Source organism: Phoenix dactylifera, unplaced genomic scaffold, assembly GCF_009389715.1.
Source record: "Phoenix dactylifera cultivar Barhee BC4 unplaced genomic scaffold, palm_55x_up_171113_PBpolish2nd_filt_p 000414F, whole genome shotgun sequence".
NCBI lineage: Eukaryota > Viridiplantae > Streptophyta > Magnoliopsida > Arecales > Arecaceae > Phoenix > Phoenix dactylifera.
Window position 1 is genome coordinate 132,986 of NW_024067854.1, and position 144,179 is coordinate 277,164.

The following is a 144,179-nucleotide window of genomic DNA, read 5'->3' on the forward strand; positions in this document are numbered from 1 at the left end:
TCAAAAAGTGTAACAACCTAGGATTTTGATCCTGTATAAGTACTCAAGATCTACCCAGCAAATAACCGATGTGGGACTAAACACACGCCCGCACGGATCCTCACATACCCCCCATTTAAGCCCTGACGTCCTCGTCAGGCTAATGGTTCACAAATCCATTTAAATATAATCACAAACACCACGATTGGCTCATGGTCAACCTCAATAGATCCGTGTTGTAGTGTCCTTTAATCCATATAGGTTATGCATTGGGTCCGTTCCGATACTATTTGTAACAACCTAGGACCTCATCTAAAATGGCTAGCCGGAAGGTATTATGTGTATTTCTTGATCCTATATCAGTATCCAAGATCTACCTAGCAAATAACCGATGTAATACTAAACATACGCCCATACGGGTCCTCACAAAAAAGCATTGATAAACTCGACTTCAAATCACACACCGATTGCCATGAAATATAGCTTCAAATTTATATCTTACGGGATCGCCAACAAGGAACTAAAAGACAAATTATTGTATGATATTGATGTTCTGGACAAAAGGAGGAAATTGGTGGCCTTTCAACTACGGAAATTGCAACTAGAAGCATCCTTAGATACTCTTCATCAAAAAAGAAGCATCCTTAGATAGCCCTAGATGAAATTTATAAAAAAAAAGAGCTCTATTGAAGATAGAGATCGAAAATTACTTGGTGGAAAGAAGGGATAAGAAGACCTCATTCTTCCACAAGGTGGCCTCTGGTATAAAGAGAAGGAATATTATCCCAGCCTTAATGGTGGACAAAATGGAATATTCAGCTTTGGAGGATATCTTTAATCACCTACATGCCTACTTCGGTGACTTGTTTGGCTGCTCCTCAAACCCAATTGTTTCTATCTGTGGCACCCTATTTTGGCGTGGGCTAGCTGGGTGGAAATCTATCCATCGGGTCGTGATCCTCGCTACAAGAGAGGATAGGCGATCCTCGCTACAGAAGAGGGCAGGGCCGCACGACATCGTCGGAGCCTCACCCCTCTTCTTTCTTTTCCGTCGGATTCTCCTCGCTGGTGAGCCTCTGATTTTTGGAAGGATAGCGCAAGGAGATCGCAGAATCTGCGATCTCCTCTCTCTATTTCTTCTCCTCCCCATTTGCCAAGACCATCGAGCTCTTCTTCCTCCTCCATCTTCCTCCTTTCTCCTATCCCTCCCTTCCTTTCTTCTTTCCTCTTCTTTACTCTGCTTGGGCTCACCGGCTCTGTCTTCATGCCGCCAGAATCATGGGCGCAGTGCCTCCTCAGAGCCAAGGTAAGGTCCCCATCTCCTCCCTCATTCTTTCTCCTTCCCAATCAACCTGGCAATGGCCAGAATCTAGCAAAGGGTCATCAGATTTAGACAAAAATAAAGAAAAAGCAAATGAGGAAGAACACTTACCTGGTGGTCGTTCCACCGTGTCGCTGGTCCTCGGCCGTATTCGCTCTTGGGCCGGAGGCCCTTTCCTCCCCTCCCATTTCTCAGTGGGGCGGGTTCAAGCCCCCCTCTCCCCACCAAAGACAAGGAGGAAAGAACAATGGAGAAGAAGAAAAAAAAAAGAAAAGAAAAAAAGAAAAGAGAAAAAGAGAAAAAGAGAAAAAAAAGAAAGAAAGAAAACGAAAAAAATATAGAAAAAATTAATTAAATATATATATATATATATATAAATAAAAAAAAGAGAGAAGTCCATCCTTGGTGCAACCATTCTCTCTCTACTTGATTTGTATATTCTAGTCTGATTTATGAAGCTTGCTCAAGTCTATTTCAGATTGCTTAGAGATTTTTAATTTATATTTAGATTTTAAATAGTGGATAGCAAGTAATTTATTCTTTTTAAATGGTTTTGATAGGTGCAACTGACTTGCCCAACTGAACCTAGTGATCTTTGAGGGAACAGAGTAAGTGACTCCAGCACAACCTTATTAATTTTAAATTACTAATTAATTTTAGATATGAAATTATGAATTATATTTGATATGATTGATCTTATATTCTTAAAAATTTAGGAACAAGCATATGATTGTAATGTTCTATATTTTTGACCAAATAGCATCCTTCTGAATACTTTATTATAAATGATTTACGTACGAATTATGATTATGAAAAATTGCATGAAAATAATATATATGGCATGACTATGTATTTTAACTTTTGCAATGCCATTTAGCATTTCCAACCTATTTATAAAGATATGATTTATGAAAAATATGAAATATTTTACGAACTCTTAGGTAGCTATGACTGCCTCTAAAAATGGAGGTCAATCGACACCTTATAGCTAGCATCCAATAAAAACGACCTTTTGCCAATGGGTTAAAGTTGATAACGAATATGAACTATGATATCTTATCAATCACGAAGATGGCTCTGTCACGAGTTATAGTGACCGTAGCATGAAAAATCTGTGAGCATTATTTAAAATAAAAATATGAATATATAGCAAACATTTGACAATCATGAATATTTTAAATTATACTTTCAACTTTACAAACTTGCATGATTTATGCGTGAATGATTAGTTTGCTACGACATAGTTTGTTATTATGTTTATGAAATATTTTATTTTACAGTATAATTTTACTTTCCAAAAGATGCATTGAATCATGTAAAAAATTTATGTTTGATCTGGTAATATAGTGCATGGTTACTTATTGAGCCGCAAAGCTCATTTGTCTCTTTATGTTGTTTTTAGATAATTAAAGTTGCTAGAAGCAGGGAAAAATAAATGAATGAAGGATGAAAGAGTAAAGCTTGAAGCATAGTTGCAATCTATCAATAAGTGTAGCTATGTCTATAAAGTTTGGGTTGAGAATATTCAAATATTGGATTTAGATGCGCTGCACCCATTTTTCTTTGTTTAGTAAATAAAATTGGACTAATTTTGTCATGTCATTCTCCAGATCAGGGGTGTGACGGTATCAACTGGAGTTTATTATTATATGGGAACAGACCTTGGATCTTAACTCTCCAGTCGACGCCTTCTTCATGGATGAATTCACTGTCTTATCTTCTTTGGCTCTTCCACCAAGCCATTTGGAAAGCGGCAATCCCGGAGAAAATTGAATTGTTTACGCGGTTGGCTTTGAAAACTAAATTGCATGCCGCTGAGGTGATGGCAAAAAAGACTGGGAGGAGCAAGCTGGAGTTCTTTTTGTGGAGCTAACTCTGAATCAATTCACATTGAAAGTTCAGCTCGTGATAAAGGGTGGTTGGCCGAGAGATATTCAGGATCTTTGGATAACTAAGAAGAGGCTGGGATCAGCTATCAATGGCAATCTGTTAGCATATCTGGTTGGAAAGAAGCCCCCATAGTTTTCTTTAAAAGAACTCCATGCTCCACAAGCCTCATCAAACCTTCATCCACTGGGAGAACATTAATTTTGCAATGAGAAGAAACAAAAGAAAGCCATAAAGCCCTCCTAAATCTTCTCAGTCTATTATTGCCGAAGCAGACATCTTAATCTCTTCACTCATGTCTCTTATTGTTCTTCCTGGTTGTTGTTGTATATTGTTCCTGTTTGTTGTACCCCCGTTTGGCTGTGTACATGTAAAACTGTAGATACTTTTAACCCTTTTTTTTTTGTTGGGGGCGGGGGGGGGGAATTAACCCCACCCGCGTAGCAGCCCCCACTGGATCTCCCTTCCACCAGAGAATGTCCGATGCGGGTAGACAATACATTAATACCCTTCCAGACCCGTGGTTATCCACGTATGAGTACGTCACCCAAGTACCACCTCAATACCAATGGATCATAAGTGCTCTCATCGAATGCGTCCAGGCGGGGAGCATCCGGTCTCCACATTTAATCGATGCCCGTACGTTTCGAACCTGGACCACGCCGATAGAAATAAAGCCCCATTCCAATTGTGCTACCACCTTGGTGGTTACTTTTAACCTTCATGAAAGCTGGAGGAAGTAGTACTTAATTCGCTACCTACATTTTACCTCAAAAAATAATAAGGATGTTAAGTGTTTCAATGCATAACGATTTCAAAGTTCTTTTCCCTCATAAATCAACAATTTGTAATTTTCTCTTATAATATCACCAGATATATCCTACATACGACATGATATATCCTAATCTAGCAAGTGTATCAACCTTCAATCTGTTTCACATACTCAAGAACTTATATTTGATTGGTTTTCGGACTCCCTTTTCTATTTCAAAACTGACCTTTTCTTTCCTTTTTTTTCAAAAAATAAAGCTGGCTTTTTCATTAAGCTTTTCTTGATATGTTTTCTAGAACCAAGTTACATTTTTCTAAATGTTTTATGTAATTAGGATTTATTAGTAACTAAGTCAAATTCTTTTAAGACAGTGCCTATGTACATAAAAGTGTTTGTATTCAAAAATATTCTCTGCCTTCTTTTACCATAGTACTGTTTATCAGTTCATCCCACATCGTCCTGACCAATTTAAATGCAAGTCACTATCTCATCCGTAACATTTATTCATCTCTCTCTCTCTCTCTCTCTCTCTCTCTCTCTCTCTCTCTCTTCACATGCCATGGCCTCCAATATGTTCAGAACTCAGCAGTTATGGCCGAGGGAGCTAAAACTCAAAAGGTGTTGGTGGAGTGATAACTATACCCTTCGGATGCTTATATATAAATACTAATGGGTTTGTTGGTCCTCAGGACTGGATGAAATATAACCTTATTTATGGGATGGGAAAACTATAAATTTCATCTGCGTGAGAGAAGGAGAGATGGAGAGAATATTTGGTGGGAGGGGTTTTCTATTAATGCTGCAGCCTGTCTTTCTTGTTTGGTAGTCGGGCGTTTTAAATGCCATCCCACACATCATCCTCCTTATATTCCACCAAGACATTCCTCATCTTCCCCACCCAGCTCTCTCTCTCTCTCTCTCTCTCTCTCTCTCCAACTTTTATATGTTGCATGCTAGGAAGAGAGCTCGTTAAGGCTCAATCCATTCTCATCCTTGTTGTTTCTCACTTGGAAGAAGGAATGCTGGCTGCCTCTTTCTCATTTCTTCTTCTCTTCTTCATCTTGAGTTTTTGTGAGAAATCTTTTTGCGACCTTTAAGTTTCACGGCTTTCCAATTTCTTCTCACTCGGAAGAAGGAACTGGAGTCGCCATTTCTATGTCTTGTTTCATTCTTTCACTAACTTTTGCCACAAAAAAATCACTCTGCCGGTTTGCTGCACCACCATTTCTCCTCTTGAATTGATGTTGTCAAGTGTGCCATATGATAAAGCAAAGTGATCAAAGCTGCAATCCGAATGATCTTCTTGTGTGAGATTTTTGTATTACCACAGCTTTGCTCTCTCTCTCTCTCTCTCTCTCAAGCTGTAAACCGAGAATCTTCTTGAGTGAGCTTTTTTTTTTTTTGGTAAAGAGAGTGAGCTTTTTGAATTACCTTAGCATTGCTCCTTTTTCTTTTTGCTGTGCTTCACGCCTCTCTCTCCCCCTACACCCCACGTTAGATGGAAAGGAGGAGCGAGCACGTATGAATGAAATAGTTACTATGATGTTGGCCCGGTTCACTCAGAAAGCACTCCTAGTGCAGCATGAAGGCTTTGGACCCCGCGTTCTGATTGAGCCGTGCCAATATCTTAGTACTCTTTCATCCCTTTCTCCTTGTGTTGCTGCTTAGCATCATGAAAGTTTTTTTCTTTCAGGTATATCTTTCTGGCCCAACATAACTATGCTATTGCCCCTCCTTCTAACTCCTTTTTTCATGGACATTACCAGAAAAGCTACGGATATAACAAAAAGAACTTCAAACTATAACCAATACTACCATGAAGGTAAGACTTACTACCATCCTCACCATCATAGTGATCTCCATACATAGATAAAATGGGAATTATCGCCACAAAGTGCTGTTCAATCGAAGAAAATGTTTTTACAGATGGAATTTTTTCCTTATTTTTTTTAAGTACATACTTGCATGGCTTAAGGCATGAAGTTATCTCATGGACCAGCTTTCTCTAGCTTTGTGACAATCTCTAACTTCTATTTTTTCTTGCCAAGTACAATCTCTAACGTTTAATGAACGAATACCTTCTGGGCCTTTCACAGCAAATAGTTTGGTCACAGGCCATTGTGATCTACTACAGTAATTTAGTTAAGTCACCACATAGAAAACAAATACCAATAGGTTATTCCATCAAGTAGTGGATGCTTGGAACAAATACTTAACTATATGGAGAGTGCGGAGAAAGAGTAGTTGAAGAGGAATAACTGTGCATAAATGAGAGCAGGTAAACATCAAAACAGTAAGAACAGTAGGCATTTATGTACGTAGATGCTTTTCTTTTATGTCGTCACTCAGGCAAAGATTCCCTCATTCACTGCTTCACCCTTGGCTCCGTGCCTTCATTCACTCTACCACTCGCATTAATTATTTAATTTATTTTTCCTTTTATCTTTGATTTTAATTTATATTTTTTACCGTGCATGTTATAATTAAAAACTTTTAAACAAGTCGTTTGGTATTAATTAATGGAAGGAAAAGTTGTATTTTTTCTTTTTTTTTTAATGGTACTATTTGACTGATATTCGGCATTTGATTGGTAAAAGCAGATCATAAATATAGAGGAGCGAAGGAAGACATATTTTTTTTTAGTAAATCGGATGAATTAAACCATTCGAGCATGGATACATCCGTGAGAAAAGGAAGATATACTTTCAATCAAAAAGTTTTTGTTCTTTCCAACGGAATGAGAGACCTTCGCATAAATGGATACGTTATCTATTACCGTTAGGTAATATGACCAAGGAGTTCAATTCCCTTCTAGGCTTTTGTTTAAGAAAAAACTATGATTTTTTTTGTTTTTTAAGAAAAAATGCTAAGTGGGTTTCGCATTAAATGCAGATCAGTGGGCTGCCATTGGAGTAGAGAATAAGATCAAACGAGAAAAGGTGCCATCTTCTCTAAGGAAAAGTAAACTATTAATCTCCTTTACCTTTCAAGTAGGAGAGGAGCTCTGCTTCTTCTCTTCTTACTTCTTTGAGAGATAGAAGGTGGAAAAGACTAGAAAACTCCTTTATAGATGATTTAAAATTGAGTTAATATTTCATAGTCACTTCAATATCAAGTCGATCTTTTAAGTGTTTTATGATGTTATATGTTTGGATTTCTGGAAGCAGTACAAACTGTAAGATGAGTCAAATAAGATTTAACTCATCAAGCCCCATGAGGACTTACTTTGGCTGCCACTAAAGTCCAGAATTTTAACCAATTAAGGCTTGAAATTTCTTTCTTTTTCTTGTTACAAATTAAGTTTTGGTACTATTGTTTGCTAGTAGAAGCCAAGGCCTGAAAGGCAGTAGGGAATGGATTAAATTAACTTGGACTGGAATTTAGCACTTGATAGGAAGTCAAATTAAGGAATTCAAGTGCAGCACTGCATTGCATATCTGTGTGTCAAGAAAGGTACACATTAATATGATAGTTACTATATCTCACGCAAGGTTCTCATGAAAAGATAAACAACAAAATCCCAGCCAGTGTATGATGGATTACTCTTCTGTCTCTATCTTCCTCTTTATAAAGCATGTCTAGAGAGTGACAGACATAAGGTATGTCTATTTATGTTTGCATTCACAGCTAGCTTTAAAGTTGCATGGCATTATGGGCTCCACTGCAAAGCACAACCTGCAGAATTGTCTGACATCAATTGGATATGAAGTGCCACTATAATCTTATATTAATTAAAAAGATTGTCAGAATTTTAAATACACAAATTTTACCTTAATTAGGACTTATAACATCAAAATAAGGATGATGCAAAAGCTCCTTCTTATCTTAGTAGCATGTAATAGAGCACCAATGGCAGAGTTTTGATTTATGTTTTCTTTGAAGATATTGGTAGGTACAGCAGGGGATTATTGGTGTAGTTACTGAAAATTTTCTGATGAGCAAACACGGATGCTTGTATTGGTTATGATAAGGAATGGCTCATTACAAGAAGGGAGACCGCAAGAATATTCCGCAGCAGTCTGTTTAAAGATTGGTCTATTCTATGTAATGATAGGGAGCTTTCTGGTTTTGCCAAATTGGCTGGCAAACTTTTCGAGAGCTTATCCTGATTTCAACTTCCTACGTAGTTTCAGATCTTGTTACCATTCTCAGCAGTGATTCTGAAATCTGCACCATATCCTCATCCCTTTCTGTAACACTGCTCACTCCATTTGTAATTATTTATTCTTTCAATAAAGTTCTGAGTGGCTCTCAGCCTCCCTTGCAATCAAAAAAAGAAAAGAAAAAGAAGAAGAAGAAAAAACTAGAAGGGAGGCCTCTTGGACTTCACCATACATGGACCCCTATTTTCAAAAAACCGAGAACTCGAGACATAGCTGGAATATCTACAAGACATTAATCTGCTTTAGAGAATTTCTAAAGACACCAAAGACTAGATTTTCAAAAATAATTTCCAACATTCCCCCTCAATTTTGAAAACTTTAAACTTCAAGCTGCTGACAAAAAAAAATAAAATAAATAAAAGCTGAAATTTTATTCTGGAGTTGCCTTGGCATTCTCCGATCCTGCAAACTTGCAGCTTAATCTGTACTTTGGCGACTAACTCCCTTACGAAGCGATTACGAATTTTTTATATGCTTTCTGTTCACCTGTTAAAAACAGGAAATTCTTTGTCAGCTGAAGATAATGTCACCATCTTTTGGTTCTTTGATGACCGAGTAACAACCTTGGTTCCTAGACAAAATACAAAGAGTGATTTAATTTTCTGACATCAACATAACCTGCCCAAACACTATCCTTGTAGCCCATTAAATGGTTGTCCTCTTCAGCTTGGTCCCTAGAACATATCTTAGGATTATTATGGTTGCTGCAAAATGAAGCATACTAGGAGCATCCATGAAAGACACATAAAGATGGCAGGCTCACTTGGACTTTTGATGAAACCATGCAGCTCAAAATTTGCATCAATCTTGCTATTCCAAGCATGCCGTGTTTGCTTCAATCCATACAAAGCTTTGCTAAGCCAATATATCTTGTCTTCTCTTCCTCTCATGACATATCCTCATGGCTGCTCAACATAGACTTATTCCTCAATTTATCCATTTAAAAATGCTGATTCAACATCTAATGGACGGACTTGCAACTTGAGTTGGGTTGCTAGTGCTAAAATAGTTCTAGCAATCTCCATTCATGCAACTGGAGGAAATGTTTCATTGAAACCAATTCCAGGCTATCATGCATACATAACCTTTGGCAACAAGTCTTACTTTGTGCTTTTGAATAGAGTTATCTTTATTGTATTTTGTCTTATACACCCATTTCAAACCAATGATTTCCTTGTTTCTTTGTCCCTCCACAAGCTGCAATATATTATTCTTCTCAATCATTTTCATTTCTTCGTCCATGCCTTTCACCCAAACATGCTTTTCTGCTGCCTCTTCATACTTATTTGGCTTGCAAGCAATATAAGAAACATTATAAGAGTCATATTATATCTTGTAGAGATTGTGCATTCCTTGGAGAAGAATCTGGATTGTGCATTCCTTCGCCGAACTCTGCTGCTCGATCGATGTCGAAACCATAGCCTTTTCCTCTTTTTTCCCTTCAACTCCACCCATCACCAGTGGATCTAGTTGGTCGAAGTGTAAGCTAGGGGCTCGACTGAATGCTTATACTACCTTAGACCCCTTCTTTCTTCTCTTCCTTGATTTCTCCTCTTCACTTTCTCTTCTTCCTTTAGCACCACCTTTGCCCCTTAATCACCCTGTACCACCTTATGGCTGGTTGATCCTTACTAGTTTCCTCTCTCTTTGCTAAATATCACCATCACTGAGCCCCTCTAGCTCTTCTTCCCCCTTCTTTTCATCCTGTGCACAACCTAGTTATACTGTCATTACCTCCGTACGTCTTGAATAGTTTTAGCATTGGCTGCCAACACCTACTAGGCCTTGCCCTCCATACTTGCCCCCTACCTCCACCTCCAATTCTCAAGTTTGAAGAGAGACACGAGGCTCTCCAATAGTGCAACAAGTAGCACTAGCCCAAGACTCAAACCAATGTAGAAGAAGAACAATCTTGCTCAAAATAAGATGAAAGAAAAAAGAGGCTAAACTTTTATTAACTTGATAAAGCAAAATACAAAAGAAAGAGGGACACTCTTAAACTTGCTATGGAGGCATTTGGGTGAAATATGAAGAAGAGGCTCAAGTGTGGAGATGGGATGATCTTCACATATGGAGGATTGCTCTTTATATATGCATGGATGGGAGACAGGACAATAAATATCATAGAAAGAGGAAAAGATGGATGAGACTTTCCAATGCATCGGTAAGTGGTGGCATCTTAGGAAAAGGATAGAAAAGCTCTTCGGAAAGAGGAGAGGCTTAAAGAGATAGTTGAAAAAAGGTGGAGCTAGCATTGAAAGTTGTGGCTCATATGAATATAGAAATATAAAAAGGCCCCTAAAATAAAAATAGCTTCACAAAATAAGATAGCTTCCAAAAATAGACTTTAAAGTTTCACACTCCTCCTTAAAGTGAACTTTTGGAAATGAGCCCAAGCTTGGTCCGCAAATATTCAAATAAACTTTTTGAAAGAGATTTTGTGAAGATATATGCGAGGTTGTCTTTGCTTCGCACCCCCTCCAAATTGATTGTACCATCAAGCACTTTTTCACGAATGAAATGGTACTCGATTTCATTATATTTGGTTCTTGCGTGACAAACTGGATTCGTAGCGAGTTTGATAGCACTTTAGTTGTCACCAAGAATAGTAGTAGAAAAATGATTCACTGATGAAAGGTCTTCAACCAAACAACAAAGCCACACACACTCTTGAGTGGCAAGAGAAGCAACTTTATATTCCACCTCCGTTGTAGATAATGAGACTGAGTCTTGCTTCTTACTATACCATGAGATACTTGCAGAACCAAATAAGAAAACATAGCCTGAAGTAGACCTTCGATCATCCAAGTCACCTCCTAAGTCTGCATCAGTGTAACCTTTCAAACTGAACTCAGCTCCCTTCATGAACATGAGTCCCTTGTCAAATGTAGAGAAAATATATTTCAAGATTCGTCTTGCCGCTTCCAAGGGTGGTTTCCATGGAGTTTGCATAAAATGACTTACAAGTCCAACAAAAAAGAGATATCTGGTTTTGTAATAGTCAAATAGATAAGACTACCAACAAGAGCACGATATGGTCGAGGATCATTAATAAACTTGCCTTGGTCATGCCTTAACTTTATGTTTGCATCAAGAGGAGTAGAGCACATCTTGCTTTGATCTATTTTGAATCTATCAAAGAGTTTTCTTGCATAGCCTTGTTGGGAAAGAAACATTCCGTTTCAAACATTCTCCACCTCATGTCCAAGGAAGTGACCAAGCTCACCAGAGTCCTTCATTTCAAAGCGAATGAAGAGCTCTGCCCAAAGTTTTGCTATCTCTCCTTTATCATTACCAGTGTCAATCATATCGTCCACATATAGAAGAACAATCATATGTAGACTTTCTTGTTTCTTAATAAATAAACTTGAATTGGAATTAGAAGCAAAGTAATTGCAAAAGTGAAGATATTTAGCAATTTTACCATACCACACTCGAGAAGCTTGCTTCAGTCCGTAGAGCACCTTACTGAGTTTGCATACAAACTCAGGATGAGAAGATGAAATGTTTTTTTGGTGGTTGTTCCATGTAGATATCTTTATCAATTTCTCCATAAAGAAAAGCATTTTTGATGTCAAGTTGCCAAAGCTTCCATCCAAAGCTAGCTGCTAAGGAGATCACCACTCGAACAGTGGTCATCTTAGCAATGGAACTAAAGGTTTCTTCATAATCTTCTCCATACTTTTGAGAGAATCCTCTAGCCACAAGCCTTGCCTTGAACCGATCTATACTCCCATCGGCCTTTTTCTTAGTTTTGTAGACCCATTTGCATGTTACCGGCTTCACATCAATGGGCTTTGGGACAAGATCCCAAGTTTGGTTTTTTATGAGTGCTTTCATCTCCTCATCCATTGCATCTTTCTATTCTTTTGATCCTTTTGCATCTTCAAAACATGAAGGTTCACTCTCATCAATAGGACCGAAAAAGAAGCAAGAAATAGTGCTTACCAAATTTCCATCACAATATCGAGCAGGTTTAGTAATGGTCCTTTGTGATTTTCTAAGAGTCTGTCCACTAGATGCCTCATCAATATTAGTAGGAGATAAACTGGCACTCCCCCTATTACTTTGCTACATAATCAATGGAGACAAAGAAGAACCACTTGATGACGAAGGAGAATTGGATGTAGTTAGCAAGCTAATGGTTATCTCCGAATTATCTTTGATGGAGCTATCTACATCAAAAGAACCGCCACTTGGGTCATAGTAAGAAGAAACTTCATCAAACACGACATCTCTTGACACAACAAAGCGATGTGTGGCAGGATCCATGCACTTCCATCCTTTTTTTGCTTTCATCATACCCAACAAAGATGCACTTTTTGGCTTTGGCATTGAGCTTACTTCTTTTCTCATCTAGGATATACACATAATAGATGGAGCCAAAGACCTTAAAATGTTGGACTGTTGACTTTTCTCCAAATAGAAGCTTATAAGGAGACTGCAAATTAATCGGACTAAGAGGTACCCAATTAATAACATAGGCCGCACAAGCAATACCCTTTGCCCATAAGGCCTTGGGTAGGTTCTTTGCATGCAACCAGCTTTTGCAAGTTTTCACCAAGTGTCGAATCTTTCTTTCCACCACACCAGTTTGCTGTGATGTATATGCACATGAGAGCTCCCTCCAAATGCCATGCTTTTGACAAAATGAGTAGAATTCGGTGGAGGTGAACTCTCCTCCATTGTCAGTCCGAAATCTTTTGATCTTCTTGTTGAATACTGTTGCCCAGTAGATACAACCCAAGAGGGGGGGTGAATTGGGTCTTTTAAAAACTTTTCAACTACTTCTAATCTTTTAGAGTTAATTATGCTAAGTTGTATAGATGCACAGTGAAATTTAAACTTAGCAACAGTTTGATGTATAGATTGTGACTTGATTGATTATGCTTGCAACTAAAGGATGCGCGGATAAGAGTTAAGCAAGCAATTTATCTAAGTAAGTAAGTGAGTAAGTTAGACAATGACAAGAAGTATTACAAACACAACAAACATATAGTGGTTCGGTGCACCCCAGCACCTACATCCACTCCCCAAGACCTCTTGGGAATTTCACTATAATCCTACAGATTACAGCCGATTGTTTTACAAGCTCACAACCCAACTTGTTGTTTTGCGAGATAACAACGAACTCGGTCGGTTTTCACAGGCTCACCGACTAGAACCAACCGATTGTTTTTCCGGGTTCACAATCAAACCCAGTTGATTTTTCCACAGGCTCACCAACCACAACCTTACAACGATTGTTTTCCGGATTCACAATCAACCCAGTTGGTTTTTTCAAAGGCTCACCAACCACAACCTTACACCGTTAGTTTTTCCTTTGGCTCACCAACAAACCTTAACCCCTTGATTCAATCCCTTGATTGAATCAAGTTACAAGATATTAAAACAAAGGTTTAAAAACAAATACAAGCTTCTCACTTAAGCAGATATAGCAAATATAAATAAGTAAAGTAAAGAAAAGAAGCCCTCAAACTAATTCATAGATGGAGGAACTCGGCTTCTTCTTCACTTGACCCTCTTCTGATTTTGCATGAAGTAGAGGATCACCGAGGCAGCACACAGTTGAAGAGAAAGCTTTGGAATTCACTCGGATGCTCTTCTTCTCTCTATTTGCTTTGAATGGCCCTTTTGTGCTTTTGGGAGATTTTTCTTTGAGATCTCTTTCCTAAATATTTTCTCCCACTTCCATACCTTCTATCCTAGCTCTCCTCTTGATTTTATAGCTTTAGATGTCGTGGAAATAGAAATCTAGCCGTTAGAGACAAAAATAGAGCCGTTGTGCACAGTCTGCAACTCCTGACAAAGTTTCCGTTGGGATCGGAGTCGACTCGCGCGATCTGGAGTCGACTCGCCTGTTGCAGGAGTCGGCTCGTGCTTTTCTGGAGACGACTCGGCCACTGTTCCAAATTTGAATTAATGTGCATGCCTTGTCCTAGAGTCGACTCGGACCAAACAGGAGTCGACTCGCCAATAGCTGGAGACGACTCGGGCACTTGGGGGTCGGCTCATTCTCAGGAATCCAGAGGACATATTTTCTGATTTTCTTCCTCGAGTCGACTCAGATTCTCTTGGAGTCGACTCGGCTCTCAGAGCCCGAAAACTGATCCTCTGTATTTTGGGGTCGCGCTGCCTTGGAGTCGACTCGAACTGTCTTGGAGTCGACTCGCCTCTCAGAGACGAAAATACCGTCTTCTGTCTTTGGGGTTGCGCTGCTTCGGAGTCGACTCGGACTTCGCGGGAGTCGACTCGACTCTCAGTGTCTGAAATTGGCTCTTTGACTTTTTGCCTTGTATTTCTCTGGGAGTCGACTCTTACTTCCTTAGGAGTCGACCTGCCAACCATCGGAGTCGACTCGAGTTCTTCGGGAGTCGACTCGGCTCTCAGGGTCCAAAATATCTTCTCTGTGTTTCTGCCTTGTTACTCCCTGGAGTCGACTCGTACTATTCAGGAGTCGACTCGAGGACTATTCTTTTGAATTTTCCTTTGAATTTGCTCTTCCAACTTGAGTCCTTTGAACTTGAAACTTGGGCCAATGAAGTGTAACTTTCTTCCAACTTTTCTTGAGAGCTTTGGAGTCCTTCTTGTGTTCTTCCAACTTGCTATGTTCCTTGCAAAATAAATATCTTTCTCCTTGCAACACAAACATTAGTATTTATACTTCAAGATTTTGTGATCATCAAAATCAATCTTTAAATCAATCTTTGGGTCATCAGTCTCCCCCTTTTTGATGATGACAAAACTTGGAGTATATGCAATATAAAATATATTGTGTTCTAGAAGTAGTGCATAGCTAAGTTGCATGAAGTAGAAAACATATATATTTAAAACATACTTCATGATAATGCTTTAGATTTAATCAGCTTAACATAATCAACATATCTAAATTTAAGCTGGTTTGTATTCAATTCAAAACATAAAGCATTGTGAACATATATTTAGATATTTCTCCCCCTTTTTGACAACATCAAAAAGATAGTGAAACATTAAGCACAAAGATAAGACTACTCAAATATTTCTTTTTCTTATTGTACTCTGATTTGCATGTCAAATTATTGCAAGGATATGAATCATATAACTCAAGGCAATAATATTAGAATAAGATTAATGAGCATAGATCAGAGCCAATTAAGATAATTTCAGAGCAGAACACATCGAATGTGATTCCAAGGATAGTTTTCAACTCAAGTGTAGATGGAATCTTTCTTAAGTTAATTCAAGAAGTACCACGAATGATATTCAAAGAAAGCACGAATGGAAATCTAACCTCTCTTCAATAATAAGTATGAAAGCTTGTTCATTTAAGATCTTTTGCCCAATATATTAAGTATTTTATCAACATGAGAGCAATTTAATTAATTTTCAGAGTATAAGTGCAGTATATTAAGTATGATTGCAAAGTTCTTTTATGGTGTAAAAATATTGTGGCATAAATGCCAAAAACATGAATTCATGCAATTTATGATATATCTTAGAGCATACATAAAATTCAAAGCTTTGAAGGTTCTTATAAAAACTTTAATCCTTAAAAAAAATTTTGGTACATATAATAATGAATTGGCACAAAAATTGAAGTTCTAAAGAACAAGCCAATGAGACCTCATCAGTAAATTTCAAAAATAGGTTTTCTAAGAGATACTCAAGAAAATTCAACACATAATTCTCCCCCTTTTTCATTAAGTTAGAGGCTCTTAAGATCAACTATTTGAATTGCAATTTGGTTCATGATTTATGCATAAGATATATTAACCAAATAACAAGCCTCAAGGTGTATCATAAAGATTTGTATATTTAAATTTCAGATGATACATTTTGGAGAGCATTAGGATCACTTTTCATTTAGTATGCTTTCTCTCTCCTTTAGTTATAGATTTATGCGATTAAGTTCCATAAGATCTCTTCTTCTGAGATTTTCTTTCTCCCCCTCAATTGATCATTCCATTTAAGAGTTTAGAATTTGAAGATAATGTTCAGTAAAATTGTCAATCTCAAAAAAAATATATTTTCTATAAGTTTCAGCTTATTTTCATAAGACTCAATGTTTGAGATAAGACAACCTTTATAGAACTCATCTCAAGGTATAAACTCATTATATAATTAAAGCAAGTCTTGCAATATAAGGAGATTCATTAAAATCAATCCATAAAATGATACTGAATATCTAAAGCTCCCCCTCAAAAGATGCATTCTTCTTTAATCATTCTTTTCTATTGTTGAATTTCAGATTTTAATGATAAACGTGAATAAGACTGAAATTCTATGATATCGAGAATGTAGAGTAATCTAGTATTATTCAAAATTTGTGGCAATTACTTTTTCTAATCCTTCAAGAACAAGTTATGCTTTCTCTTAATCTTAGAGAAAATGTATAGAAATATTAAACAGAAAATGATTCATTTTAAGCTCAGTTTCTTTCAAAAGCATTTACATTTTCTTTCTTTTAGAATCATTTGAGTGAGCTAAAATATTTCTAGCTTTAAGATCATTCACTCTATATATATTCTGATGGAAGTCTTGAAGAATGTAGGAGAGAAAAACATATAGATGATCATTGAGGTATATAGATTTATAGAACTCAATTACTTAATCACAGTTTTTCAGCAATGTATACATGAAACACAATAAATCCCTTTTTAATATCAAAATAAAATTATATATTTAGAAATTTTTGTTTGCAATCAAGATCATCGAAAGACACATCATTTGGACCAATATTGGTACACTGTAAGGATAAGAAATGATATGTTTCAGATGCGTATCGGGGCAAACAATCAAGGCATCAGAATTATTCTATTTTTCTTAAACTGTAGTTTTTATTTAGGAATCATATTGAGTTTAAGCTTTTATACAAAATCAGATTCTGAATTTTATAAAGATTTTCAATAGAAGCTTTTAAATCATGATTTGAGATATGTATCTTTCACATTGAAGCTCATCTTAAATCACTAAGATTGAAAACACATATTTCAATAACATTAGAGCACTTTCAGAATCTTTATATTTAATATTGAGTTTCGATACACAATGGAGGATATTTTAATAAGTATTAGGACATTATGTATCAAAGTTAGGCAAGCAGAAAGATAGATCAAGATCAATTCATTTTGCCTAAATAGAAGTATCCTTCTTTTTTTCTCCTTTTTACAAATTTATTCAACTTTCAGATTTTAAAGATAATTGTGAACGACAAATCTGAAATTTCTTTTCAATAATACCCAAAAAAAAAATTTTATGCAGTATTTCAAACATTCAAGCATTGGAACACAAGTTAGTTTGAGGCAAGGGTGAAGCAAAGACTTGTGAGCAAAGTTAAGACATATTCCAAGTTAAGACATATTTCAATCAACTTATCCAAGCATGGAGCATTGCAAAATATTGAGAACCCATAATTCAAGACATCATGCCACATGCAAAATATATTATGTGTTAAGTCATGCATTAAAATATTAAGAGTAAGCATGTCAAGGATCAAAATTAATTCTTTTCAAATAAACTCTCCCTATTTAATTATAATCTTGCACTGATTTCATCCTTAAGGTGTGTTTCCAAGTGACTAAAAATTTGAATTGATTCTTCTTGTATATTATCATTTACTTTGTCTTTCATTTTTACTTTCTTATGCTCTATACTCTATTTGCTCCCTATCCGGTGGAGTTGGAAGGGGCACGAGGTACTACCACTAGCCTCCCTCTTGTGCCGTCCCTAATATACCCTACACCGAATATTTGGGTCAAATAGTGCCGGGTACTACCACTAGCCTCCCCATTGGCACCATCCCTAAGATGAGCAATATAGAAAGGTTAAAATGTTCACTTCAAACTCTCCCTGTTTAAGTGTAATTAATTATGGATTTTATCCCTTCCAAATGTGCCGAATATATTATGCTTGTTTTGCTTTTCCTTAAGATTGGAGTACTTGCCTTTGCTTGGATTTTTCATCTCTTGAATAATATCCATTTTCTTTTCTTTATCTCTCTCTCTTTTTGTTATTCTCAAGTAATTTACATGAAAGAGCAGAATAAAGAAATAATCTTATGTATCATATAGATGTATATCATGCAAACAACATTTTCATTGTGCTCAAGGATTCATAACTTCTCACAAGTTATTTTAAATCAAAATTTTATGCATATACTTGTGTATTTCATGGTTATGATATAGGCAAAGAAATATTTTAGTTTGAGCAAACCATGAAACAATTTCTAAAAGCATAAGTCAATTAATGCATATATAGACATGATATCTAGAAATTAATATTTAAAGATTTTAATCATGCCACAATAAGATTTAAGTTATTGACTTTGCTTAGCTAATTTATTAGAGAGGTCTCTAAAATTACCGATTCATTCTGCATTCTTCAAGTCAGATACCTACTAGATTTTTTATGTATGACCTTTTGGCTGAAGAAAGTCCTCTCTCTTGTTTGCATGTGAATGTTTATTGTACCTTTTATGGAGGTGTCCTTCAAGTTGAAATCTCTCATTTTCTTGCTCAAGGATCCTGCAAGCTCCTTTTCTTTCTTGAAAGAAAATCATTAGTTTCTTCAAGATACAAAACATTCATCCACCATATTTTTAACTAGATGACTCAATATAAGATATGACACTAGTTGAATGTTGAGTCACTTTACTCAAGAGATTCCCTAAGTATAAGCAAGCACATATCACTTGAACTAAAGAGATGGTTTCATTAACCAATATGGTTCAAGGACAAGCATGTGAGACAATAGAAAGATTTATCAAGATCAAATCAATTTCTTATTTTCAACATCAATTTAGCTTAGATTCTATTTGCTTAAGATAATTATCAATAAGGCATGCTAGCTAAGTTTTGATCAAATTGCCTTAAACAATTGTTTCTATCAAAATTCAGATTATGATTCATTTGTTATCAATAAATTATGATTCATTAGAGTTAGATTGAAGTCTTGCACAAAGGCACATAATGATCACACAATCTGGTCTATTAGGTATATGATAAAATAATTATTCTATCATGCTTTTGATGCTTGTTCCAAATCACAAATTGCTTTATCATATTTGTAATGAATGTTTTCAAATAAGGTGGTTATTTTACATAGATCCTTTTTTTTTAATGAAATAACCACATAGGAGTGTATTCTACACATTCATTTGACAGAATATAAAGCTCATAAGCAAGCAAATGATAATGGTGATCTTTACTTCTAATCATGCAAGAATTTCATCAAGATCTATTTCATCTTTTCTTGATTTAGTCTTTTAGTAGTTATCAATTTTTCTTCATTAAGTGCATTTCTGAAGAACTCAATTTGGTTCTAATTATTAACAAGTTTTCAGATTGTTATATGTAAAAGATTAACCATATACATATATAATTTGATTTTAGTATTTTGATAATAAATCATTAGTCTCATAAAGAATAAACTGAATTGATATTTCTTCAACTAGAATCTTTTCATTGAATATTCTATACGCATTGCTTGATGAATGATATCCAAGGATAGAAATATCTTTATCAGATTTGGCATTATTTTCAAAAGACCATATCAAGCATATCATAAGCTACTGAAAAATATGAAAGATATGCAATAGATCATTTTCTATTTTTCAGAAGATCAAATGGAGTTTTCATCAATAATAGACCTAATAGAAACCATATATATGACAAGCAATGATGATAGCTTTTAACAAATCATTTAAGTAGATGACTATCATACAACATTGCCTTCTTCATTTCTTCAAGGATTCTATTGATCCTATTTTACTTATAGTGTTCTTGGTGCAGAAACAATTGCATTCAATATTATTTTCTGTGCACAACTTAATACAAAATTAGTTTTCAACACTATGCCATGATACTTCTTTACTTTCATAGTTTGCAAACCTTTTTCATTTGATCCCTTTTTGTGAGTTTGTGCCAATGCAGAAAATATTTCAATTTAAGTGCCAAGAACAAAACCAATGTAAGCTTTTGAAAACTTAGTGTTGGAAACAACAACTTGAGATTTAGAAATTGATTTTTGTTTGTTTCCTTAGTTAACATGCATAGTAAACTTTGACCTTTCAGAAGATACTCTAAGTAAGCCAATGGCAAGGTCTTTTGAGATTAAGTACATACTAGCATGAGTTGATTTTATATCCCAAAGATGGTTTCTTTAATCTTGGTATTCATAGTGCATATATTCAAAGGCATACCAAGTGCACATTTTCATATCTATGATCGATAAACAATAATGCCATGGATAAAAACTCTCAATCAAGCATATAGAGAATTCATAGAGTTATTCTTAGCAACTTATCCAATAGTGAGTAAATCATACTATAAAATGAAGTGATTTGATAATATTTTCAAAAGTATTTTCTATATCACAAAATTGATCAATACTTGCAATTCATATTTTAATCAAATACTAAAGCAAAAGTAATGATGAGATGCAAGGGTTACTGATTTCATTATTATTATTGTTTAATTACTTTTCATAAGTGTATTTTAAGTTTCACTCTTTAATGTGTGTCTAGAGCACCCATTTGTATGAAAGTTCTATTTATTTTATGGGTATCTTAGCACACCTTCATCTACATCCTCATATTTTCATTTTGGGTACCCAAGCTTGCTTGGGTCCTTGAGAGTTAGGACATATGGTTCCTTTTGGAATCCAGATTTGTTTAATTGTAATAACTTTACCACTTGATTTAATTATGTTAGAACGATAGGTAAAGTTGTTATGCCCATTCTTTTCATGTTTGAAATAAGTTATCTTATTTAATGGTTTGCTTGGTGAATTGATAACCTTTTTCTCTAGAGATTTATTATTAAGTAAAGGAGTCAAGCCAAATTTTGATTTATCATAAGCAACACATTGGCTTTCAAACATTGTTTTTAATCTTTCTGAACTTACATTGAATTTGTTAATAAGAGATTTTGATTGATTAATTTCTTCACTTAAGTTTTGATTTTCTTTAATTAAACTCTGATTTTTTTGAATCAATTGTTCTAAATTTAACCTTAAGCTTTCATTTTCAGAATTTAGTTTATCTTGTATTTCATCACTAGAGTTTCTTTCTTTTGAAATTTTCAGATTTAGTTTCTTAAGATTTTTATTCTTTATAGCTAATTTTTTACATTCACCATACAAATCATGAAAAGCATTTAATAATTCATCATAAGGAAATTCTTCTTGAAAATCATTTGATATAAAGGTAGATTCAGATTTTACCTTATCTTCTTGTGCCATGAAGCACAAGTTAGTTACCTCTTGTAGTTCTTTGGAGCTAATATCATCATTGTTGCTCCTAGCTTTCAATTTCTTGCTTGACTCTTCCTTGGTCAAGACTTTCTTGCTTTTTATCTCTTTCTTCCTTTCTTCTTGCTTCCTCTTCTTCTTTGTCTTTAGGAAGCTTTTGAATCTTTCGGTGTTTGGAAATGAATTCTTGTTTTCATCACCGAACTCTTTATTTTTTGAACTGTTCTGCCTCGGAGTCGACTCGGGCCTTATTGGAGTCGACTCGGCTAACTTGGGAGTCGGCTCTGAAATACTTGGAGTCGACTCGACTGAGGTGGGAGATTCAACACCTTTTTCTGCAGTCTCATTGTTAGTATGTAATTGAAGCACATGTGAGCTAATCTGAGATTTATCATAAATATTTTCTAAAGTATCCCAGATCTCCTTAGCAGATAAGCATGCAGAAATCTTATGAAATATAGATTCATGGATAGCACAATATAGAATGTTCATAGCATTAGCATTCAATTGTGCTAAGTCTTTTTCATTGACAGCTTGAGAGAGTGTATGAGAGTCATTTATAATGATACTCCATATTTTATAGTTTTGTGATTGAACAAAAATGCACATGCGTGCTTTCCAATATGTGTAGTCTAAGCCATTAAGTAGTGGAGGTCTATCAATTAATTGTCCCTCTTCTAGAAAACTATCTATTTGAGTTGTCATGATCTTTGGCTCTTGATCGTGAGATCAATAATTAATCTTAGAGCACCTGCTCTGATACCACTTGTTGCCCAGTAGATACAACCCAAGAGGGGGGGTGAATTGGGTCTTTTAAAAACTTTTCAACTACTTCTAATCTTTTAGAGTTAATTATGCTAAGTTGTATAGATGCACAGTGAAATTTAAACTTAGCAACAGTTTGATGTATAGATTGTGACTTGATTGATTATGCTTGCAACTAAAGGATGCGCGGATAAGAGTTAAGCAAGCAATTTATCTAAGTAAGTAAGTGAGTAAGTTAGACAATGACAAGAAGCATTACAAACACAACAAACATATAGTGGTTCGGTGCACCCCAGCACCTACATCCACTCCCCAAGACCTCTTGGGAATTTCACTATAATCCTACAGATTACAGCCGGTTGTTTTACAAGCTCACAACCCAACTTGTTGTTTTGCGAGATAATAACGAACTCGGTCAGTTTTCACAGGCTCACCGACTAGAACCAACCGATTGTTTTCTCGGGTTCACAATCAAACCCAGTTGGTTTTCCCACAGGCTCACCAACCACAACCTTACAACGATTGTTTTCCGGGTTCACAATCAACCCAGTTGGTTTTCCCAAAGGCTCACCAACCACAACCTTACACCGTTGGTTTTTCCTTTGGCTCACCAACAAACCTTAACCCCTTGATTCAATCCCTTGATTGAATCAAGTTACAAGATATTAAAACAAAGGTTTAAAAACAAATACAAGCTTCTCACTTAAGCAGATATAGCAAATATAAATAAGTAAAGTAAAGAGAAGAAGCCCTCAAACTAATTCATAGATGGAGGAACTCGGCTTCTTCTTCACTTGACCCTCTTCTGATTTTGCACGAAGTAGAGGATCATCGAGGCAGCACACAGTTGAAGAGAAAGCTTTGGAATTCACTCGGATGCTCTTCTTCTCTCTATTTGCTTTGAATGGCCCTTTTGTGCTTTTGGGAGATTTTTCTTTGAGATCTCTTTCCTAAATGTTTTCTCCCACTTCCATACCTTCTATCCTAGCTCTCCTCTTGATTTTATAGCTTTAGATGTCGTGGAAATAGAAATCTAGCCGTTAGAGACAAAAATAGAGCCGTTGTGCACAGTCTGCAACTCCTGACAAAGTTTCCGTTGGGATCGGAGTCGACTCGCGCGATCTGGAGTCGACTCGCCTGTTGCAGGAGTCGGCTCGTGCTTTTCTAGAGACGACTCGGCCACTGTTCCAAATTTGAATTAATGTGCATGCCTTGTCCTAGAGTCGACTCGGACCAAACAGGAGTCGACTCGCCAATAGCTGGAGACGACTCGGGCACTTGGGGGTCGGCTCATTCTCAGGAATCCAGAGGACATATTTTCTGATTTTCTTCCTCGAGTCGACTCGGATTCTCTTGGAGTCGACTCGGCTCTCAGAGCCCGAAAACTGATCCTCTGTATTTTGGGGTCGCGCTGCCTTGGAGTCGACTCGAACTGTCTTGGAGTCGACTCGCCTCTCAGAGACGAAAATACCGTCTTCTGACTTTGGGGTTGCGCTGCTTCGGAGTCGACTCAGACTTCGCGGGAGTCGACTCGGCTCTCAGTGTCTGAAATTGACTCTCTGACTTTTTGCCTTGTATTTCTCTGGGAGTCGACTCTTACTTCCTTAGGAGTCGACCTGCCAACCATCGGAGTCGACTCGAGTTCTTCGGGAGTCGACTCGGCTCTCAGGGTCCAAAATATCTTCTCTGTGTTTCTGCCTTGTTACTCCCTGGAGTCGACTCGTACTATCCAGGAGTCGACTCGAGGACTATTCTTTTGAATTTTTCTTTGAATTTGCTCTTCCAACTTGAGTCCTTTGAACTTGAAACTTGGGCCAATGAAGTGTAACTTTCTTCCAACTTTTCTTGAGAGCTTTGGAGTCCTTCTTGTGTTCTTCCAACTTGCTATGTTCCTTGCAAAATAAATATCTTTCTCCTTGCAACACAAACATTAGTATTTATACTTCAAGGTTTTGTGATCATCAAAATCAATCTTTAAATCAATCTTTGGGTCATCAAATACACCTTCAACAGTTGCTTTGAACTCCTTGAACTTTGAGAAGACTTCTGATTTTTCTTTCACAAAATATACCCACATGAAACGTGTAAAATCGTCAACAAGAACAAGCATATAAAATGATCCTGAGAATGATGGTGTGGAGCAAGGGCCCATCAAATCTCCATGAATAAACTCCAAAGATTTCTTGCACCAAGAGAGAAACTTATCAAATGGAAAAAGATGTGCCTTTCTATATTGACAGCCCTCACAAATTTCACCATTCTCAAAAGAAGATAACTTGGGCAACCCAATTACTAGATTTTTGCTTACCATCACTCTTAACTTATCCATGCTAAGATGCCCTAATCTAGCATGCCATAGTGATATACTATCATTTGAACTTATCATATCAATATATGAACTAGATGCAGATCAAACAAAGAGATCTTTTACTTGTTTTTCAGTGTGGATGACGTCCGCCTCCAAGTTGGAGACATTTCGAAGAAACTTCATATCTTTTGGTCCAAACAAGATATAGTGGCCAGCATCCACCAAATTTGCCACCGAGAAGAGATTTTTCTTTACCTCGGGTATATGGTACATATTATTGATAGTAATGAATCACCTCCATTAGTGTTGAAAGTGATGGTACCTTCCTTCTCTAATGGATGGACAGAGTTGTCTGTTGTGACGATAGCTTCATTGCTCTCATGATTTTGAACGCTGGAGAATTTGGAATCGTCACCGATAAGATGATGGCCACAACCGGAATCAATGATCCAATCACGATCATAGTTGATAGATGCCAAGGCATCTACTGATATTGCTTCGGTAACAAACCATTTCTCCCAATCTTCATTGTGTTTAATGTTGTCTTCTTTCTTCGCCGTGTTACCATCCTTCAATTTAACACGATAATTCTTTTTGATATGGCCAAGCTTGCCACATCGAAAACATTTTATGCCTTTTTGGTTTCCATCTTCTTTATCGAAAGATTTGTTATCATAATGATTTTGAGAATAACTATAAGAACCATTCTTCTCCTTGTAACCTTTTTTTTGCTAGAAAATAAGGCATTACCATCACCATTAGAGATAGAACAACCCACCATTTGTCGTGCCAACAATTCTTGTGAAGAAAGAAGATTTTCAAACTCCACCAAGGTAGGTTGTTGAGCCCATCCTTGAATAGATGTAACATAAGGAATATACTCTCTCTTGAGTCCTCAAATAATATGTCGTTTCAAATAGGTTCATCCAGATCAAGATGAGAGATTTCTGAGCAGAAATTTTTAATCTTCAAGAAAAACTGAGAGATAGAGAGATCACCTTAGGTGTAATTTGCTAACTCGTTCTCCAAGAATTGTAGACGAGCCATATCCTTTTTATGGCATAATCTATTAAGGGTCATCCAAATGGTGCTAGCTGATGTGCATTCCACAATATGATCAAACAAGTCATGTGAAATAGACCTCTTCAACATGAACTCTGCCTTGGCATTGGCCTTGTTCTATTTCTTCAATGCGTCAACATTTTTCGGTATATTTTCTGGAGCAGCCTTATCATCACCGTTGACGATGTCCCATAACTCTTCACCCTTCAAGTAAGACTCTGTGCAATTCTTCCACCTCTTATAGTTGGATTTATCCAACAACTTGATGCCGAGGCCTCTAACATCCATTGTCAAGAGTAGAAAGTATTCTTTACCAAGAGAGTCAAGAAACATGTATCCGCTACCTCCCTTGTAGCTCTGATACCATGAAGAGCGACACGAGGCTCTCCAATAGTGCAACAAGTAGCACTAGCCTAAGACTCAAACCAATGTAGAAGAAGAACAATCTTGCTTAGAATAATATTAAAGAAAAAAAGAGGCTAAACTTTCATTAACTTGATAAAGCAAAATACAAAAGAAAGAGGGGCACTCTTAAACTTGCTATGGAAGCACTTGGGTGAAATATGAAGAAGAGGCTCTAGTGTGGAGATGGGATGATCTTCACGTATGGAGGATTGCTCTTTATATATGCATGGATGGAAGACAGGACAATAAATGTCATGGGAAGAGGAAAAGATGGATGAGACTTTCCAATGCATCGATAAGTGGTGACATCTTAGAAAAAGGATAGAAAGGCTCTTTGGAAAGAGGAGAGGCTTAAAGAGATAGTTGAAAAATGGTGGAGCTAGTGTTGGAAGTTGTGCCCCACATGAATACAGAAAGATAAAAAAAGTTCCTAAAATAAAAATAGCATCACAAAATAAGATAAGTTCCAAAAATACACTTTAAAGTTTCACAAAGTTACCCTCCTCCTAGCACCTTCCTTTTGTTTCTCTAATTTATTGGTCTTGAATTTGTGCAGAGGCACCACCATCCCGACTAGCATGGGGTCTTACACTTCAATCCCCTAATTAAGATAAAATCATAGCCTTCTACTCCTTAATTTAGGTGTTTGTAGCTTACACTAGGGGGGAACTTGGAGCTAGGGCTAGTTTCAAAAGCAAAAGAAAGATTATATTAGAAAATTTTTAAAAATATAGGTGAACTGATCTCCTGATTTCATAATAATAATTACTTTTTATAGTTATGCTAAATATTAATATTAATTTTTAATTGGATATATTAGGTGTATTTTTGGATTGATCAATGCATTCTGGTTGGATTTTTTTGCTTGGTAGAGGCAAGAATTAATATAAACAAAATAATTGGAACGAGAAGCATCACTATTTACTTCAAGAGGTGGATAAATTTTCTAAATCATTGCTAAAATTAGATGATAGATTGCATAGTCAGGATACGAAATATGATTTTATGCAACATTTTGAATCTATCATTCCAATTTTTCATGTTGAACAAGAATTGTCTGCTGAAATAAAAAGTAACTCAAAGAAGCAAAACCAAAGCATGACACAATATGTTTTCCATAGATGGTTTTCACAATATTTCAAAGAAAACAAATAGTTCCTTTAGAGTTATGTTTCATTGGCAATATCATCATTAACTATCACGCCCCAAATCCGTCATCTGGATCGACCACATGTAGGGCTGCAAATGGGTCGGGTCGACCCGGGACCCGACCCGACCCGACCCGCTTTAGACCCGACCCGACCCGAATTTTAGGACCCGCGGGGCCGGGTCGGGTCCTAAATTTCGACCCGATCTATTTTTCGGGTTGGGTCGGGTCCACCCAATCTTGATCCGGGACCCGACCCGACCCGTTACTATATAAAGCTAAATCCTGCCTTCTCGCCTTCGGCCTTCCTCTCTTTTAGTCTTTTTCGATCCCGTATTTCCGTGCGGCCGTGCCCTAGATCTCGATCGCCTTCCAGCCTTTCTCTCCTTTTCGATCCCGTGCGGCCGTGCCCAGCAGCCCAGGTGCCCTGGATCTTGAGCGCTTTCCTCTCTTTTTCGATCCCGTGCGATCGTGCCCAGGTGCCCCGTGCCCTAGATCTTGAGCTGCGGCGGCGGAGAAGAGTAGATCGCTTCCGTGTGGCCGTGCCCGACTTCCGGCTCTCCAGTCCACGGATCTCCCTCTCTGCCTCTCCCCATTCTTCAGCGTCCCAAGGATCTTGCTGTACGCCTGTACCAGGTGCTGGTCGCCTTTGTCTGGGCCTCTTTACTCTCTATATTTTTCATCCTGATATCTTGCAAATCGTTCCCAGAATATTTTGCTAATGCTATTCTTGTTCTATTATGATAATGGATAAGTAGATCTTGAGCTGCGGCGGCGGAGAAGATAAGACAGCTTCTATGCCCGGTGCAGCGGTGCCCTAGATCTCCCGACTTCCGGCTCTCCATTCCGCGGATCTCCCTCTCCCCATTCTTCGTCGTCTCAAGGTATGTCCCTCCTCTGTATTTTTTTTAGCATAGGCCGGGAGGAGGTTCCGGCGAGGGGGGCTTGTCTTGTAACAGGGCAACGAGGCTGGACTTGATGTTGGGACTTGGGACCGAACTTGTGCAGCAGCGCTGAATATGGGATTATCTCAAGGAAACAGTACGAGTATCTTTGAGGGAAGATAATGATTTATTGATTTAATTGAAAGAATCAGGGTGACTGTTACTGCATGGGCTGGCCGAAGATCATTTTGGTTCTCACCTGGTCTTCATTTTTATGTGCACTATATTTTAAGTTTCTTAGTGCTTTAGTAATCATATTTACCTCCATTTTATAACTATTTAAAAGATGCTTTAGTTATATGAAGTCTGTAGTGTCACTTTGTCAGTAATTTTGAACAGTTAACTACATGACATGGCATTTACTTCAGCTTTCAGGAATACTGAAATGTTGTTCATGGCTTAAATTTTGTAGATAAACTGATCATGATTTTTTTATGCGTGCAATAACATGATAGACATTATAAAGCTTAGATTATATGCATCTATAAAGTTGCATTTTATGCTCATACATTTTTATTGATTTCTATGCAAAATAGGTTAATGTCTACGATGGATAGCAATGAAAATATGGCTGAAGTTTCAAGTGTACTTTGTTATGGTAGTTCTCAAGCTATAGAGCATTCTAATACAGATAGCTCTAAAACGAACAAAAGAAAGAGATCGGAGATATGGAATCATTATTGTGAGGTACAAAGCCAAAAAGACAAGGCTAAATGCAATTATTGTCATTTTATTTTTTCAACTGATCCAAAAAATGGGACAAGTCATCTTCACAAGCATACAAATATTTGTAAGGCAAAAAAATTTCATGATAAGAAACAGAAAATATTAATAGGCACTGTGACTTCGAAAGATGGTGTTCCGTTGAACGAATTAGTTCCCTATTCATTTGATCAGGAAAGAAGTCGTGAGGACCTTGCAAGGATGGTAATTCTACAAGAGATGTCATTTACAACAGTTGAACATCCAGCCTTTCAGATGTTTATTAGGAACCTTAGACCAGAATTTCATATTGTTTCAAGGACAACATTGTCTTCTGATTGCTTTAAACTTATGAAAAGGAAAAATGAAGACTTGAAGATTTGTTCAAGACGAACTGTGGAAGAATCAGCTTAACATCAGACATGTGGACATCAAATCAAACATTGGGATATATGTGTCTCACTGCACATTACATCACTAATGATTGGAAATTGAAAAAGCATATTATCAATTTTAAGTTGGTTCCTTCACCACACACAGGCTTAGTCATTAGTGATGCTATAGCTAACTGTATTTTATCTTGGAATATTAAGAAAAAGTTGGGTTCAATCACTCTTGATAATTTGTCAGCAAATACAGTTGTAGCAACAGAACTTCAAAAATAATTTAGAAAAGATTTACTTTTGGATGGTAAATTCTTTCATGTGCGTTGCTGTGCACATATTCTTAATTTGATTGTGAAGGATGGGTTGAAGGTAGTGGAGGGTGCTATTCATAGGATCCGTAAGGTTGTTAAATATATAAAATCATCTCAAGGAAGGTTGGAATTGTTTATGGGAATTGTGAAACAGTTCAAGACGAATGGTAAGAAAAGGATATGCATAGATGTACCTACTCGTTGGAATTCTATATATCTCATGTTAAATGATGCTATAGAATTTAAGGATGTATTTATGCGACTTGTGGCTCGGGATCCTAATTTTGATAATGCGCCAACTGAGGAAGATTGGTCTCAAGGCATTATTATTTGTAACTTCTTAAAGGTTTTTCATCTTATAACTGAAGTTTTTTCACAAACAAAAAATCCAACTGCAAATTTGTATTTCTATGAAATTTGGAGAATCAATATGCTCTTGATTGAAGAATCTAGGAGTTCAAATGCAGTTGTGATGATGATGGCTTTAAAGATGCAAGAAAAAATTGACAAGTATTGGAAGGAATGCTCTCACATTCTTGCTGTAGGGGTTGTTCTTGATCCAAGACATAAGATGAATCTTATTATTTATTGCTTTCAAACAATCCATGGTAATGGTGATCGTGCTTCATTTGAGATCAACAAAGTGCGTGAAGTTCTTCAAACTTTTTATGATAATTATGCAATTTTATATGGCACAAATGTCTCTCTTGTTCAAGTGGATGAGAGGGTGTCTACATCCCAAGGTGGAAGAGATGAGAATCGTTTTATGCATGGCTATAAAGAATTCATCCACGGAGTACAAGTTACCCAACCATCGAAGTCAGAATTAGAGACCTATTTGGAAGAGAAGGTATTTTACGATCTCTAATTTGGATGCTTACATTAAATTATTAGTCAATAATTCTAATAAAAATGACTTGCTATTTAATTTTTTGGAGCAGGTTCATCCATTAGAAGATCAAAATTTTGACATTCTACAGTATTGGAAATTCAATGAATCAAAATATCCAATATTGTCTAGGATGGTACGTGATATCTTGACAATTCCCATTTCTACCGTTGCATCTGAGTCTGCCTTCAGCACTGCTGGCAGGATTTTGGATGATTTTCGTAGCAGTCTATCTCCGAATACGGTTGAGGTATTGATATGCGTACAAGATTGGCTTCGAGATAGCTTGCCTCATCTTGCAGGTTCAATTTCTACAACATTCATAAATTTTATCATGTACCAGCTGTACTAGTGCTTAGAAACTTTGGGATTTTTAATTTCGTATTTTTTTCATTTGTAGATATTCCACTTCCTCATACAAAATACAAGGTTGAAGATTACGAAACTGTTGTTGATATTAATACCGATGATTAGCTTATGCTGGTAAGTAGTAACAATCATCTTCATTATTATGTTGACATTTGAATTCTCTAATTTGCATCATCTCATGTTGCTTCTTTGAGTTATGCAAAATGGTGGTAATCTATCTTAACTGATGTTCTTGATTGTTTCTGCTATGCGGGTGATCCTTTAGCTGTGGTCGAATGGATGAAGAAAATTGTGGTTCATTATACATGTTCTTAGTTATGTAATTCTAAAATTCACTGAATATGATGCTGATGCTATGATGCATCCTTTTTGGATTGTCATATGGGGTTGAATTTTGCTTTGAAAAATTCTGTGAAAAATTGGTTCAACTTTTGAGCTTCATCCTTCTACATGAATATCTTCTGCTTTCTCTTTTTGTACTATGTCAGCTCTTCGTCAGCTCTTTTAAATATTGTTTCTTTTTGAGCACTCTCCTTCTTAGCTATTCTTCATGCAGGTCTAGTTTTTAATGAACCCTAGTTTTTTCATTTTACTGGGATGATTGATGACACATTGACACCACTAACATATTGTCTCAGTCACCAGATTTTCCCCCCCTGTATTTTCAGGTTTTGGATCCCTTGGTCTAATGATATCAGTATTGGTATGCTGGAATCTGGTATTCATATTCTAAAGCAAATCTGGTTTCTTGTCTGTGGAAATTATTTGTCTTTATATTTCTGCATTGAACTTTGGTTTTATTAGAAGTTTAGAATCCATTCATGGTAGGAATAGCATGCCTGGTAGTTTTAGAATATGAATTGGCAAGATAGCATTGCACATGGCATAGTAAGTCAGTAACCCGTCATTACAAGGTTCGCCAAAAAGGAGGTGAAACCAGTACAAATAGCATTGCTTCAATCTTTGCTTGGTCACGAGGGCTTGCACACATGTATCTTCGGCTTTCTTTTGGATTATTGTAGTGGTTCTAACTGCAAGCACTAACTGGAAATATTTCTTTTTATTTGTTTTTCCTAATATGTATTTCAAGAATTTGTTTATTTGTTTTCACAGTTTGTATTTCAAGAATTTGTAAGGTCTTCATGTTTCTTTTGTCTGTTCTAGAGAAACACGATCTGTATATCCATAACCGTGATCTACTTCATTAGCACTGTGGTCGCCTAGGTTTCAGCCCCTACATCATTTAGATGAAAATTCTGAATCCCAAAATTTTTGTTTTTCAACAGAGCAAAGCTAGATGACAATGCTAGACTACTTGATTTTACCGAGAAACTGGAAGCTGCTTGCATTGGAACTGTGGAGTCTGGAAAGATGACTAAAGATCTTGCTCTCCTCAATCATGGACCAAAGTACCATCTGACTCTCATGTCACTATTATTGTTTCTAAAATTGTAGCTTTCGTCTGTTATAAACCATCAAACAACAGATGATTTTATGCGAGCCTTTTCGTCTCTTCCAGGGTGACTCGAGACCAGTGGTTGAACACTGAGGAGTTCATTGATGCAGTGGCAGAGGAGCTGAGAGCAAGACTCCTGGGCAAATGAAACAACAGATGATTTTATGCGAGCCTTTTTGTCTCTTCCAGGGTGACTCGAGACCAGTGGTTGAACACTGAGGAGTTCATTAATGCAGTAGCAGAGGAGTTGAGAGCATGACTCCTGGGCAAATGAAATTTGTAAATTCCACTAAAGAAATTTGTAAATCATTTGTCGCCAAAATCATTTGTAAATGAACACTGAGGAGTTGCTTCTGATGTCTGTTTGAGTGTGCCTTGGATTTTTGTCACTTTTGCATGCTATTTTTTCATTTATCACCAAAATGATTGTTGCTTCTGATGTCATTTTGAGTGTGCCTTCATGCTACCCCCATCTAATGTTTGCTTTTTTCTGCTGCTCCGTATTGGTTGCATGTGTGAATAGGCTCGGCTTGCAGAAAATAATTGTTTAACTTTGCTTGCTCTGGGGTTAAAACTTGTTCATCTCATGGACCCGACCGGGCCCGAACCCGGGCCCGATCGGACCCGGATCCGACCTGACCCGAATGACCCGACGGGATCGACATCGACCCGACCCGATCCGACCCGAATTTCAATCGGGTCGGGTCTGGGACCAAAATTAGGACCCGAACAAAAAACTGGGTCGGGGGGTCACTCAAGATCCGACCCGACCCGACCCATTTGCAGCCCTAACCACATGACATGGCCGCATGAACCCTAGAGCGGTGCCCTAAAGTTCATTCAAGGCCTAGATGAACAATTTTCCAATGAATTCCATAAATTTAAGTCAACTGTTTATAGCCAAAAGGATACAACTACCAATTCCATCATAATCAAATCATTCATATATTTAGATACAAAATTTTAATTGTCCATTGGTATCAGAATATGAACTAGCTAACTAGCTAATGATTGTTATTCAAACTTCACGAATATGAACCATCATAATAATATATAGTTTGAAAATAATATGAATATCATAAAATCATAGTCTGACTATTAGCAATACTCAAAATAAACAAATTTTACATATATGATCAAATATCTATATTAACACCCGCTCAAGCGATACATCATACAATAATCAATTAATTTTTCAACAGTAATTCTAGTAGCTTACCATTAGATTTTTTGCAATCCAATCTAGGTCTAAGACCTCATATCCTTTCAATTTTGGGTCAAATTCCGATCATGTTTTTCACCTGTGATGGGGTAATCGATAGGTTTCACGTTTTTCACCCGTGATAGGGCAATCAATAAGTGTCACATTTTTGCTCATGATAGAACAATCAATAAGTGTCGCATTTTTCACCTGTGATGGAACAATCGATAGTAACGAGATTAGCCCAAAGTCTACACAGATTCATATTTATTTTTAGCTATAGATAACCATGGTCACATTTTCTGCCAGTGATAGGACAATCAATATAACATAGTTAGTCTAGAGTATCACATCCACTAGTCTGATTGTGGAAATATAAGTTTTACTTATATATACATCCATCATACTACCAATCACAAACACACATGATCAAAACATAATTTAATATAGAAATCATCAAAAAAGAATTCTTGCATTTTATTTATCTTGATCATTAGCATATCATACATATATGTGAACAAAATATCTATAATCCTGTAGGCAAGTGTACAAGAATTTTTATTTCTATGCCGACAACCTAGACAAACTAATTACCTGCCGATATTACGATCTACGATCTGAGGTACGTAGAACCCTGCTCAATGTCCTCTTGCCCAGAAGATTGTTTTCCTATAGAACCAAATCAACATCAAAAATTATTTGAGGTATTCGACAACCCAGAATTCTCTACTGGTCCACTAAAGGATCCACCATCATGTAGTAACCTAGAACTATCCATCAGTTCTTCCATCCAAACTTTTCTGACCCAACTGGAGAGAGAAAATGCCAAGATAGAGAGAGAAAAGAAGAAGAAAGAGAGAAATAAGAAGAGAGAGAAACTTGAGAGAGGAGAGAAAGAACAAGAGAAAAGAAGAGAATCGTGAGGCTCTTTCTCTCTTTCTTCTTTCTGAATGAAGGAAGGCCACCTCAAGCGGTCGCCGGTGAGCTACGTCCCTCAGTGGCATCCGGCGGCAGGCCGACAAAGGTGAGCCATGCCTGGTGGTGGTCGGCCAAACACAAAATAGGAGAAACTTGTCTGCAATCAATCTGGTGATTTGCCGACTAGATTCAAGGGAGAGACGGTGGCCTAACAACCAAAAGAAGGAGAAGGGAGGAACCAGCAACAAAGACTTACCTTTGGCGAGCTCTTCCGACCGGATCGACAGCAAAATCCCTGAGTGTATCCCACGGAATATCTAGGGATCTATACATCTAATGGGAGAACTTCCAAGGTAGATGCAAATGGAGGGGGATAGAGACTCTTTTATAGATGAATTTGGTTTCAACATGGAAGGATTTGGTCCCCTTAGACTCCTCCCTCCAGTAGAATTGGAGAAGGAAATCAGGAGTTTCCTCCCAGCCACACGTGCCCAACAAAAATATGGGTCCTTATACTAACATCCACTATCCAAATACAATTTCTGCACACACCACAACAAACACTTCTACTCCAAAAGCAAACCAAGCAATGTGTATAACTATTGGCATAAAGTTGTACTGTCTCACTAATTCCATCCAATGCTCATGCCAATTTTATAACCTATATAACATATTCATGAAAAAAGAAAAACAAAAAGCTTCAAAATTTAATCAGTAAAGCATGCATAATGGCTTCTAGGTGCTTGCTTTTGGAATTGAAGTGCACAAGATGGAAACTGCAATGGACTTTATGTGATCTTTATACAAGGTTTAGTGTCACCCGAGAGGGCATCATTTTTCTTGACTTCGAACTCACAACGGAGCTTTGCTGCTCTTTTAGAAAAGATGGGGAGAGAAGGAACTAGGAATTGAGGAGAGGAGAGGTAAAGGCTACGATTTTTCAAAGAAATATGGGCTTTTAGAGGAGAGATGGAACCCATCTTGAAGAGTAGTCACCATAAATAGGAGCTTCTATTGAGAAAATTGGGTTATGTAAAGCTTCCACTAAGAAAACAATACTATAAACAAATTAATATTGGATTAACATAAAAAAATTTAACTTAATTTTATAGAAAATTCATAGCTACGCTACAACTCAGCATAAAACAGAGTTGCACTTTTCTAATATAACAAGTATGATATTGGTATTCTAGCATCCATCTCCAAGGTTTTGTTTTGGTTCATACGAGAAAAAGAACGGCGATGAGATTGAGATAAACCGATATTTTTAGATCGAGATATCAAAACCTCGAAGGAGATGGTAAATCTAAGACTAAGAACTTTATTTGATTAATATTTATTAATTAAAAAAAATACTTTAGTGAAGTAGAAGATGATTGAAAAATATTAACGGATATGGCTTTATTGTATCTGTGATTTTATCAGATTATATCAGCTGAGAACCAAAATTTTTATAAAGGAGACGTCTAATACCGCACCCCACCCCACCCCACCCCACCCCATCCTTTGTAGCATGGGAGATGGTAGAATACTGCTATCAGAACCGATACCGGTTTGGCGGCAACAGGGGACCTTTGTACCAGAATCTTAAACGGGATAGGATATTCCGAATCACGCCTCATTCTCCCCTCCGCCCAGATAAGAAGCACCAACGGACCTTTACATAAAAGACCTCCGTCTCTTTTTATCTTTCCCTCCTCCCCCCCCACCCAACGCCCCATCCCCCCGGCCCCCCCGACCTCGGCAGTTCCCGAGCCGAAGACGGCGGATGTAGAGAGAGAACGCCATGGCGGAAGGCGAGACCCCTCGCCAAGGAAGCACAGGAGTAGGAGGAGGAGAGCCATTGGATCCCTCGCTGGGGATCGAGTACCACCTTCCGGCCACCGTCCTCGCGACGGTCCTCTCGCGCCTCGATCTCCGCTCCCTCTGCTCCGCCTCCGCCACCTGCCGCTCCCTCCGCGCCTGCGTCTCACATACCCTCTCCTTCCTCCCCTCCTTCCACCTCCTCGTACGCTCTTCCCCCGAATCCTCTTCTTTGCCCTAATTCGGTGCGATCTGTTTTTCTATTTTGTGATTTTCTTTGGGGTTTTGCGTGCAGGATATCGCGCCGACGCTGGATCTGCTGAGGCCTTTGCTGCCTCCGAACCCTCACCTCCGGAGCCTGCGTCTGGACTGCGGCCGCCTCGATGACTCCTCGATTGGGTATCTGGCGAGGCCTTCGCTCCACGAGCTCTGCCTCCATAACTGCGAGAACTTGAGCGGTACGCTCCTCTCCACGGTGGGAGCGAAATGCCGGGATCTCAGGTAATGTGTGGAAGCGATTATGTTTGTTTTCTAAATGAATAAAACGATATATGACCTGACGAACTTTATGATAACCTTCCTTTTGTATTGAGACATTATAGCTAATATGTAGCAAATAAAGGGAACTCGTATAATATTTGTTATCTTCTATCAGGTATCGGCTCTGCATTGTGGAAGCTTGTTCTGGCCCTTTAGATTATTAAGAGTGAACTGCTAGTTTTATGATATTCATGTTGTGCTACAGTTCTAACATTTGAGGGAACTGTTAGCATTTCTAATTTATTGTCTGCAATCGACATTTCTTTTCCAGGAAAGGACTCAGTTTTGGTTACTTTATCCTGATTCAGTCCTTCTGTTTAAGTAGATGAACTGGAAGAAGTATAAAAAGATGGATTTTATATTTATCCTTCCTTTTCTGGGAACTACATTTTTGACTTGTGGGTAATGAATAGCAAATGAAGGGAAATGTAATATTTATCACCTGCTATCAAGATGGCAACTTTTTGAGAGGGGACAAGCTCTGCTTGAGTTAGCTGTGCTGCCCCTTTGAATTGTTTGTATTAATGCTGCTTGATGCAGATGAGTGAAACCAGAATATATGCTATAGCTTCCAATTACTGTTTATAAGGATTTGGGAGGGATTGCTGGGTTGAAGATTATTTATCTTAACTTTCTGTTCAAGGGAACTTAAATTATGATAAGAGTAGGAAGTTCCTGAAGAGATCATGCCTATACTTCTAGTTTTCTTTCTTATAGGAGAAGAAGTTCAGGTCATTTTGAACAGATGCTAGACAGCACTGTCATGGAGTGGCTGAGCTTGTGGAAGTGGACAATTCGTAAGATGTGCTATAGTCTTCTGAGAACAAGCATAAGGACTGTGTTAATTAGATTTTAGAAAAATATTTGTTTTTTAAAGTTCAACCAGTACTCAAAATTGTCCGCATTTGTTATTGGATCTCGTCAAGGAACTTAGCCCCACATGTATGGATATTTTTCATGTAAAGCTTAGGCTTGTTAAATATGTTCTAAACTTGCCTTGCATAGAAAATGAATATGAAATACTTGCAAATATGAACATAATGATGTTGTCTTTATTTTGCAGGCAACATTTTTTAAGTTTGTTTTAAATGATAGCTTTTCGTTTATTTGATTATCTATCTGTTTATTTATGTTATAACAGAACTCTCTCTTTGAGCTCTCTAGCTGAGCGTAGAGGACTTCCAATCCTTTTTTCTGATCTAGAGGAACTGCTTAATGGATGTTCTCAGTTGGAGGTGAGCTAAATTCTGCTTGCTTAATCTATCATGATAACATTTTATACTTGTTAAAATTTCATTTCAATAGTATAATTCGGTATTGTAATCTATGATCACATTGGGCAAATGTTTAGATTAAATACTAATATTGAATTGTCTATGAGAGGATCTGGAAATAAGCATTACTTTTGATCCGTCATAAGAAATGATAAACATCACTAGCCTTTACTTTGTTTAAAACATTGTATGAACTTGAACCGTTGGTTGATTAGATTCTCCTTGTCTTTTGAAGAAAGGTTACCTCAATACATAGATTGGCAAATGCCTTCTTACTGAAGTGAAGAAAGCAGCATCAGCCATGATGAAGAAACTTAACTCCATATGCGAACATACACAAGTGAAATGACTGCCTTCTTTAGATATTTTAGTCCAATATGATTTGGTTTATTTGGTGCAAGTTAATCCATGCCCTTACGATAATTAAACTTGCATCCACTTATACATTATTCACAAGTGCTGATGTATGTACAGTTGTATGCTGTATAATGTAAACGGATGCAAAGGCTGTGCATTTACTCATAGATGCATGAATATGTTGTGTTAATATGTTTAATTGAAATTTACAGTAGCATCTCAAGTTGAGTGATTCAACGGAAAACACCATTGATATTTCGAAGAGGATGTTTGATAATTCATGATTATCAGTTCAAGATGTGTACCCATGTTGGTACTTTTGAAATAAAAGAAAAAGACCTTTTTAGCCCTAATATTGGAAGGGAATGCAAGTGGCTCTGTTTAGTTATGACATATAATTTGCAGGGAAAGAATGATTTAAACTCATGCATGGGACTTTACCTTTTAGTTGGGACTATGTTCTATATGTAGCTGTTTGACCATAGAGACAAGCTATAAGTCGTGCTTTAACCCACCATTTAGCTAGATCTGAGCAAAAAAATTGTATGAAAGGGAATGGCTTGTTAAAACAGCACTCAATTTATGTTGTTTGATAAATTGAATGCCATGTTTTTGAGCCAAACATACATATCTATATAACAAAAAGATAATGCAATTGACTGCCATAAAATATTGATGGATTCAAGCCTATTAGGCCATCAAGATCAGCTATAGGTGCACCATCATATCTGTAAGGCATTGCATTGAATCCACTAATTATATCATTGCATGTTAAATCATTTACAAATAGAAAAAAGGACATCCTAATGCACAAGGCTCCCACCATGGTAGGGTGTGTAGAGGGTACGTAGTCTTACCCCCACGCACTGAGAGGTTGTTTTCGTGCTTTAAACCCATGATATCTAGGTCACAATGGGGCAACCATGGTATACCGTACCAGCCTTCAATCTTAATTTACAAATACCCCTTCTTTTTTTTTTCCTTTCGGTGCACTTCTTGCGCTTCTTTCTTTGAAACTATTGATGAGGCCATTTCATGTGTACTATTGGGATTCAAGTCTTTCGACATCCAAACCTTTGTAGTCGCCGTGTTAACCTAGTATTATTGCTTTTTGACGAGGCCACAAGTTTGGCATATGAGAATTGTATGTTTGTAGGCTTCAAAAACATCTAATCATAGTTTCGGAATATGTGTCATTAATGGACCTATGGGTGCCCTGAACACCTTAATGGAAGATAATTAAGCTCATTTTTCTCCAGATGATAGTATGGACAATGTTGGTAAGTTGAATGACCATGCTCCCGGATATGAAGGCCGCTTAGGTTAGGTTGTTGACCTTCATTAGAATATGAAAATTGACCACTTTATACTAAGGTTCGTCGAACCAGTACTGAGACCCGTACCAGTTCGAACCGAATTGACAGCAGGGCTGTGGCAATCACAACAGGGCCTCGCAATCGGTGCGAACCGGTCCAAATTCGAGTTGAACCGAATAGAACCGTCCGGTTCCGGCCGGTTTCGGTTGGGGGACTGGAACGTTTTCTATTGAAGAACCGACCCGGTCGGAGATCAGGTCGGCTTGGTTTGGGCTGAACCAGCCGGTTCAGCACGGTTCAGCAATCATTGCTTTATACCAACAACAGGCCTTCTATGAACCCCAAGTTTGTTACTGACTTTCAAGGGTAGCATCCAACAATAGGGGGTAGAACTAGGTTTACTCATAAATTTATGGCACCCTTCAAGGATGTCAAATATAAGGTCTTGATAGAGATTAGAAGTTAAGGGTTTCTATATACTATTTGTAGAGGCAATTTGCGTTCGCTTATCAATGCCCTTTTAAGCTTGGTTGTCCATATGAAGAGAATCAACATGGAGGTTTTCCTTCTTCAATAATGATCCTTATCGTCAGTCCGATAGACAATTATTATCGTTAGTGTTCAATGCACAGTATTATCAAAATTCTTCAAGTTTTAACATATTTGGAGTGTAGACTTATCTGGACGCTTGGATAAAACATGAACAACATGATACTCCATGACACTCTAAAAATGGAATGTCTTGCTTGTGTTAGCTAGAAGCTTGACACTTGGTATATAACCTTTTGAAGCAAGGTTCGCCAAATCGGTGTCGGGTGTTGTACCAGTTGGTGACAGATGAATCTACGGTACCATACTTTTAGCTCAAAGATTCATCCAGGTGTGAAGGTGTCTATCACTGGCATCCTGGAGATTGGGGAGCAGGAAGGTACCTTAAGATAGCTCGGAGTCTCGATCACAGGTCGACGTCTCCATAGGGCGGACTGCTCTCCCATAGAGCTGGGCATCAGACGCAGACTGGAGAGTTGGCAGGCGGGCGCTTTGTCTAAGATAAGTAATCACTGGTACGATCAGTCTTGAGCTCGACTCTTATTTATCTATTATCCCACACTTTGGTGCCTCTCGCGGCATTACGGTGCATGGAGCGACTGTTTAGGAGTTTTCTTTGGGGGCGGCATGGGGCAGCATTGGTATTCATCTGTTGGCGTGGGATACCATCTGTGACCAATAGTGGGGGGCTGGAGGTCCACTCCTTGATCGAGCGGCGGGAGATTCTCACGATCAAGCTGGCAGCTAGGTTTCTTCTGAAACCGGAGGGTCTCTAGGGCTCTCTGATGAGGGCCAAGTATGGGGATCCGGCTGACCCGACTGTCTTTCACTCTAGCCATCGCAATTCATTTGGAGAGAGATCTACGCCCGCGCTTCGATGGTTCTTCCGAAGATCAGATGGGAGATCGGGGACGGACGGGCTATCGTCTTGGAGGACAGCTAGCTCTCTGAGGTGCCACTGCGTGACTGGCCTACCCTGTCGACCCTGGTCAGCTAGAGGGGTGTAGAGTCTGCGATCTATTTGCTCTAGGTGGGCGGATGTGGAACGAGGACCTGGTCCGACAGGCTTTTGGGGAGCGGCTGGCTGTGTGGGTTCTGTGTCTGGCGATTCCTATTAGGGAGGTTGCAGATAGGAGGGTCTGGAGCGTGACTGGGAGGTCAGAGGTGAAGGTCCGAGATTTACTCCGGGTGGTCAAGAGGACTACGACTCGGCAGATTGATGGGGCCAGGATCTGGAGGCTTCGTATCCACTCCCGAGTCGCCTTATTTGTCTGGAAGGAGGCATGGGGGTGCTTGCCCGCCAGAGGCGTGCTAGCTAGGCGAGGGATGAGCATTTTTTCAAAGTACGTGGCCTCCCCGAAGGTGGAGTCTATTTTTCATGTTCTTATCGAATGCTCGCGGGCCGCTCAGATCTAGGGTTGTGCCTCGGGCTCCCCCGACCCTCGGCAGGGGTGGACGTCGATCGAGAATTTTTTTGCACTTCCTAGAGATCTCCTCATGGAGGCCCGACCTTGAGGAGTGGAGGATCAAGGCTGCCTATCTAGCCTATCATTGTTGGCTAGATAGAAATGCTCGGGTCTTCGAGGACTGTAGAGCGCATCCGAGGACAGTGGCGGATGGAGGTCTTCTTTATGAGGCGGAGGTTATTCGCACCACTGTGTCGTCATCTCTTGGGATGGCTAGAAAAATCTGAGGCTCCCATTCTGCTCCTGTAGCATCCAAGACCGTGCTAGTCTTCTGGGTGCTCCCACCCTCTAGCTTTCTGAAGATGAGCTTCAACGACAGTGCTGGCGAGGGAGGGAGCACTGGAGGTGTGGATTTCGTTATCAGAGACCATGATGCCAGACTGATAGTGGCTGGGGGCCGGCGGATCTTCGACATGTCTGTAGTTAGTGCCGAGCTCAGAGCCGCATGAAAGGGCATCACCTGTGCAAGACGTGTTCTGGGTGCGGACTGCATTCTCCTCGAGGGGGACTCGGCCATGGTTATCGAGTGGATCCGGGGTCGGAGACGCAGTGCTGGCTGTAGGGCGCTGCTCCATGACATCCGCAGGCTCTTAGGCGAGTGTGGTCTCTATCGGGGCCGCATATGTCTATAGAAAGGTGAATAGCACTGCTAACTAGGTGGCTTTATTCGCGGCTCACCATTTTGGAGGCTTCACCTGAAAAGACCACGTGTCTGTGTCTTATCCTCTGTATTATTTTTTTTCTTTTCTGATTTTGTTGGTTGCACCCACACTCGTCGCGTGTGAGCCGCCGTTGTGCCCCCCCCCCCCCCCCCCCAAAAAAAAAAAAGAGTTGTCGTTATTAAAACAAATTGTCATATTATTGTAAACACTGCTCAGACTGTTTACAAACAATTTTTGCAGACTCTGGGATAGGTAACTGATAACTGAGTCAAACCATGTTCTGGTTTTTGCATGGGAACACATTGAGAAACCATTTTGAATACAATTGGACCTAAAACCATGTTGGGTTTGTGATTTGCTGCTCTGGAGATGGACACATTTCTAATGTGTGAGGTTTACTTTAGATGGCTCATTGAGTGTGACAAGATCAAAAGTCTTGGTGGGCTGTGGGAGTGCTACCATTGGGAACACATTTATTTAGGTCATCATGGCAGCTCATGTAGTATTGTCAAAGTTCAGCATTAATAAAGTATAGGTGCAACTTTGTGAGCATCTTTTGCGATGGCATGTGGATGTTGGCATGTTACCATGACCAAATTTGTTCAATTGTCGGGCATAGATCAAACTCATCTGAATGCAGCTCAAACTTATCAAATTACACACATCAGATCTGGGAAATAGGGATGTTATATGACATCTCTATCTTGCTACAAGACCTAGGCTCAGATTTTCAAGCTGCAAAACCTAAGTGAAAAATGAACTAGTTAATTCAAGTGCTGTGGTAGCTGTATCCATGCTTTGTATGCAAGGTTGAGTTTATACCCACTGAAATAAGACTTGTGAATCTGAAGCATCAACCTCTTTGAAGATTAACTCTAGTCTTCCTAACTGTAGTGGGATAGATTTTGTCACTGTGGAGCACATAACATGATTTTAAGAGGATTTCTGGTGTTTTTTTTAATTGAGATAATTGGTGCAAAATGCAAGGAATATGCTTGGTAAGATGCACGCTGGAGCTAAACTGGTCTAAAGTGTGCTACTGTGGTTTGATGCTACGAACATCTAGATACCCTCAATTCAAGATGATTTTAGATGGTCCATGTGTCTTGAAGCATTTTCTGCATCCCGTTGATACATTAGGATCTACATTTTTTTTTTTGCTAAACCGAGTGATCTATACAACACGTGTACGGATGCACCCCAATAAAGTTGGAAAACAAAAATATCACGGAGCTCCCAAGGCAGCTCCCCGTCCCCTGCCCATAGGGTACTACTGGCATGGTTAGCCACATACGTGGCTACCCAATCCGCAGCCCCGTTGGCTTCTCTAAACACATGCTTCGCCTGGACCACCCCTCCGTCCCTCATCATCATCCAGATATCGCGGATCAAGCGGTGGTCGGCAGCACCGACCCTCTGAACCTCCTGGATCCAACTAATGATCGTAGCCGAGTCACCCTCCAAAATGACTGAACTAGCTGAGAGCATACACTGAGCATGTCGAAGACCTGCCCAGGCAGCTCTCAGCTCCGCTTTAGGAACCGTGCAGTCAAATAACTGACAGCCTCCTACGGCCACAACCCTGGAGTTCGAGTCCCTAATGACGAAACCCGCTCCACCCTTTGTGCCACCATCCAGCACCGACTCATCAAAATTGATCTTGATGAAGCTTGGGGGTGGGGGGCTTCCAGGTGAAAACACCGTACGAGAAGCTGCTGAGGCAGAATGAAAACCCTAGATATCCCGAGCTATCAAAAGTCCTTCTAAGGAGGAAACACGATTAATCTCTGCTGCCTGCGCTCGGGCGCTCTCCGCCACGAGCCTTGGCGACATGCTCTGCTCGCCAAAGGTTCGAGCATTCCTTGCCAGTCATATCTGGTATACTGTGCAGATCGCTCTAATCGTCTCTTGGCGTGTCAATGGGTTGCCCGACCACCAACGGATGGTCCGTAAGAACTGGTCCCCCTGAGACCAACCCTTCGCGTAGCAGCCCTGCTGCACGCAACGCTGCCCTCGCCCATGTGCACTGAAACAGTGCATGGTCCACCGACTCATCAGCTCCGCATGCCCTGCACTCAGGGGGGCATCCTCAAACTCCGTCCGCTAAGTACTGCTCTCGGTTGGAAGCCGATCCCATACGACCTTCCATAAGAACAGTGCGCCCCTCGGATTGAGGCCTAGGCGCCAGACCCAGGCACACTCCGGACCTGGCTCATGCTCTGGCCGGAGCACTCGGGAGAGCTCTCCCACCCTCCGATCCTACACGACGTGCTCCACACCCGGGTATCCGAACCCGCATACCCCGGAATCGGAAGGGACCGGACCCTCTCGGCTAGGTGTGCCCCAAACATGTGACCCAACCTAGCCTCATCCCAAGCAGCCCTGCTCGGGATGAGGAGGTCGCAGACCCGCCGTACCTCCACTACCTCAATGTCAACCATAGTCGGCCAGAGTCTCAAGGGTAAGACACCCACCCATGGGTCGCCAACCACATCAATACTCTGCCAATCGCCTATCAACCATCTAGTATTCTCCCCGATTGTGGAAGATATCTTGCAATCTCTCGCCATATGAATGAGCAACGACGCCCACTGTGAATCTCCCCTGCAGTGCACGTCCGACCATATCTTGCAGCCATGATCTGACTCCAGAAACTCTGTGGCTCCAATGTGAATTGAGCTGCATGTCGGGCAATCAGCGCTTCGCGCCGCTCCACAAGAGACCACCCCGAGGCCACCCTCCCTCACTGGTAGGCAGACACTCTCCCATGCCACTAAATGCATCCTGTGACCCCCTCCATACGACCCCCATAGGAAGCTTTGCAGTAGCGCTCGATCCTCGTCAGCAGTGTTTTCGGAACCACTGTGTTGGCCATGAAGTGGACCGGCATGGAAGCTAGCACTGATCTAATCAACGTCAATCTACCCATCATAGAGAGCGAAGATGCCCTCCAGCCCTCCAGTCTGCTCTGAATCCTCTGTACCAGACCAGAACACTCAGTCACCCATAACCTCCTGCCCGTGATGGGTACTCTCAGATAGCTCCAGGTCCAATTCTGAACCGGCATTCCCAGTATCCCCCGAATCTCTTGTCTGACCCTATGCTCAGTGCTAGGGCTGAAGGAAATTATTGACTTCTGAAGGTTTACCTTCTGCCCCGACATTGCGCAGTACTCCGCTAATACTCTCCTGAGGACTCATGCATCTGCTGCCCGCGCCCTAGCTAGGAGTAGACAATCGTCTGCGAATAGTAAATGTGATATAGACCGAGACCTCGGGGCGGGAACAAACGCCTCCAGCTCCCGGTTAGCACAAGCACCCGCAAAGCCCGAGATAGGACATCTGAACAGATGATGAACAAATATGGGGATAAAGGACATCCCTGTCTAAGCCCCATAGTAGACCTAAAGAAAGGGGAAGGCGTGCTGTTGATCAAGATGGAAAACCTCGACCCCCAGACACACCCCAACACCCACTCAATCCAGATCTCATGAAAGCCAAAGCACTCCAAAGCGCGTCATAAGAAACTCCACCGAATTCTGTCGTAAGCCCGTTCCATGTCTAGCTTAATAGCCATCATGCTTCGTCGCTTAGAGACCCGTCGAAGATCCCACATTATTTCTTGGGCCAGCATGACGTTATCAGAGATATTCCGACCTCCCACAAAAGCACCTTGCTCTTGGCAGATGAGGCATGGCAGCAGATGCTTCATCCTGCCCACCATTATCATTGCCACAACCTTATAAAGGGTTGTGCACAAGCTGATGGGCCTGAAATGGCTAGGCTCCCTCGCATCCTAACGCTTCGGTATCAGCGTGACAAAGGTAGCTCTCCAATCATCGGGCATCGCTGCCTGACTGAAGAAATACCGCATAGCCTTAACCATCGCAACCCGAATGACGCCCCAATATCTCCTAAAGAAGAAAGGTGGAAAACCGTCCGGCCCCGGAGCCTTGTCCCCTGCCAGGGCCCAGACTGCCTCCTGCACTTCCTCCCCTATCACAGGCCGCACCAAGAGTGCGTTCTCCCGACACTCCGAGTTGCGTATCTGCTCTCGGAAGCTGGCCGACATCCCCAGACTCCCTATCCTCCGTCCATCTGGACCAAAAGAAATCCAGCAATACTTGACTAACCTCCGCCTCCCTCTCCACCTGCCGACCAGTCCCATCTCGCAGGGAACGAATCATGCTCCTCTGCCTCCTTGATGATCGTCGTCCAATGGAAAAAACTGGTATTCCGATCTCTCTCTCTAACCCACTGGATCCTAGACTTCTGTCTTCAGAAGATCTCATGCTGGCGTAGCAATGAGTGATGATCAGCAAGTAGCCCCCGTAGGCGCATCATATCCGCCTCCGGGAGCTCACCCTTCTGATCTTCTCTGGTTTGAAGGTCGCTAATGGCGACCTCCACCACGTCCATCTTCCTAAAAATATCTCCCACCACCTCACGGTTCCAACGGCGGAGCCGCCTCTTAGTTAGTTCCAACTTTCGTGATACCCTCTGCATGGCATTATCGTGCACCGGCAAGGACCATGCCTCCCGAATAATGTTCCAGGATTGAGGGTAAGACAACCACACCTTCTCAAAACGGAAGGGGCTGTGATGGCCGGAGTCCGAGACTGTTGATAACAACAGTGGACAATGGTCAGAAGCAGTGCAGGATAAATGTCTGACCTGATAGGTAGAAAATCGGATGATCCAATCAGGGGTCGCAGTAGCCCTGTCTATCCGCTCCCAAACCCTAGCCCCGCCAGACTGGTTATTACACCAGGTGAATTGCGGTCCAGAGAAACCTAGATCCACTAAACCGTTCTGCGATAAAAAATCACGGAACTCTCTTCGATCTATTGTATCGGTAAAGGGTCGTCCTCTCTTTTCACTTGCATTCAGAATACAATTGAAGTCACCTATCACCGTGGTCGGAAAACCCTAGGCAACTAGATTAGCAATCTCGTCCGATAGGACTCTCCTATTCTATAATTGATGCTCGCATACAATCCACATAATACCCATGGAGCAGTATTAGGTTCTGTAACTATCATGGTAACCTGTTGGGGGCAGTTGTGGAAAGACATCCACTGTCGCCACCCTCCGCTTCCACAACACCAAGATACCCCCTAAAAGCCCTTGGGAGTCTATAGCATAGGACTCCCAGTCGGCCTCCAGGCGGCGTTGCACTCGACGAAGTCCGTTGCTAGACAACCGCGTCTCACAGAGGAAGCAGATCTCAGGGCTGTGGACCTGCACTAACTTCCTGAATGACGTCCTAAAAGACGGATTGCTCGCCCCTCTACAATTTCATGCTAGAATCCTCATGGGGAAAAGTCTGAAAGGTCGGCCACAGGCTCATCCACCCCCTGGGCCATCGGGTCCAGCGCTACCTCGGGATACATCCCTCCACGCTGACTGTCATCCTCACTCGCTCCAGAGACAGCCCGCATAACTGCCGCTCGGACCCTCTGTACCACCATCGAATGATCCACCGCCGGTCTACTAGTAGTCCCTGCGACCGCAATCCGGTCATCACTGCTCTCCCTATTGTCCCCCTGGGGTACCCCTCCCGGGTGGTCTGAGCCAGCTGCTCTGCCTCGGGGTGGCTGACCGACACCCGGTCCCTAGCTCCATGGGCCCCTCCGCCCAGGTCACACTCGCCCGGGCTAGACTCCTACGGAGGGCCTACTGTGACTCCAGTGCCCGCCGGGGGGGGGGTTCTAGCCTGGATCTCTCCCCTACCTGGGGCGGAGAACCAAATCAGAACACTATAGATGATCCCCGTGCTGGGTCCTCGATGGTGTCCACTAGCCCAGGCGCACTCAATGCTCTTGGTGACCCGAACACCTCTAGTCCTAATGTCTCTGGGTCCATCACATCGTGCCTACTCTCCGGGTCCGTCCCCCGGCACGTGAGGCCAAACCGGAAGGGACCAAGCCCCGAGAGAGCGAGCCCAGGGTCTGCCGGCTCACCAGCAGGCTCGCTTGGAGCTTGCTGCTCGCGAGGCCCACCAGGCGTGGGCGGCCCGCTGGGAGCGCGCGGCCCAGCAGGCGCGCTCGCGGGTTTAAGGGCAGGCGGCCCCAGTATGGGTCGGCCTGCCCGTCACCCGAATGACGCGCGCACGCGCACGTGCCGTGGGCATCACGCGCAGCGCACGTTCGCGCGCCGACCGCCCCCCCCCCCCCCAACGGGCCGATCGGCCCCTTATCAGCCCGCGGCCCAGCGTCCCTTGGGCCGCTTGCTGGACGGGCCCTTGGCCCCACCCACAAAGCCAGGTGGGCCAGGCTGCACAGCCGAGCTGGCCCGATGCTCCGCCGCCCAGCTCAATCGGCCTGCCATCCGAGTCGACCAGGCCGACTCTGAGTTTGAAAGCCGAGTCGACTCGGTCGCTGCCGAGTGGGGGGCCCTGTGCTCCGTCGCCCACCCCCTCCACCGGCATGCGTTTCGGCGGCGAATGGTGGCGAGCGACCTTGGTTGGTTTCGGCCAACCGTCGACGTCCGGAGGAGATGTGACCGGACGGCTAGTCCGGTCTCCCGGAGAGAGCGGCCGAGGCGAGGGTGACTTGGCCTTCGCTCGGCCGTCTTCCCCAGTCGCGGCGGCGGCGGCGGCGGCCCCCTCGGGAGCCGGGGTCGGTTAGCCACTAACCAAGGACCATAGATCGGCCCTTGATCGACCTCCTCGGTTCCCGACTCCGGCCCTGCTTGAGAAACCCCCAAATCCACCCCCCCTCTCCTCCGTCTGCTTCGGCATCGACTGGCAGCACGCCATCGCCGAGTGGCCTATCCTGCCGCATTCGGTGGCAGTAGTCGGCGATGTTCTCAAAGACGAAGGGCTGCCACCGCACCCTCGTCTTCCCCCGAATCAGAACCCCCAGAAGAAGGGGCTCGGTTGGCATCGATCACCACCTTCACCCGCGTGAAACCCATGGCTCGCCGTTGCTCGGTCACCCCGTCAACAGCGATCGGCCGCCCCGCTTGGGTTGCTATCTCTAGTATGGTCGCAGCAGACCAATATTTCGGCGGGAGCCGAGGTAGCCGGAGCCATACGACGACCGTTTTCACGGCGTCCTCCCCTGGCGCAAACTTCGGCACCCACGGCTCCATGGCGAGAAGCTACCCTGCCACCACCCATGGGCCTCCATTGAGTGCCCGGTCTTGGTCGGCCGTCGACCCAAACCTCAGGGCTAGGCGGTCGTCGACTAGCGGCACCACCTCCACCTTCCCTGCAAGTTTTCCACGGGTGGCCCACATCTTTGGCCACCCACTCGGCCGGCACCCGACGGCTGAGGCTACGGGCCACCACCGAGAGGCCGTCCCACTCCCGGCGAGCGGCCTCGATGGGCGCCTCCGACAGCTCCAAGACCGTCGGGAAGCGGCGACTCACCCGAGCCACCTCCGCGTCCGAGGGCCAGTGAGTCACCCAAGGCCCCAGCCTCGCTGGAGTCCTGGATGTCTCCCTCCGTTCCGCAGGAAGCTTACCTTTGCCTTTGCCCTTACCATTGCCCGCCAACGCTGCCGCGTACGTCGAGCTCCTCGTCGGCTTTTGTCCCCGAAGGGCTCGCCTGCTGATCCATCGGCCCGTCGGACCTGCACACAGATAGGTTAGAAGAAAAACAAACAAATCGTACTCGTTCGTTAGGGAGCCGGAGCTGCTCGATCTTCCGCCACCACCGCCGGCAAGACCGGCCTCTCAGCCCTCCCCTGTGCCCCCGAGGAGGTCACTGTCTGACGATGACGAACCCCGCGCCCAACCTCCCTCCTTAGACCATAGTTGAATCCGGTGCCCCCCACGGAGCTGTCCCGCCGTAGACGGAGAAGAGCCTCGCCGAGAAGCCGCCGACGAGCAGTTAGCCGTTAGGCCTCAGCCCACTTTCTCTCTCCTCAGAGCTTCTTACTCTAAAGAGCGAGTGCTTTCAGCACTACTTCTGCCTCTAGGATCTACATGTTTACTGTGCAAATATTTCACCAATTAGCCTCATGGTCAATCTCATGGACCACTACTTTGTCTTTACGTATGAAGTCGGTTGAACTCCTAAGATATGTATACCTAAAGTTCCTACCTTTGCTATGTAGGTCCCGAAAGTAGATTTACCCACTTCAAAGTAATGGACAGGTTACAAATTGTCCACTTGGTCAGTATGCAGGATGAACGTTCACTGTCTGCCTTGTACCAAATATTATTGTTATTTGACCTAATTCTCTAAATGGATAGCTATGATAATTATGTGGTCTGGAGGGGCTGGATTGTGTTGTGCTACTGAAATACCAAAGGAACCCCTTATGGGTGAATGTACTAAATTCTGTTACTTTATGTGGAGTTATTTCAGAACAATCGATGGCTTTAAAGAGAGTTCTATTTTTTTCAACTTTCCTTTTTCTATATGACTGATTTAATCATAATGATATTATATTCTGCTACATTATGTATTACAAAATAGTTGAAGCATATTCGTATCACTCTAGATGTTTTATAGCCTCTAAAATGCAAAAAAAGTTGTGATTTCTGGCCCTATTGAAGGAATATTTGTGTTTCTGAAATTGCCAGTTGTAGACTGTTCTAGGTTGACTTATGGATGATACTTGATCATGGTTTGTAGCCATAATGGAAATAGAATGTGGATGGTGGAACTTTGCTCTTGTTACGATTATATATGGATTTTTAATATTCCAAATATCGTCATGTTAAGAAATTTGGAAATCTGTGTATTTAAGGAACTAAAGAGCAAATCCTATGTGGCTATTCCAAATTTGAACGACCGTGTTGTTAGCCCTCAACTGAATTTCAAAACCTTGCTTTTATGAAATTGAGGAGCTAGCTGGTTCTTTTACAGTTATAAAATGATATGATTTAGATATCCCATTTAGTTAAGACATGTAAGCTTATCATGGTTTTACGTAAACAGAAGTTATGTTTTGTTGAGTATATATAATTGAGAGGGCGGAGTCTTGATGCAATGATAAGGTTGCTTGATTGTGATCTGAGTGTCATGCGTTTAAAACATGGAAATAGCCTCTCTGCAAGGCAAGGTAGTCTGTATACTTTTGACCCTCCCTAGACCCTGCAGTGGCTGGAGCCTCGTGCACTGAGATGCTTTTTCTGAAGAACATATAATTGCACTGGCATTCTTTTGTTATATTTTGATGCATTTCTCTAACCAGTCTGATATGTTGTAAACTTTGCTAGCATCTGACCTGGCACTTGATGTCGCAACATTTGATAACCCTAAATTTGGTCATGTCTGGGCAACTGCATCAGAAGGACTATCTACTCTTGAAATTGTTATATTCCTATGACAATGCTGACTGAACTGCTCAATTCAACTGGTGGAGTCACGTCGGCCCCCAAATCATGTAAAACCACCATTTCTTTCCGAGCCTTCAGAAGTTGTGCCTCGCGTAGACTATGTTACATGATTACTTGGGTCAGCTCTATTGCAGAGGGCCCTCCCTTTGCTGACGCATTTGGATCTTCAAGATGCTCCCATTATAGAGCCTACCATAGCTTCTGATCTCACAAATGCTGGTCTCCAACGGATCAATCCACATTGCAAATTGAAACACATTTTCACTGATACGAAGCCAGGAGTTCTTATTCACGTACTTTCGTCGAGTGAATGATCTAGGCATCCTTTTGATGTCAGATACTTGCTCTTTCGTTGGAGAGTATCTCCCTTGGTGGTTTTTTGCCCGTGTCACAGATACTGGTTTCAGGGCAATTCTACACTCATGCTCTAGCCTCCGGAAGCTTATGGTTTCCCATGGAAGCCAACTGACAGATCTGGTGTTTCATGACATCTCAGCTACTTCCTCTCTCTGACACATGTTAGTTTCAGGTGGTGTAATCTTCTAACCAACCTTGGGATTGGGGGATTATCATATAACAAAGAGCTTAGCGTTCTTGACCTAAGAGATTGTAGAAATGTTGGTGATGATGCAGTAAGAGCATTAAGCTATCTTCCGAAGTTACAGACATTATTATTAGAAGGCACTGATGTCAGTGATTTGGGAAGTGTCGTACCTGGGTCATGGGAAGTGTCCTTTGGCCTCATTGTCTCTCAGAGGGTGCAGAAGACTAACAGATGACTGCATCTCATCTATCTTTGGTGGTTCCATCCGGCCTAGCCTGCAAGTTTTAGACCTATCTAGGCTTCCTATCTATCCGACAATGGCATTTTGGTTGCTGGCAAAGAGTAGGACTCCAATTGTTGAACCCGCATCCGAGAATGCCCACATATAGGGGATACTTCAGTCATGGCTCTAGCATCAATGCAAGTTGAAGGTGGGGTCCTACGGGAGTAGCTTGCATTTGCTGGATCTTCAATGACTGTGGTGGTATTACGCCACTTGCAATCCGATGGTTTAAGAAGCCCTACTTCCCAAGGTTGAGTGGCTGGGAGTAACAGGAGCTTGAACAGAGATATGGTGGATGCTCTGGTAAGAAGCCGACCTTTCTTGCATATTGCATGCCGTGGCGAGGAACTAGGAACAGGATATGGGGATACATCATGTGGCTGGTATAGGCATGAAGAGGATGAGCTTGATGAACTTGAACAGTGGCTCCTGGAAGGTGAGGATGCTAGTGGTGATGAAGACATGATGGGGTGATGTTTGTGTTAAATACTAGCTTTATATTTTACGCATGTTTATCTTTAACCTTGTTGATTATGTAATTTATTGCTTGTAACTGTGACCGTTGCTCTTGATTCACAAACTTGTAGCAGCTAATGGTTCTTCTTGTCCACTATGCGATCAACGGCATGATGGTATTTTTTTCTGAGTAGATGAATCCATGTAGTAGAAGGAAGAGATCAGGTGTGTTCCGAACTTGGCAAAAGTTTCTGTTTCAGTTTATATTCCTTTTTCAGCTTTTTGTTTAGTATCCAGCAGTTTTTTCCAAACTTGGTTATGTTTGCCGACAGGAACTGGCTGATCTTGCATGAACTCCGATTTGTTCCTTTTTCTTTTTTGTAATTTCTTTCCTCCAATCTTGTGATATTTGAGCGGAGTCTGACACACTTAAGGTGCTTTATTTTAGTTCCTTTGTTTTATTGCATCTCCTTGCATCTGACAATCTAGCCCGTGTTTAGAAACTTGCAGAAACTGCAATCCATTTTAAATTGGAGCACTTTTCAAGCACTGGATTTCTCACTTAAATGGTGTTTCTGTTTTCCTCTGCCTTTTTTTTTTTTTGAAATTCCCCCTGATGCATATATCTCCAATGATCTGTGGGTATCCACATTCTTACTTTTGTCCAGCTGGATATGTCCATCATTGCACAGATAACATGTGGTTCTCCCTGATGTTCCTTTCTGGAAAAATAATATTGCTACTATCATTTAACAAGTGTTTCTCCAAAAAAAACATAAATAATAAAAAAAAGAGGGCAATATTGGCATTTTGCTTTTTAGAAAAATAGTGTTTGGTACTAGTATATGAAATTTGCTTCTACAAGAAGCCAAAAAATATTTCTAGGAGAAGCTAGAAAACCTAGCTTTAGTTTTTTTTCAGTGAGAAGAGAGTTTTAGAAAATAGCAATACAAACACAAAAACTCACTTTGGATTAGTGAGCTTTTTTCTTGTCATTGGGATATTTTGTGCCCTTCTATAAAATGTAGTCCTATAATATATGAATCAAAAACACAAAATATATGCAAAAGTATTTTGTATTTAAAATTTTAAACTATGTATATTCAATAAGAAGTGCTTTTTTTTTTTTTTTTTTTTTTGCTTGAAACGGGTTGTTCAGACAACGCGTGTCCCGAATACACCCAAGAACATCAAAATACAAAATCTCGCGTAGTGCCAATGGCAACTCCCGCTCTCCTGCCCACAGGGCGTATCGCCCGAATGGGTGTGCTGTATATGCAGCTACCCAGTCAGCCGCCCCGTTGGCCTTTCCTGAATACATGCTTGGCCCTCAAAGGGCCACAACATCCCTCATCATCATCCTAATATCCCGGATCAGAGGAATGGTCAAATGCTCTCCCGCCGAATCCACCCAATAACAGTGGATGAGTCGCCCTCCAAGATGATCGAGCTAGCCCGTAGTACCCGCCGCGCATGGCAGAGGCCGGCCCAGGCAGCTCGCAACTCCGCCGCTGGCACTGATGTGTCGAATAGCCGGCAGCCGCCCGCTGCCACTACCCGAGAGTGAGGGTCTCGTATGACGAAGCCGGCACCGCCTCGATACCACTGTCTAGTACTGAGCCATCAAAATTGACCTTGAGGAAACTCGGGGGTGGGGGCTCCCAGGTGAAGAACACCGTCCGAAGAGCTGCCTGAGCAGAGAAAGAACCCCAGGTGTCCCAAGCTATCAAGGTCGTATCTGAAGGGCTGGTAGGTCTGAACTCCATCGCCAATACTCGAGCGGACTCCGCAACAAACCTCGGCGACATCCTACGCTCGCCAAAGGTGCGAGCGTTCCTTGCCAACCAGATCTGGTGGGCGGTGCAAGTCGCTCGGATAGCCTCCTGACATGTCCGGGGACTAGCCAGCCACTGACGTATCACTCTGTAGAAACAGTCTCCTCTCCCGCCAAACCTCCTCTGGGATACCCGTTCCACTGCCATGTCTGCCGCGCCCAAAAAGCATCCAAATAGTACATGATCAACTGACTCATCCGCACCGCAGGCCCCCACACTCCGCAGGGATCCCCAGACCACGTTGGCTCAGCACAGCTCTCGTCGGAAGGCGGTCCCACGTCACCTTCCATAGAAAAAGTGCTGCTCTCGGGTGGAGCCTAGACCTCCAAATCCAGGCACCGTCCCATCCACTCTCATGCTTCGCGCTGAATCACCCGGGCCAGATCACCCAGCCTCACACTGGCCCTGCATGAAGTGCTCCAAACCCTGACATCTGGGCCCTCGCATCCTGGTACTGGCAGAGAAAGTATCCTCTCGGCTAGATGTGCCCCGAACAACTGGTGGAGTCTGTCCACGTCCCACTCTGCCCTCCCTGGTGCTAGGAGGTCGCACACCCGGAGCCCTACTGCTGCCTCGAAATCCACCGTCGTCGGCCAATATCTCAAGGGAATGGTATCTACCCAAGGGTCATCAGTCACAACAATGGTCCGGCCATCGCCCATCAGCCACCTGGTATGGGCTAACACGGTCGGCAGGTACCTCCCAATCTCACGCCACATGAAAGAGATGCGGCGACCGCGCCGTGCCGCCTCGGGGCTCCCTCGGCCATATCTGGCTGCCATCACCCGACTCCAAAGCCCATGTGGCTCCAACAAGAAACGAGCTGCGTGCCGTGCAATGAGTGTCTCACGCCGCTCCAGAAGGGACTGAAACTCCCAGACCACCCTCACTGGTGGGTCCGACATACCCGCTCCCAGGCCACCAAATGTACCCCACGACCCCCACCATGGGACCCCCAGAGGGAAGCTCCGGAGAAGACATTCAATCTTCAACAGAGTCGTCTTAGGGACCACAGTGTTGGCCATGAGATATACCGGCATGGACCCAAGCACCGATCTGACAAGTGTCAGCCTCCCCATCATGGATAGTGAAGATGCCCTCCATCCCTCCAGCCTACTCTCGACCCGCTGCACCAACCCCGAGCACTCCGCCACTCGTAGCCTCCGGCCCGTGATGGGAACTCCCAGGTAAACCAGAGTCCCCTCCTACTCGGGCATCTGCAAGATACTCCTGATCTCCTGTCTGACCTCTGCTCTCTGTGCTGGGGCTGAACTGGATGGCTGACTTCGTGAAGTTGATTCTCTGTCCGGATGCCGCACAGTAAGCTGCCAGCACTCTGCGAAGTACACGTGCCTCCGAAACCCGCGCTCTGGACAAAAGAAGACAATCGTCAGCAAAAAAGTAGGTGAGAGACAGGTCCCGCCCCCGGTGCTGGAGCATAGGACTCCAGCTCCCGGCTTGCACACGCCCTCTGGAGGGCACGGGACAGTATATCAGAAACAAATGATAAATAAATAAGAGGATAAGGGACATCCCTGCCGCAAGCCCCATGGTGGACTCAAAAAACACCGAAGGTGTGCCGTTGACCAAAATAGAGAACTTTGGCCCCTGGACACACCCTAGGATCCATCCAATCCATCGCCTGTGGAAGCCATAAGCCTCCAGTACCCTCCGGAGAAAACTCCATCTGATCCTGTCATAAGCCCTCTCCATATCCAGCTTGACAGCCATCAAACTGCCCCGCTTCGATGCTCGCTGGAGATCCCACATCATCTCCTGAGCCAATATGACATTGTGGGGAAATGTTCCTTCCCGCAATGAAAGCCCCCTGCTCTTGGCTGATAATTGCCTGGCAGTAGGGGCTTTATCCTGCCCACCATGATTCTCGCCACAACCTTGTACAAGGTTGTGCACAGACTGATGGGTCTAAAGTGACCCGGCTCTACTGCCTCTTGGCGTTTCGGGATGAGCGTAATGAAAGTGGCCTTCCAATCCTCAGGCATGGCTGCCTGGGTGAAGAAACACTGGACAGCCTCGATCACAGCTTCCCGAATGATACCCCAATATCTACGGAAGAAAAAAGGGGGAACCCATCTGGTCCTGGAGCTTTGTCCGCTGCCAGCGCCCAGACTGCCTCCTGCACCTCCTCCGCCAACACCGGCCGAACCAGGGTCATATTCTCATCATCAGTAATACCTACATCAACCCGCGGAAGGTGGTCATCAGCACCAGGGCCTTCATCCTCAGTCCATCTGGCGCGGAAAAAGTCGAGTAGAACCTGTCCAACGGCAAGCTCACCCTCCACTCGGCGGCCAGACCCATCACGCAGTGAGTGGATCATACTCCGCTGACGCCGAATAACCGTCGTCCGATGAAAAAACCTAGTGTTGCGATCACCCTCATTAACCCATTGGACCCGAGATTTCTGTCGCCAGAAAATCTCATGCTGCCGTAGCAGTGAGTGGTGCGTCGCAAGAAGCCCCCGAAGATGAGACATGTCATCCTCCGGGAGTGCACCCCGTAGGTCTTCTCTCTCCTGTAGTGTCGTAATCTCCTCCTCCACCCCCTCCAATCTCCGGAAAATATCACCCACTACCTCGCGATTCCAACGGCGGAGCCGCCGTTTGGTCAACTCGAGTTTGCGTGAGACTCCGCCGCATCGCGTCCCCCCCCGCACCGGAACAACGCCACGCCTCGCGAACGATGTCCCAGGACTGGGGGTACGACAGCCAAATCTTTTCAAAGCGAAAAGGACTATGGTGACCCGATACCGATGAGGTCGAGATCAACAAGGGGCAATGGTCTGATGCAATCCGGGGTAAGTGGCTAACTCGGCAGGTAGGGAAGTAAAGGATCCAGTCTGGAGAAGCAAAGGCCCTATCTAGCCGCTTCCCACACCCTAAGCACCCGCCAGGCTGATTATTGCACCAGGTGAACCGTGGCCCGAGAAGCCTAAGTCCACCAAGCCATTCAGCTGCCACAAAGTCGCGAAACTCCCTCCTATCATCCTATCAGTGAAAAGGCGCACCTCCCCTCTTTTCATCCGCACTTTGGATACAATTAAAATCACCAACTGCCACCGTTGGGATACCCTGGGCAAGCAAGCTGGTAATCTCATGCCAAAGGGGTCTCCTGACCCCTGTAGTCCGTGCTCGCATACACACCGCACAGCACCCAGGGGTCCGCCTCAGGTTCCGAAACAACCATCCACTACCTGTTGAGAACAGTTGTGGAAGGCATCAATCCTCGCCACCCCCCGCCTCCACAGGATCAAAGGCCACCAGACAGCCCCTGGGACTCGACTGCATAGGTCTCCCAGTCCCTCCCCAGGCGTCGCCTCAGTCGACCAAGCCCTTCACCAGACAAACGTGTCTCGCAGAGAAAACAAATCTCAGGACAGTGGAGCTGCACTAGCCGTTTAAAGGAGGACATGAAGGCCGGCTTGGCCGCCCCCCTACAATTCCAGGCTAGAATCCTCATGGATCAACAACTGCTCGGTCGGGCCTCAAGTACCTCCTCCCCCTGGGCCTCGGGAGCTAGCTCAGGCTGGCGGCCTACATCCCCAGCTGCTCGACCTCATCAGATACCTCGCACATGACTGCCGCCCTGATGAGTCGCACGACAGCTGGGTGGTCCCCCTCTGCCGTAGCTAAGCCCGTGGAGCAGTCACCACTGGCATCTGCATTCGGGAGACCCTCATATGGCGCCTCTCCGAGCGGCACCCCTGTCGCCTCATCACGAGGCGTCAGGGGCTCCACCAAACCTGCCTCCAGTGGCACCCCTGGGCTAGCCAAGTGCTGCTCGCCCAAAGCTTGGATCAGAGTACCAAACCGGTAGACACCATCGGGCCCTCTCCCAGAACCCACAAATGAATCCCAAGGGTCCCGCCCAGGAGGGGTCTGACCAAACAAGCAGGTGGGTTCCCTGCACTGGGACAGGTCCTCGACCTGGAGACCTATACTGGAAAGGGCCAGCTGGCTCCACGAGATCCCAAGACGGATCATCCTGGACCTGCACATCCTGAAAGTCCTGCGCAGCCCCAATCCCCAAACACTCAGCTGACTGGGCTTGTAGGCCCCCCGCTGAAGGTCCACTAGGATCCCCCCCTAATAGAGCTAGCGGGCCCCGTCCCTGCAGCAAGGGCCGCGGCCCAGATCGGCCCAACCCGCGCAGCCCACGGAGAGCCCGCGCCAGATGGGTGTGACCCGTCGCACCCCGTGCACCCAGCTGGGCCCGCACAGCCCCCGTCCGTCGCGAAGCCCGCGGACGCGGCCTGCTACCCGCGCGCGACTCGCCAGCGGCGCGGGGCGCGCCATCGGCGCCGGGCGAGCCATCGGCGCCGGGCGCGCCATCGGCGCGGGGCGCGCCATCGGCGCGGGGCGCGCCATCGGCGCGGGACGCGCCGTGGGCCCCGCGCCGGGCTCTGAAGGCCCGGGCCCGGCGGCCCAGCCTAATCGACTAGGCCTGCTTGCCTGGGCCCCTTGGCGGACTAGGGCCCACCGGGGCCCTGGCCCGCTTGGCGCAGCCCCGACTCGGCTCGCTGGGCCCAGAGGCGACCAGGGCCGAGTCCGCCGCTCGGTCGACCTCGTCGAGGTCATCGACCGAGTCGACCCAGAGCGGGATCGAGCGCTCTCGGTGCCAGTCCTCCCCCCCACCCGCCGGCTTCTGTGGACACCGGTAGGGCAGCTGGCGATGGCGGTCGAGTGGCAGGCGACCCAGGCCGCGGGTCAGACACGGACATCTCCGGTCTAGCTACCGGAGAAGGCGGTCGGGACGGCCCCGATTCAGGCACTGGTGGAGCCTCCTTCGGCCGTGGTGGTCGAGACTCCCGCGGCGGAGGCCTCCGCCGCGTCGCCACCATCCAGGGGCCAAACACCAGCCCTGGGTTCTCCTCCCCTACACCGGGGGGCGCCGAAGCCGACCCGCCGCCGGGGTCCACCGCCACAGGTGGCGGATCCTCCACACCAGAAGCCATCGGGAACCGGCAGGCCGCCTCCAGGTGGCCCATTCGCCCGCACCGGGGGCAGAGGAGAGGTAAGTTTTCGAAGACGAAGGGCTGCCACCGCACCTTCGGTGCTTCTCATGTAACCAAAAATCAAAGAAGTTGCAACCAAGTTTCATTTGTAATTAAGTTCAGTTTTTTAATTAAGTTTATAACTAAGTTCGGTTTTTAGTTGTTGTAGCAAAAAATATATCCACGTGTCATGTACTATAGTTATCTAAAAAATCAATGCAAGGATGATCCATCCTCCATATTTTACATTATGACATTTTGTCTTATGCTTCCATTAAAATAATGGATTTGGATCACTTAAGAGTAGCTATATTTGTTAGAGGAAAGTCCCATCTTAGCTCTGAAAACTCAATTGGTCTCATATATATATTCTTATAAATGCCCGTATTTTCTTTGCAATCTTTTCTGATCATTGGAGTCGATTCTATATAGAGAATCATCCGGACAAGAAGAAGTCCAGCAAGAGAGTACTACATTGTAGCTTGTAAATCGAGATTTTTGAGGAAAATTTTTGACATGTATTTGGATTTGTCTGTATACTTGTAAGGTAAGTATCCATCCATTTTTTCTAGATTTTTTTATTAACTAATATAACTTTTCCGTATCAAATAAATTATAAGTTGCTTTACATGAAATTTATAGAACTTTGCATTAGATAGAATTAATATTGGACATAGCTTAGAATTACTATTGCTTTCGTAGTTTAATATTGGAAATACTTTTTAGGTTTCTTATTTTGATTTAGTATTTGAATAATTGATGTCAGATTCTTGTGAATTAAAATTCTAGATAATTCTTATTAACTTGGATTTATTAATCATTAGAATTTTAATTTTGGTTACTTTTTTTTATTCCGCTACATTATTTATGATATCATGATGAAAGCCTTACAAGTTTTCCTTGCAAGCTTGTGGGAGAAGTACCCTATGAGCATGTAGCAGATTGTAATATCCCTGTCTCTCAATTTTGGGTCGAAAGATTGATAAATGATATAATTTAATATAAGATGATATTATGTAATATGTTAGAATAGTATTTTAATTTAATTATATATTATTATTCCTAAATTATTATTATACTGCATGGTACTTGTGCATAGTAGTTGTGAAATATAATTAGTAGTTCATAAGAAAATTTTTTGAGAGTTTTGTGGGCTACATATATGGTTTACTGGTTGGATACAAATATCACAATAGCATGAAATAGTATTAAAATATAATGTTAGAGCATAATAACAGTAAAAAAAATAAAAGTAATATTATAATTTAAGATATATTATTGTAATAAATTGGTAATTTATGCATGATATACATTACACTCATATGTATGCGAATGGAAATATTGTGCAACTGTATAAACGGGTTTTAGTTCATCTAAGGTCAAAAAGGATGAAATTGGCTTAGTGGCGTTCCAAGTACGCTATAAATGCAACTTGTGTGCATTGTATGTGATGTGATGGAAAAGAGGAGAGGAAGGTAGATGAGTGGCTGGGGAAGGCAGTGGTGGTGAGAGAGGAGTGGTGCAAGAGCTCGTAGAGTCGTGGTTGAGAAGGGAGAATTGGAGAGAAGGGTGAGTGCAAAGCGATAATTTCATGTTATATATTATATTATATTATACTATATTGCATTATATTGTATTGTATATTGTATAAAATCGAGCCGAGTTAATTATACCTAAGTCTAGCTTGTTTATAAACATCCTCAAATTTTAGGCCTGCCCAGCCCTTCGGGCTTAAAAAGTAGGCCCAGATCCATCTAAAATGGTTTGGACTCTCCAGCAACTCTATTGGGGTGGCGCGCGCGCGCATATATATATATATATATATATATATATATATATATATATATATATATATATATATATATATATATATATATATATATATATATATATATGTATATATGTATATATATGTATATATGTACACACACATTCTATATACATATGTGCGCGTGCGCGCGCCCCCCTTGGATCTCCTTATAATACATGGGGTGTAAAGAGAGGTCTTTACACCTACCATAAATTGCATCATCCAAGTTAAGATTTTGACCCACCGGAGAAGATTAGATAACTTAAAATATGAATGCATAAAAAAACATGTTCTTTGGAGACTCGAGTTATGCATCAAGTGATCCTGCAATCAACACACCATATCCTCTCATAAGAACTAAATATTCAGATGACTTTTTGCATAAGCAAAAAGTTCCTGAAATCCATAATTTTTTGTATATGATGGTTTGGACCTCATAGATTATATATCAATGGTTTAGATTTATAATTCACAACTTGCATCATGAAATCTTGTAGCGGTGAATTATACATTCGAAACTAAGAATTTTTTGTTGATTTGAATCAGACGAGAACACAGAATTATAATTTTCTTGTTTGATCCACTCTATGTTGGCTTTTACATTTTGGACAAATTATACATTCAAAATTAAAATTAGCACTAATAGTCCATATCTATTCTAAAGGCGTCTTTTGTTTTATAATATATACGACCAAAAGTATCCTTATCAATAAGTTCTCTCTCTCCATCACATAGCAACCCCTCAAAATTCCAATTCTTCCACCATATTTTGATGATACTACTGAAAAGCCATCTTGAAACTAGCTCGCCCATCAAATACTAGAGAGGCCGAACAAAGAGAAAGGCAACAGAAAAAACCAAGAACAACATGAAAGGGTAGTTTTGCAATTTTATGTACATGGAGTCGAATGTGCTGTGAAGAGTCAAAACGTTGAGAGCTTGTATTACATAAAAAAATAAAATCCGTGCAGATTTATTATTAAGCAACTTATAAATTATAATGTAATATCCCAATGGCATGCTATGCAGAGTAGATCGACCGTGCCGGCTAAAAATTTAAAATAGACACCAAATAAACAGCAGAAAAGAGATGATGGAAGAAAAATAATTGGGAGAGGGAAAAAAATACTTTATTAAATAGATGAGAGACAAAAGCTCTCTTTTACTCTTTACCAAGAATGACAATTTTATTCTCCTTCTCTCTCTTTTCTAATGCCACTCTCTTTTTTCTCAAGCTACTCTCTTTTTCTTAAGAGATACTAAACGTCCCTTTAAATAGAGTGGGATGTTTGATTCCTACTCAAATTCAACACACACTAAAAAGATAATTTATCACTACTAAAGGATAAGGATAATATTTATCACTACTAACGGATAAGGATAAGACTTATCGCTACTAAAGAATTAGAATAACACTTGTAGAATAAAACTAACAATGATTTTCAACACCGACTGTAACCCTTACAAAGGGTCGGCCAACTAAAGCTTGCCAATTAGCATATTAATCATTAATTAGAGCCCACCATATGACACGTCCAGAAGCACGTGACTGAATTTGAATTTCAAAGAACTCAATAGCTAGCGGCACCTCGGCCAAAATCTCGAACAACCTTTAAGATCACGCCAGCCAAATGGGCAAGATGCAATCCATGTGCAAAATGCCTTCGCCTGATTCTCAGAACGTGCGAAGGTCTGCCAATTCTGGCTGACCCATGTACCCGAATTATGAAGCAATAGGCTCTCGCCTTCGCCTATATAATATATTCTCTGGGAGACTTTGCAAGTAAGTGCTCAATTGCCCTAATAGACTACCAAGAACTTCATTTGTTTTCTAAGTATCGTCCTAACTTAGTCTCTTACTGGACGTGCTCTAGTAAAAGGACTTCTTCGTTTTTACTGTTTCAGGTTAGAGTGCGGTCGTGGATTAGAACACCAGCTACAAACTGTCCATCTTAAGTCGCAGCCCTACACAATTCAAGCAGCCGATCGACAAGTCTACCAGCATCCAATACCTCTCCGGCTCGGTACCTTGGGCAAGTCAATCCTCAGCGGCAGCACAAGGTATCACAACAAGATATATCATGACAAGTGCTAAATGTATCACAAAAATATATCATGACAAGTGTCATGGATATTTGCCATAACTACATATTATGACCCCATGACATGTAAAGCACTTGGAGGAAATTGGACTCGTAGGATGAGCAGTCGTGACACTCATCTGATATCAATTTTTCCCAATTATATATGATCGGAGAAGTAGACTTCCACTCGGAGCTTGTGCATTTATATTATTTCTTTTACAAGCAAAATGAAATGCGTAGGAACATTAGCGGAGCGGATTCAGATTACTAAAAAAATCAAAATTAGATTTGAAATCCATCAACGCTCTCTAAAATTAAAACTAAACTTGAATAATTTTTAAAATAAAAAATTATAACCGCCATCAAAAAAATCTAAAAACCATTGAACTTTTTTTTATTTTATTTTTGTCATAATTTTAACATATAAATAACAAAATTAAAGATACCAATTATAATTTCTATAATATAATTCATACCAACTCAATTAATAAATATGTCTAAAAATTATATGCGGTCAAAAGTTATCATTGAGTGAAATATGAGATGGTTCAAATTATTTCATAAAGTTCCTAATTTGACTTCATATTAAATATAAAATGTATTAACGATATTAACGGTCGGGTATTTTTGGTTTTAGATCTAGTTTCAGATTTGGTTTCGGATCAGATATGGACCAGAGAATTTGTCAAAGCTGAATTTTAAAATCATCATCGAAACTTTCTTTATCTAATTTTTTGCTAAAATCATTTCATTCATCATGAACAAAAATCATATTTGTGTGCACCATAGAAGGAAATATGGGGGAAGATTTCTTTTTTGGTACATTTCTTCTTATGCTTTTCTTAAGGAGAAAATCTAAAAGTTAGATAGAGATAAGAAAATTTATACTAATAGAATCCATCAGGTCCCTTTTTTTAAAAAAAGAACAAACAATAAAAGAAAATTGCACATACCAAGAGAGATCATCAGTAAAGAAAGACCATCCACATTCTATAAACTGATGTATCAATTTATCTGAAGATGCGTATTAGAATGGTGGATGATTATATTGCTAGGCATGTATTAACTAGCTATATAGTATGTATTGGTAAATATTATATTCTAAAAATTACCCATCGATTTATCTGAAGGTATGCATTAAGTTACTACTAAGTGCATATCAAAGAAGCTTATATTATATATCTGAAATCAATGAGCGTGTATTATTTGACGGAGAAGAACGGAAATGCAAGCTATTTCTTCACCTTTATTGATGCATAAAATTTTTCTTTATTTTATTTTATTTTAATTATAAATTTGATAAATTTTCTTAAATTTTTTTTAACTTTATTTAATTTCTGAGTTACTCCTTTACTATGCACGAGAAGAAATGCGGTATAAAAAGAAAAAAAAATCCCGCTCACATGATTTCCGTTCCTACAGCGCTATGGCATTTGTTCGGCTTTTTTTTAATTATTTTTATTGCATATAGGATCGCCACGACATCCCGTTCCGTTTGCGCTAGCCGCTTGATTCTCCAATCGCCATCTCCAGCGGTAGATAAGGACTGTCACGTTCTTCGAGGCTTCAACCAGCCGCGGAAGCGGACGCACGTACTTCGAGGCTTCGATCAGCCGCGTAACCGGCGCTGCGGGAAAAAGATGGTAACCCTATCCCGCGTGCACCACGCCTTCTTCCTGTGGGCCAATCACCGTGGTGACGAGCGGGAGAAAAATTATACCGTGCGGGAACCCGATCAGGGGGAATTATTATACGGATCAGGTCCAGTGGACCATTAAATCCAACGCAAATGTACGGTAGATATCAAGCCCCCCTGATTTGACCTTGAATTGTTTAAACTGATCCACTATCTAATAATTAAAACCCGATCAGACTTCTACGTGTCCATCAGAGGCCTTTACTTTAGGACGCGTGGAGCGTTCGAGGTGGGGCCGACCTAGATGGAAATGATTTACCGCGCGGATCCAAAAGTAAACGTGATCATGCCTCCCTCCCATTGCCTCACCTCACGCCATAGACGCGTGTTCTCCACCAAATGCCTTTCTTTCTCTCGAACCATCATACTGCCCCCTATACCCATGAAGCGTTTCCACGAATTTTGTTTTTTCAACGAGTCCTGCTTTGACTGATATTTCTTTACTGACGGAAACCTTTTTTATCTACGTAATTTACGGCAAAATAGTGATCCCTAGTGTTTATATATATATATATATATATATATATATAAAAGATTGATAACCTATATTATGGTAGGTTATCCATCTAACTATTTTTTATTGAAAAAAATACTCTTAATTTTTATAGCTCTTATGGATATTTTATGTCTTTTTACAATCCGACATTAACTCACTCTCTCAACCCCCGATTAATACTTTCTTCCTCTCTCTCTCATATATATATATATATATATAAACATACATACATACATATATACATACATACATATATATATATATATATTTATGTGTGTGTATGTATATATATAGATGCATGTATATATATATAGATAAATATATGTATGTATGTATGTATATAGATAGATATATGTATGTATGTATATAGATAGATATATGTATGTATGTATGTATGTATGTATATATATATATATATATATACACACACCAGAAGAGAGAGAAAGGAAGAGAGTATTAATTGGGAGGTTGAGAGGGTAAGTTAATGTGGAATTATAAGAAAAACATAAAATATCTTTAACAGTTATAAAAAGTAAGGATATTTTTTGTCCAATAAAAAATGGGTTGATTGATAATCTACCACAGGGTAGGTTATCAATCCCCATATATATATATATATATATATTAATAATATAAAAATTTTATATTATTTTAGTATATGTATTAAAATTAGGAAAGAGAAGAAAGGATGGAAATCCCATACAATTACATAGCTAACCTTCAAAATGCAGAGCGACGAATCATGTCAACTAATCAAGTGCTCTCATCGTCTATACAGACACCTATAAAAGACTATGGATATTATGCAGAAGAAGATGCTTGACACTACCTCTGGCGTAACCTTGAATTCATCCGGTGATGGTCTCCGAATCGTTTTCAAACTGAATCCGATCGGCTCTAAAATAAGATTGAAACATGAGAGATGCCTCTCCAAGCCATCTCGGCCGCGCTACGAAGTGCAGGCTTCTCGGGACAAACCTAACACTATGCATTATTTTTAGTGCTCTTTCATGACCGCAAACGACCACGAACAATTTGTACCAAAAAAACCATCACGAAGAACGATAGAATGGACGGCTGGTGATGTATAAGGGGAGGCAGGAACAACCATTTAGGGCTCGTTTGGTTCGCAGGAAAAGGAGGGGGGAAAGTGTGGTCAACGGGAAAGTAATGAAATGCCTCTTGTTTGGTTGGAGTTTTCAAAGGAGAGAGATGGGAAAGTTGTATTCCCATGGGAATATGATTCCTACATTTCATGGGAAAGTCTTTCCCATGAGAAACATGGGAAAGTTACTTTCCCATGAGGTGGGAATCACTCCTTTTTTATTTTTTTCCAAAAAGACCCTTCAGCATTAAAGAAGCATTAAAGAGACATTAAAGACCTAATTTTTATTAAGGGCATAATAGGAATTATACATAACTTTCCTAGGAAAGTGGATGGTCAACCAAACATAAGCACTTTGGAAATTAGTCACTTTCCCATGGTTAACCAAACATGTCAAAAGTACTTTCTTAGGTATCCTCTTCCTAGGAATCTGATTCTCAGAAATCATATTTCTAGGAGGAAAAATACTTTCCGCGAACCAAACGAGCCCTTACAGTTCCATCACCTCACGGAGTTAGAAAGGCAAAAGCTACTTTTTTTTGTCTGAAGGTGGATTGGCCGGTTGAACCAATCCAGAAACGCCAGCTGGTGCGCTCCATGTGACACGTTCCCGTAATTTTGAACCGTATAGAAAAAACTACCCGGCGCCAGCCAAATACCCAAAACGATGATTCCCACGTGGCGATTAATGAAAGGCCCAGTTACGCGTGACAGGCCGGACGGACATCCTCCCCTATGGAGTTCGTGTATCTGTGTCGCAAGCTCAGCATCTCCTTCTTCCCCAGCTTTTCCCCTCCCCCTGTTTCTCTCTCTTTCTTTCTCCCATTTTCCAAATCCCAATCCCTGTCTCTCTTCCATCTTCTTCCATCCATCCTATTGTAGAACAGGGCGGCGGCATTGTTTTCTTTCTCCATGGATTCTCTCCGGCGATCGTTCAAATCCCACGGATCCCACAAGCACTCCTCGTCACGGACCTTTTCCTCCTCCGACCAGGAGCAGCAGCCCATCCTCTTGAAGGAGCCGCCCGACGACGGCGCCCGCCGGGATGTCGTCGTCAATGTGGACGGCACCCGCCGGGATGTCGTCATCAAGTTCGACGGCACCAGCCGCGACGTCTCCGACCAACCCTCCTCCATCCCCACTACAGACATGAACAACAACAGTAATAATAACAGCAAGGTCTGGAGGGAATCTAGCTACGAATTCTGGAAGGAACCCGGCGGCGGCCTCGGATCGCGAGACGGCGGAGGCAGCGGCGCTGGATTCAGCTTTCCGAACCAGCAGCGGCCGATGACGGAGATCAGCGAGGACCCGCCGTCGCGGCTTATAGGCTCGTTCCTCCGCAAGCAGCAGGCCTCCGGCGTCGATATGGCCCTCGACATGGACCTCGAGATGGAGGAGCTCAAGAAGTCGTCCTCTAACGGCTCCAAGGACCGCGTCTCCTTCCCGAAGCACACCGCCGACCCCCCCTCCCGCCGCTCCTACCGCTCCCTCTCCTCCTCCGAAGACGACGATGGCGCCGGCGGTGGCGGCCCCCGCCGCCTCAAGGCCTCCCCCGGACCCACCGCTAGCGAACCCGCCGCCGACGAGGTCCTCCGCTGCACCTCCAACGCCACCTTCGCCCCCTCCTCCACCCTCCTCCGCGTCAAGACCCGCTCCCGCCTCATGGACCCGCCTCCCCCGGCGGCGGCGCCCCCCGCCGCCGCCGCCGCCGAAGACGACAAGAAGTCCGGCGGGCTCCCTCCGTCCGGCCGGCTCAAGTCCGGCCAGCTCAAGTCCGGCCAGCTTAAGTCCGGCATCCTCAAGTCCGGCCTCGTCGGCAAGTCCCGGGAGGCCTACGAGGAGGACGATGAGGACCCCTTCGTCGACGAGGACATCCCCGACGAGTTCAAGCGCGCAAAATTCGACTTCCTCACCATCCTCCAGTGGGTGAGCCTTATACTCATCATCGCCGCCCTCGCCTGCAGCCTCTCCATCCCCGTCCTCGAGCGGCAGACTGTCTGGAGCCTCCACCTCTGGAAGTGGGAGCTCCTTGTCCTCGTGCTCATCTGCGGCCGCCTCGTCTCCGGCTGGTTCATTCGAATTGTCGTCTTCTTCATCGAGCGCAACTTCACCCTCCGCAAGCGTGTGCTCTACTTCGTCTACGGCGTCCGGAAAGCGGTGCAGAATTGCCTCTGGCTAGGCCTCGTCCTCGTCTCCTGGCAGTACTTGCTTGACAAGAAGGTGGAGCGTGAGACGAACACCAAGATGCTCCCCTATGTCACCAAGGTGCTCTTCTGCTTCCTAGTTGCTTGTGTCTTTCGCCTTGTCAAGACGCTGCTTGTGAAGGTCCTGGCATCGTCGTTCCATGTGAGCACCTACTTCGACCGCATTCAAGAGGCACTTTTCAATCAGTATGTGATCGAGACGCTCTCCGGGCCGCCGCTTGTGGAGATCCAGAACGCGCAGTATGAGGAGGACCGGATGATGGCCGAGGTTGAGAAGCTCCAGAATGCAGGCGCCACTTTACCGAGTGAGCTTCGGGCGGCTGCGATGCCAAGCAAGAGTGGGCGGGTGATTGGGAGTGGGGGCAGCAGCCATGGGAGGATGCGGAAGAGCATGCAGATGGGGAAGAGCATCAGGGTCTCGGGACCGGTTTCTGGGAAAGATGCCGGCCGGCAGCAGCAGGAGGAGGGGATCACAATTGACCAGCTCCACAAGCTCAACCAGAACAACATTTCGGCTTGGAATATGAAGAGGCTGATGAGGATCGTGAGGAATGGGACGCTAACGACGCTCGACGAGCATGCAGCACAGGAAGGAGGAATGGACGAATCGGCAATACAGATACAGAGCGAGTATGAGGCGAAGGCTGCTGCCAAGAAGATCTTCAATAATGTGGCCAAGCGTGGCGAGAAGTAAGTCATTGTTTTACTTCTTAATTTGGTTGTCCTTTTATTAAGAATCTCTGTGCATTGTGCCGTTACGCTGTCCTTTTCCATTTAGTTACTCTTGCTTGTTCATGAAAAATTAAAGGAGTTGTGGTGGTAAAAATGTTTTCACAGTCCATTAAACAGAAACTGCTTTTTCTCAATTCCTAGAAACTTGGTAAGGAAATCGTCGCCTCCATCTTCATGCATTGCATCTGATACGTTCTGCCTTCTTCCGAACAATTTCGTGGTTCACTAGTGTGTTCTATAGTTTTGAAGATAAGGCCACATTGCAAGAAACTATCTTTACAGACTTCATAAGGAAAACAATATCCATATATCCTTACTAATTTAACTAGCACCATGATGAGCTGCAACAAGGTAATTTCTTGAGTTATTAATTAAATGTTTTTGGCTTCGCTTTGTGTTCTTTTATTTTTAAATATTTGTTAAGCTAATAGAGGATGCAACCGAAACAATGCAAATGACATGGACAGCAAGCCTTTTCCATATATGTTGGCTTGGAGTAGTTGTTCCTACTTAGCCACCGTTTCATGTTGAAGGTATTCTTCTCTGGATACCAACTTCTTTTTTATGGCATTTTGACCTGATTACAGGGACATAGACCCTTCTTTCTGGTCCCATATTTGGTCTAGAAAGCAAGCAATCATATCAGACCAAACTATTTCCCTTTGCTCCAATATTTATTCGTGCTACACTAGTCTCTCTCTTTACTATATTCTTCTTGACCAGTCATTATTTTATTACAAAATATCCACCATACCATTCCTTTCATTGTCTATTTCCTTGATTAATGCATCATCTTTTCACATAAAATGTTTTTATAATAATTTCCTTTAGAGCTCAATCTTTGGAACTTTACTTCCCTTAGTTCTAATTTCTTGCTTGACTCTGTACATCTTTCTATGTGAGTGGAACTTTACTTCATTCATGCGTGCATTTATTAATTCAGTGTTCTTACGACATGTAATCAACCCAGCAACTAGTGCTACCTATTATTTCCAAAAATTAATGATTTTTGCATGCAACTTTTACAAGAAATTAGAATTTTTTTTTTTTTTTTTTTGGGAGGAGGAGGTTGGGGGGGCGCACTGCCTTGCAAGCTATAGAGTGGTGGACTTTGAAAGCAACAAATCTTAGCTTCCAAAAGCTTTAAATATTTTACAAACAATTTTGAGAAACTAAAGTGTTTTCATCATAAATGATATTCAGTCTAGTTCTTTTTTCTTCTTAGGTTTCTGAAAGCAAAAACGAAAAACAAAAGCAAGAACAAACAGGCCTGTAGTATTTGATTTTTTATTTCTCATTTTAGTTTCTTTTTAATAAAACCAGAAATATTCTGCTACTTGCTGAAGATTCCAATAATTGAGAATAAATCTGCATTCTGCAGGTGATGAACTTGGAACCTAGGTTAGTCAAAAATCAAACAAAACTTTAAAAACAAGATCCGGAGAAAGGTAGAAAAAGAAAACAGATTCCTCAAATTTCTGCCAATTTGAATTTTACATCCCTCTATATTGTAAAACTAGAACCTGCAAGCCATATAGACTTTCCTTAATCAACAGTCAATATTAAAAGAAAGGCCTGGGAGAACAAACTTTGACTAAGAAAGGATTGATTGATTGTTTAAATGACTGGCCCCTTTTTCTCTATGTTCTTTAATATTTGTTTTTCTGTATTTTCCTCCTCTTTCCTTGTTGTGTCTCTTGTTTCCCTCTCTTTCTTCTTTTTTCATCTTTTTAGCTGCCTGAACAGAGGAATGGCGCTCCCTCTCTTGGATGCGATGGGCTGCAAGTTCGTACTCTCCCTCTCTTTCTAAGATGGTTGGGTCATCAAGTTACTCTAATTGGCCACTCAAATTTCTGACGTCAATGAACTGATGCTGACAAGAATAGGTTTTGGATGAAAGAGAGAGTATTGTGAGGTATAATCTCAGCCTTTTGAGCAAAGAGGGCCTAAGAATTTATACAAAAATTCTTGATAACTCAAAATTACTGTGGAAAGGCCCTTTAACTCCTAAAATAACTTGGAGAAAAACAAACAGAGCTAAATTAGAGCCTATAATGCCCATGTTGGCCTGCTTTCCATCCTATGGCTTGATCTTCTTATTGAGTTGCATGGGAAAGTAATGAATGCTCCTAATAACCAGAGAGATGAAATCAAGAGGGAAGACAGAGAAATGTGAGAAAATTAAGATCTTAGAGGCAATTTTGGTTTCCACCAATTCATTCTTAATAACTGATGAAGTTAGATTGTTAAAATGATATTTTAATAACTAAGATCTGATTAACAAGGATATATTTTCAGTTGAGTCCCAAGGGAGCTGACATTCACTGTAATCACCCATGGCTTGTTTCTTATATTAAATGATATCCTTATATCAAACAATATCTTGCATTCTAGCATATTTCAACTAGTGATTTTGCAATGTCGTCTTGTTTCAGTATTCACCATTTCTAGCTAACATCTTTGTCATCAGTTCACATTGCCAATCTTTGCTTAACTTTGAACACTGGCCTTTTTGGCTCATAGGTTTCATTGCCATGGTCACCATTACAATGATGATCTCTGCCATCTGAATTACAGTAACAAGTTTCATTGTTTAGTCGGGTCCTTCTATATGTTGCTTTCTTGGTCATTGATGTGAAGTTTTTTTTTTCTCTTTTTTTTGAGAGACATTAATCTGGAGTTATTCAAAATTTATTTATTGTTACATGCATTGGAAGGGCCTTGACTGGTGGCTGGTGACTTGTGAATTGGTTTATTGAAAACTAATTAATAACAAGAATATGAATGCATAAAAAAGATAGAAAATCCAATCATGAAAATACAAAATGTGAGATGCTTTGTGGCCTAGGTTCAGGAAGATCTTGACACGCCATGACTTGGCACTTTTGCATCCCTATTATTGTGTTTATAAACATGATCTATTCTATTTATTTATTCATTTATGAGTTTGTAGATGTAGTATACTGAGGTTGAGCCAAGGTCCACCTGCAAGTTTAACAGGCTGACTCATGCCAGCCCATCACATCAAAACTAGGTAGACACGTCATAATATGTTTTGAATGATGAATATCTGTTAATTTATTCATTATATAAATTGGTACATGTATTATGTCAAGAGTACACACCCTGTATGTGATGACATTCGTCATTGTGTAGCTAATGCAATGCCCGGTCTTTTCTTTTTTTTTTTTGGAGGAGGGTGGGGCGGTTTTGATGCCTTATGGAATGTGAAAATCCATACACTTGTGCCCCAAGTTTCATCACCCATGCTAGCATGGTCGAAAATTTTATGGTGAGTATAGAATTTTGTCATAGTGAACATGACTATTGAAGATAATCTTCATTTTGTAAGTATCCTTTGGGATATTTAAATTCTTGTAAGTTCCTCATATGGTTCCTAAAATTTTACACATGGAAGAAAATGTAATGTAAATGTTTTTCGTGTAGCACTGCTAGAAAGTTTGCTAGCATCTTTCCGAATTTTAGTTTATTCCTTTTGTTATCCGGCAGTCATCTGTTAATTCATCAATAACATGGTTGAGGTGTAATTTTCAGGTATATCTATTTGGAGGACCTTATGCGATTCATGAGGGAAGATGAAGCTCAGAAGACAATGAGCTTTTTTGAAGGAGCTCAAGAAAAACAAAGGGTTAGCAGGAAGTCTCTCAAGAATTGGGTGGTTTGTATTGCGCTTCACAAGATCTCAGTGTGTTAAATATTCTTAAGACTTGCACAGATGGTGTAAAATTTTGTTGCCTGGACTGCAGATTAATGCATTCAGAGAACGCAGAGCCCTTTCTTTGACACTGAATGACACGAAAACTGCAGTGAACAAACTCCACCAAATGGCAAACATAATTGTGGGCATCATCGTATTTGCTCTCTGGCTACTTATTCTGGGCGTTGCAACCACCCATTTCTTTTATCTCATTAGTTCTCAGGTTTTATTGGCGGTATTTGTTTTTGGTAACACTTTGAAGACAGTCTTTGAAGCTATCATTTTCTTGTTTGTGATGCACCCCTTTGATGTTGGTGATCGTTGTGAAGTGGATGGTGTCCAGGTAAAAAGGAACCAAACGGGTCATGTGTGCTGATGGCTTTGTTTCAATTCTTATACATGAGTTACTGAAATTAATTTTTCTAATTTTCAGTTGATTGTTGAGGAGATGAATATATTGACAACAATTTTTCTGAGGTATGACAACCAGAAGATAATTTATCCGAACAGTGTACTGGCTACCAAATTCATTGGCAATTTCTATCGAAGCCCAGATATGGGGGAGGCAATTGACTTCTGTGTTCATGTTGCAACTCCGGTGGAGAAACTCGCTATAATGAGGGAAAGGATAATAGGGTAAGAATAAGAATTAATACTTTCCTGACCTAAAATATTTAGGCGACTGTTGTCAGATATTAATTTTTATTAAATTTAACATATCCTCTGTCACTTCTATTCTTCCTGTAGAAGTAGAAGCAAAAAAGAAACTGGTGAGAAGCAAGGGAAAAAATGTGAATATAACATTTCAATTTGGAAATTCTATAACTCACTTGTCTCTACATGCTAACTCCAGTTAGTTGAATCTTCAAACCTGAAATTGTGGACCGAATAACATAATATTTTGGATGCTTGCAATGTCATCCTTGCTATTTTGTTAGAGAACTTACACTGACAAGAAGTTGATTTAAGGAAATCTGAACTGCATAATCAACCTTCTATGTAAGCAGTAGCCTTATTTTCAAATCGACTTTTCACTGCTGATCATGACTTATGCAATTAAACACATCAGTTGCATTACTTGATTAAGTTGACTCATGATACCAATAAGATTCCTTCTTAGCTTGTTTTTTATCCTTCTTGCTAGTGTATAAATTCTTTTCATCCATTCCTTATGTAGTAAATTACTCCATATTGTCCTTCAATTGCATGAATAAGAAGATGTAGGGTTTTAGCATGTTATAATGCGCAGCGGAATCTAGGAATTTTAAAAAATTTCTTAATAAAGTCCCTTAACATGAAACCCTTATTAACCTAGATCACCTTAATGGTAACAATCAAATAACATATAAATATAAATATAGGAATAGAAGAATACCTCTAACGCTAAATCCAAGTTTGTAGAATCTCCACGAGGCGTCCAAGTGTCCGCCCTCCAACGGTGATCCACACGAAAACTTAATTCAAGTCTTAAGCTCCAAAGACTTTGATCCTTAATGCAGAATTCTTCTAAAGAACTCTAATGGCTTGCTTTCCTTCCTTTCTATTTTTCTTTCACCTTCTAAAATCACTTCTAATCCTTTTGTCCTAAAGAAGACCACCTTGTCTTGGATTAGGACACCCTAGAAGCAATGCTAGAAAGAGACAAAGCCTTGTAAGAAAGAAGGGATAAGGGAGAGAGAATGCGGTGGAGTTGGAATAAATGAAACCCATGGAGCGCTAGCCTATTTATAATAGGCGTAGGGATGCATCTCCAAGGGATGCATCCCATCCACACATCCTTTCATGAAAGGGCATCATCTAAAGGGCCATATCAAATAAGAGGAGGCACAGATCAAGTGAGGAGGTGTATCAAATGATATGTCCTTTCATGTGGTGCCATATTTTGACCAAGTCAACAGCACATGCCAATCACATGTCCATCATGCCTTACCTCTTGATCTTTCATGATGATGATCCAAGGGCTCCAATGCAAGGCGCCATTCACTTGATCCATTATGTCTTCATCCAATGGTGGGATTAAGATCCAATGGTCAATTATGATAGCCATCCTCTAACCCAATCCAATTGGGTTAAACCAACTCTCCATTATGTCTTCATCCAACGGTAGATCAAAGATCTAACGGTCTAGATTGAATGATTTATTAAATCTAATCCAATTAGACTCAAACCAAGCCAATTAGGTGTCAACTCTTGGCTAACCCATATTAGAACATGATCTAATCAAATTAGATCAATTAAGAATCAGATTCGAATCCAATTCGAATCAAGAGCTAAGGGTTTGCAACACCTGCTAGGATGTCTATCTTGCAAACATGATCTAATCCAATTAGATCCTTAATAAGTTTTCTTGTGTGTGACCCATTGGGTTTCATACTTAGCCAGCAATAGGTGTGAGTGCGAGTTGACCCAACTTGATTAGAACTCTTCTAATCGATTTAAGTCCAAACTGCGCGAACCCGAACTTAACAATTAGAATCCTTTCTAATTGGTGATCGAATTAAACTCTTTAATTCGATCAAACCTATAAGACAAGATTGACGTCTAGCAACGTGTCATGTCTACCCGGAAAATATGGAATTTGGTGGAAATACCAAAAATACCCTTCAGTGGCAAGTTACCGTGCAATTCAATCCTTTAATCAAACTGCATCCCGAATATGTATATGAGTATGAATATATGTCAAACTCAATTTCATATTCATATCTTTCTCAATCTTTTAATGATAATTCAAATAATGAAACATTAGAAACTCTTTCTAATTTTCATTCTGCTTTGATCAAAGGCTTCCTGAATTATCATATGATTAGAATAAATAGGATGCTATCTTCTCTTACTAGAAGTGATTAATTCCTTGTTGACCTACTCATAATCTTCGTACACAATTCACTATATCCAGAAGATCTCGTACACAACTTATTGTCATGAATGAATATAAACCAAAACATGGGTTCATGTGCACAAGATACCATGGTGATTTCAGGTCATAGGATCAGTTGCACAACTCCCACTAAGAGAATCATCTTTTGACATGTAAGTAAGATTTCATAAGATTTCTGTTTGTAGGTCAATTCAGTGAACTCATTATTCTAATGAGCACCCACATCTTTGTATTAGTGTCTCCACACAAGTGATTGTGAGATCAATCACCCTCTGCATCGAGCATACATAAGATGTGCCAGTCTTTCTGGTAAACATTGATCCCCGACTCAATGTACCAATGACTTGAAATATTTAAGATTAGGATTTTAGGGTTTTAGGTCTCACTAGTATGATCTCATCATAGCCTCAAAACCATTGCCCTAATGTAAGGAGTTTATCACAAATATAATCAACAGCATATGATAAAACACAATGCCTTTATTCATATTTAAATGTCATGTACATAATTTGGAAAATCAAAAGAAAACCCTTCGCAATACATATTGCGATTGGCTTGTAGGGCATCTACTCTTTCAGAAGAATCCTCAAAGCAGTAGAAATATACAAGCTTTAGTAAAATATGATGCAGCAAGCACCAAGCTATGACGCTAATGGCGCTATCAACATCCAAAAGACTTTAATTAGAAAGAAAATTTTGAATAGGGGAAAAAAGAGCAATAAAAATATGAAAATCACAATAGTATATAACACATCTAGAGCTTAAACAATGAAATTGTTATTCAAACTAACCTACTTTTGTTTTATTTGAATAACAATTCATTTTTAACTTTGGGTTTTGCTCCATAGCAGACCCCCTATTTGATGGGAAAAGACATGAATGGTGTTGATGATGATGATGATGATGATTCAAATTTACATTATTTTATTATGCTTACAGCCATATCCATGATATTTATACAAAGATTTTAAATTGAACACGTTGAAACCCTCAAAGTAATTTAGACCACTAGATCAGTAGATTGAATCTTTAACTTTTTTTAACTGAAAACTACCCAAACTACTCTAGGTGACCAACAGTAATCTCCCAAGAAAACTTAGTGAAAATAAAATGGATTCTCTTATGGATGAAAGTTGGTCCTTGATTTTTATTATTTTTTCAAACTCAACTTTTAATGTTGTTTAAGTTCTTTCAAAAGGTTTAGTTGTGAGCACCTCCAATTTGTCAATATATATAGTCTTCTTAATTGTGTGCTTTCTTTGATTCTGATAATTCTAAATGTATATCAAGGTGTGCCATACCGGTTGGTATTGGTGCATACCGACCATATTGTATTGGTACCGAATCGGTATGCAATATAGGGGATATACCAACACTTGGTATGCCGAACCAGCCTCCATACCAAGCGTATCGACAATGTAATAGAATGATACCTGTATGGGTTACGGTGCCGAAACGACGAACCTTGATGTATATTATCCATTGTCATAGAGTTTGTTTTAACACTTAACACATTGCTCTTGTTCAAGTTGTCTTGGGCTATTTCAATTGGAACTCACAATTGATATCTTATTTTGTTAGTTCATTTCAAGATACTCGTCTTAGTACCGGGCCTCGTACTAGTGTCATCTTGTTACTGTGTCAGTACATCCGATATGGAAGCTTGTTCAGTATTCTGAGTGTTGGTATGCCCTCTGTACGGTGTACCGGTACTAAACCGGATGGTATGGGACAATACTGTATGTTGCATACCATCTGGTTCGATACAGTATGGCGTACCTTGCTTCATTTTATCATATGCTTCTGCTACTTTTGATAACTTGATTTGCTTCATATCACCTTTCATGATGAGTATTCTCTTGTCTATTATGTAGCATAGGATTTTCCTTTCAATGGAATCTTTGGGATCCTAATGTTTATACTTGGTATCATATATCTTCTGTCCTAGCATTGCCTTTGCCACTTATCATGTCCGACTTGTTTCCAGTACATGATCATCCAAATTGGTGTTGTTAATGCTGCCTTGAAATCTTAGTAGTTTTGAGACCTAATACTTGTTCATTATCTTCTCATTAATTCTGTTAGGTATTCTTATGAGCATGTAAGTTGTTTGTGGACACTAAATAAATTGTGTGCTCTCGCTGTCTTCTGACATGCTCATTTGGGCGAGTCTTGTAATTGTAGATATCTAGCATATGTGCTTCACGGAAGGACATTTTCATGCTTCACTTCCTTCTAAAGTTCCAATACCAACACCATTTATTATTATTAGTATTCTCATCATCAGGCAATTTGACAGCAGGGATAGAATAATTTTGATCAATAAGAGGAAAGCAAGTGTTACTTACCTAAAGTTGCAACAAAGTAATCTACTGAACCACCAAATCTGGTAATAGGTATCAAAGCATGCCACCTTAAAGGTGAGTCCTGAATTTCAAATCATGAAGAGTTGAGAGCTAACTATGTTTTATTACCTCCCCAACAAATTGGAAATATGATTTCTGTTCTACGTGAAAATAGCATGAGAAGTGATACTAGGATGTATGTTCGGAGGGAAAAGAAAGAGCATAACAAATTAGAGTTTATATCAAACAAAATAGAAAGAAACAAAGCAATTGTACCTTTTTAAGATAAAAGCTACGGTAAGGATCCATGCGAGCATATGTTTTGTCCCACATCAGCTATGTACTAAGTAGATCTTGGGCACTTAAATAGGGCTAGAAAATCCAAATGATACCTTTTGGCTAGCTTTTTTAGGTGAAGTCCTAAGTTGTGACAAATGGTATCAAAGCACACATGGCCTATAGCCTTGTGGACTAGGGGATATTGCTGCATGAGCTCATTTGGGCTGACCACGAGCTGATCATAGTTTTTGCGATTGGATTTGTAGTACTTGTGATTAGATTTAAATGAGTTTGGACCTTGGTTTGATGAGGACATCGGGGCTTAAACAGGAGGAGTATGTAAGGATCCATTCGAGTATCGGTTATGTACTGAGTAGATTTTGGGTACTTTTATAGGGCCCAAGAATCCAAATAATACCTTCCAGCTAGCCTTTTTGGGTGAGGTTGAGTTGTAACAGCTACTGTGTTCATGAAAGTTGTTACCTAGACTCATGCATCCACCTTGAAGAATCCATGTTGGAACATTTCCATGAGTCGGATATTCCTAGACTTCATTACATGTCCTAATCTGGTTCTCACATCCTTGTGCATTCAATACTGCATCAAACCCCAAAACCAACCTAATAATTTACTAAATGATAGACAACTGAGGTTTACCTACTTCAGGACCAGCTCAATACTTTTCTTAGAACTCCTTTAGTAACCAACTGCTAGTATTGGTCAGTATGGCCCCATCATCTGTGTTGTTTTTATTTATTTATTTATCTATCTATTTTTATTATTTATTTATTTTGTGGACTTTTTTTTTCAAAATTTCGTAATATTATCCTGCCAATGGATGCTTCCAATCTTGGCTTGGTCCTTCCAATCCTGATATTGTTAATTGAAGTCATGTTTTTCATATTGTCAATTTACAAATTTATGGATTTCATTATTAATTAAGATAAGTTGCTTCATTCTTTTCACCACCACCTTAAAAAATTGTCATGCTGTTTTTGTATGTAATGTACTGCTCATATTCAATAGTGTTTTAGGACAATTAATTATTTGGTTGGTAGGTCATAAGACGACTCAGTTGAATGCATTATCTCTTACCAGTGGTCACCATAAACATAACAAGTAAACCATGATGGTTTGATGATGGTTTTATGAAGTCTTCAGTCACATCGGCATGAAAGTCCACATCCTGTTAGCTCAAGTTTGTTGCACTGCTGAATTAGAATTCACTTCGCAGTTTAGCCTGTTACTGTGTCTTGCTCTACTTTGAAACTTTGTCTTGCTATACCTGATGTCAAAAACCATTCTATTATCTGAACTGGAATTTTTATTATCTGTAAAAGGTTCAATTTTGTCAGACAGATTGCTTGTCTCTTGCAAGGAATTGTCTTATGTTCATAAGATAACAAATCACGTCTAAATATTCTCATAAGCATGATCTCTACTTTTGACTGTTTGATGATGGTTTTATGAAGTCTTCAGTCACATCGGCATGAAAGTCCACATCCTGTTAGCTCAAGTTTCTTGCACTTCTGAATCAGAATTCACTTCACAATTTAGCCTGTTACTGTTTCTTGCTCTACTTTGAAACTTTGTCTTGCTATACCTGATGTCAAAATCCATTCTGTTATCTGAACTGGAATTTTTATTATCTGTAAGAGGTTCAATTTTGTCAGACAGATTGCTTGTCTCTTACAAGGAATTGTCTTATATTCATAAGATAACAAATCGCATGTCTAAATATTCTTATAAGCATGATCTCTACTTTTTCTTTGAAACTTTGTTTTGCTATACCTGATGTCAACATCCATTATATTATCAGAATCAGAACCGTAATTATCTGGTCAGATCCATTTTTGGTCAAGCTCAAATTGCTGGTTTCTTACAATGAATAATTGTCTGATGTTCATAGGATAACAAATCCCATGTCTAAGTATTCTCACAAGCATGAACTGTAAATGTCATTCCATGCAATCTGGTTATCTTTTACAGTGATTGTTATGAATTAATACGAACTCTTTAATGGTTACTATCACTGTAATCATCTTTAGTTCATGTAGTCTGAATGTATGGTGTAATCAAGCTTCAACTAGGGGCAGAAGAAGATAACATTGTTTTGGAAGAAAAAAAGGAAAAGAGAAAATGGGGAAGATTAGGGCCTATTTGGTTGTCTCTGATTTTTTTTTTTTTTAAGAAGGTTGTTTGTGAATTTTCTTCTCACATAAATATGAAGATTTTTGGAAGGAGGTTTTGTCAAAAATCTTTGGGAAAGACTGTGTTGCATAAAATCTTTTTTTTTTTTTTTTGATTTTTTTCTTCAAAATTTTATGATCTGCAAGTTTATAGAAAATCAGTTCTGTGGAAGGGGACACTTATTTTAGGTTTATATAAATCCATTTTAATAAAACTTGACAACCAGACAGCCTAAGAAATTCTCTGTTCTTAATCATGTTGCTTTAACCTAAATTTTTTCTTGTCCAACCTTCTTGTTTATTATGGTTAAAAGTGTAAATTTATGCTACTGACCTGAGTGAAATTTCTACAACTGTTGCAGATACATGGTGAACAAGAAGGAACACTGGTACGATGATCCTTCAGTTGTTCTCAGGGATGTGGATGACATGAACAGATTGAGAATATCAATCTGGATGCGTCAACGCATGAATTTTCAGGATATGGGGCTCAGGTGGGCAAGGAGAGAGCTTGTGCTTCAGGAGTTGATCAGAATCTTGAGAGAACTTGACATCGAGTACCGGATGTTGCCTTTTGATGTGAATGTCCGAGGCATGCCTGCTGTTACCTCGACGCGCCTACCATCCAGTTGGTCGACTTTCAACTGATCCTGTGACTGAGATTGTTGATCTCTGACTTAGATATGATCCAAACAGGGGAAGGATTACGGCGACCGAAGAGGGGCTTGAGTAGGTGATGTATTTCACCACTCTAGCACGCGGCTTTTGCTTCTTGCTTTTCCTTCTCCCGTAAGTTCTGGTATCACATGTTTAATAAGCACTAAAAAAGTCTGTGGATCAGCCTATGTACATGAAGAGCTATTAAATATGATGAGCTTGTTATTTGTAATTGTAGTCTTAGCTGCAACCTCAAGTGTTTAATGTGTTTATAAACATTTTTATCACTTATGGTAATCTCAATAGTAGCAAACACAACATATGATGTGTTAGTTTTGACATTGTGCATCTAGTTTCTTGTGTGTTTGTAACTTTTTTTAAGTTCTCTTTTCCCTCTTTATTTTGTGGAGTAAAATGCTTAAAAAGTGTATCCAGAGCAATCTAACATCAGGGAAGGGAGATTGCCATCCGGAACTGAGAACATGGAAGAAGCTACTGTGTATCTCTGTATTGTTTTCTCCATCAAAGCTGCTGGGGATCATCTCCCCCTCCATGCCCACTGCTTCAAGCACCTCATCAACAATTATAGTTTCACTTTGCGTTGGAATGTCACTGCTGTGGGAAGGCCTTTAACCATCCCTCTCTCTGGCTGCCCCTCAGCCCAGTTTGGTGCAAACCTGATTACCTAATTGGCGTCAAAGTTGGTCTTCTCCAAGCTTGGTCCGTTTCCTACTCTACGTGTGCTGTGCAGAGAGGAAAATAATGGGTGAGGAAGGCCTTAATGGTCTTCCTCCATTTAATTGAAAATCTCTTAAGATCAGAAACTATAACACTTTATTTTCTCTTACTCGCTGCTCCTGTGGTAGTCTTCTCTGCTCTCTGCTTTCCTCTTCCATGCAGAAATCCAACTGAGGGTAATGGGAAGCAGTGCGACATTGCACAACACTCCTAATTCCACAGCAACCTCGAGAGTCCTCGTCTGCATCCTTGAGAAACCTCGTTCGCATGGACTTCTAATAGCAATTTTGTGTTTGATTACATGCTGTAGAGCTTGTGACTTGGAATGAGGTGTTAGAGAATGTGGCCTAGAGGTGCAGAAAGTTTTGTGTGCTTCACATTGTTGTGGAGTTTAATTCTGCATACAAATAAAGATCTTATTGATGATATATTTTGAAATGTCATGATAATTTGTCTTCTTGCCATATTTTGTTTCTTCGGGCAATGACTTGTGATTTAGGTAGAAGGGCTTCTATTCTGTCACTCCCTCGTGTCTTTTTTAACTTCTAGGAATCTCTGATAATAAGTTGGGCATACATGTTGCTAGATTTCAATGTTCTAGCCGGTATTTGCTTGACGGGGTGCCATCTGGCCAAAATCTAGGTTTCGTGTGACGATGATCATCTCTAACAATGATAGGTAGATATGCTACTAGTCTTGACTGATTAATGGCCTTAGTTATGACTAATTGAAGAGTGGACCTAGTTCATCAGAAAGGTTTGAGATGTAGTAATGCCATTGTTGGATAACTCGCAGAGGCTCTGTTATTTTGCTCTCTCTTTATTTTTGTTGGGTTATCTGGATTATAAAAAATGTCATAACATGCAATTCTAAAACATCTAATTCACCATATCTCAGAGTTTTCTTCTCCAGCACCATGCTGTTGGATTGCTCTGCCAGATGAACTCTTATCCTTGATGAACCTGTGCTAACTCAATCCTTTAGAAACTAGGATTTTCATTTAATTCATTTTTTTTCATTCATTTATTTTTCTCGAAGATGTAGTGCTTCGAGCAGACAAAAAAAATTTGATCAGCAGCTATTTCTTATATGATATGACCTTGACTATTGAACCAGCCTTGATTCCTCTCCATGTGCAAGCAATTGTGAACCTTCCTTTCTAGAGTTTGTATGTTTAGAAAGAAACTGGCTCTGGAAATTTCTTTCTTTCTTTCCTTTTTTTTTTTTTTTTTGAGAACTGAAACTAGTTCTATCATTGCCGAGTGCAGATAGCATAGATTTGATGAAAAATTGAACCGTTGTTACCCAAGAAAAGGGATGGACATCTTCTTATATGACGTCATTTGATGCTCACTTTCTTCATCTCACCTAACAAATTCCTTAATTAGTTCGTGGACTCCAATCCTTGGACATGTTATTTCAAACATCTTTCTTTTTCTACTTTCCTTGCTGTGTGGAGAAAGCATTATACTCAAAGGAGAGAATGTGGCATGTTCTTTATGTAAATCCACTGTTACACCCCACAAACCTGTTGTTTGCTTCAAGCTTTGCACCCTTAACTTTCCTTTAGCCTTATTCTCTCTTTTGCCTTCTAAACAGGCAAGCATTTAATTCCAGAAATCATCATCACCTTAAATCTCCCCCTGGACATGTAATCCTTCTGTGCTGTTTCAGCCTTTGTGAGACCAAACAAGAGGGAGAGAGAGAGAGAGGATGGAGGCCTTGAAGGTAGTTGGAAAGCCAGCATCCACAGATGTTGCTAGGGTGCTGACATGCCTCTTGGAGAAGAACTTGGGCTTCAAACTCATTCGTACCGACAAGTTAAAGGAAGAGGGCATGGTCTCTGAGTTTCTTAGGCTACAGGCAAGTCATTCTGATAATTCTATCCTCACATTTCTTCACCTGAAAAAAGAAAAAAACAAACTACTACTTCACATTTCTTCAAGTTGTAGTAATACTAGTGCAGCACTTGATAGATAACTACTGGTTCTTCCATTCAAATTAGCAGGATCCTGCTGGTCATGTAATCTTTGAAGATGAGAAACGCAAGACTTTTGTTGGTAAGTTGTCCCCAGATACTTTCTTATGTACTCATTTTCCTAGGGGAATCCAATTAACATCCAAAGGCAATGTGTTCTTTCATGCATCCAGATTCAAGAGATATTTGCAGGCACATTTCGAAGGAGTACCCTGATATGGGGAACAAGACCCTTTTTGGAACGGGTGTTCTCGAGAGGGCAACGATTGAACAGTGGCTCCATGCAGAAGCTCAGATGTTTGACCCTCCAAGCTCAGCTCTAATCTTCCATCTGGCCATCGCAACACCATTAGGCTTGCATCCTGATCAATCTTTGATCGAGAGAAATGAGAAGCAGCTGGCCAATGTTCTTGACATGTATGAAAGGAGGCTGGGAGAGGAAGAGTACTTGGCAGGGGATGAATTCACGCTGGCTGACCTCTCACACCTTCCCAACGCACACTACCTTGTAACCAAGACAGAGAGGGGACGCAAGCTTTTCACTTCAAGGAAGAATGTGGAGAGGTGGTGGACAGCAATCTCGGATCGGCCTTCATGGAAGCGGGTGGTCCAAATTCAGAGTGAGCATCCAGATCCACTGGAGAAATTGGAGAACTAGAGTTACGTTTGGATGACTTTGTTTGCTGTGTGCTTTAGCTTCCCTTCATGTTGTGGCTTCTTCTGTTGTTGTGTGTTTGTAACTATATGCAAGTCTTCTTGACTTGCATCTGTCGTGGATAAAGATCTTCTGTATCTACAAAAAATAAAAAATAGAAAAAGGAATGTTAAGAATAATAAGATTTCGTGGGGACAAATATTCCTTTGAGCTAAATATGTGAGATCCCCTTAGCTAGATATGAGCATAGGGTTTGTACCAGTAGTAACATCTTGCATGTATCATTCCATGCATTATATATTTTATTTCATCGAAAAACTTATTTTATGCGCAATGAAGGTCCTATGTCAAGATTATGCACTATCAATTATTTAGGGAGAAGTATGATCCATGTGTTTCACTAAAATTAGCAAGAATGTCAGCACAAAATAGTAAGGCTGCAATGCTGACTTGTTAGAAAAGTAATTCAATAGATTCTCATATAAGAGAGATCTACTCGCATTATAATTATCCAGATCTAAATTATTAAGAGGCACTATTCAAGAATTATACCTAAAATATTTAATTACTGAGCTATGGGGTATGACTATTGGAGTTAAGCCCTAATTCATGCACCATAATGTATCTTAATCCTATATCTAAATCTCAAAGGAATTATATAGAAGCTAGCAGAGGTGAAAATAGGAGAATGGTGACATAAGAGGAGGTTGGAGAAGTCGAGGAGGTCCAGGAGGTTGGAACAGTAGGGCAACAGAGAAGGAGGTAGAAGTGGAAGAGGAGATAAAGATAGAGAAGGGGAAAAAGATGGTTGGTGTTTTCCGGTGACATGAGCAAAAGCAACTTCTATGAGTAGCCGAAGAGTAATGGCAGCAAGTAGGGGCCAACTACCAATCTTTACTCCTTTTTATGCCAAACAATCCTATGAACCTTAGTCAACATTAGTCAGAGAGGCATGAAAGTGATCCTTTCCAAAGTTCCAAACCTTTCTTGATGAAAGCAGCTTTTTCTTTAACTACGATCCCATTTGGCAGTAGAGCTTTCAAAAGTATAGCTTTTTGAAGTAGAGCTTTTATAAAAAGCTATTTACTATTCGGTAACTACATTTCTAAAGTGTTGTGAGACTTTAATATATTTGGCAAACAAACTGAGAAAGTACTTTTGGTATAACAAAATGACCATAAAGGATATTGCATAGTATTATGCAACAAAGAATAATAAAATATAATATGCATTAATACATAAATATATAATATAGTATAATATGATTATAATATAGTAATATAATATTGTATACTATAACATAATAATATAATATAATTTGATATTATATAACATAACATATCAATGTATTATGATATGATATAATATAATATAATATAATATTTGTATTATAAATCAATAATAAAGTCTAAAATATTATTATTATATATTAATACTATTATTTTTTGTAATTATTATATTTTACTATGGGTATTTTGATCCAAAAAAAAATTTATAACTTAAAATATATTTCCGATGGGGCCTAAAAGTACTTTTTTTGAGACCAAACCCAAAATGTATCTCCTCTCCATCGTGTCTCCTTTGTGAAAAAACATTAATTGCCTCCTAAAGCAACTCAAGTTCCTTCCCCCTATGGAAGGGTCCTCGCCTACTTTGGCTTCTCCTTTGGCTTCGGCTCATTTGTCCCTCAAGTCCAAGCTGACCCTTCCATGTGTTCTCTAGAAGCCTGTCTTTTGTTCCCACACAGCAATGAAGATTATTTGTTGGCCTTGTCGACTTGTAATCTATAAGAAACAGATTTTGACATTGCACTGCTGGTAATTAGAATAGTAGTATGTGGATACCTTTGCTACCGGTGGTTAATAATAGTAATTTTTAGCATTTTGTGCAACCCATGCCACTGGGTTACGTGGCCATAGCCTATTGATGTTGGGATTATGGTATCATAGTTTTTATGAAAATAATAATAATTTTTTAAAAAAATATGTTTATTGATGATTTATTTCTCAGCAATTATTTTATATTTTAATTAAATATCTGCCATACTTTGATGCTACTATGGGGTATTATGTTGCTTACTAGGCTAATATAACTCATTACTATTTTTTTCTGTTTTTAGATCCAGATGCATAATCGCACGGGACTGACATTATAACAATAAAGGGTTCTATTCTGGCGACTCTATATTGCCGACGCTACATAAAAGCGTTGGCATTTTTTTTTGCGACAGTAACCGCCGACGCTTGTAAAAAGTGTCGGTAAAAAAACCATTACCGACGCTTATAAGCGTCGGTATAGGTAAAAATACGACGACGCTTATAAGCGTCGTCGGACTTCACTCCTCCCACACAAAACCTAATCGACCCCCTCCCCCCACAGCCCACAGCCCTAAATCCCTAACTCACGGCGACCTACCCCTTTCGTCCTCAGCCCTTTTCACCGATCTCCGCCGCATCTCCTTCCTCTCCTCCCCTCTCCGTTGGCCTCCTCTTCGTGGACGACTTCCTCCTCCTCCGCCGCAGAGCACTCACACGACGTTTGAAGTTTGGAGCCGGCAAGGATTATCTTCTTCTCTTGCTTCGATCATAGGATCATAGGATTATCTTCTTTTCTTTCAGAAGGAGAGAGCTCTGCCTGGATATATATATATATATATATATATATATATATATATATATATATATATATATATATATATATATATATATCTTTCTCTTTCTGTCTCCTTATTTTAGGAATGTTCATTCATTACTGTATTAATATTTTTCATTTCAGTGGATTGGAGTGATTGCATGCGATCTAGATCTACTGCTCTTCTGATCTCTTCTTTGGCTTAGAAATTTGGAAAATTTATCAAAGGAAGACTTGCTCTCTTATCAGGTACTTGAGAACTCGTTTCCCTCTGTCCCTTTTTTAATCTCTGGTTTATGCTTTAGAATTCTCTGTAAATGTACAGATTCTGGCGTTTCCTTTGCTTTGTTAGCTTATTTTCTAAGTTTTGAGGTGGTAGTTTTGGAAATATATGGTTTCTCTGTAAATAATGACAATTCGTTAATCACCAGTACAAAGAGGAAAAGAGCCATTATGCTTAATCAGCTAAACACAGGCTCAAATTATTTTAATCTATTAAACAATAGGCCATTCGAACACTAACAGAGAAAAGGAATTACTTACTTCCAAGCTAGCCAATAATCTACTTTCTGTTATTTGATTTCTTAAAGAAATTTCAAGGATAAGTGCCGAGAGAACGAAATATCTCAATAGCACATCATAAAACCCAATATATACAGTAAAATACCGAAACTCTGATTCAATACCATAGGAAGGGTTGTGCATACAGATTGGTAGATATACTCTATAATACAACAAGAAATGCAACAATGCATTTCTGAAAACAATTTGCTATAGAACGGCCAAATTGCAGACGATTATTTCTTAAACTTCTGCCTTATACTTAAAAGTCTAATCCTTTTTGACAGGTGTGTTTCTTTAGACAGTTTGTGAGATCAGTTCCAAAAGTTGATTATCTGACACTACGACATGGGTTTATCATGGTACGCCATTAATAGCAACACAGAGTTATGTAAGAGCATTTGGCAAACTGCAAAGAGAGTCATTCTAACTTGATAACTTGATAACACAGGGTTGGAATATGTTCAATTTTTCTTCCCTAGCAACCTGGAATGACACGTACGAGGCATTAGCCTCGAAAGAGATCAGTTTAGCACCATGTACTTGAAGCTCAGCATCATGGACCAGGTCATATCCCAACAGTCTTGGGAAGAAATCCTAGTCAAATGATCAAATTAAAACAGTGAAAAAGAATTATAAAGACAGCAAATGATGGTATCCAGAAAACAAGTCACTATGGCGTCCCTGACATTTGATTATAAATCCAGTTTTGCTCCAGTGATGATTTTCCAGAAACTATGTTTCAGAAGCAGACCAGACATTCTTTTATCCAGACCTTCAACAACAAAGAGAACCAGTTCTGTTGGTGCCCGACCAACATCCAATTTAACATCTGGAATGACCCAATAAGTATCAAGAAACCCACAGTACACTCTAAACGCATTCATAGGAGCATAAAGGAATCAGAACAGTAGAACAAGCTTCAATTACAGTAGATAGCTGACAAACATGAAACATAATAGAACAAGCTTCTAGTCTGTTACAGTAGAACCAATAGATCACAACAAAGTCACAAAACATGGCATCTGCCTTATTATTTTTATTAAGTTGTTCTTGTTACACAATTAGTTTTCTTTATAGAGATGTGCTTTCCATACATTTTTAAAATTTGTTGAGTATTATACAGGTCATATATGGAAATGCTACAATGAAATGCTTGAATATAAGGATCAGTACATTTATTTTTTCCATGTCATATATTATCATTAAATCATCGTAGAGTCCTTAAATATGAATATAAAAGCAAAGTGCAGAAAGTATTATTCATGGATACTAATCATAATTACATCCTATAGTCTTGGGCTTGCCTTATGTATATTGGTGATCAGGTTTTTTTTAATTGCAGTATGTAATTGATGCTTGATGGAAAAGTTAAATATTTGAGTTTTTTTTAATTGGCAAGGGATTTCAATTGAAGCATTCATTTACTTCTGAATTGAAATTTCTGATACAGGTGACTTCTCTTGAATGATGATCATTTTTCTGTTTGTTTCCTATTTGCTTAATATGAAATATTATCTCTTCTTTGAGTATTATTCTTGTATATGCATGTTGATACATACATATATGTATGTAAGGAGATCATCATGGCTCTCTAATTCATCTCATGCATTTTAACCTGAGATTATCTGGCTGTATGCTTAATTGAAGGCTTTATTGTTCCTATGTTTTGATACGTATAGCTAGTTAGCTACTCTTATCTTTCGCATGCAATGATTATAGATCTCTATTGGCTTAGAATCCTGCTGAGGTTGGTCTACTTTACTATCTAAAGCTAGTCAAAATTCAGACCATGTCAGTTAATTAATTGTAGGCTATGCAATCATTGAATTAATTGATTAAGTGCTGTTTGTTTAACTTAATTTTGCTTGAGTCAGTGTACGTATGCATATTTTTGACTGTATCATTTACCTTGTTTTTTTTTAGAATGGACAAAAATTGGATAAATAAGTCGAGATACAGTGACGAATATTTGAATGGAGTTCAGAATTTCATTAAATTTGCTTTTGAGAAATCTAATATGAATGGGTATGACAGAGGAGGAGGTTGCTCGTGTTTGTCCTCCTGATGTATACCATCATCAGTGAAGGGAGCTTATTCACTATTGGTTTTCCGAGAGAAGACAGGTTGTGTATTCTCTCTCAATACCTTATATAATGTTTAATACAATTAATATATTACAATGTTTACTTTTTTCGTGGTAGACATATTCTGACATTGGTCGAGCCGCACGAGCATCTCAGACAGTTCCTCACACTTCAGGCTTGAAGAGTTATACGAGGCTCAGAGCTAAATTCGTAAGTTTGTTTGAAACTCTTGTATCATATAGCATGTATCTTGATATATAGCACTTCCAATAAACTATTTGTTGTAGATGGAAGACCATGAGAGGAAACCTGGTGAGGTGGAGTTCTATAAGATGACTCACACCCACCGAGATGGCAGCTTTGTCCGAGAGGAGTCGAGAGATATAGTTGTATGTATTCATTAATAATTTGTGCAATGATTTTTCATGTATTTCAATTTTTTAAAAATTAATTTGATTGTTTTTGAGAGATACAGAACAGAGCTACATTCCTTATTTCAGAGCGTATCGAAGAGTCATCTTCAATCGGCAACACCAGAGGTATTGAAGCTCACGTGTTTACCGAATTGATGGGCTCGGAGCGGTTGAGTGAGGGGTTATGGCGTTGGAGTTACCCCCACTCAGTTGTCTACAGTGGGTAGATATACTCAAGATGCTAGACAGAGTAGTAGCACTGCAGAGGTTAATGATCTGAAGGCAGAGATACAAGAGTTGAAACAGAGCCACCAGTCAGAGATACAATCTTTGAGGGCTCAGATTAATTAGATTACATCTTTGTTGCATCAGTTTGTCCCTCCTCAGGTAAATTACTACGTCTACTTGAACATTTAACAAGAGTATCATATTTTTATTAAAGAGCTTAATAATTTTCGTATTCTTAACTTCTTAAGTTTTTTTTATTACAGGTTCCTGATACTTATCTGCACGTAGAGATGGTGATGCCATCGACTCCTGAAGCATTTATTTTGGAGTTTTGTATGTATTTTTTTTATACTTTTCGAAGTACATTGTAAACTTAAATTGACAGTATGAATGTAATTTGACAATATGAATGTTTAGATAAATATGTTTGATTGTGCCATGTGTATATCTCATTTAGTGTGTGTGGTTTTGATTTTGTAAAAAAAGTTTAAAATTTATTTAAATTTTTTTTTAAAAAATAATATGCTAACGACGCTTTAAAACGTCGTTAAAAGCACCAACGGATGTCAATTAGCGACGCTTTAAAGCATTGGTACGTTCCGATTAATGACGCTTTAAAGCATCGTTAAAATCCTGAACAGACGCCAATTCGCGACGCTTTAAAGCATCCGTAAAACGAACATTTACCGACGCTTTAAAGCGTCACTAAATTGCAACTAACGACGCTTTAAAGCATCGCTACGCTCAACTTATCGACGCTATATAGCGTCGCTAATTTCTGACACTTCTGAAAGCATCGAAAAATATTTTTTCCACTGTAGCATAGGCGACGCTTTACCGACGTTTAGGAAAGCATCGGGATGGTTTTTACTAACGCTTGAAAGCGTCGGTAAAGGCCAAAAAAAGCGTCGGCTTTTTCCCCTTTTACTGTAGTGTGAGGAGTGTGCTAGATTTCTTGAAGATTCTTCAGATATTGGCATTTTAGTTAGATTATTTAGATTATTTGAATTATGTTAGCATATATTACTTTGAAACTATTGTAAGAACTATTGATCTGTAGCCTTGCATGCACAGGCATGCGGCATCTGTCATGCTCTGAGTTCAGAGTGTGACAGATGTGCTGGGATTAGAGCCTAGGTTTTATGATCCTTAGGATTCGTTGGAAAGTTTGAGAGTTAGGTAGAAATTAGGCAAAGAGATATATGTCGTTGTTTGCTTTTGTTTTTAATTTTTGTTATCTTATTTGAATCTTATTTGTGATGCTTATTTTATTTTTATTGAAATCAGAATGCAACCTAATTATGCCCATAACCAAAGTGTGAATAAGCAATTTTGAGAGTTTTCTTGGTGGAGCAATTTGTATTTTAAGTTTTGATTAATTAAATTTTGACTAAATTAAGTGAAAGAGTATTAGTCTTGGAATATTATCATGCAATATAATTATTTGGAAGTTTAACTTGATATCAGGTACTGTGGATATTATTTCTAGTTTAAAGTTAATTATTTTGGTGGCAAGTTAAGGTTCGTTCATAAGAAGTTGTTTAATGTTTGAACTAGAAAAGATCTTATGATATTGATTGAAATATTCTTCGAGGTTGAAATTTGTATGATAATCATGCATGAAACTGTGGAATAGAAGGAAAATATATTTGAGGATGAGATTCAAGAATTTTTTTCTTTGTTTTACTTGAAATTTGAAATTTTAGATCTTTTCAACTTACAATGTAGATTAGTATTTTGTTCAGAAGTTGTTTCATAAATTATGAGAAAGTGTGAGGGTTTGAACTTATTTTAAGTTGGTCAACAATATTAATTCTGTGATTTGGCAATATTTTGATGGGTTTTCTTATTAAGGAAAATTTTGTTGTTAAAGAAAAGGAATAGTGTTTTGATTCTTGATTGATATAGATATCATTGTGTTATTAGTACGTTCTTCTATCTACTATTCAAAAAAAAGAGAGAGAAATCTGGCTTCTTAAGTCTAGGATTAATAGAATATTGGTTTTTGCATTAGCTGATCTTGGATTTGAAATATTTAATATAGATCTCTTTTCTGCTAGATTTATAGTTTATGCTTTTGAAACAATTCAAGAATAATTATCAATCTTGAAGAATATTTTATTCTCAAATGTTCTACTATGGATAAAGTGGAGTAATTTATGATCTTGTGACAGATTAACATTAGTTGATGCAAAAAAATAATCATGTTCCAAATTACGGATATGATTCAGAATTGGGAGAACTGAAACTTTTTAGTTGTCTTGTGATCGATCCCTCATGGTGTTCGGAAGCTGTGGCCGGAGCTCCGACCACTGAAATACATTGGTTTCATAGTTTAAGGGGTCGCAATCTCTATTTTTGTTGGTTTTGGCATCGCCGACCGTTGGTTGCTTGTTGGCCGGCCATAGGCCCCTAACCCTGGGCATCACCACCAGCCACCCTCTTCCTTCCTCTTCCTTGGTTATAGAAAGAAGCTTTCTTTCTCTCTCTTTTCTCTCTCTTGCCCCACCCTTTCTCTCTCTCTTATTTCTCTCTTTTGGCTCATGGCTAGATATGTTGATTGATCTAAGTTGACCCGTGCCATTGGCAACCAAACCTAGGCTCTTGATTTAACCTGAATTGAAATTCTCTTTTCTCTTTTCTTTCTTTTTCTCTCTTATTTTTCTATCTCTACTGGACTTTCTCTTTCTACTCTCTTTAGAGATGATAAACCTAGTAAGGTACTTCTCTTCGTGATACTGGTTCAATCCTAATGAACGACCCTGATCCATGTTCGACGGAAGACATGCCAGCCCCCATCTTGGCTCTTCTTAGATACTATTAGATTTGGTCACCTCCGATCTTTATTGAACCATCTGTATTCTAGTTCTAACATAATTAGATGAGTTTTGCTTTGATTAGACCAACCGTGGTATCTGGCACTCCCGCTTCAGCCCTATGAGAGTATTGAAATTAGAATTTCTATTTTTGGAATGATCATAGTCAATTTCAATAATTTTAAAATTCTAGAATCTTAGAAGAATTTTTGAAACTGATTGGACTGATGTTTTAGATTTGCCCACAAGATATGTAATATAACTCTTTTTTAGATCTATCTGCAAATTATAGATATTTTCTTAATTAAATTATACTCGATTTATGAAGTTGATGTATAGTATTTTGTTATTATATGTGCCCCTTTTTAGAATATTGTATGATTCTTAATTAAACATATTGATTTTAATATGGATTATGTTCGATTGATTTCGATGTCGTAAAAATTTATGTATCTTATAATTTGAAACACTGAATATGTGAAAATAAATTTTTGCTTTGAAATGGATTTGGACTCACAGCCAGACTATGTATCAATACCCTTCCAGTGGTGGTTATTTACTGGTATATTGACACCCTATCGGTGGAGGTTATTTACTCGTATATCGACACCTTACTAGTAGGAGTTATTCATTGGTATATCGATACGCTACTAGTGGAGATTATTCGTTGATATATCGACACTCTATCAGTGAGGATTATACGTTAGCATATCGATATCCTGCTAGTGAAGTTATTTGCTAGCATATCGATATACTGCTAGTGGAAATTATTCGTTGGTATATCGATATCCTGCTAGTGAAGATTATATGTTGGCATATCGATATCCTGCTAGTGGGAGTTATTCGCTAGTATATCAAAATTCTGCCGATGGAGGTTATACAGTAGCATATCAATATCTTATTAGGGGGGTTATACGTTGGCACTTTGATGAACTCATATTCTAGCCCAGCCATAAGGTATAAATATGGTCAAAGCTAATGGCTGTCAAGATGAACTTGATGATTTGAAAGATAATTAATTTATGAAACAAGAATTGAAATTTGAAGTGATTGAATATCGTATCAATTTGGCTTTGAATCGATGTATTTTGCATGCTCATTTTTAGTATATTATTATTATTTTAGTGTTTGATTTATCTAGCTAAAGTATTCATTGCTTGCTGGGTTGTCTAGCTCATTATACGATTTTTTACTGTATTTACAGATCTAAAGAATTAGCTCGACTCAGAGATTTATTATGAGAGAGCAATTAGAGATAAAATTTTGACATCTTTATTTAGACTAGATTTTGTTTTAGAGTTGATGCAAGATTTTGGAATATTATTAGTTTTGTAAGACTTTTAATTTTGCTATTTAAATAGAATTTGAACGTTATTATTTAAATTATTTGTGCTACCTAATTTTGATATTGTTGTGGTTCAAATTTGGCTCGAGGGTGACCATGCCGGCGAAGCCGAGGGAGCCGCTGATATTGGAAAGGGGAAGACGGGAGCCGCCTCTTGCGCGACGGCTGTGGACCAACACAAAGCCTCACCGAAAATAGACGGGAGCCGCCTCCTGCGCGACGACTGTGGACCAACACAAAGCCTCACCGGTGTTTCCGGTGAGGCCCCTCCGACGATCAAGTTAGAGTGGGCAGATTTGGTTCAACCAAAAAGAGAGGTCCCTTAGGAATTACCTGATCGAGCTATTTATAGCCTTGGTGGAGTGGCCCAGGTGACGGAGGTGCTGTCAGTCCCCATCATGAGGGGGTATGGCTCTGAGCTGGATGGCATGAAGCATAGCCCGTTTTTAAGAACGGTAGGGCTTTGACAGTTACAACAGGGTTTGGCCGGAGTAGTCAAGGTGCTGTCTGATTGATGTTGGCTGGTTATGGAGATATGACACGACAGTGTGATAGAGTATGGCCATGTAGGTGGGTGTAGGTCCGTACGTGGATGTGGTTGTTGGCGAGGCCGAGCTCGTTAAGTAGTCGCGTCAGGCGTTTAGTGAGGCCGGCTTGGTGTAGACCGAGAATGGCTTGGTTTCTCGGGTTCCGAGGTGCACTCGAGGGAGCGCTTCGAGCTCGAGGGTCGGAGCGTATGCTGTGTATTGCTGGGATCGGTGTCTCGAACTTGGTCGGGACGGGTCGACGTTTGCTTGGAGGCACCCCGAACTTGGTCGGAGTGTTAGATGTATGCCCTAGAAGCCAATCTGGCTGACACATTATTAATTCTAGGACATAATTTTATACTTGATTTTATTATTATTGAATAATAAATGGGCATATTTTTCATTCATATTGTTTATGTGTCTATGAATCATCCAAGAAATTAATAAGATGATGATACATATTCTCAAGAGTTGAGAATTTGAGCCATGTATCATTGGTGATTAATTTCTAAATGCTCATGATCAATGGATCATTATGAGGACGGTGATTGATCCGATGAGATCAGTGCACAGATCGCTTTTCTTATGGATGGATGAGACTCGAGTCCATAGTGTAGGGATACTGAAGTGATAGTGCAAGTGCTTGTTAGAAAATAAGGGTACTGAGCGTGACCAAGATAAAAAGCCACTTGGATGTCTATCCACTCGTCAGTGACTTTCTTGATGTTGCAGTAGTGTGACTCGTCCTTTGACCTGCGGTGCTTCGGCTACTCATAGTGAGGTTATTGTAGTTTGACTACACATATACATGGTCTCTAGTCATATGGATCCTTATAGTGTAGATTGGCTGCAGTAGGTTCACTGTAGGAGTAGGGTATGCACCTACAAGGAATCTATTGACCTTGATAGATGAGGAGTAATCCTATGTGATTTATAAGACTGAGTTCATAATACCTTGACCAGGGCAGTACTACAGTGGAGAAAGAGTTTTCCACTCTCGAACTTAAGTCGAATAAATCTAGACATATGACAGACGACGGAGTTTGACGAGTTATCCATGACCTTCGGTCTGTAGGAATCCATGATAGAAGGACTGCATCATACGATAACTGCACCTAGAGGTTCATCATTCCATTCTGCTGGGTAGCCACTACATGCTGCTAGGTGTCACTGGTGGATGGTGAGACTCACAGGGACCATCTTGATGGTCGATGATCCCTGGTGAGTTGAGTTAGAATTGTTCCAACCCATTGAAAGGAGTTTTCAATGATATTATGATAGAGATCGCAATATATCTCACACCAAACAGAATAGAACCTATGGGGTCACACACATTAGAGGTATTGACTGATCCGATGTTTGAATTGTGATTAGGAATCACAAATAATCAATTTGATTGATAATTGGTTAATCCGCTAAGAGTTAGTGAGTTGAAGAAGGAATAATTTCAATTAGATTGCAATTTAATTTAATTAATTGGACTTGATCACAAGTCCTACTTGGAGTAGAATTCTTGGAGTCCTAATTGGATTAGGATTTCAAATTAAATTAGAGTCCTACTTGAAGTAGGATTTCTAAAGTCCTAATTGGATTAGGACTAAAATTTAATAAGTCCTAATTAGATTAGAAGTTCTTAAGTCCTAATTAATTTTAATCTAATTAATTTAATGACTCCTAATTAGATTAGGACTGAAGAGTTCAATTGAATCATGGTTCAATTAAATCCTAATTAGATTAGGATTTGAATGAAAGGAAGATTGAGTTCACCTAATCCTTTTTAGAAAAGGATTGGGCTTCAATTTATGTGGCTAAACCCACCCCACTTAATATGATTAAGTGGGGTGTGGGATTGAAGGGGATAAGAGGGAGAGGCGTACGCCCCTCCCTTGCTTGCGTGAAGAGAAAAGGAGGGGCGTACGCCCCTCCTCTCTTTGAATTTAAATGGTCCGCTAGGGAATAAAAAGGGAGGAGGCCTCTGACCCCTCCTCTCTAGGTTTTTCCTTGGCAATTCGGCAGCAACTCCTCCCCTCCTCTTCCTCCTTTCAGCTGCAAGACAAAGGGAGAAAAAGAAGCCTTGGCGTGGCCTCCTTCATCCTTTCTTTTGGTTCCAACGCAAGGAAAAATAAAAGGCTGCAAGGGCTTTTTGTTCTTCTTTATAGAACCATCCTTCTTCTTCCTCCTCCCTTAGGCAATCAAGAGTTGATTCAAAGGGAGGTCTTTAGCTATCCAAAGCCATCTCTGCAAGGGAGCTATCATCCTGGAAAGATACGAAGGCTTCGATCAGTCCTCTGCCTTGTGTGGATACCTGTAGAGGCCGTACGCATGTGCAGCTTCCATCGAACCTCCATAAAATACCACGATCATCAGTTTGCGGTGATCATCTACCCGCACAAGGTGAAGATCTGATCTTCTTAATGATTTAAAAATGGTTTAAAAGAATTTAATCCTAATCTATCTACGAACGATGTTTTAAAATAAGTTCATACGATGAACGGGATCTCGCGCATGTCTTCCGCTGCATGCAGAATGATCATGAATTTTTTGCGTCATGCGAGGGATCCTAACAGGGGGGAGACGGCGAATGTCCGGAGTTGGAGGAGTTTCGAGGATGAGCTGGCTCTGGGCCGAAGTGAAGATTTAGTCATTCATCATTGGTATTTACTGGGCCAAAACTAGGCATCCTTTTAGTTGTGGGTTGGACGATCCATTTTTCCCTCTATCATTTGCCCCCCACTTCCGAGGTCGAGCTGCCTTGTTGCTCGAACGATGGAAGTAGTCGGACTCCTGATCGTCCCGTACTTTAATTTCATAAACAAGAGGAGGCGCTCACTGGACTAGGTAGGCCTCAGTGCACTTCTTGGTTGAGAGCTCGACAACAGAATCGGGGTGTCCGAGCTGCTAGATTTTTTGGAAATAGAATTCGCCGCAGGAGTTTTTCGGGATTCCACATAGGTGTCTCTTTCTGGAAAGTGGTTGAATTGGGACGAGGAGAGTTTCGATCATTAATTTTCCATCCCCCAAAGCATTCCTTTAGAGTCGGCCATTAATGCTCCCTTCTTTGATGCATCTCATCCAGCGGAAGGTGGGAGGTCAATCATCAATATTTCGAGCTCCAGAGCGCCCTCCATAATGATCCGCATTTAGTGAGGCGATTCGGAGAGATTTGTTGATGCCGTCTTAGGGTTCGCCACATGGCAAATTTTGGACCGTACGATTATTTAGGTCGCCCGATCGGAGCTGCTATGATGGCCTATATAAGGCCTGAAGAAGGGGTCGTAGGATCGTTACTTGACCTTCCTCCTGCCCCGATTTAGCCACCGTCGCCGGAGTGTTGGAATTCTTTTTCGGACGTTCTTGGGAGTTCTCGGTTAGCCTTTGCGTCATCCGTTGTTTTTTCCTTCCGGGAGTCACTCTCCTTCTTTGCTCATCTGTCTTTTCTGGCGAGTTTTCGGGTTGGCATTTTATCCTTTCATTCGGTCACTCGGAGAGTTTTTCGATTTCCTCCTCCTTTTTAGTTTCAAAGCCCGGGCAATGGACTCGCCAACGAGGGCATCGATGTTCGATGCAGGTCCATCATGAATTCCGGCTTCTTCTGAGGTGGAAGAGGTCGGAATTGAGGTGGGCCCGAGCCTGTATGGAACCGGCTCGCTCATGACCGATGAGGATCTGGGCTCGATTTGAGCCCCATTTTTCATTCCTCCGGAGTTCGTTCTTGAACTCCAGAACCTCGGGGGCCGAGTTACCAATCCCCCAAACGGTTGGGTCGGAGTGTATGTAGATACACTCCAAGCAGGGCTGAGGTTTCCTCTACATAGGTTCATGGGCAAGCTTCTGACGGCGTATGGCCTGGTGCCCGCACAGCTCGCCTAGAATTCATGGAGATTAATCATCGGCTTTTTTGCCCTTTGCCTGGCGCACGGCCTCCCCCGCTTGGTGAACGTCTTCAGGAGCTGCTTTATATTAAAATGCAACCCTGTAGATAAAGGGTGGTGGTACTTCTCCCCTCGAGAAGGCCGCAAGCTATTTGGGGGCCTGCCCACTTCCATCCATGGATGGAAGGATAACTTTTTCTACATCTCCTCCGAGCGGTCGTGGGGATTTAATCCGACCTCGAGCTTTCCGTTGGCCTCGATAAATAATAGGTTCCCGCAGTTGTCGCAGTCCGAGCAGAAAACCATAGATAGTTTGCTCGGACTGAAAGAGACTCCTCGGCTTACCAACCTGCTTAGCGAGGAGGCTTTGGTGAATCTTGGCCTGAGTCCGGCCTGTCCCGAGGGTAAGAGTAGTTTGACTTTTTCTACATTCTTTTTTATGTGGAGAATGTTGATAAAACTTTTTGTCTTTAGATATCGCAGGTATGATTTTCGATACCAAGACGCTGGTGGCCATCTGTAAGAGGAAGAGGGCCGCCCCTGAGGGGGTCCATCTTGAGGGAAGGCCGAAAAAGGCGAGAGTCACTTCCGTCCATGAAGTCGGGTAGGGAGAAGTTGCTGCTCCCACTTTGGTTGGGCCCAGCCGGAGGCCCGTCGGAGAGGCCGAGGTGCCCCAGTCGACGACTGGGGGGGATCTCCCTGCCCAGGTGGTGGTTGCGTCGACCGACCAAGTCTTGGAGATCGCCGCCGCAGTTCGACCATCTTGGCCAGACTCTGAACCGAGGTGTGGGCCTGGGACTTCAGTTCCTCCCACATTCTCGGAGTGCGCTGAGGTTGTGACTCCCTCCGAGGCTCCGGCCTTGAGGGTAATTGAGCCAATGATTCCCCAGTTCGGTGGGGAGTCATCGCGGCGCGTACCTAAGGGCGATTCAACCCTCAGATCTGAAGAGGCCGCCCGCGGACTTGTGCGCAGCATCATGCTTCCATGTGACCGCGCACTGATGGAGTGCGACCTTGGCAACCTCGTCGATCATGTCTATTCGACGAGCATACGGGTAAGTGATGTTCATTCTTTTGTCTTTTTTGTTTTGTGGATGTTTAACTTTCGCTGACACCTCCCTTTCTATGCCAGTCTTTTCACGTGGTCGACGTGTTGATGTCCAACATGCTCGCCAATCGGGAGGAGCTGAAGGTACTCTGTTTGAGGACGGAGCGTGCCGAGCTCCAAAGTCAAGAGGCTAAAGGCCGGGCGGCGTCTGCTGCGCAACGCCAACAGGAAGACGAGGGTCAAGTGGCAGTCGCTAAGCAGCAGCGGCATGAAGCCGAGGAGAAAGCTGCTGCTGCAGAACAACGGCTTCGGAAGATCAAGAAGAAGGTGCGCGCTTCCGAAGCCATAATAAAGGATAAGGTTGCTCAGATCCAAGTCATGGAGGCTGAGCACTCTCGAGCCTGCTCGTCCTCAGTGAGCCATATTGTTGAGATTGAAGCCGCTCTAGCCCGCCTTCGGGGCGAGGCGGAGGAGCGGGAGTTGAAGATCGGGGAGCTCGAGGGCCTGGCGAAATCATCCGCCCGTGAGGCCGTCGAGAAGTTTCGCCAGTCAGGGGAATATATCGCCGAACTGGCCGAAGGGGCTGCTGCCGCCATGATCCAAAGTTTCGACAATTGTCCTTTCCAAGTTTAGAAGCTCTGCCCCGAGGTCAACCTCAGCGGCCTTGAACCGATCACGGATGGGGCTGTTGAGAAAGGATAGGATGCCGCTGGAGTTGCTGGCGAGATCGGGCCGGAGATTGCCTCCATAGGAGCCAATGGAATGGAATCATCAGCCATTCCTGAGGCCGGCCCTGGAGTTGAAGCCACCGCAGCTGGCGGGGATGGTGCTCCCGAAGTTGCAGCTGAGCCGGAGGCTGCGACCGACATTAATGCGGAGGTCGTCCACGTCGATTGATTTTTATTCTTTTTGTAAGGTTGGCCGTTTAGGCCCTTTGTAACTCTTCCAACCGTGAGGTCGGGTGCTCTTGTATTCGGCCTTCGGCCTTTTCTTGCAATAAAGTCCCTTTTTCTTTTAGCAAATGTTTTGAGTTCGTTCTGTCTCGTGCTTGGATATAAGATTCGAATTATATGACCCAAACTCGAGCCCGTTTTACATAGCAGGAGCTGCACTTAGTACTTGGAGGAACTCCAAGTTCAGTATACCCCTAGGATAAATCTCGTGTAACGAGCTCGCAGCTCTTCATTTAATAGCGCGGGCCGGGCCGTTTCAAGCCTTGCCCGGGAGAGCGAAAGAAGCGATCGTGGATTATCTTAAGGATAGAAGCCTGTCTGGAGGCTTTTGTTAACTCAAGGGCGTAGATGAGTTCGGGGATAAGCATTTATCCGAACGTGGAAGTCTGCTCGAGGGGCCGAAGCCTCCTCGGGTCTTAGAAATCCATCCGAGGGGCCGAAGCCACCTTGGGAATAATAAGTTCGGGATAGACATCTACCCGAACGTAGAAACCTGCTCGAGGGGCCGAAGCCACCTCAAGACTTAATAATCCACTCGAGGGGCCGAAGCCACCTTGGGAATAATAAATTCGGGGATAGACATCTACCCGAACGTAGAAACCTGCTAGAGGGGCCGAAGCCACCTTGAGGCTTAGAAATCCACCCGAGGGGCCGAAGCCACTTCGGGAATAATAAGTTCGGGGATAGACATCTACCCGAATGTGGAAACCTGCTCGAGGGGCCGAAGCCACCTCGAGACTTAGAATTCCATCCGAGGGGCCGAAGCCACCTCGGGAATAATAAGTTCGGAGATAGACATTTATCCAAACATGATAATCTGCTCAAGGGGCTGAAGCCACCTCGAGACTTAGAAATCCACCCGAGGGGCCGAAGCCACCTCGGAAATAATAAGTTCGGGGATAGATATCTCCCTAAACGTAGAAACATGCTCGAGAGGCCGAAGCCACCTCAAGATTTAGAAATCCACCCGAGGGGCCGAAGCCACCTCGGAAATAATAAGTTCGGGGATAGACATCTACCCGAACGTAGAAACCTGCTTGAGGGGCCGAAGCCACCTCAAGACTTGGAAATCTATCCGAGGGGCCGAAGCCACCCCGAAAATAATAAGTTCAGGTATAGACATCTACCCGAACGTAAAAACCAGCTCGAGGGGCCGAAGCCACCTCGAGACTTAGAAATCTATCCGAGGGGCCGAAGCCACCTCGGAAATAATAAGTTCGGGGATAGACATCTACCCGAACATCTTGTGAATCAGGGGCAAACTCGTAGAATCCTGCGGACGGGGGTACTCTTCCTAGGCTCCCCGTTGATGCCACAGGGCACCCCGAGCCGAGCTTAAAGGGTGACTTTGTAAATGTTCCCCACTCAGATCAGGGGCAAACTCGTAGAATACTGCGGACAGGGGTGCTCTTCCTAGGCGCCCCGTTGACGCCGTAGGGCACCTCGAGCCGAGCTCAACGGGTGACTTTGTAGATGCCCCCCACTCAGATCAGGGCGAACTTGTAGAATCCTGCGGACGGGGGTGCTCTTCCTAGGCTCTCCGTTGACGCCATAGGGCACCCCGAGCTGAGCTCAAACGGTGACTTTGTAGATGCCCTCCACTCAGATCAGGGGCGAACTCGTAGAATCCTGTGGACGGGGGTGCTCTTTCTAAGCTCCCCGTTGACGCCGCAGGGCACCCCGAGCCGAGCTCAAAGGGTGACTTTGTAGATGCTCCTCAAGGCGTACGATTTGCGCTGCCGGGACATCGAATATGTGCTGAGCCTCCTAAGATACTTTAGAGACACCTTGGGAGTATTCCGGAAGATAACTTAATTAGGTTACGGCCTAAGGGAGAAAGCCCCGACTTAAGGTCATCCCTTAGGGGAGTAATTTACATCCGGGATCGCCAGCCTCGGGCCGGTAGTTCCGTGATCTGATCCCAAAGCATTTGGATTTGTCGCTCCGCTTCCTCGACCTTTTTTGTTGAGTTCAGTGATTCACAGAGCTCCAGCCGGATGAAGGGTTTGGATAACCACGGCCAGGGTTTGGACTTGCTGGGCGAGCAGGTAGGACTGCCCTGGTTGGATTGGAGAGATTTGGTCCAGAGGAACGGGTGATGTAGGAGGTGGATCTTGAAGAGAGCAGTCGGGTATTGATTCCCGGCTGCTCGATGCGTTTGGGGCCCCTTGGCTCATTATCCTCGCGATCACGACTCAGGCCCTTCCTCTAACGCCAAATATGTTGTGGTTCAAATCTGGCCCGAGGGTGACCACGCTGGCGAAGCTGAGGGAGCTATCGGTACTGGAAAGAGGAAGATGGGAGCCGCCTCCTACGCGATGGCTGCGGACCTGCACAAAGCCTCACTGGTGTTCCCAGTGAGGGCCCTCCGACGATCAAGTTAGAGTGGGCAAATTTGGTTCCGCCAAAAAGAGAGGTCCCTTAGGAATTACCTGACCGAGCTATTTATAGCCTTGGTGGAGTGGCCCAGGTGACGGAGGCGCTGTCAGTCCCCATCATGAGGGGGTATGGCTCTGAGATGGATGGCGTGTAGCACAGCCCTTTTTTAAGAACGGTAGGGCTTTGACAGTTACAACAGGATATGGCCGAAGTAGTCAAGGTGCCGTCTGACTGCTGTTGGCCGGTTATGGAGACATGACACGGTAGTGTGATGGAGTACGACCACGTAGCTGGGTGTAAGTCCGCACGTGGATGTGGTTGTTGGCGAAGCCGAGCTCGTTAAGTAGTCGTGTCATGTGTTTAGTGAGGCCGGCTTGGTGTAGACCGAGAATGGCTCGGTTTTTCAGGTTTTGAGGTGCACTCGAGGGAGCGCTCCGAGCTCGAGGATCGGTGCGTATGCTGTGTATTGCTGGGGTCGGCATCTTGAACTTGGTCAGGACTGGTCGATGTTTGCTTGGAGGCACCTCAAACTTGGTCAGGGGAGTCGGCGAATGTCCGGAGTTGGGGGAGTTCCGAGGACAAGCTGACTCTGGGCCGAAGTGAAGATTTAGTCATTCATTGTTGGTATTTACTGGGCCAAAACTGGGCGGCCTTTTAGTTGTGGGCTGAACAATCCATTTTTCCCTCTATCAGATATCATGATGAGATGCCTGAATGCTCGTGGAGAGAGTTTTCTATAAGTGTGCGGTGGTTGCCGTAACCCCTAGCTCGTGATTTCGGGTTGGAGTCGTGATAATGATATTTCAAACACTACAAAAAAAGTCTTTTCTATGCATTTTAGAGCCTGTATCGACGCTTATAAGTGTCGGTAATTTTGGCACGGATGGTACGAAAAGCGTCGCAAAAACGTCGGATAGGTGGAAGTGAATTTTTTTTTTTGCCGATGCTTTTTGATAGCGTCAGCAAAAAACTAAAGCTATGTATAAGCGTCGGCCTATTTTGGTGTCCGCCAACACTTATAAGCGCCGGCAGAAATCGAAGATAAGCCGATACTTTAAAGCATCATTAGAATTATTTTTTTTTAAAAAAATAAAAGGCCTAATTAATTTTTTTGGGAAAAAAATCTGTATCCAACTGTAGAGAGAGAGAGCGGCGACGACGAGATTGCTCGTGTGAATACCGCTTTTTTGCAATCCTTCCAGAGGCTTCTCAAGGACTCTAGGCTTCAAGCTAAGGTATGGGGTGTTCTCTCCAAGTCGCAGCGGAGGGGAGGTGACGCGGGCTGCCCACGAGGAGGTGGAGGGCCTCGATTGTCTCGTCGTCAAAGAGCTCCCGTGCGAGCCAACCAACAATCGGGAGCGCCTCTTCCAGAACCACCGCGTCCGCCACATGATTGATTTCATCATGACCATCGCCGACAAGCTTCAAAATTAGAGAGGTATTGGATTGTTAAAAGGTTCTTGTCTTGGTTTCTTCCAGAAAAAATACTGGAGAATTGCAAAGAAGCTCATATTGTAAAAGAAAGATCTAGAAAGTAGCCCAACAATTCTTTAAGGTTCCTTCCTGTGTTATTCCTATTGTAAAAGAAAGATCATATAACTTGGGCATATACTTTCTATTGTAATTTATAAAAAAAATATCAATAAATGGGGCATCTATTGTTCTTCTTGTTCTTGTGTTATTTTTTTTAATTGTAATATTTTTTTATTATCTATCTCGTGCTATTAGAAAAAGCAGAATATGAAGAACGGAAATTAGACTATTTTATTCCTAAGAGAAGGGAACAAAGAAGCGTGGATCTCCGACTCCCCGAAGGGGCCTCCCCATTTTCTGGTGAGAATTCAGTCGTCGACGGACCAGGATGCCGGAAAGGCAAAAACAGCGGAGGGGAAAGGATGAGAGACGGTCCGGAGGAACGAAAGGAGTTAGGAATTTTGGTTGGGATGATGGCGGTTGGGTGTTAGGGATTTTATTGTTTTGGGGTGCCCTTGCTAGTAGGCCTCTGACGACGCTTTACAAAGCATCATCTTGGGAGGAGATTAGGCCGAGTGCGATTAGGCCTGTTCGTCCGATTCCTGTCTAACTAAAAATACGCTAGACAGATCGTTGTTAGAACCGACAAACAAAGTTTAAATTTAATTCTACTCTTACCTTTCCTACTCGAAGAATAGTGGTTGTAAGAGGTCGATCCACAGGGAGGCGATTGGAGTTGCTTAAAAATAAAAACGTTCACTCGGATTCAAAATCGAGTTTCGAATAACTAAAGGAAAACATTACGTCGATGTTTGATGGATTCTCTAGTCTACCGGAGAATTTTCTTTATTTAAAAATAAAAAAAAGACAAGTATTTAGAAATCAAAGAACATTTATAAATTCATGAAATGTTTAACTATTCAAAGGAAAATTTTGGCATGAATTGAAAAGGATGAAACTAAGAGGATTGAAGCAAACATAAATTTCATAAAAGAAGATTTAATGTATTGCATAAAAGAAATTAAAATTTCAGCATAAATAAAATCTTAAAAGTAAAATTCTCCACCAAAATAAAATTCTCTAAATTTAAAACTTAAAACATTGTTCTCAATACAAACTCAAAACACATTGCTCTCAATTAAAATTCAGAATCAAAACAACACATTGCTCTTAATTAAAATAAAACTAAACAATAAACATTGCTCTTAAAAATAAAACTAAACATGAAAAGAAAAAGAAAAAGAATAAAAAAAACAAAACAAAGCACTATGCTCTGTTTGAAAACAGAGCATGAACACTCCTCTCTGTTTCTTCTTCTTCCTTGGATCAACCGAAGCAGCCGAGCTCCTTCTTCTTCCTTGGACCAGCCCCAACCGAGCACACCACTCTTCTCTTCCTCCTTCTCCTTTTATAGCCGCGGACGGACGCCTGATGCGGAAGGGAGATGGCAGACGCGGGGAGGAGTCGATCACGGACGCAATCCGGGCTGCTGGCACGCGATCTTCAAATGGAGAAGGAAGATGGCAGATGCCACGGGATGCCGTGGGCTGGGATCACGGGAAGGAGCTGGAATCGCCGGTGATTGCGGGGGATTTGGAGACGGGCGAGCTGGGAGGAGGGGCTGATCCGAGGGTGCACAGAAGAAGGAGGCACGGATGGAGGGATCGGCTGGGATTTTCCTTGCTGGGAGAGACGTGGATCCGGGTGATGGAAGGAGCTGGAGCCTGGCACGGTGGCTGGCATGATGCGGATGGAAGGTGGGGACGCATGCGGCTTGGATCACGGGAGAGGGGTTTCCTTCTTTGGGTGGGCGTTCATGGCATGGGAATCACTGGGGTGCTGCTGTGATCGCGGTTGAGGGGCTGGAGTTTCCTTCACGGACGCGGGATCGACGGGATCACGGACTGAATCATGGGAGGTATCGCAGTTGAGGGGCTGGAGCGCTGGATCTTGATCACGGGATGAGCTGGGAGCGTGGATTCGGGATGATGGCCGCTGACATGGATGCGGTGGAGACGCGGTGAAGATGCTAGCTTCCTTCCTCGGGCCAAGAGGGGGATGCGAACGGCTGGGATGGGGCTTCGGCTTGATTTGGGAAGGAGCTGGGACTCTTTGAAACGGACGGTTGCTGATCGTGGGATCTGGATTACCGGCTGCTGGAATGGATCGCGGAAGATGACGTGGCTAGGGGCGTTGGGATTGAAGGCTGAAGATGATGGTGATCTGATGGACGGCGCGGATGCTGGCACAATGCGGGGAACGAGCTGATTGGGCTACTTGCACAAATAAAACATTAATTAGTTAATTCTGTTATTAATGATTAGCTAAAATACTAATTAAGATGGTCTGACGATTGCACTTTTGTGCTCTCATCACACCCCTCAACCAGCTTATTGCTAGTCTCTAGCAATTTAGTGCGACAATGATAAAATGGGAGTGCAAAAGTTTTATTTATTATATATATATATAAATATACATGAGCTAAGATAAATACTCACTTTCGTAGAGCATTACGATTGCACTTAGCACGTGCAACAAGCCGTTAAACCCTAGTGGACGAGTGTTGTCTCGTGAGGGTTTGCAGTGAAGTTACCCACAAACTTCAATCCCAAAATAAAATTTGTTTTATGAAAGTCTAATTTCAAGTACATAACTGATAAAAAGCACACAAGGTTTTAATTACTAAGTAGCCCAATTTCTAGGTTAGTATGCAATTTAAGTTGAAGTTATTAGGTTTTCCGTTAGGAAGTTGTAAGACTTATTTATTCTTGAGTGCTCAGTGAAGTTTGGACCATGCACAAGCTAAGGTTTTGGATCTCCAAAATATCGCTAATATTAGTAGTTTCCAAGAATTGGTCGGACGAGACCTATTTGCTGATTCAAAATCATCTTTTCTGCAGGATTTCGAGAGCTGTGGATGTTTACTTTAATACCTCATGGGCTTTATCTGTAATATTCCAGTTTACTCGAATTTTTACAACGACGGCTTTCACACTATTGTCTTTCTTAAGGTCAATATACATTTTTTTTTGTGTGTGTGTGTTTTTTTTTTTTGCATTAAAGGGAAATGATAATGTATATATTGTGCACTTTTACTCCTGTGATGATTCCTCCATGTAGCGAGCAATTAGTCGACAATTCTCACACCAGTTGGCATGAGGTGTCGGGCATCAAGACTCCCCTACGGACCTATGCTCGGGTTCCTCATCACAAGCCCGCTGACCTTTGACAATAGGTAGCCCTTTTCGATGTACCTGACTAAATCCTTTTTTTTTTCTTTTTTTTTTTTTTTTGGATCAGAAAAAGATGGTTCATCAGGATTCGAGATTGCTACCATATTCTCAACATAATGTCGAACCTTATACCTTAGAAAGTGCAGGCCAGATGTGTTGTGAAATTCAAAGCACTAATTAGCTTACAACTCACTAAAAAGAACTTAATAAAAAGAACTCACTTTGCACTACTTCCAACTAGTCATTGGGCTCTTAGATTTTATATACCTTGTGTGTTGTAAATTTTTTTTTTTTTCAAAAATTTTACCTAAAAACTCTTTTTTTTTAAATTTTTATAAAAACTCTTTTTTTTTTTTAAATTTTTATAAAATTTCAAATGCTTAAAAATACCCCCAAACCTAAATCTAACATTGTCCTCAATGTTAAAGAAAATTTAAAGCAGTAATAGGACAGAGGAGAAGTACCTGATATGGGTGGATAAATTGAAAGTTGGGGCAAAATCCCCCAGACCTGCATGTTAGTAATTTATTGATGATTTTTTTTTTTAATAAAAGAAACTTACATGTTGGGTTGCCTCCCAAAGAGCGCTAAGTTTTATGTCTTCAGCCAGACAAAATGTAAATCCTCCTTTTTTCAACCATTATCTAAGAATGGTTTTGGAAGAGTCCGATGAAGAACAGTCGGCTGATGACGATCTATGCTCATAAGGGGAACAGAACTAAGAGGCGCATGCTTGACCCTTTCCTCGGAATGGGCAAGGTAAGCTTCTAAAGGGTCCTTATTATAAGTTTGTAAGAAAGTCTCCTGAACCAGACTTTCAATCATGTCAACTTCATTGATTTCTTTGTCGTCTGGTGGTTGTTTACTTATGTTGAAGACATTAAGCTCGACTTTCATGTTGCCAAAAGATAACTTCAGCATCCCATTTCGACAGTTGATCACAGCATTTGCTGTGGCTAAGAAAGGTCTACCTAAAATTATAGGTGTGTGACTGTCTGGATGTATTGCAGGTTCAGTCTCAAGGATAACGAAGTCCACAGGATAGTAAAACTCATTTACTTTCACTATTACATCCTCTACAATCCCCTTGGGGTACTTCACTGTCCTATCTGCTAAGGAAAGGGTAATAGTTGTAGGCTTTAATTTCCCCAAACCTAATTTTTGGTACACATAGTAGGGAAGTAGGTTTACACTGGCTCCTAAATCTAATAGAGCTCTCTGGATGATCGTCTCTCCTATTTTTATTTCAATAGTTGGGCAACCAGGGTCTTTGAATTTCGGGGCAATTTGAATGAGAGATGAGGCTTGTGCAGCCATAACAGCTTGCCTAGGAATACTGATTTTTCTTTTGACCGTGGTGAGATCTTTCAAGAATTTTGTATAGGAGAGAATTTGTCTTATGGCATCGAGAAAATGTATATTTATTTGAACAGTTTTAAAGACTTCCATGATTTCATCAAAGTTAGATTGTTTCTTTGAGTCCTGAAGTCTACTGGGAAAGGGAGCCTTGGGTGTGTATGTCTCTATTGGTTTCTCCTCTATTCCTTGTGTTTTCTGTTCTTGTGCCTTTTTCTGAGTGGGATTCGGTTCATGCTTTTCTTCTTTTTCTTGTATAGAAAGTTGAACCTTATTGTCCACTTGCTTGCCAGACTGTAAAGTAGTAATTGCTTGGACTTCATGGTTCTGGTTTCCATTAGAATCAATCTGATACTGACCTATCTGACCTTGATTTTGTTGTCTACTAGGGTTAGGCACTGGTTGACTAGGTAGTTCACCTTTCTTCCTATCCCCTAGAGAGTTAGCTATTTGGCTCAGACTAACCTCAAGTTTTGCAATTGCTTGCGCATGGAATTGGTTAGTCTGGGCTTGGGCTGTATTGGTCTGTTGTTGTTGCTTGATAAAATCTTGTTGTTGTTTCATCATATTAGCCATCATGGTTTCTAATTGTGAAGGTTGCTGTGGGATAGGGGCATTATAAGGCGGTACAGATGGAACCAAAGGTTGGTTCATTTGTGGTGGATCTATCCTGGGGAAGTTGTTCTGAAAACCTGGTGGACCACCTTGATGCTGAATAGGTTCATTTTGCTTGTATGAGAAATTTGGGTGGAACCTATTATCAGGGTGGTAAACTGGGCTGAACGAGTTGGGAGTGGGCTTCTTAAAGGCACTATATGAATTTAGAGCATTTGCTTGCTCGGCCTTTATGGTGGGTAAACTAGGACAACACTCCACTAGATGCTCAGAACTGTTACACAAGATACATAAACTTTGTAACTCATGATCCACTTTCATGATGGGATTTAACTCTTTATATGAACTTGAGCTAGTGGAAACAGTGAAAGCATCAAACTTTTTGCTTAAGTTGTTCATTCCAGTCACCAGATTGGACATGACATTTTTGAGTTCTGGGTCTGCTTTCATTTCATAATTACCCGGTTTTCTAGACCCGAACTCATCTCTATTTACTTCCTCACCATAGCTACTCCAATTTTGGGCGTTCTCGGCTAAGTCAACAAGAAATTCATAGGCTTGATCCGGGGTTTGGTCCATGAACCTACCCTTGTGCATGGACTCGATCATGTTTCTATGTGCCGGAGGTAGTCCTTTATAAAAGAAATGTACTAGATCAGCCTTGTCAAGCCCATGGTGCGGGCATTTGACCAAAAGATCATGAAATCTTTCCCAAAGTTGGGAAAATTCCTCCTCTGATTTTCCTCTAAAAGTTCTTATAGCATCCTTAATTTTTTCTGTTTTAATCATGGGGTAAAATTTTGCCATGGACTTCCTAGATAGTTGTTCCCATGATGTGATAGAATTTGAAGCAAGGGAATACAGCCATGCAGCAGCACGATCCTCTAAAGTCATTGGAAACAATCTTAATTTAATACCCTCTTCATCTAAGTTTTGATTTCTAAACGTTTGACAGATTGTCAAAAATTTGTTTAGATGAATGTAGGGTTGTTCACTCTCGAACCCATGAAACTTGGGTAACATATTTATTGTTGCAGCCCGAATCTCGAATTGGGCTGCATTATTAATTGGTAAAACTATGCAAGTAGGGGGACTAGCGGATGCGGGTGCGAATAATTCATTCAAAGTTCTAATGTGTTCACCCATTGTAGAGATTGACAGTTGGTTTACACTTCGCAAGTTGTGATGAAAAGTTCTGTCAATCTCAGGATCAAATGGGGTTAACTTATCCCTTAATGACCTTCTACCATGCATACATTTTCCACAACTTAATTAGACTCAATTTTTAAACGAAATCCTAAAAGATAAGAAGAAGAGCTAGACCAAGATGACCACAATCAACACCACACAATAGATTGGCTCTTTAATCTTGAGGTTAAAGAAGGTTTAGTAGCTTTTAATCTAGTTGCACAGAGATTTATCAGGTTAAAAAGTTCCTGAAATTCTCTCCTAGATTAGACAGCTCCTAATCTCCCTTTCAGATTAAGCTTGAGCTTACCAGTTAAGCGATCCAGTAATCAGTGACCAGAAAAGTCCCGGGGTGTGTGGTGGTGCCAGAAGGGATACACCAATACCACAATACCCGTAACAGTTCTCACTGTTGTAAAACTTTCCTAGACATCACCAATTACTAAATCCTCACTGGAGTGGCTTTCAGCCGCTTCTTTCCAAGAGCTTAATTGAGCTCGAAAACCCTAAGGCCAACGTCTAATTTGATTTTAATTTAATTTGGCTTAGGATAAGTATGCAAGGTGGTGATTTTTGGGCTAAGGACAGGTAATGACTTTCCGACCTTATCTTTTTAGTGGGTTTTGCCCTTAAATTATTTTATGCAAATGCTTGATGCAACAAATAATCAATAATTTTTTTAAAGTTTATGCAATGTCATTAGGTTGTATTGATTAAATGAGCAAGCAAAATATATTTTTTTTACTTTTATTTTTTTTTTATTTTTATTATTTTATTTTTTTTAATTTTTTTTTATTTTTTTTAGCAATAACTTGAATGTAAACTAAAACTAATCCTTATGCGTCACTCAATCTCCGAATGCCCGTTGAATAAGCTCTGGAGATTACTCCGTGAGAAGCCCCAATAGAGGTATGATCACCTCGGGGGATTGCACCTTATTAACTACTAGCAAAAATAATATTTTTTTTGAATTTTTTTTTAATTTTTTTTGAATATTTTTTATATTTTTTTAAAAAATTTAAATTTAAATTTCAAATTTCGAATTTCAAAATTCAAATTTTGAATTTAAATTTTTGAATTTTTGAATTTTGAAATATTTTTTATATTTATTTTTTTTTTGAAATTTTTTATTTTCGAATTTCAAATTTCAGAATTTAATAACTACGAAATTATTAACTGAAAATAATCAAAATAATAAAAATAAAAACTTACTACCGGAGTGCGTTCACTCCGGGCATCCAAAATCCAATTTGATCTTCGTGATCGTTCTTGCTTCTCGATTTGCCTCCCCGGCAACGGCGCCAAAATTCTGTTCGTCCGATTCCTGTCTAACTAAAAATACGCTAGACAGATCGTTGTTAGAACCGACAAACAAAGTTTAAATTTAATTCTACTCTTACCTTTCCTACTCGAAGAATAGTGGTTGTAAGAGGTCGATCCACAGGGAGGCGATTGGAGTTGCTTAAAAATAAAAACGTTCACTCGGATTCAAAATCGAGTTTCGAATAACTAAAGGAAAACATTACGTCGATGTTTGATGGATTCTCTAGTCTACCGGAGAATTTTCTTTATTTAAAAATAAAAAAAAGACAAGTATTTAGAAATCAAAGAACATTTATAAATTCATGAAATGTTTAACTATTCAAAGGAAAATTTTGGCATGAATTGAAAAGGATGAAACTAAGAGGATTGAAGCAAACATAAATTTCATAAAAGAAGATTTAATGTATTGCATAAAAGAAATTAAAATTTCAGCATAAATAAAATCTTAAAAGTAAAATTCTCCACCAAAATAAAATTCTCTAAATTTAAAACTTAAAACATTGTTCTCAATACAAACTCAAAACACATTGCTCTCAATTAAAATTCAGAATCAAAACAACACATTGCTCTTAATTAAAATAAAACTAAACAATAAACATTGCTCTTAAAAATAAAACTAAACATGAAAAGAAAAAGAAAAAGAATAAAAAAAACAAAACAAAGCACTATGCTCTGTTTGAAAACAGAGCATGAACACTCCTCTCTGTTTCTTCTTCTTCCTTGGATCAACCGAAGCAGCCGAGCTCCTTCTTCTTCCTTGGACCAGCCCCAACCGAGCACACCACTCTTCTCTTCCTCCTTCTCCTTTTATAGCCGCGGACGGACGCCTGATGCGGAAGGGAGATGGCAGACGCGGGGAGGAGTCGATCACGGACGCAATCCGGGCTGCTGGCACGCGATCTTCAAATGGAGAAGGAAGATGGCAGATGCCACGGGATGCCGTGGGCTGGGATCACGGGAAGGAGCTGGAATCGCCGGTGATTGCGGGGGATTTGGAGACGGGCGAGCTGGGAGGAGGGGCTGATCCGAGGGTGCACAGAAGAAGGAGGCACGGATGGAGGGATCGGCTGGGATTTTTCTTGCTGGGAGAGACGTGGATCCGGGTGATGGAAGGAGCTGGAGCCTGGCACGGTGGCTGGCATGATGCGGATGGAAGGTGGGGACGCATGCGGCTTGGATCACGGGAGAGGGGTTTCCTTCTTTGGGTGGGCGTTCATGGCATGGGAATCACTGGGGTGCTGCTGTGATCGCGGTTGAGGGGCTGGAGTTTCCTTCACGGACGCGGGATCGACGGGATCACGGACTGAATCATGGGAGGTATCGCAGTTGAGGGGCTGGAGCGCTGGATCTTGATCACGGGATGAGCTGGGAGCGTGGATTCGGGATGATGGCCGCTGACATGGATGCGGTGGAGACGCGGTGAAGATGCTAGCTTCCTTCCTCGGGCCAAGAGGGTGATGCGAACGGCTGGGATGGGGCTTCGGCTTGATTTGGGAAGGAGCTGGGACTCTTTGAAACGGACGGTTGCTGATCGTGGGATCTGGATTACCGGCTGCTGGAATGGATCGCGGAAGATGACGTGGCTAGGGGCGTTGGGATTGAAGGCTGAAGATGATGGTGATCTGATGGACGGCGCGGATGCTGGCACAATGCGGGGAACGAGCTGATTGGGCTACTTGCACAAATAAAACATTAATTAGTTAATTCTGTTATTAATGATTAGCTAAAATACTAATTAAGATGGTCTGACGATTGCACTTTTGTGCTCTCATCAAGGCCTCCGACGACGCTTCCTAAAACGTCGCTATAGCAAACTTAGGCTTCTAACGATGCTTTAGAAAGCGTTGTCTTAGCTGGAAGAGCTTCCGACGACGTTTTTGGAAAGCGTCGTCTTAGGTAGGCTAGATTTGGCCTCCGACGATGCTTGTAAGCTTCGTCCGAGGCCAAAACTTAGCGTCAGATTACGATGACGCTCATAAGCATTGTAAATTCGAATTTCTCCCAACGCTGCCATGAAGCATCAGCAAATTTTGATGCGGTTACAAAATTGCCAACACTTCTTTCTTGCATCGAAAACAAAGAGTCGGAAAAATCCATTTTTGCTGTAGTAAAACATCTTTCTTTTTCTACACTCCTTGCTATCTCGAGAAAAATTATGCTCAAAGGAGAGAATGTGGCATGTTCTTTATGTAAATCCACTGATTACACACCTTAAACCTGTTGTTTGCTTCAAGCTTTGCACCTTTAACTTTTCCTTTAGCCTTATTCTCATTTTGGCCTTCTGAACAAGCAAGCAATTAATTCCAGAAACCATCATCACCTTAAATCCCCCCCGGACATGTAATCCCTGAACAAGAGGGGGAGAGAGAGAGAGAGGATGGTGGCCTTGAAGGTAGTTGGATAGCCAGCATCCACAGATGTTGCTAGGGTGCTGACATGCCTCTTCGAGAAGAACTTGGACTTCCAACTCATTCCTATTGACACGTTGAAGAGTGCATGGTCGCTGAGTTTCTTAGGCTACAAGCAAGTCATTTTGATACGTTGGTATATCGACACCTTGCCAGTAGGGATTATACGTTGGCATATCGACAACCTACTAGTGGGGTTATTCGTTGGTATATCAACACACTACTGTGGAGATTATTCGCTGGTATATCGATATCCTACCAATGGAGATTATACGTTGGCATAATGACACCCTACTAGTAGGGGTTATCCGCTGGTATATCGACACCCTGCCGGTACGTAGGGGTTATACATTGGCATATGATATCAAAATCTTGCCAGTGGAGGTTATACGTTGGCACTTTGATGAGCTCATATTCTAGCCCGGTCACAGGGTTGTCATAGCTCATGGCTGTCGAGATGAACTTGATGGTTTGAAAGATAATTAATTTATGAAACAAGGATTGCAATTGAAGTGATTGAATATCATATCGATTTGGCTTTGAATTGATAAATTTTGCATGCTCAATTTTAGTATATTATTATTATTTTATTATTTGATTTATTAATTTTGCTATTTATTTTGAATGTTATTATTATTTAAATTATTTGCGCTACCTGATTTTGATATCATGATGAGATGCCTACATGCTCGTGGAGAGAGTTCCCTATAAGTGTGTGGCGGTTGCCGTAACCTCCAACTTGTGATTTCGGATTAGGAGTGTGACAATGATGTTTCAAACATTTTTCTTTTTCTGCACTCTTTGCTGTCTCGAGAAAGAATTATGCTCAAAGGAGAGAATGTGGCATGTTCTTTATGAATTCACGCTGGCTGACCTCTCACACCTTCCCAACGCACACTACCTTGTAACCAAGACAGAGAGGGGACGCAAGCTTTTCACTTCAAGGAAGAATGTGGAGAGATGGTGGAGAGCAATCTCGGATCGGCCTTCATGGAAGCGGGTGGTTCAAATTCAGAGTGAGCATGCAAGTCCACTGGAGAAATTGGAGAACTAGAGTTACGTTTGGATGACTTTGTTTGCTGTGTGGTTTGGCTTCCCTTCATGTTGTGGCTTCCCTTTGTTGTTGTGTGTTTGTAACTATGCAAGTCTTCTTGGCTTACTTCTGTCATGGATAAAGATCTTCTGTATCTCACAAAAAATAAAAAATAAAAAAAAGGAATGTTAAGAATAATAAGATATTGTGTAGACAAATATTCCTGTGAGCTGAATATGTGAGATCCCCTTAGCTAGATATGAGCATAGGGTTTTTAAAGTAGTAACATCTTGCATGTACACTACAACAAATGTTGGTTTTCCCGACTAACTTTTTCCGACGCTAGGGGAAAGCGTCGGTAAAGGTTGGCTCACAGCCAACCTTTCCCGACGCTTTGGGTTAGCGTTGGAAAAGCGAAAGAAACAACGACGCTATAAAGCGTCGTTATAAGTTTAAGAAACAACGACGCTTATAAGCGTCGTTATAAACTTTAAAACCCCAGCACCTCGCTCGATCGGCCCCCCTCTCCTGATTTCCTATCTGCAACGACGCTCTGAAGCGTCGTTATAAGTTCAAGAAACAACGACGCTTATAAGCGTCGTTAGAAAACTTAAAACCCCACGCCTCGCTCGATCAGCCCCCTCTCCTCATTTCCCATCTGCGAGCCCTAGCCCCTCTCCTCATTTCCTATCTGCGAGCGCGCCGACACCCCCGCTGCCGTCGACCTCTCCTTCTGAGGTAATCCCTAGCTCGATCGGCCCCCTCTCCTTCTGAGCCCTAATCTCACCTCCATCCCTAGCCCCGATCGGCGATCGAAGACTCCGCTACTCCGCTGCCGTCGAACTTGCCGTCGTCTTTGGTAAGCCTCCTACTCCTCCTTCTCTTCCTTCTCCTCCTCCTCCTCCTCCTCCTCCTCCTCTTTGTTTTCTTCTTGTTTTTAACTCTCGCCCGGCCCCGTCTCCTCATCCTCTGCCGGTCGATGCCCTAGCGCCGACATCTCACCTCCATCCCAAGCGAGCCGTAGCTACTCCGCCGCCGTCGACATCGCCGTCGTCTGAGGTAAGTGATCCTCATACTCTCCGTCGATATAAATTGGTCAGTTAGATCTCCTTCAATATTTTCGAATTTCTTAATGTCCCCCCTCTCGCTTGGGGCTTCTCTCTATGTGGTTATGCTTTTTCTGGGTGTTTGCTTGGGGTATAGCCGGGTTCACATTAGATATGTACGGTTAAATCTCTGGTTTGCTTATGAGGACTAGAATTTCAGAGCACGGTGACGAAGATAGCTTATCATTCACTGCTGCCAGATGATTCTTTTCTGCGTTCTTTGCAGAATCGACAAGAAATAATTGACTCCGGCGTGTCTGGATGTTTTGATATTTTTTGACGTTGTTTTGACTGTTTAAAATTTTATAAGATTTTCTTCGATGGGGACAACTTTTTTAGGAGTTTGTATTTTGGTCTGATCAATTGTTGACTACAATTAGTCCAGGATCTGATCAGGTAAAAACTATACTTCCCTTGTTTGAGTACGAATCTTTCATTTTGAAGATTCTGTGGAAAAGGTTGACTTGTTATTCATTGATAAATTGCTCTTTCCAGTTAACAAGATATGAAAAATTAACATGCATTAGAATCCTGTCATCACATAATCAAACCGGCTAGCATCTCTTTCAGGGGAACGTCTATTCCTTATGTGGCACTATCTCTAAATTTTTGTTGATTTATATTTTATTCCTTCAATCCATTAGGGTGGAATACATGGTGGTGCCTGCTCACGTCCCCATATGGCTAGTTCTTTTTTTCCCCTTAAGTTATTATGGCAAAAATGCTTCCAAAACAATCATATCCATTCGTGCTGCTAAAGGAATTATGCCAAACGTCATGTTAGCATGTTTTTATATCAAGTATGAATAGGATGCATTTTTTCATTATAATTTCCAGCTGTATGTATTCTACCTTACCATTGCCATACTTCCATCCCAGTTTTTTTCAAAGTGAGAGAGAAGAAAAAAAGAATCAACTTTTCAATACGTGTTGGGTAGTAATGCAGTGACAGGTTCTTTCAAATTATTCTAGAGTTGGAATCTAAGCTTATACTGTTCACCTTGCAATACAATTGATGCCTTTATCACTGTGACTGCCGACTAACTGAAACAAAAAAGCCTTTCCTAACAAAAAAGCCTTTCAAATGCAGTGACAGGTTCTTTCAAATTATTCTAGAGTTGATTGAGTTCTTTATTATGTGTGACTGCAAGTACAGGCAACCTAACAAATGACAAGGAGAGCTCTTTCCTACATCAAATGCTTCTTTTATAAGAATATTAAAAGTAATGTACTTTTAATATTTAACTAATATTGATTCTTTTTTGTGCATACTAGATTACAATATGCCGCGAGGAAGACGTTTCAGAAATATTGAGTTTCAGCACACATCCGTGGGATCTACTTCTGATCGTTCCCAGCAGCCCGATGAGCCCCATACTCAGTCCGGGTCCCAGTCGGAGCACGCTCCACCTGCAGATCGTCCAGACACGGATGACGTGGACGTCCTGGGTAATTTGATTTACAATCCTTTGCCTTTAAATCATTTGCCTTTAAAAAAGTACATTACATATGGCATATTTGATGATTTTGGATATTGGAAGTATTTTGACTTTTTTGGATGTATTCACATTAGACGTGTATGATTCATCCGCTGCGTAAATTAAAAAAAAAAAAAGAGGAACCTTAACACACTAGTTTTGCTTTCTGCCCTCTTAGTAACATGTTCACTCTTCTCATATTCTATTCCCGTATTTTTTTTTAGAAAAGAGATATGTGTAGCTATCATCATTAAAGTTGGGTTAACAACAAAATTGTCTGGTTATTTGTACTTCACTGTGGGAACATTATGACAATATGAAGTTCAACCGTGCTGTTTATGTTAGATCTCTGCATTTGCTACTAGATTAGCATCCATATGATAATGGCAGATGTCTTGGTTGTTTTTTCAGAATTAAACTTGTGGGTGGTGTTGGAACAGGTATGTTCTCTATGGGCCTTCAAATAGTTTGACCTTTCCTTTTGCATCGACTTCTTGTCTGTATCTTTTCCCCTTTCATTTGCATAGGCTTTCGTGAACTGCAGAAGTACCTAAAGAAAAAGTTTCGGGCTGGTCCAATTAGGTCATAAGGACCAAGTTTTCCATGTTTTCATCTGGCTTAGCTCTGATATCATTGTCTATGTTGGACATAATTGCTGGATATTACTGCTGTGGAGGGAAAAGATCCCCTTCCTGACAGGTTTCACTACAAAAAAAGGAAGAAATCCCGATGCTTTTTTTTGTCTCTACCGACGCTTATAAGCGTCGGCGAATTCCCAGCCCACGCTTCACAAAGCGTGGGTCAAACGTCGGGCAGGTGGGCGTGGGTCCGGTTTTTGCCGACGCTAAGAGAAAGCGTCGGCAAAAACAGGACTTTCCCGACGCTAATGAAAGTGTCGAGAAAATACTCAACGCCGACGCTTATAAGCGTCGGCGTTAGCAACCTGTTTTTAAAAAAAAAATTAAAAAAGAAAGAGGGGAACCAGGGCATGGCCGCCATGGACGACGGCGAAACCCTTCTCGCCAGAGGAAGAGAAGGAAGGGGTCTTGGAGGACATTGTAAGGCTCCGTAGCTTTGAGAACTTGAGGAACTTGGAGGTGAACAGGACGGGACGTCGAAAAATCCCGGTCTACGAGGTAAGGAATGCGTCGCTGTTCAGGAAAGGGGAGGTGGGGGATTGCAGGAACCATATGAGTCCCGAGATGGCTCGGAGGATGGATGAAATCACCCAGGAGAAGCTGAAGGGATCTGGTCTCCCCACCCTCGATGGAGCCATGTGGTGGCTGGGCTGGTTCAGACGGCCATGCATGCGAAGCCCAGGCGATCCGGAGGAGCCCTCGAGTGCCCCTGCTTCGAAGCCCAGGCGATCCGGAGGAGCTGGTCGACGACCGCCTTGGCGGCAGGCAAGGTGGGCTTGAAGGCGGAGTGGCGGAGGTCGAGGTTGTGCTCGGCGACGCGGGCCCGCCGCCTCCTCCTCCTCCTCCTCCTCGATCGTGTTCAGATCGATCCCCATCCTCTCCCTCCCAACACCCCACGCCAAAGGTGCAGTAGATAAAGAAATTAGGGGAGAACGGGTGGGGTCTCCGGTGTGGGATTAAAAGAAGAACGTCGGCGGATGGTGGGGTGGGCGGATGGAGCGGCAGAAAATGGAGGGATCGGGGGAGCGGCTGGGTGAAGAAGGAGGGACCTCCGACGACGCTTTAAAGCGTCGTCGTCTCTAAGATCGGGGGAGCCGCTGGGTGAGGGAGGGATCGGGGGAGTTGGAACCAGGCCTTCGACGACGCTTTAAAGCGTCGTCGTCTCCTCCACTATCTAGCGCTCGCCCAAGGCAAATCGGCGTCGTCTTGGAACCAGGCCTTCTCGCTCTGTTCCTTATCCGTTTCCTAATCCTTCCGCCTCTCACCCTCACCCTCACCCCGGCGCTCTCTCTCTCTCTCTCTCTCTCACGTCAACGAAGGAAAAAGCGGAGGAAGAAGAACGGAGGATGAAGTTTTGCAGAGCATCATTTTGTCTTCCTTTTCCTCGTATCATCTCCCGCAGTCAGTAAGGCGATCCGAAAAGGGAGAGAGAGAAAGGAGGAGGAGGAGAGAAGAGTCGGGGGGATGGCGTGCCTGGTGCCGCAGTTCAAGTGCCCCTCCATTTGGCCTCCGACGACGCTTTAAAGCGTCGTCGTATCTTTTGGCCTTCGACGACGCTTTAAAGCGTCGTCGTCTCTAAATTTCACCCGACACTATCAAAAAGCGTCGTCGAGTTTCGACCCTGTTCGAAATTCGCCGACGCTTTTTGATAGCGTCGGCGGGGAAGAGTCGGCAAAAACACAATTTTTTGTAGTGTTTCAGCCTTTCTTGACCATTCTCTTTAAGGTCACTCGACTTTCAGCTTGTTTAAAAGTTGACTTCTTGGATCATGGAAGTAAAACTTAACAGGCTTTTTCATAGAAGAGAATAAGTACACTCTTTTATGTGAGAGACCGGGGCATTTTGCAGCCTTGGATTAACCATGCATGACCTTTTATATCTGATAACTTTATTTTCTGGTAATTGTTACTTTCCTTTTCATCGATGGCGAGAAAAGTACGGTGACCATGCTGCTACCTCTGGCTTTTGTGATGATCAAATTATACAAGAATACGACTGTCTATTTTTGCTCCTTTCTCTGAATGAGAGGATGGGTATATCATACAATACAAACTCCAGCTTTGAGATTTATCACATTGGTTTAAGATCACATATTTAGTTTGAGACATGCACTTCAAGACTGCATCTAGAAAGCAGGTGAGTTTTAAGCAAAATTATATTTAAGGCCATATTGACATGCTACTGGAACATAGATGCTACTGGAACATAGGTGATTTTTCATTCCAGTTCTAACTATTTTGCTTTAAATCATTTGCTTTTAATGACTTATGAGTTCATTGACTTATGGAACATAGATGAGTACCCATTAATAAGTCTGTGGCTCCTAGTGTGAGACACGGGACTGAAGTCGGCAGCCCTCGCCGACTTCAGCCCCGATTCATTTGGGGAAGGAGCCGGAACAGAGGATCGCGTGGGCGATCCTCTCCGGCTCCTCCGGAGGGGTAAACAAGGCAAGGGCGCCGCGAGATCCCCGCGGCGCCCCTCCTAGTCCATCCACGGCCGATTCACGGCCGTGAATCGGCCGTGGATCTCGCTTGACCGCCGCGATTTTCGCGGCGGAGAACCGTTACGATGGGGCTATAAAGCCCCATCTACTCCTTCCCCTAGGGCATCCCGAGCTCCTCCTCCTCCTCCTCCTCTTCTTCCTTCCCTCCTCCTCCTCTCCGACCGGTGTACCCTCCCGACCGAGCGCCGCCGGATCCCCCTCGCGGCCACCCCCTGTTCTGAGACCCATCTCCTTGGGTTCAAGCGTCGCCGCCGCCGCCTGACACTGGATCGATCTTCCCTTGGCCGAGACCCACCACCTCCGTCGACTGCCGGTGAGCTTTCCTCCTTCTTGCCTTCGTTTTCATGCCCAATAACATGATGTTTCTTTCCCTGTTTTGGCCCCATGAACCGAGACCATTCTCGGTTGTTTTCTTCACGCCGGGAGCCGCAGCGGCCGTCGGCCGCCACCATGATCGGCCGGCCATCGATCGGGCGACGGCCCCCAGCCGCCTAGGCCGGCCACCCAGGCCGACCACCCCGTTTTTCCCCCTTCCTCTCTCGGTTTCCATCTCCCCTGTCCATGGGGAGTTTGGGGGAAGAAGGAGGCCCATCACGGGCCAAACTGGGCCCGTTGGGCCCTGTCCATTTCAGGCCCAACTTGGGCCCAGTCCAGCCCGGTTAGGCCCAGTTGGGCCATACCCTATATGGGCCCAATTTGGGTCTATTTGAAATCCGAACCCGAAATCCAGTTCAACGCCGAATCCGAACCCGAACCCGAAACCCAATAGTATTATTTTTGGATTTTCGCTTAGCTCTGAAATTTACAAAGAAATTAATTAAATGTTAACAGGTGAACCTGATCCGCCTGCCTGAAGTAGGAATTAAGCGAGAAGAGGTAAGTGACTTAATACTTCAAGTGTGATTTTCAAATAAATATATTAAATTCTGAAATATGTTTTGTATTTAGTAAAATGGGTCTGGCATTTCATTTGAAAATTTTGCTCTGAAATCCGTAAACTATGACTGAAAAATTTATGAAATCTGTTTTTATATATATATATTCTCAGCATGGCTATGATCTGTTCTGTTCTGTTCTGGCCCCGCCAATGGGGATTATACGTTGGACCTGTCGACTTGTATTCTGTGAGGAACCGGTTTCGACACCGCGCCACCGGTGATTAGAATAGTGGTTTCTGGACACCGTTTCCACCGGTGACTAATAATAGTGGTTTCTGGCACTCTGTGCAACCCATGCCGCTGGGTTACGTGGCCGTAGCCTATCATGTTGAGATTATGATATCAGAGTTTTATAAAAATAAAAAAATGATATTATTTGTGATTTGTTTCAAACATTATCCTGTATTTTGATCTGATATGCTCTGACCCCACTCTGGGGTATTTTGTTGCTTACTGGGCTAGTGTAGCTCATTATTCTGTATTCTCCATTTTTCAGATCCAGAGGCTTGATCGCACGGGATTGGGGAGTGCGTTAGAGATTTCGATGATTCTTCAGTTATTGGCATTTTAGTTAGTTTAGTTTGGACATTTGAATTATGTTGGCATATGTTATTTTGGAATTTTGTAAGACCGCTTTTGAACAATTTAAATAATTATGTTATCTTTGAAAAGCTGTATCTGCTTTGATATGATCTGCTGCCTTGCGCGCCCGTGCGGCCCGCCGTGCGGGCGTGCGGCGTCTGCCGCGCCTCGGGCTCGGGGCGTGACAGATTTGGTGGTATCAGAGCTCAGGTTTAAGATCACTAGGGATTGTAACTGAAACAATTATATTGAGCCTAAGTTTTAGGATTCGTAGGATCCGTCAGAAAGGTTGAGAGATGGGTAGGAACCAGATAAGGGGATAATGTTTATTTATTTTATTAACTATTTCGTATTTTTCTGTTTGGCTGATTTTATAATATCTATATATTTTTACTGAATCAGAATGCCGCCTCGTCGTGTCCGTAGCCTGAATCGGATGGTCAGGGGCCCTCGGGGAAGAGCCCCTACTAACCAAGCGGGCGAGGCACCGCATAACTCAGGGACCCAGGGTCAATCAACTCCAGAAGCTGCCGCCGGAAATCAAACTCGGGTGCTCGAACTGATCGAGGAGGTCGTCGGGTTAGTACGACAACAGAGGCAACAACCTCAGCAACCAGTCCAGCAGGATGTTGCTCCTCCTGAGCAAAGAAGGAGTATAGCAGAATTCAAGAGAATGGCACCTTCGGCTTTTAAAGGCACCACTAGTCCTCAAGAGGCCGAAACCTGGATAAATGAAATGGAGAAAGCCTTCAGGGCAATGGAGTGCACCGATGAAGAGAAGGTCAGATTTGCCACCTATATGCTTCAGGACCGAGCTCATCATTGGTGGATGTCTGTGGAGCGCACATTGGCACCCGAGCATGAGGCGCTTACCTGGCAGAGATTCCGCACAGCATTCTACTCCAAGTATTTTCCCTCCAGTCGCCTGAGGGAGCTAGAGAGGGAATTTCTCAATCTGAATCAAGGAACTATGACTGTGGATGAGTATGAGGCAGAGTTTGACAGGCTATCTCGGTTTGCTCCCACCCTCGTCATGGATGCAGAGTCTCGGATGAGGAGATTTGAAGAAGGATTGAAGCCTCACTTACGTCGGAGTTTGGCCGCAATAAACTCCACAAACTATGATGATCTGGTAGACAGGGCTAAGAATCTGGAAATTGTCTGGAAAGAAACCTATGATGCCAAAGATAAGAAACAAAAGAAGAGAAGCAGAGATTATGATGCTCGCAGTGGACAGAATTCTAGCAAAACTGCAAAATCACATAACCAATCTTGGCAATCAGGGAAGCAAGGATCTGATGGAAAGACTATTCAGCAAGAGAAGCAGAAGTGTGATGCATGTGGTGGTATGCATAAGACTGAACACTGTAGACGATTATCTGGTGCTTGTTTTAGATGCGGCCAGCAGGGTCATAAGGTAGCTGAGTGTCCTCAACAGGACCTTCGATCAGTTCAGAGGCCTCAAACTTCAAGAAACCAGCAAGTGCAAGCTTCTCCTGCTCCGGCTCAGTCAGCTCAGCCTTCTTCTCCTAAGCAGCAGAAAGGGGGGAGACTGCGCACACAGGGTCGTATTTATGCACTGACTCAGCAGGATGCTCAGGCATCCAACACGGTGGTGTCAGGTACATTGCCAGTTGCTTCTGTTTATGCTCATACACTATTTGATTCTGGTGCTACGCATTCCTTTGTGTCATCTACATTTGTGCAAAAACATGATCTGCCTTGTGTGCAATTAGAGTATGATCTGCATGTTAGCACTCCTGCAGGGAGTGGGATGATTGGTAATCAGGTCTGCAAGACTTGTCCAATTTGGATTGTAGGTAGAGACTTGCCTGCTGATTTAATAGTTATAGATATGCATGACTTTGACATAATCCTCGGTATGGACTGGTTAGCATCACAATTTGCCACCATTAATTGCCATGAGAAACGGATAAACTTTCAGATCCCCGGAGATACCGAATTCAGCTTCGTAGGGAGTGGTGCTTATACCTCCCCTCGAGTTGTCTCCGCTATGCAAATTAAGCGGCTGCTTAGAAAGGGGAGTATGGCGTATATTGCCACAGTGGTTGACACCAGACAATCAGATCAAAGATTGGAAGATATTCGAGTAGTGAATGAATACCCTGATGTCTTTCCGGAAGACCTTCCTGGCTTGCCACCAGATAGAGAAATTGAATTTGCAATTGATTTAATTCCTGGTACCACACCAATCTCTAAGACCCCCTATAGAATGGCTCCAGCTGAAATGAAAGAATTAAAGGAGCAGTTGCAGGATCTTCTTGATAAGGGTTTCATCAGACCTAGTGTTTCACCTTGGGGAGCTCCAGTCTTATTTGTAAAGAAGAAGGATGGTAGTATGAGATTATGTATTGATTATCGAGAGATAAATAAAGCAACAATAAAGAACAAGTATCCTCTACCAAGAATTGATGACTTATTTGATCAGTTAAAGAGTGCTCAGATATTCTCTAAAATTGATCTTCGTTCTGGGTACCATCAATTAAAGATAAGGGCTGAAGATGTGCCTAAAACTGCTTTTCGTACTCGCTATGGGCACTATGAATTTTTGGTCATGCCTTTTGGACTGACAAATGCCCCTGCAGCTTTTATGGATCTGATGAACAGGGTGTTCAGACCCTTTCTGGACAAATTTGTAGTAGTCTTTATTGATGATATCTTGATCTATTCTGGGAGCCAGGCCGAGCACGAGCAACATTTGAGGTTAGTACTGGAAACCCTAAGACAAGAGCAGTTGTATGGTAAGTTGAAGAAAAGTGAATTCTGGCTAGACAGTGTGATGTTCCTAGGGCATGTAATATCTAAAGAGGGTATCTATGTGGATCCAAAGAAGATCGAGGCAGTGGTCAACTGGAGCAGACCCAATAGTGTTACTGAGATTCGCAGCTTCTTGGGCCTAGCAGGATATTATAGACGATTTGTTGAGAATTTTTCCTCTATTGCTGCATCTTTGACTCGATTAACTCGTAAAGGAGTTAAGTTTGAGTGGTCAGATAAATGTGAACAGAGCTTCCAGGAGCTTAAGCAACGTTTGGTGTCCGCTCCCATCCTTACCCTTCCCTCTAGTGGCGAAGGTTATACCATCTACAGTGATGCCTCAAAGAAAGGATTGGGTTGTGTACTGATGCAGAATGATAAGGTTATTGCATATGCTTCCCGACAATTAAAGTCATATGAGGAGAACTACCCCGTTCATGATCTGGAACTTGCTGCTGTTGTGTTTGCATTAAAAATTTGGAGACATTATTTATATGGTGAATCTTGTAAGGTGTACACTGATCACAAAAGTTTGAAATACCTTTTTACCCAGAAGGAACTAAACATGAGACAGAGAAGATGGTTAGAGTTACTGAAGGATTATGATTTGTCTATTCATTACCATCCGGGAAAAGCTAATGTCGTAGCAGATGCACTGAGCAGAAAATCCACTGGTAGTATTGCTGCCTTACTCACCTCTCAGAGGAAAATTCTGGAAGATCTGAGGAGAGCAGAAATTGAGGTATGTTGGCATGACTCCGATGCACAATTGGCAAACTTACATGTCCAACCTACCTTGATAGAGAGGATCAGGATTGCTCAAGCAGATGACCCTCAGTTGCAAAAGCTTAGAAGTGATATTGAATCAGGTTCTCAATCAGAATTCAGACTTCATGAGGATGGATCATTGAGATACAGGAACAGAATGTGTATTCCAAATGACTCCGATTTAAAGAATGAAATTATGAAGGAAGCTCATAATACTGGATATACAGTGCATCCTGGGGGTACTAAGATGTATAAGGATTTGAAAGGTACATTTTGGTGGAATAATATGAAGAGAGAAATTGCACAATTTGTGGCTCGGTGTTTGACATGTCAGCAAGTTAAAGCAGAGCATCAAAGACCGGCAGGGTTGTTGCAGCCCCTACCACTTCCTGAATGGAAGTGGGAACACATCACTATGGACTTCGTCTTCGGGTTGCCTCGCACTCTTAAAGGTTATGATGCTATATGGGTGATTGTGGACAGATTGACAAAGTCGGCACACTTTTTGGCATTCAAAGTAGGAATGACCTTGGAAAAGTTTGCAGAGCTCTACATTGAACAAATAGTGAGGTTGCATGGGGTACCCGTATCCATTGTTTCCGATAGGGACTCGCGGTTTGTATCTCACTTTTGGAGTAGTTTGCATAAAGCCTTGGGGACCACTCTGAGCTTCAGCACAGCTTTCCACCCTCAGACTGATGGCCAATCAGAAAGAACCATTCAGACCTTGGAAGATATGCTAAGAGCTTGTGTAATGAATATGAAAGGTTCTTGGGACCGTCACTTGCCTTTGGTTGAGTTTGCATATAATAACAGTTACCAGGCAAGTATTCAAATGGCACCTTATGAGGCTCTATATGGAAGAAAGTGTAGATCACCTATCTGTTGGGATGATGTTGGTGAAAGAAAAATTATGGGCCCCGAGATTGTGCAACAAACAGTAGAGAAGATCCAGCTGATCAGGGAACGCCTCCGGATAGCTCAGAGCAGACAGAAAAGTTATGCAGATAATAGAAGAAGGGAATTGAAATTTCAGGTCGGAGATCATGTGTTTCTGAAAGTGTCTCCTACTAAAGGGGTGATGCGATTTGGAATACGCGGAAAACTTAGTCCACGCTATGTCGGCCCCTTTGAGATTCTGGAAAGAGTAGGAGCAGTGGCTTACAAATTGGCACTTCCACCTTCACTGTCTGGAGTTCACAATGTTTTTCATGTTTCCATGCTAAGAAAGTATATTCCAGATATGAGCCATGTGGTAGAAGTGGCTCCCTTGCAGCTTAGAGAAGATTTGACATATCCTGAGCAGCCTGTACGTGTGATTGATAGAAAAGAGCAAGTGTTGAGGAGGCGCACGATTCCTTATGTTAAGATCCAGTGGAGCCATCACTCAGAACGAGAGGCCACGTGGGAGCTGGAGGACGAGATGAAGGAAAAATATCCGGACCTTTTTGCAAGCTAAGGTATGTTAAATTTCGAGGACGAAATTTTTTAGGGGGGAAGAATGTGAGACACGGGACTGAAGTCGGCAGCCCTCGCCGACTTCAGCCCCGATTCATTTGGGGAAGGAGCCGGAACAGAGGATCGCGTGGGCGATCCTCTCCGGCTCCTCCGGAGGGGTAAACAAGGCAAGGGCGCCGCGAGATCCCCGCGGCGCCCCTCCTAGTCCATCCACGGCCGATTCACGGCCGTGAATCGGCCGTGGATCTCGCTTGACCGCCGCGATTTTCGCGGCGGAGAACCGTTACGATGGGGCTATAAAGCCCCATCTACTCCTTCCCCTAGGGCATCCCGAGCTCCTCCTCCTCTTCTTCCTTCCCTCCTCCTCCTCTCCGACCGGTGTACCCTCCCGACCGAGCGCCGCCGGATCCCCCTCGCGGCCACCCCCTGTTCTGAGACCCATCTCCTTGGGTTCAAGCGTCGCCGCCGCCGCCTGACACTGGATCGATCTTCCCTTGGCCGAGACCCACCACCTCTGTCGACTGCCGGTGAGCTTTCCTCCTTCTTGCCTTCGTTTTCATGCCCAATAACATGATGTTTCTTTCCCTGTTTTGGCCTCATGAACCGAGACCATTCTCGGTTGTTTTCTTCACGCCGGGAGCCGCAGCGGCCGTCGGCCGCCACCATGATCGGCCGGCCATCGATCGGGCGACGGCCCCCAGCCGCCTAGGCCGGCCACCCAGGCCGACCACCCCGTTTTTCCCCCTTCCTCTCTCGGTTTCCATCTCCCCTGTCCATGGGAAGTTTGGGGGAAGAAGGAGGCCCATCACGGGCCAAACTGGGCCCGTTGGGCCCTGTCCATTTCAGGCCCAACTTGGGCCCAGTCCAGCCCGGTTAGGCCCAGTTGGGCCATACCCTATATGGGCCCAATTTGGGTCTATTTGAAATCCGAACCCGAAATCCAGTTCAACGCCGAATCCGAACCCGAACCCGAAACCCAATAGTATTATTTTTGGATTTTCGCTTAGCTCTGAAATTTACAAAGAAATTAATTAAATGTTAACAGGTGAACCTGATCCGCCTGCCTGAAGTAGGAATTAAGCGAGAAGAGGTAAGTGACTTAATACTTCAAGTGTGATTTTCAAATAAATATATTAAATTCTGAAATATGTTTTGTATTTAGTAAAATGGGTCTGGCATTTCATTTGAAAATTTTGCTCTGAAATCCGTAAACTATGACTGAAAAATTTATGAAATCTGTTTTTATATATATATATTCTCAGCATGGCTATGATCTGTTCTGTTCTGTTCTGGCCCCGCCAATGGGGATTATACGTTGGACCTGTCGACTTGTATTCTGTGAGGAACCGGTTTCGACACCGCGCCACCGGTGATTAGAATAGTGGTTTCTGGACACCGTTTCCACCGGTGACTAATAATAGTGGTTTCTGGCACTCTGTGCAACCCATGCCGCTGGGTTACGTGGCCGTAGCCTATCATGTTGAGATTATGATATCAGAGTTTTATAAAAACAAAAAAATGATATTATTTGTGATTTGTTTCAAACATTATCCTGTATTTTGATCTGATATGCTCTGACCCCACTCTGGGGTATTTTGTTGCTTACTGGGCTAGTGTAGCTCATTATTCTGTATTCTCCATTTTTCAGATCCAGAGGCTTGATCGCACGGGATTGGGGAGTGCGTTAGAGATTTCGATGATTCTTCAGTTATTGGCATTTTAGTTAGTTTAGTTTGGACATTTGAATTATGTTGGCATATGTTATTTTGGAATTTTGTAAGACCGCTTTTGAACAATTTAAATAATTATGTTATCTTTGAAAAGCTGTATCTGCTTTGATATGATCTGCTGCCTTGCGCGCCCGTGCGGCCCGCCGTGCGGGCGTGCGGCGTCTGCCGCGCCTCGGGCTCGGGGCGTGACACCTAGTGACAATAACAACAGTTGATCAACAGTACTGGGCTGAAGAAAATCCAGAGATGTAGAGCCCCCTAACACCAATCAACGGAACCTGAAAAATATAGAAAAAGAAGGATCCCATCCTTTCAGAAATTTGAGGAACAACATATCATAACCCGACCACCACCTGTTGTGGCAAAACCCCATACTAATCCAAGAGGATGGTGTCAATATGAGCATCTGTTTCAATACAGTCACAGCCTTCATTACCATATCCAAGATAGTTGGCTGTAACAAATCCTGCATGTAAGACCCAGATAGATAACAACAATAGGATCGAAAGAAAAACTACATTGTCCTGGGCTGTTCATTACAGTGTCCAAGAGAAAGAAATGTAACAAAACCTGCATATAAGACCCAAAAACTGGCATCTAGTTCATTCCAGTTTCAAGAAAAGTAAGTTCATTCCAGTTTTAACTATTTTGCTTTAAATCATTTGCTTTTAATGGCTAGATGTTCATTCCAGTTCTAACTATTTTAAATCATTTACCTTTAATGGACTTGTTATTTTATAGATGGACTGGGGAGAGTGAGGAGAACACGAGGGCCCACTCGAGCACGGGACGTATGGAGCCTACCTGAGGATGAGAAGATTGTCGTCCATTGCAACGAACTGGGGCAGCCCATCAATAATGCTGCAAGCATTTTATCAACTTTTTTAGGATCGGTTGCGCGGAAGGGACAATTGTGTCCACTCAACTATACGAAATGGAACGAAATGCTTCCTTCGTATAAGGTTGAGCTTCTTAGAGTTGTTGAGGTAAAGAATTGAATTTGCTTACTATCTTCAATTATTTTTTGATTTAACATTGATATAACATTTTTGACTTTGATGTAGACAAAGTTTGTCCTGCCTGCAAATAGCCATGATTGGGTGCTGAAGTCCGTCAACCGCAAATGGAAAGAATATAAGGCGAAGCTAAAGGCGGATTGGAAGCACGAGGGCATGACTGAAGAGGAGGTGGCCCGTGTTTGTCCTCCAGATGTAATCTCTCATCAGTGGAGGGAGCTTGTCCACTACTGATTTTCCGAGAGAGCTCAGGTTGTGTATATTTTTTCAATACCTTAGATTGTATTTACTATTAATATAGATTAAAAATTAATACATTTTATGCATTACATTGTTTATTGTTTTTCGGGGAAGACATATTCCAATATTGGTAGAGCTGCTCGAGCATCACAGACTGTTCCTCACACTTCAGGCTCCATGAGTTATGCGAGGCGTAGAGCTGAATTCGTAAGCTTTCTTGAAATAATTTAAATTTATTTTAAATTATTCTATCATATAGCATGTATACTCTTGAAATATACTTTTTGTTGTAGGTGGATGATAATGGGAGGGAGCCTGGTAGGGTGGAGTTTTATAGGATGACTCACACCCACCGAGATGGCAGCTTTGTCCGAGAGGAGTCAAGAGATATAGTTGTATGTATTCATCTTTGACTTGTGCTGTATTTTTTTTTGGTTCTATTATTCGCATACATTAATTTGATTTTTTTTTGGAGAGATATAGGATAGGGCAACAAATCTTATTTCGGAGCGCGTCGGGGGGTCATCATCATCCGACGCGACCCATAATATTGAAGCTGAAGTGCTCGCTGAATTGATGGGCCCAGAGCATTATGGTCGAGTGAGGGGTTACGGCGTTGGAGTTACCCCCACTCAGTTGTCTTCAGTGGGCACATATACAAGAAATGCCAGAGAATCTAGTAACACTGCAGAAGTTCGTCGGCTTCAAGCAACTATTGATGAGTTGAAGCAAAATCAAGCAAATTTGCAGTCTCAGCATACGAATATTTCTTCCATGTTACAACGGTTTCTCCCTTCTCAGGTAAATAACTATATGTATTTTAATATTTTACATATTATCAATTATGATATATGAGTTAATGTATCACATTATTCTTAACTTCTAAAGTTTTTTTTTATTTTTTTTGTAGATTCCTGATACTTCAAACGCTAGTAGAGATGATGATGGAGCTGAATCCCGTCCCTGATGCATTCTAGATTATCTTTTATGAGTTTGATATGTATATGTTTCTGCTTTTTTAGAGTACATTGTAATTTGCTTTTTCAGAGTACATTGTAATTTGCTTTTTTAGAGTACATTGTAATTTGTATGGCAGCTTTTCTGATACATGACTCAAAAATATGGAGTTTTAATCAGATATATCAATATTCATATTTTGAATGATCTGAGTATTTGTGTCAATGTCTCAATGTAATACAGGTTCATATTGTTATAATATATGTTTTGTAATTTGTATTTTACAATACGGATTATTGTTTTATTTTTTTTTAAAAAAAGACAATTCCCGACGCTTTTAAGCGTCGGTAAAAAAGGTCGGGGCACCACCGGCACGCTTGTGCCGACGCTTCAAAAGCATCGGCAATTGAGCAATTGCCGACGCTTAAAAGCGTCGGGGAAAGGTAATTCCGACGACGCTTTAAAGCGTCGAAAAAACATGGATTTACCGACGCAAAAAAGCGTCGGGGAAAACGCTTTTTTTGCGGTAAAGCCATGTTTCTGGCATGTTTTTGCCGACGCTTTATAAGCGTCGGCAAAAACTTTTGCCACTCTCGTATATGCGACGCTTTGCCAACGCTTGGCGATTCGTCGGGGGTGTTTTAGCCGACGCTAATTAGCGTCGCCAAAGCTCAACGAAAGCGTCGGCTAAAGTCCTTTTTCCTGTAGTGGTATCATTCTATGCATTATATATTTTATTTCATAGGAAAACTTAATTTACATGCAATGAAAATGCCATGTCATGATTATGCTCTATCAATTATTCAGGGAGAAGTATGATCCATGTGTTTCACTAAAATTAGCAAGAAAGTTGGCACAAGATAGTAAGGCTGCAATGCCGACTTATCAGAAAAGTGTTTTAATAGATCCTCATGTAAGAGAGATCTACTCGCATTATAATTAAGGCTGCAAATGGGTCGGCCCGACCCGCGTAGACCCGACCCGGCCCGATCCGCGTAGATCCGACCCGATCCGAATTTTAGGACCCGCGGGTCTGGGTCGGGTTCTAAAATTGGCCTCGAATTATTTTTTGGGTCGGGTCTGGGTTTACTGAACGGACCCGACCCGATCCAAATGGACCCGAAGAGAGAGAGAGAGAGAGAGAGAGAGAGAGAGAGGGGGGGAAAGCAAAAGAGAGTTTTTTTTTTTTTTTTTTTGTATTATTGGTCCGTCAGGATCCTCTCTCGATCTATTACACTGTTGATACCTATGGTGTCTCAGTAACTGCCTTTTTTTTTTTCTTTCTGTGTTTTGGTTTTTGTTTTTTTAACTTTTGCAGGGAGGAAGTGAGGGAACACTGAACTGAATATGGGTCATGTGCCAGTTTTCTGCAATGGGATTGGATTTTGGAAGAAGGTCTGGGATTTTTTTTGTCCTCGTCAGAGGGGAACTGGGAGACACCAAGTTCCGTCCAATCAGTCATATAGACAAAAAATAGTGTGATATGAAATTTGGCTTGTAGGCCGACTTAGTAAGTCATGGGTCATCTGTTCTGATTGGAGGTCAATTGCAAGTCTTTCAAGTCATGGGTGACCCAGCACCTCATAATTATGATATGACCAAATTAGATTTGTCCAAATTCTTTCTCAAAGGCACAAAAAAATGGATTCGATTCGGACCCGAACCCAACCCGACTCGGACCCGAACCCGATCCGGACCCGACTCGGATCCGACCCGATCCGACCCAACCCGATCTTCAACTGGATCGAGTCTGGGTCCAAAATTAGGATCCGAACAAAAAACCGGATCGGATCGAGGTCACCCAGGATCCGACCCGACCCGATCCATTTGCACCCCTAATTATAATTATCCATATGTAAATTATTAAGAGGCACTATTCAAGAATTGAACCTAAAATATTTAATTACTGAGCGGGGTATGACTATCGGAGCTAAGCCCTAATTCATGCACCATAATGTATCTTAATCCTATATCCAAATCTCAAAGAAATTATATAGAAGCTAACACATAAGAGGAGGTTGGAGAAGTCGGGAGGTCTAGGAGGTTGGAATAGCTAGGACGACAAAGAAGGAGGCAGAAGTGGAAGAGGAGATAAAGACAAAAAGGGCAAAGAGACGGTTGGAGTTTTTCGGCGACAGAAGCAAAAGCAACTTCTATGGGTACCCAAAGAGTAATAGCAGTAAGTAGGAGCCAACCACCAATCTTTCTAAGCTAGCAGACTATATGATATGGCCTTGTCTATTGAACCAGCCTTGATTCCTTTCCATGTGCAAGCAATTGTGAACCTTCCTTTCTAGAGTTTGTATGTTTAGAAACTGGCTCTAGAAATTTCTTTTTTTTTTTTTTTTTTTTGAGAAGTGAGACTAATTCTATCATTGCCGAGTGCAGATAGCATAGATTTGATGAATTGTTGCCCAAGCAAAGGGATGGAAATCTTCTTATATGATGTCATTTGATGCTAACTTTCTTCATCTCACCTAACAAATTCCTTAATTAGTTCGTGGACTCCAATCCTTGTACATGCTATTTCAAACATCTTTCTTTTTCTACCTTCCTTGCTGTGTGGAGAAAGAATTATGCTCAAAGTGGAGAATGTGGCATGTTCTTTATGTAAATCCACTGATTACACCCCTTAAACCTGTTGTTTGCTTCAAGCTTTGCACCCTTAACTTTTCCTTTAGCCTTATTCTCTCTTTTGCCTTCTAAACAAGCAAGCATTTAATTCCAGAAACCATCACCGGCCACCTTAAATCCCCCCCAGGACATGTAATCCTTCCGTGCGGTTTCAGCCTTTGCGAGACCGAACAAGAGGGAGAGAGTGAGGATGGTGGCCTTGAAGGTATTTGGACAGCCAACATCCACAGATGTTGCCAGGGTGCTGACATGCCTCTTCGAGAAGAACTTGGACTTCCAACTCATTCGTACCGACAAGTTCAAGGGAGAGCCAGTGGTCCCTGAGTTTCTTAGGCTACAGGCAAGTCATTTTGATAATTCTATCCTCACATTTCTTCACCTGAAATTAAAAAAAAAAAAAAACAAACTACTGCCTCACATTTCTTCAAGTTGTAGTAATACTAGTGTAGCACTGCAAAGATAACTACTGCTGGTTCTTCCATTCAAATTAGCAGGATCCTACTGGTCAAGTAATCTTTAAAGATGGGAAGTTCATGATTTTTGTTGGTAAGTTGTCCCCAGATACTTTCTTATGTATTGATTTTGTATGGGAATCCAATTAACATCCAAAGGCAATGTGGTTCTTTCATGCTTCCAGATTCAAGAGATGCTTGCAGGCACATTTCGGAGAAGTACCCTGATATGGGAAACAAGACCCTTTTTGGAACTGGTGTTCTCGAGAGGGCAACGATTGAACAGTGGCTGCAAGCAGAAGCTCGGATGTTTGACCCTCCAAGCTCAACTCTAGTCTTCCATCTGGCCTTCGCAACACCATTAGGCTTGCATCCTGATCAATCTTTGATCGAGAGAAATGAGAAGAAGCTGGCCGATGTTCTTGACATCTATGAAAGTAGGCTGGGAGAGGACGAGTACTTGGCAGGGGATGAATTCACGCTGGCCGACCTCTCACACCTCCCCAACGCACACTACCTTGTTACCAAGACAGAGAGGGGACGCAAGCTTTTCACTTCAAGGAAGAATGTGGCGAGGTGGTGGAAAGCAATCTCGGATCGGCCTTCATGGAAGCGGGTGGTCCAAATTCAGAGTGAGCATCCAAGTCCACTGGAGAAATTGGAGAACTAGAGTTTCATTTGGATGACTTTGTTTGCTGTGTGGTTTGGCTTCCCTTCATGTTGCGGCTTCCTTTTTTTGTTGTGTGTTTGTTACTATGCAAGTCTTCTTGACCTGCATCTGTCATGGATAAAGATCTTCTGTATCTCACAAAAAATTAAAAATAAGAAAAAGGAGTGTTAAGAATAATAAGATATTGTGGAGACAAATATTCCCCTGAGCTAAATATGTGAGGTCGCAATATGAGCATAGGGTTCGTACAAGTAGTAACATCTTGCATGTATCATTCTATGCATTATATATTTTATTTCATAGAAAAACTTATTTTACACGCAATGAACATGCTATGTCAAGATTATGCACTATCAATTATTCAGGGAGAAGTATGATCCATGCGTTTCACTGAAATTAGCAAGAAAGTTGGCACAAGATAGTAAGGCTGCAATGCCGACTTGTCAGAAAAGTGCTTCAATAGATCACCTAAGTACGTCTACGTCTGGCTCTAGCGCAGCGACATTTAGAAATCCTCATTCACTTCTTACCAACCCTATCAGAGATCAAGCAAAGACCTGTCACGCCCCGAGCCCGAGGCACGGTAGACGCCGCTCGCCCGCACGGCGGGCCGCACAGGCATGCAAGGCATCGGAACATATCGGAGCAATCACAGATGTTCAAAATTGACATAAATAATTAAAGTCATTCAAAAGCAGTCTTACAAAATTCCAAAATAACATTTGCTAACATAATTTGAATGTCCAAACTAATCTAACTAAAATGCCAATAACCGAAGAAATCATCGAAAAATCTAACGCACTCCCCAATCCCGTGCGATCAAGCTTCTGGATCTGAAAAACAGAGAAAATAAAATAATGAGCTACACTAGCCCAGTAAGCAACGAAATACCCCAAAATGGGGTCAGAGCATATCAGATCAAAATACAGGATAATGTCTGGAATAAATCATAAATAACATCGTTTTGCTGTTTTCAAAACTTATTAATATTTTTTCGAAAACTCTGATACCAGAATCTCAACATGATAGGCTACGACCATGTGACCTAGTGGCGTGGGTTGCACAGAGTGCCAGAAACCACTATTGTTAGTCACCGGTGGCAACGGTGTCCAGAAACCACTATTCTAATCACCGATGGCGCGGTGTTGAAACTTGTTCCTCACAGATTACAAGTCGACAGGTCCAACGTATAATCCCTATTGGCGGGGCCAAAATAGAACAGAATAGATTATAGCCATGCTGAGAATGCATATATATAAAAATAGATTTCATAAACTGTACAGTCATATTTTATGGATTTCAGAGCATATAACATGATTTTCAAATAAAATTTAACATGCCATACTCATTTTATTGAATACAAAACATATGTCGAAACTTAATCAGTTTATCAAACAATTTGGAAATCACACTTGAAGTATTAAGTTACTTACTTCTTCTCGCTTAACCCTTACTTCAAATAGGCGGATCAAGTTCACCTGTTTAAATTTAATTAATTTTTTGTTAATTTTAGAGCTAAGCAAAATCCAGAAATAATACTACTGGGCACGGCCCAACAGGGCCCAGAGTTAGTCCATAATGAACATGGCCCGATAGGGCCCACATCGGACACGGCCTAATGGGCCCGCATAGACCCGACCCAATAGGGCCCCCAAGGTTGGCTTCTAATTGGTTCATTTATACAATAAAAATTCATTTCAGGAGCCAATACCTAATTATCTAGTACTATTTCATAATAAAGCTTGAGTAAAGGGAGCAAATAAATATAGTTGGGGACCTTTATGTAATAAATCTTTTTTATAGGGATCAAATACAAATTACAGAAGACCCTTTTGTGAAATAATATACTGCCAAGGGCTTAACTGCAAAATTTCATTTATTGGCCAAACGGGTTCGTATTTCGGGTTTTGGGTCTGAACTGGGTTTCAGGTTTCGGATTCGGATTTCAAATAGGCCCAAGTTGGGCCCATATAGGGTATGGCCCAACTGGACCTAACCGGGCTAGACTGGGCCCAAGTTGGGCCTATAATCAGGGCCCAACGGGCCTCGTTTGGCCCATGATGGGCCTCCTCCTTCCCCAAACCCCCCCCCACGGACAGGAAACCAAGAGGGAGAGCGGAAGAGGAGGAGGGCGGCAGGGTGGCCGGTCTAGGTGGCCAGGGGCTGTCGCCCGGTCGACGGCCAGCCGACCGCTGCGGTGCCCGGCGTCGGAGGGAAACCGAGTGATCTCGGTTGGGGCCAAAGCAAAGGGAGGAAAATAGCATGGTTAAGGTTGAGATCGAAGAGCGGAAGAAGCTTATCGGTGGTGGCAGAGGCGGTGGGAAGAAGATCTCGGCCGTGGGAGGCTCGATCCGGCGGTCAAGCGGCGGCGGCGGCGCTCAGAACCGAGGTGATGTGAATCTTCAAAACAAGGGAAGGCGTATGGGTGATGACGATTGATCGGGCGGCATGCCGGCCACTTGAGAAGCAAGAGGAGAGGGAGGAGAAGAAGAAGGGAGAGGAAGAGGAGGAGATGGATGAGAGGGAGGAGGGCTCGGAGGTGTTTTTAGGAAGAGGAAGAACGGGGGTTTTATCGCCCCATTTCAACGACTCTCCGCCGCAATTTTCGCGGCGGTGGGGTGAGATCAACGGCCGCTCATGCGGCCGCGGGGTGGACGCGAAACCACCGTGGTGTAGCTGCGGAGTGTCCGCGCGTCCTTGTGCCCGGAGAAGTGGAGGGGATCGCGTCTGCGATCCCCTGTTCTGCCCCTTCCAAAAGGGGTGTTAGGCTGAAGTCGGCTGGGGCTGCCGGCTTCAGCCCAGTATCTCACATTCTCTCCCCCTTAAGAAAATTTCGTCCTCGAAATTTAAGAGATCTAGGCCTTTCAAATTTAGAAATGCTCGGCCCATTAAATAATATAAATCCAAGATCTCATTCTCCTCGATAAAAATTAGTGTGACAGATAACTTTGAATCAATTATCAAAACTTTCATATAAACTCGCAAGATTAACACTAAATAAGTGACTAACTAAAATCTTAGATTGAAATTATCATCTTGATGCATGTTCACTCGAGATCGGATCATGATTGATTCACAATAGGATTGATTAAAATTAGTTGTGTTTGGGATAGAACTTGAAATGAAATAGATCTCATACACTTATCATGGTAGTGTGCTGATCGCTCAAAGGATAATGACCAACCTTAGAGTCAAATCATTATATGGCTAGGAATGTAATTCACAAAATGAACATGTACTGATGGTCATTAGATAGCAACGGTTTATCTCAAAAATGATTTGCATCAAATCACAAGAACAAGTCCGAGAAGGCAAAGTATCGATACCATGATTCAATATGCCACAAAGCTTTTAACTTAAACTTATAAATCATAAGATGGGAGCAAATAATGCATGGTTTATTCAGATACTTAACAAACTAGACAATATTTGGTCAACAATTAACTAACCCAAGTCATGATACGCTCAAATTATTATTATTATTATTATTATTTTCTTAGCATACGCAAAAATAGCAAAGTCTATCCAAGAGATAACATAAACATATCATGATTGACCTGAGAATCAATAGTATTCACCTTCCCTTATTAACAAAATCTTTCATTATTGAACAACATAGTCTTTCATCATAACATGTTATCAAAACACAGTCAATATTTTTGACCAGTTTAAATTTACTCAGTCCATCAAACTTCCGCCGCGCAACTCAAATCAATATTCTCCAAAATTTCTTAATGATCCCCGATCATCAACATTTTTTTTTTAATATCCAAGCAAAATTTTATCCTTGCTTTCCAAGTACACTAGGTCATGATTAACCCTTAAGATAGTTGCCATATTTGTACCATCATATGATCAAGTAATTATATTCTAGATCCAATTTAAACTAAACCAACACTAGATTTTCTTGACAATAAATAATTTGCTATTGTCTTCTCTTTTAAGAATATCAATTCTATGCCCCGATGAATTAAAAGATTCCAGATTAACTTACTCATTAGCATATTCAACCATCTCAAATCTTTTCTTTTTGAACAACCCAAAAACATTTTAATCCACCAATATTCTCAGAATTTATTAATTGACTTTCTATCAAAATACCAATTTTGATTATAAACAGAAAAGCTATAAAGTTTTAAGTCTCAAGTAGAGCCGAAAAAAAGAACTCTTAAGTCTCATCCCCAAATATATTTTTCTTCTATATAAGACCTTCATGCATGATCCACATACAGATTTCAATCATCGAAGAATATTTCAATGAATATTATAAAATATTTTCTAGTCCAAACTTTAAACAACTTTTTATAAATGAACCTTAACTTGTCACCAAAATAATTAACTTCAACTAGAAGCAATATCCACAGTGCCTGATATCAAGTTAAACTTCTAAAATAATTACTTTGCACGATAATATCCCATGACTAATATTCCTTCACTTAACTTAGTCAAAATCTAATTAATCATAACTTGAAATACAAATTGCTCGATCAAGAAAACTCTTAGAATAACTTATTCACACTTTGGTTATAGCCATAATTAGGTTGCATTCTAATTTTAGCATTTCAAAATTTTGATAAAATAACATAATTTTATCAATAGCAAAAGCAAATAAATACCTTCGTCTAATGGCCTAATGTCTACCCATCTCTTAAACTTTCCGACGAATCCTAAAGATCCTAAAACTTAAACTCCATCTGACTATTTCAAACACAATTCCTAGAAATCTGAAACCTGAGCTCTGATACCACCAAATCTGTCACGCCCCGAGCCCGAGGAGCGACAGACGCCGCACGCCCGCACGGCGGGCCGCACATGTTAGAAATTGTATCCTAAATGTCAATCGTCAACATGTTGATGATTGAATTTTGTAAATGAATTGACAAATCCATAAAGTGTTATTTGGCATTATTCATCATTTCATTGTACATCTTCAAATGAACTCTTATATGATGAAGTCTTTAGGACTTATTTTATGATAAATAAGAATTTATCTTCAAGTCCTTAAACTATTCGCGATCAAATGATATGCTGTTACCAGGACGACGACATTATCAAGATTAGATCGTTGTGTGACATATACGTTGGTTGTTCTCTTAACCAAGGAGTGTGAAGACACTGGTATGCCACACAGGTGAAGTGTAGGAGTACATTTCACTGAACGTGACCAATTCCGGAATGCTCTACTGTCAAGAGATGTTCCGAGTGGATATGGGTATAAGTTTGGCCCTCTGACCTGAGATAGCAACCTGTGACTAGCAAGCAACTCACTGTACTTTGGTACCAGACTACCTAAATTTCTAATTCAGTGACGGAAGGTCACTGGGTGCAGTCAAGTACTTGCGTAGTCAGTTGTGAGTCGAGATGGAATTGATCCCTCCTGGAAATAGAAGATAATGTCTTGTGATTAATTTAGCAAAATCTTGATCAGGGTAATCCCAGTGAGGAGTCACGGAATATCTAAAGTTAATCACATAATGGATGTACTAATTATAGGGTTGACAGTGAGCTCTAAGTCATCCTGGCATTAGGAGTCAAAGGGATTGAATTATATAGTAACCATAGTCCAGGGTTCCAGAATATTTGCTTCGCATATATTCGGCCTATCCGGACGTCGGATACCATTGCTAGATGGTCACATCGATTAGTATAGGAAGACGTTCCTATACTACCAGCTTAGGTTCGAACCTATGAGGTCACACGCATAGAAGTTTCTAGGTTGATCAAATGGCTGATTGATGATTAAGAATCATTCAGGGATAATTTGGTCAATTCGATTGACAAATTATCCTAAGCAAAAGTTGCATTAAAATAATTATTGAATTATTAGAGAATTAATTAGCAATTAGTTTGCTAATGAACTCAATTTCATTGAGTAATTAGGCTTAGGTTGAGCCAAATTGAATAGGATTCAATTTGGGCTGCATCAGGGTTTGACCTAATTGGATTGGGTTCAACCCAAGTAGATTAAGCTTGACCCAATTGGATTGTGCTTGATCCAAATCAATTAGAAGACCTTATTTGATGAGGATTATGAGTCCAAATAATCAGAATTGGATAAGGAGAAGAATTCCTAAATTTTAGGAACCCATCCTTATCTTCTTGGAGAAGAATGACACCTTGATTTATCCCCAATATTTTTCATGCCTATTCTCTTTATTTTTGGCTGAAAATTGGCATGAGATGAGAGGAGGCGTGGGGCTATATTTTCTATAAAAATGGCACCTCAAATCTTCCTAAAAATATTTATATGAATTTTCTAATTTGTAGGGATTGCATGGCGCATGAAATAGGGTGGTCTGCGGCTAAACTTTGGATGCATGAATTCCTATCTTTTGGAATTCCTATTTTTAAGGATTTTATCAGCCAAATTAATTGGCTAAATTAGGTGTGAGGCGTGGGGGGGTCTTTTAGCTATAAAAGACCCCCATGCCTTGGGTTCAAGATATACAATATTTAGAGGTTTCAAAAAATTCTGAAAAAAATTTTTGAGGGCCTCCATCCCTTCTTATCCTTCATCCTCACGTCCATCCTCCATCTTCTTGAAGAATAATCAAAAGTTGAGTATTTAGAAGGAGAAAGCTTCAGCCACTGCAGTATTCCTGCGCGAGCTAGCACTCCCACGGAAAACGATCTACCTAGAGCTTCGCGTGTACTTCTCGTAGAGGCCATTCGTGTGCGTGGCTGCGAAGTCAAGGATCAGATCCAAAAGTTTCTTCCATCATAAAAGATATTAATTCTATATTAATCTTTTATTTTTGAGTCAGGGTCTAGGTCCGATTCTCCGTGGTTTTATCCTCCTTTGGGGCTCCTCACGGAGTTATCTCCAGAATCCATTCGATGGATATTCGGAGATTAATCAGAATAGAGTGTTTATCTTTCAGATCTGATAGTTAATCATGCATAAAGTTTTTAACATAATTGTTTAAACGATTCCGGCATAATCTTATGTGTTCTTGCAATGTTGATTTCTAGATTTGATCTTGTAAGCATGCACGAATTAAATTGTTTGATTCGATTTTTTCGCTGCATTTTTGAAACTTAAAAAGAACTACGTGTGGCTTGATCCCCCTTGTGAAGGGGTGCGTAGGCAACCCGATCAGGTTCAGCCATGGTTTTCAAAAAAAAAAAAAAATTCAGCATGCTAAACATCGAAGAACCTAGAATATTTAACTTTCAGTGGTATCAGAGACAGGTTCATGTTTAAACTTTTATGTTTTAATTCTTGCAATTAAATATGAAATCATTAACATATTTAGATTAGATCTAAAGTGCTTTTTATGATTGATTTAAATGCTCATTATGCATGATTAAGTAGATCTGAAATTTTGGATGCATATGATGCATGTTTGTGTTAGGATTTGTAACATAAATAAATCTGAAATCATAATATTGTTTAGATTGGATCTAAATAAAATTTATGATTCATATGATCTCTGATTTTAATGAACAAATCAGATATGAAAATAAAAGTGAAAAAACAAATACATAAGATGTATGTTGTGATGGTGTGCGTGCAGAGGGCTAAGCATGAATTTCAGAAAATTTTTATGCGGAAAGAACGGGTTAA

General features: G+C 41.5%; 6 protein-coding genes and 1 long non-coding RNA gene across 7 annotated transcripts; 6 read left to right on the top strand and 1 right to left on the bottom strand.

Moving 5' to 3' along the window:
* The first annotated feature begins 28,529 nt into the window (after positions 1–28,529).
* On the top strand, positions 28,530–32,241 carry LOC108511893 (zinc finger BED domain-containing protein RICESLEEPER 2-like). Its single transcript, XM_039118802.1, has 8 exons — positions 28,530–28,667; positions 28,878–28,907; positions 29,426–30,229; positions 30,321–30,518; positions 30,669–30,751; positions 30,903–30,956; positions 31,924–32,046; positions 32,157–32,241. Exons 1-8 carry the CDS (start codon positions 28,530–28,532, stop codon positions 32,239–32,241), a joined length of 1,515 nt encoding a protein of 504 aa, XP_038974730.1.
* Positions 32,242–35,898: 3,657 nt separating this feature from the next.
* LOC103696458 (F-box/LRR-repeat protein 10) lies at positions 35,899–53,033 on the top strand. The gene is given in 12 exon segments (XM_039118803.1): positions 35,899–36,220; positions 36,311–36,516; positions 37,697–37,790; positions 51,354–51,473; positions 51,593–51,733; positions 51,735–51,972; positions 51,975–52,177; positions 52,179–52,377; positions 52,380–52,458; positions 52,460–52,490; positions 52,492–52,553; positions 52,555–53,033. Coding segments are annotated over 12 exon segments (1,815 nt in total). The 5' UTR covers positions 35,899–35,998; the 3' UTR covers positions 52,775–53,033.
* A 14,460-nt stretch (positions 53,034–67,493) lies between these two features.
* Positions 67,494–82,147, top strand: LOC103696457 (mechanosensitive ion channel protein 6-like). Its single transcript, XM_008778097.4, has 5 exons — positions 67,494–69,693; positions 73,291–73,414; positions 73,503–73,796; positions 73,887–74,089; positions 81,507–82,147. Exons 1-5 carry the CDS (start codon positions 67,709–67,711, stop codon positions 81,790–81,792), a joined length of 2,892 nt encoding a protein of 963 aa, XP_008776319.2. The 5' UTR covers positions 67,494–67,708; the 3' UTR covers positions 81,793–82,147.
* A 2,105-nt stretch (positions 82,148–84,252) lies between these two features.
* LOC120105988 (glutathione S-transferase F10-like) lies at positions 84,253–86,222 on the top strand. Its single transcript, XM_039118804.1, has 3 exons — positions 84,253–84,402; positions 84,548–84,599; positions 84,691–86,222. The coding sequence occupies exons 1-3, from the start codon at positions 84,253–84,255 to the stop codon at positions 85,173–85,175; spliced, it is 687 nt and encodes a 228-aa protein (XP_038974732.1). The 3' UTR covers positions 85,176–86,222.
* Positions 86,223–118,896: 32,674 nt separating this feature from the next.
* On the top strand, positions 118,897–132,051 carry LOC120105986. The gene is made up of 3 exons (XM_039118798.1): positions 118,897–119,216; positions 131,385–131,629; positions 131,708–132,051. The coding sequence occupies exons 1-3, from the start codon at positions 119,051–119,053 to the stop codon at positions 131,891–131,893; spliced, it is 597 nt and encodes a 198-aa protein (XP_038974726.1). The 5' UTR covers positions 118,897–119,050; the 3' UTR covers positions 131,894–132,051.
* Positions 121,882–131,389, bottom strand: LOC120105987. Its single transcript, XR_005508235.1, has 2 exons — positions 130,836–131,389; positions 121,882–122,206 (listed from the first exon to the last, which is right to left on the bottom strand). It is a non-coding gene; the product is annotated as an uncharacterized LOC120105987 (long non-coding RNA).
* A 3,528-nt stretch (positions 132,052–135,579) lies between the features above and the next one.
* On the top strand, positions 135,580–136,816 carry LOC113461816 (glutathione S-transferase F10-like). The gene is made up of 3 exons (XM_039118799.1): positions 135,580–135,830; positions 135,985–136,036; positions 136,128–136,816. The coding sequence occupies exons 1-3, from the start codon at positions 135,681–135,683 to the stop codon at positions 136,610–136,612; spliced, it is 687 nt and encodes a 228-aa protein (XP_038974727.1). The 5' UTR covers positions 135,580–135,680; the 3' UTR covers positions 136,613–136,816.
* The last annotated feature ends 7,363 nt before the right edge of the window (positions 136,817–144,179 follow it).

Bases quoted from the DNA above. Each gene is read 5' to 3' on its own strand.
- LOC108511893 (XM_039118802.1), top strand. From the start codon at position 28,530: ATGGATAGCAATGAAAATATGGCTGAAGTTTCAAGTGTACTTTGTTAT. The intron at 28,668-28,877 runs GTACAAAGCCAA...TCATTTGATCAG, and splicing joins TATGGAATCATTATTGTGAG to GAAAGAAGTCGTGAGGACCT. The intron at 28,908-29,425 runs GTAATTCTACAA...TTGATTGTGAAG, and splicing joins GTGAGGACCTTGCAAGGATG to GATGGGTTGAAGGTAGTGGA.
- LOC103696457 (XM_008778097.4), top strand. From the start codon at position 67,709: ATGGATTCTCTCCGGCGATCGTTCAAATCCCACGGATCCCACAAGCAC. The intron at 69,694-73,290 runs GTAAGTCATTGT...TGTAATTTTCAG, and splicing joins GTGGCCAAGCGTGGCGAGAA to GTATATCTATTTGGAGGACC. The intron at 74,090-81,506 runs GTAAGAATAAGA...CAACTGTTGCAG, and splicing joins ATGAGGGAAAGGATAATAGG to ATACATGGTGAACAAGAAGG.
- LOC120105988 (XM_039118804.1), top strand. From the start codon at position 84,253: ATGGAGGCCTTGAAGGTAGTTGGAAAGCCAGCATCCACAGATGTTGCT. The intron at 84,403-84,547 runs GCAAGTCATTCT...TCAAATTAGCAG, and splicing joins CTGAGTTTCTTAGGCTACAG to GATCCTGCTGGTCATGTAAT. The intron at 84,600-84,690 runs GTAAGTTGTCCC...TCATGCATCCAG, and splicing joins GAAACGCAAGACTTTTGTTG to ATTCAAGAGATATTTGCAGG.
- LOC120105986 (XM_039118798.1), top strand. From the start codon at position 119,051: ATGCCGCGAGGAAGACGTTTCAGAAATATTGAGTTTCAGCACACATCC. The intron at 119,217-131,384 runs GTAATTTGATTT...GTTATTTTATAG, and splicing joins GGATGACGTGGACGTCCTGG to ATGGACTGGGGAGAGTGAGG. The intron at 131,630-131,707 runs GTAAAGAATTGA...ACTTTGATGTAG, and splicing joins AGCTTCTTAGAGTTGTTGAG to ACAAAGTTTGTCCTGCCTGC.
- LOC113461816 (XM_039118799.1), top strand. From the start codon at position 135,681: ATGGTGGCCTTGAAGGTATTTGGACAGCCAACATCCACAGATGTTGCC. The intron at 135,831-135,984 runs GCAAGTCATTTT...TCAAATTAGCAG, and splicing joins CTGAGTTTCTTAGGCTACAG to GATCCTACTGGTCAAGTAAT. The intron at 136,037-136,127 runs GTAAGTTGTCCC...TCATGCTTCCAG, and splicing joins GAAGTTCATGATTTTTGTTG to ATTCAAGAGATGCTTGCAGG.